Below are 144179 nucleotides of genomic sequence, written 5' to 3'. Positions count from 1 at the left end.
GTGGCCAGTTCTAACTCTAGTGCTCACTTTCTCCCAGCAAAGTCCTCACTCCTTGGGCTGTCTTTTTTTTCTTCCACGAACTGGGCTGACAACCTCCTCCCTACATCACCAGGGGCAGTGAGCAACAGCACAACTATTCTGCTCTGACCAGAGAATGACCGCTCACTTCTCAGAGGCACTGAAACACTTCCATGCCACCAGGCAGTCCCCTGAACATCCATGAACATGGACTCTGCTTTAGCTCACCATCCCTGTGGTATGAGCACCATACAACAACAGAAGATAAAATTCCCTGATGTCATATGTTTCATGAATGTAATTGGATGTGTGGCATAGTTTTCTGATACACAAAAATAAAAGACTAAATCCTATATCATGTTCAACTGAATTTTCTTGAGTACCTACTATGTGCTAGAGACTATGCTAGTCACTTCTACATAGTCTGTTTAATTCTATCTTTATAATTAGCCATGTAGACAGGTGTTCTCATCTCCATTTATGCATTTGAGGAAACAAAGACTTGTGATGATGCATGGAGAATCCTGGTCAGGTCTCTTAATCCCCAAGTTAAGTATCTTATAGAACAACGTTTCATTCAAAGAAAATCAAAAGGAATCTAAGGAATCCCTCCTTTCCTCCCTCTTCTCCTGTCTCCCTTTCTTCTCTCTTCCCTTCCTTTCATATGTTTTGAGTATCCAGCACATACCAGAATATTCTGGAAGCAGGAAATATTCTTGGTAATACAAGGAAGATGGCAAAGAAATGCTCACATACTAGTAGCATTTCAGATGCAGACAAGCATAGAGTTGGTCTTTGGGTCTTATTGGAGAAACTATGGGCTGGATTATGGTGGAAAGAACTTGAAATCTGAAGTCAGACAAACCTGAGTTCAAATTCTGACTCTGCCACTACCTGGGTTTGTGATGATGGACAAGTCAGATAACCTCCCCCTGTCCCTCAGTTCTTTCATCTATAAGGCAAATATAATAATGCATCACCTTATAGGACTGCCCTGATTATGAGCAAAATAAGATGCCCAGAGCTTGGAAAATGCTCATTAAACAAGAGATGAAGTAGTAGCCATTTAAACCATATCCACTGCAGGAAAAGGTCCTGCTCTCCTGCCCAGACCTGGGAGGTCTGTTTATCTGTCCATCCTTACATCTATCTCTTAATGACCTCTTTCAAGCATCTTGTACTGACTCTTCCAAGGAAGAAGCTGAGTGTATCTCCTCACATCCTGACACTGCAGAAACCACACTCAGGCGGCCTCCAGCTTCTCTGGCTTTGAAATCCCTGCTCTTTTGGCTGGCGGGTGCTTCACGCGGTGGATGGCCAATTCGCCATGGCGGTTTGTATCTGCAGCCAGCCTGACAGGCTGGGAGAGGAAGGCGTTAATGTTTTCTGACAGGCGACCCCTAATTGTGGGAGCTTTTCTTCTCGAGCTTTCTGTGAAATTCTGACTTAGGCGAGCAGCATAACCAAACGGCAGGGCATTGAGCTGGGCTTGCACTGCGCTGAGCTGGGTGGTTGGGCGGGGGAGGGGGCGTCCTGGGGGAAGGGTGCTGGCCCAGCATTATTCATGAAGACTTTCAGCTGTTTTTGTCTTTTAACTAACCTTTGAGTTTGATCAGAGGGCTGGCCGGCCTCCCTTTCGCCAAAGGCCCCGCTGGCACCTGGACAATGGAGGCAGACTGTTTTTCCTGGTAAAGAGAGAAGAGCTGGGGGAGGCCATGGGCTGTGTGTCCTGGAGGTGGGAAGGGAGGGTTGCGGAGGGCAGCTTTATTCTGTCTTGGTCCTGGGCAGAGGGGTGGTTATTGATAGAACTTCCAACTGCCCCAATACAGGCAGCCGCCCTCCTACTGCTGACTTTCTAGGCTCTACAACTTTATCCAGGAAAATGCACACAGCCTCTGGTTCTCCCATTTGATGTTCAAATCCCCTCCCTTCCCCTCCAAGTAGCTTTCTTCTGTTCTCCCCCCATTCCCCCCCCCCCCGCAATCCCTCTTTCCAAAGGGCTCATGGGCTGGAGTAAAACTCCAGTCTACAAATATTTGGGTAGTGCTAGCTTATTATGATTATTGCAAATAATGATGCAAAGTGGGTGAGAGCAAATAAGTCAAGAAAAGACAAGGAGAAAGTGACCCTTGAATGAAGTTAGAGACCCAAAGAATGCTTAGTGGCTCAGTCAGGCCAGACTTATTGTGACCCCATGAACTGTAGCCTGCCAGGTTCCTCTCTCCATGGGATTTCCCAGGCAAGAATACTGGAGTGGTTTGCCATGCTCTGGAGAATCTTCCCAACCCAGGGATGGAACCCAGGTCTCCAGCATTGCAGGTGGATTCTTTTCCCTCTGAGCCACCAGTGAAGCCCTACTATTGTAAATAATAATGCAAAATGGGAGAGAGCAAAAAAGTGAAGAAAGGAGTAGGAGAAAGTGACTCTTGGATGAAGTTAGAGACCCAAAGAATGGTGGGAAGAGGGTTCAGGAGCAGCCTCCCCACCTGCAGGGGAGGAGGGAGGAGGCGAGGATGATTTGCTCTTGCTTTTGGCAGGTGCCGGGCTTTTGTCCCCTGCATCCACTTCCTGCCCGGACCCAAGGCCCAGTCCTCTCCAACGCACTTTGCAGAAAGTGACTCCCTTCAAGGCGTGTGGGTTGGCGCCTTTCCCCCATCTCGTCCCCAAAATAGTCCTGGTCGCCAGCGCATCAAAGGCGGCTTTGTGAGCAGCGGCCGGCAGGCTGCCTGGAGGGGGGCGCACGTGGGGCGTTCTGGGAGCGCGTCCCACTCCCCTCTCCAACCTCTGTCTTCTTTCATTCATTCTTCTCTCTTCTCCTGCTTTGTCTCTATTTCCCTCTCGTTTTTTCTTCCTGCTCTTTCTCTCTCCCTCCCTCGCTCCCTTCTCTCCTCTCTCCCCCATCCCACCCTCTCTTTCTTCTTTTTCTCTCCATCTCTTCTCTGTCCTTCCCTTCCTCCACCTTTGGCTTCCTCTCTCTTTCTCTCACCTCCGCCCTCTCCCTTTTCCCCACCTCTCGCCTCCGAGCGAGTGACAAGCCTCCTCTCCCCGACACCCCCCATCACTGCCATCAGGTAGCCGGGCGAGGTCCCGGCGCGCGCGCAGCTGACAGCGGACGCATGCCTGCAGCCAATCACTGCCCGGATGCGCTGCAGCCTGAATAAATCATTAAGCCTGACACGCGCTCAGGGCCCTGCTCTGCGCTGCAACTTGCTTCCTGCCATTAACCTACACACCCTCTTTTGTAACAACCTAATCTTGCATACAAAGGAAGTAGGAATATAACTTCGACCTGAGCTTAGAGCCCAGCCCTCATCATTCCCAGTGGGAAAAGAACCCAGTGTCAGCGAATCCACTTCCCTCCCTCCCTCTGACTCCAGATAACCTGGAGTTTCTGGGGAAATCTGAAAACAGATCATTTCTGGGTCCAGGATTGGAGAGAAGGAGAAAAGAGTTCAGAGACTTCTCAACAACTGGAAAAGGAAAACAGCTTGCAGGGCACTAGGTACCCCAGAGGGGCATCCATTGTGTTTTGAAAACAGGTTGCCATAAAACCAGCAGAGAGAGTTCACTCTAGAAGATACAGATTAAGACAATTAAGTCCTAGAAATGTTGACTAACCTTAATCATCTGCCCTCCCGTTTTATTTATGAGTGCAGACATGGATGAGTGAGTGAATGGGTGAATGAAAGCAAGAATAGCTTCCCAACAGCTGCATGGTCTTAGTTTATCTTGGTGGCAAGTCCCCAGCACCATCCTTCTACCTGGTTTTGGAAGATCGTGAGAAGTGGGTATCCCTTCAGCTGCTATAATCATGGGCAGCTCTAAAGCCCTTTCATTTTCTATCCATCTGTCTATGCAAGGGACAAGTCATTACCCTCATTTTCTAGAAGAGAAAACTGAAATTGACTTACTTTGCGAACTTTCAAGTAAGTCATTCCCAGTGCCAAAGGATGAATTGCTCTTCCAGAGTTTGGTTTTGAATAAAGCTAGGTTCACCTCTGCCCTAGGGAGTTTCATAATGATGGCCCTATGATTCCTGAGAATCTTACTCAAAACAAGTACATCCCCGAGATTCTGCAGGAGAAGAGCCTGGGTACCAGACAGGGTCAGCAGGAGCCGGCAGCGCACTTGAAAGGGCAAATGAAAAGAGTCTAATGGAGAGACGGAGGTGGGTGGAACTAAAAGAACCAACAAGATGCAGCACCCAGAGACTAGAAACAAGGGGAGTATCGTTAGCATCTCTGGATTTCAGGGGACAGAGGAGGAAGCTGTTACTGCATCTCTGCAAGAGTTGTTGCTATGGGAGAGAAAGGTCCTGACAAGAGCCGAGGCCTGAGATGGAAGAGGAGAGTCACTGCTAAAGCAACTGAGGACCTTTTCAGTGCGGAGCAGGGATAAACATGGTCTGACCTACCTTCCCTCCTACCTCACAAACTCCTAGTGGCCAAACCCAACAGGAAGCCAGAGGGCAAGGGAGACCTAGGGAACAAAGAGGTCTTGCCACCAAGATGAACTAAGACCATGCAGCTGTTGGGAAGCTCTACTTGGTTTCATTCACCCATTCACTCACTCATCCATGTCTGCACTCATCAATAAAAAGGGAGGGCAAATGATTAAGGTTAGTCAACATCTCTAGGACGTCATTGTCTTAATTTGTATCTTCTAGAGTGAACTCTCTCAGCTCGTTTTATGGCAACCTGTTTTCAAAACACGATGGATGCTTCCCTGGGGTACCTAGTGCCCTCCAAGCTGTTTTCCTTTTCCAGTTGTTGAGAAGTCTCTGAACTCTTTTCTCCTTCTCTCCAATCCTGGATCCAGAAATGATCTGTTTTCAGATTTCCCCAGAAACTCCAGGTTATCTGGAGTCAGAGGGAGGGAGGGAAGTGGATTCGCTGACACTGGGTTCTTTTCCCACTGGGAATGATGAGGGCTGGGCTCTAAGCTCAGGTGGAAGTTACATTCCTACTTCCTTTTTATGCAAGGAAGAGGCAGAGCAGGGTAGGAGCTGGAGGGACTCCAGAGAACAAGACAAGTAAGCTCCCAGTCCTCGTGGAGTTTACCTTCCAAAAGGGGGCAATGGACAGCAACTGCATAAACAAATAGGTGGTCTTTTGTTGTTTGTCGGAGTTTGTTTTGTTTCTGGTTTTTGCGTAGTAGTAGATGGCAGGAAGGAGAAACAGAAAAATGGATAAAGAGTGACTATAGCCAGCAGAAAGCTGCTTTAGATAGGATGATCAAGGAAAGCTTCTCGGAAGAGGTGGCATTTGAAATAAGTTGGGCTGGGCTTCCCTGGAAAGACTACATCTATTCACAGATTTCTTTTTCCTGTGGGTAAACCTCAAATCTAGGTTAATTTGGGTGCATCAACTAACTGACCAGTCCCTGTGAAAGTGAGATACTAGAATAGCAACACCAGGTGCTCACATTTACATATAGGTTGTAATCTCCCCCACCAGGCCATGTGCTAAATCCTTTTACATAGCATCCTGTTGCTCTGGTGGGTACCACCAGCCGCATGTTGCAAACAAGAAGGAGATGTGGACTCTCTCATCTCACATCCCCAACTCTGCAAGAACAGTGAAGTGTTAACGCACATTGTACTCCCTCTTTCTCAGTCCTAGCCCTTTGATGCTCTAGGCAGAGAACAGACGGGTTATTTTTCCCTCTTCTTTGGTGGGCCCGTCTGATAACCGAAGATATTTCTCCACTCCACGCACATCCTCCTCCTCGCAATTTAAAATTTTGAAAGGTAGTGTCAGGGAAATGAGATGTGCGTCCCGGGAGCTCCAGTATAGCCTCTGATAATACTCGCATTCAACAGTTTTGCGTCCAGCGGCGGGTCTATTTTTTATCTTTCCTCTCCCGCCTGCTTGCTCCTCCTGGTCAATTTCAGGCTACTCCAGTCTTAACTCGGTGGTCTCCAAGCTTTTTTTTTTTTTTTTTGAATAGTTAAGATTTCTAAGTTAATAAAGTCAAAGCAGTTTTTTCTCCAGCATCTCCCTCCCGAAAAAGAAAGCAGAAGAGGGGGCTCACGCTGGGGAGAGGCCGCTACTGCTAGCCGCTGGGGTCTACATTTTGTATTTCGCTGACAGCCCAGGGCCGCTCCAAAGCCCGCCGCGCAGCCAATGGGCAGCGGTGATTTATGGAGCTGACTAATGCTGGCTGAATGCGGCCTGTCAGAGCGCCCTGAATGGCTTCCCTTCGCCGCACAAGCCCCGGCTTTGTGTTGCTAAGCGATTAGAGCAGATGTAATGAGATTTTGCCCAATCCCCGCTTTGCCTTTCCTAGCTTCGGCAAAATTGTGTGTGTTTTTGTGAATTTTTAGAGTTTGCCTCCGCATTGTGGCAAACAACGGCTAACTTTGCCCCGAGTTTAACGAGACTGGATATTTCCCATTCAGAAGTGAGTAAAAGAACACCTGTCTTCACAAGGAGAAGGGGGGAAAAATCCCCTTTGTGGGGGCTGAAACATTATCCTAATGTTATATTCATAGCCATAAATGACTTGCTACACTTTCTTTGCGTACCTTATCTGGAAACTTGCAAAGGAGCTAAATTAAAAGAAAAAAGGAAATGCATGAGGGTCGGGAAGGGGTCGGGGGCGCGGGGGGGGGGGGGGATGGGGACCGAGGTCCGGTGCTACAAATGAGAAGATAAAAATAAAGCAGGCATCTCAAAAGCATTACTTCCCTCAAGTAAGCTCTAAATTGGCCCACTGCTGGCAGAAAGTCCGATTATTTATGGCGAAGAGGAATTTACTGATTTTTTCCCCCCCTTAATTACGCTCATCTCTTTGAAAGGGACTGAAGCCTCAATGTGCATTCTATAGAGGGTCATTTAGCAAAATGACATCAGACGCTGGGGCGTGCTCTGCGCATCGCGGCTTTAAAAAATGATTATTCTGTGCCACTAAATGGTATAGATGTACCAACACAGACTAGATTTTTAACTCTGGAAGACGTGCTGGCCCCCCGCTCTTTGTTGGGTTTTGTAAGATGCATTTTGCGCTCGGCTTTCCGCTTGGCTGGAGACACGCTAACTGAATCTGCAAGTAATGCAAGCGGCGAGCGAGGAGCCCACAAGAGGCGGAGTGGGATTCTGATCACGTCCTTGCTAACTGACAAGAAGCAAGCCAGCCAAAAACCCACCAATTTCTTTTTGAATCTTGGTAATTGGGTACTTTTACACGCAACTCACACCATTCGGATAGAGTCACAAGCTTAGATAGGCCAGTGTCTCAAAGCTACCACCCATTTCTAGGGCTTTTATTTCTTTAAATCTAACTCCTGTAAGAAATTTATATCATACGTACCCTTTACTTAAAACCAACATGGACAGTGTGTGCAGTGGGAGAAAGGAGTAGAAAATGCATGGCTGGCGGTGAAGGGAGAACACGCCCACCCCTGGCAGTGTGGACAGGGCTACCTCCCCCAAGCCCAGCCTCAGGCACCCCCATCCTTTCTCCCACTCCTGATGTTCATCATCTCATCCAGACCTGCCACAGTTTCACAATGAGAAACTCAGAGTGGGACTAAGGGTTGGAAAGTGGGGTGAGGACCCTCTCCTTCCAGTTCATTTGGGGGGGGATTTTTTTCAGTGTACAGTCATTTCATCAAAAGATGATGCAGCTGTTAATCACCACCTATTTGCTAGGTGTCTGCATACATTTGCACCATAAATGTCAAGGAAAACTATCTATATATCTATATATGTAGATATACAGGTAGAGATATATTTCTTTGTACAAGTTTCATAGAGTCACCTCGGATAGGCCTGGTCACAGCACTTATCTTTGACATCTCTGCCACTTAGCATCTTTCACACCACCCTCTCCCCCTCCCTTCCCTTTGGCATTTTGATAATAACTTGGATGGGGCAGTAACATCAAAGAAGACTTGGAGGCAGCTGATTATTTTCATTTGTAAAAAAAGAAAAAAGTTTTATTACGAAACTAGTTTGTATAAAACAGGGTTATACACGGGGTATTTTCTTTTGTAAGTTTGTAATAAAACAGTAAGAAAAAAAAAGGGCAGTGGTAGAAATTTCCCAAAAGGCAACCTATCAAAACCAACTGGCTGCCACTTTGTGTTTGGACAGTAGCTGCATAAACTTTGTTCTTCTTGAACAGTATTTAATAACATCATTAATACATTAACAAAGTTTCTATAAAGTAAGACACATTGGTGCTGAAGTACATCCGATGGCCTTTAAATCTCACCTATGAGGACAGTTCTTTACAAAACCACATAGGGGAAATGGCAGTTGTAAGATGAACTACACATCTAAAATATGCAGAGGTAATAGCATTACATGTTAAAGTATCAAGATATACACATTTTAAACCATTTGTACAAAACTCTATAAATTTTTTTCTTTCTTTCTCTCTTATGTACAAAAATATCTTAATATATCCCCAAACTGGTTAGGATAGATACAAATAGATTTTTCTTATAATAAAAAAAATTCACAAAAGATTGGAAGCATTCTATGATGAAAATGATGGAAAAGATGGTGTGAGGGAGTGACGCTTGGGGAGGGGGGCCCCAAGAGGCTGGGGGTTTTGAAAACCCCCAGAGGATCGGGGTTTCAAATACCATACTTTCACTGCAGACAAACGTCCACAGCTTTATCAGGGTGGGGCATACAGAGGAAGGACACCAACCCATTTCCAGAGGGCCAAAGAACTGGCTTTCAAGAGAGGGTGGGGAGGTCAGCTCTGCCTGTTAGTGGTGGGTGGGAGTTCCTACAGGGCGTGTGCTGCTCCCTGACGCCAGGAACCCACTGCTTTTGCACACCAGCTGCAATCTGTGCATCCTAGTCATCCTAGGGTCCTAGTCACTATCTCCGGGAATGATTGGAGTGCAAAGATACTATTCTGAGCCCATCCCTGTTTTGCTAGAGCCTTGCTTCTCAGGCGGGCGGCGCTTAGTTGATGTAGGGGGTGGGGTGCCTGGATTTGTTTGTTTTCTTCTTATTCTCTTCTTCTTCTTTCTTCTCCCTTCCAACATCGCCGAGGAGAAAGAACTAAAGATGCAGCTTGTGCAGGCCCTATAACATAAGAAGAAGGGGAGAGGTTAGTGTGAACTTGGAGGCTAGTGGTGGGAGGAAGTGGAGTCCCCGGAGGAAGATCTGTCAGGTAGAGCGCCTCTTCTGACAAGTCTAGTACTCTGTACACCGCCTGGGTACCCCTACCCTGCAAGTCCTTGGAGACCTGGGCAAAGCCGCCGCTCTCTGAAGCCAAGGCTGAAACTTACACGCCAGGATTTGAAAAAGGACAAACTCACAAATCCTTTCAATCCACCCCTCCCCTCATCTCCGTGGGGGGCAGTCGCCCTCCTACAGAAGAAAAAGAATGAAGGCTAGAGAATCCCCCGGTCCAGGCCCCCGTGTCACCTACCTGCTTTCGAAGTCCATTCGCACCAGGGCCTGACCAGGCCGAGCCCCTCAGAACCAGTTGGTGAAGTCGAGCAGTTCTTGCTCCTCGGGGCTGAGAGGGTCGTAGGAGCCCTCGTCCGAAGAGTAGGATGAGACCGGTGAGCCGGCCATGGAGTTCATGTCGTTGGAGTAGCTGGGGGAGATGGTGGGCGACAGGACGCCGGCCTGGAAGGCGGCGCTCACCGCATCGTGCTCGTCCAGCAGCTGCTGGAGCGCGCGGATGTACTCGACGGCGGAGCGCAGCGTCTCCACCTTGCTCATCTTCTTGTTGGCCGCGCCGTTGGGTACGTGCTCCCGCAGGGTGGCGAAGCCCAGGTTGACCAGCTTGACGCGGTTGCGCTCGCGCTCGTTGCGACGCGCCACGGCGGCCGGCTGCTGCTGCGGCAGGCTGTAGCCAAAGCCGCTGAAGTTGAGCCGGCGTTTGCAGCGCATCAGTTCGGGCGACGAAGAGCGCTGGCGCTTGACTTGCTTGGGCGCTGACTTGTGACCGCCCCCTGAGGGCTGGCCGTCGGCCGCGGGGCTCAGCTGCGGCGGCGGCGGCGGCGGCGGCGGCGGCTGCGCGCTCTGTGCCGCCGTGGCAAAGAAGCAGGCTGCGGGCGGCAGGAAGGGCTGCGGGGGCTGCGGGCCGGCGCCGCCGCTCTCCATCTTGGCAGGGCTCTCCATGCACCGCGGCGGCCAAGGAGTCGCGCGATCGGAGCGAGCGGGGACGCGAGGTGCGGGGCGCACGCTAGGGGGGCACAGACAGGACCGGGGAGGGGCACGAACAGAGAAGGGAGAGAAGGGGAGAGAGAAAGCTGGAGTCCCGAGGTAAGTTACAGAAATACAAAATCCCCGGGAGCGACTTCTTAGGGTGGGAGCGAGGAAGGTGCAAATCCGTCCCCTCCTCCCTCCACCCCGCCTCCTCCTCCCCTCCCCTCTTCGCAGGTCGGCTTCAGGAGCCTCGCGTGGCGCTCGCGTGTGAGGCTGCCGCTAGCGCCTTCGGGTTAAAAAAAAAAAAAGCAAGCAGCAGCAGAAGCAAAAGTCGGCGGTGAGCGCGCTCTGCTGTCTTCTGTTCTTCTCCCCTGAGGGTTGCGCGCTCTTGCGCCCGGTCTCTCCAGCCGCGACTCGGGCTGTTTGTGTTATTTGGTTAACCCCCTTTCTTTGCGTATTTCCTTCTTTTCACTCGCCCTCCTTGGCCGGCTCCCTGTCGCTGCGCCTTCCACGTTCCCTGGCCAGAAGTGAGAGAGTGCTGGGCGGCCGGAGTGCGGCCGCCTTTTCAACGGGACACCCAGCCCCACGCGCAGCGCTGGCCCCGCCTCGCCCCCTACTCCCCGCTGCTGCAGCGAGCGGCTGCAGCCCGCACCCCCTCCTCTTACCGCCTCCTCCCACCCACTCCCCGAACCCCCCCTCCCTTCCCCCCCACCCCGCCCCCGCCCGTCCCCTGCGCCCGTCCCTAGCAAACTCTCCATTCAGCCGGGTTTGTTGTTGCAGTGCGTGCGCCTGGCGCGTGCCGGACTCCCGGCTGAATAAACAGGCGGCGCGCTCAGGGCGGGCTGCAGCCGGGGGGTGGTTCTGGAAAAGGGGGGGCTAGCGTCGCCGGATAGGCGAAGAGCTCTGGAAATTGGAGGTGGAGGGGTAGACAGGTGTGGGGTGACGTGTCCCGGGATTCTCCTGAAAACTTGGAAAAAAGCACAGGCTAGGGTTTGGGCGGAAAAAGTGACGCAGGGCCTTGCGGAGGTTAGGGACAGTGGGGGCTCCATTTCTCCTGTTTTCTTCTCCTACCCTACGGCCACTCTCTTGGGGGGGGGGGTCCGATGTCGTTGGGAGCAGAAGCAAATTAGCTCCTGAAGTTCAGAAAGATGGGGAGAACTCCGTGGAACTTAGTGATGGTTAAAACTTAGGTTCTGGTACCAAGACATCCTCTCACTAACTCTGTGACCCTTGTTGAGCGGCATCCGCACCGAGCCTCAGTTTCCTCATCGGGAACCACAGAAGGTTGGGTTGGGTGGTCTCTAATGTACCACCCAGTTGTGAGAACTAGAATATGCTCCCGCAAACTGAACAAGTGTGGAGGAGGTCAAGAAGGGAGGTGATCGCACTGAGGGGGGTTGTGATCAGCACTTAGACAGGTGTGTGCAGCACGGATACTCTGCCAGGGTGAGCTCCCGCCTGTAGCATCGCACCCAGCGCAAGGATTATTTCCTGACCGGCTAGGGGGATGCGTAAAGAGGCGAGCGCTTTGGCGTGTACCCACGGGCGATCTGAGAAAAGAGATGGGGGCGGTGATGGAGCTGGGGAGAGGGGTTGGGGAAGCAGCTTCGCTAGCAGTTCGGCGCCGCCGCAGGCACCTCGGCTGCCTTGGCGCGGCCTCCATCCCGCCCCAGGCGTGTGCCCGGCGGGCCGGTGGCAGGCGACTGGGAGCCGAGCCCGGCCCGGCCGCGTGCTGGCGCCGCGAGGGGGGAGGAGACGCTTGCAGCCGCCGCTCGGCCGCTTGGACAGCGCCCACCCAGGCGCCCTTTCTGGGCCCTCGGCCCTGGCCCTCTCTGGCCAGAGCCTGGTCCAGCTTCGGGGCTCCTTGGGACACGGCGCTGCAGGGAACGCGGACACAGACGGAGCCACGGGTCCCATCTCTGTGCCGCTCCCGTGAGGGAAGAAGTCAACTGGGGGCACGTCCCAGGTGGCCTTTACGTCGGCTGGAAAAAGCAGAGGGTAACCATCTGGTTGATTTGTCCACTAGAAATAGACAGTTCGGGTTATGGGTGCAGGAATGCTCGTGGTGAGGCATCCTAAGAATTGCTTCTCACTGAACTGCCCTTTGTGGAGATGGGTCTTTCTAAAAGATCGTGGGGGTGACCCTGGGAGCCGCCTTTGGTATGTGTGCGTGGCTGCGAGCGCTGGGGGTGGGGGGGCTCCGGAGATGAATCGCCTCTTTTCTCGGCCTCAGCTTCTTCTTTTGAAACAGACGGGTTTAGGAAACATAGGACTGCATGGTGCCAACAAAGCTCAGTTCTGTAAGCCTCCCAGCCACACAGCCCTCTCCCCGACGGGAACCTGTGGCCCGCTGACCCTGACAGGACCGAGCCGAACTCCGTCCTCTGGCCTTGGAGCTGAGAGGGCTCTCAGATTACGCTTGTCTCCTCTTCTGGGAAGGACAAGAGGCCATGAGGCCTAAAGCAGAGGCGCACCCCCACGCTTTCTAACAGGAGGAAGCCTCGGACCAGCCGGCAGGGTAAAGGGCCTTCGGACACATCCCGCCACCCACTTGCCCCCGCGGGGAACGTCGGGGCGGCCGCTAGGGGGCGTACCCTCCTCCATAGGAAGACACAGGCTGAGGGCGGGGTGCAGGACGGGTAGCCAACAGCAACGCACCGAAGCGCAGTTTCCTTCACCTTAGGCTGCATCTTGTGCCTTGAGCTCCGTTCCAATTCAGACCCTATCCTTCCACACTTGACAAAGGCCGATAATCCCGGCTCCACCACCGTTTCCAGTTGTGACCTTGAACAGTCTCTATGGACCAGACACGCATCCACCAGCTCATTTAGAAACACGTCTGGGAGCGGGGAAGTTTGCCGACGGCCAGCACTTGTTGTCAGTTTCTTTCCAGAGTGCGGGCTCCACGGGTCCACAGAGATCCTCATTATCAGGGATATCAAGGCCAGAACCTACTCCCAACCTCACACACACGCGCGCACACACACACACACACACATACACACACACGCCATGCAATGGGCGCTCAAATAGAAGCGCCAACTAGTGAAGACGCGCATTGTAGTGGCCCTACGCTTTGGCCTCCACCCAGGAGCAAAGACAGCGGGTGCTGCGATCCTTCCGGCCAAAGCCACAGAACATTTGTCCCTATTCTTCCCTCCCCAGTCTGGAGCCAAAATCCCTCCCTACTCCCGCATCCTCAGCCTGTTTCCTTATAGGCTTGGCAAAATCTCCAGGCTTTCTCTTTCTCCTACTCAAGTAAACACAAAGAGTGCTCCCAGCAGCCCCCCATCCCTGCACCAACACACACACACTCACACACCTAAGAGAGCTGCCACTTCCTGCCCCAGGCCCGGGGGGCTCCAGCCTTTACACAGGGGTTAAGGCAGAGGGACTCGATTTGGTATCCAGGCTGTTACTTAAGAACTGCAACTTTGAGCTAATAGCGGACACTCTGCGTCTCAGTTTCCTCATCTACATGCCCATGGTTAGAGCATCTACCTCCAAGAGGTGTGAGTTTCAGAGAGATGTCCCTGGAGTGCTCAGGAGGAGGTCAGACAGAAAGTGATGGATTTTAGTGGCCTTTTTCAAACAAGGAGGAAGGCCCTGCTCACAGAGCCCACCCAGGAAAGGGTTTGTGGGAAGAGGATGCTTGACCCCCAGCTTCCTAGAACCACACTGCCCTAATGCTCCAGCCCTTGGAGAGTCAAGGCCACCGTGTCCCACTGTCCCAGCATCTGGGAGTCATTTCTGTCCTTTTTGAGGAATGGTGGTGAAATCACTGGCAAATGCTGGTGACAGAGAAACCAATTTTTTTTTTTTTAAATACACACAAACAGTAACACGTCAGATCAAATACATACAAGTTTCATGGCCAGCCCAGGGATGGGCTTCAGCAGAGCCAGTGGCCCTGCCCTCCAGCTGTCTGTGGCTCCATTGACACCCCATGGGCCTGACAGTGCAAATCTCCAGGCTTTACTTGACAGGGATGCTCAAGGTCCCATTTATCTGGAAGTGGAAGGAGAAGAAGATAACTTCCATGTGAAGTGCTCAGATGCTCAGTCATGTCCAACTCATTGAGACCCCATGGACTGTAGCCCACCAGTGTCCTCTGTCCATGGGATTCTCCAGGCAAGAATACTGGAGTGGGTTGCCATGTCCTCCTCCAGGGGATCTTCCTGACCCAGGGGTTGAACCTGCATCTCTTATGTCTCCTGCATTGGCAGGCGGATTCTTCACCACTAGTGCCATCTGGGAACCCCCAGGGTTCCCTACTTTCATCCTTAAATGGAGTAGGGGCACTCCCTTTGCTTGCCTGTCAAGGAAATAGGATGTTGTTTGTAAATTCACTTTGCAGATCCCTCCACAGTTTACGGGGGTTGCCATTGTTTTAATAGGAAGGCAGGGCACTGACACCCTTTTTTGTGTGTGAATTCCTCAGAATACAGAGCTTCCCACATGGCTCAGTGGTAATGAATCTGCCTGCCAATGCAGGAGACATAGGTTTGATCCCTTTGTCGGGAAGATCCCCTGGAGGAGAAACTAGCAACCCACGCCACTGTTCTTGCCTAGGAAGTCCCATGGACAGAGAGCCTGGTGGGCGATGGGCTGGTCCTTAGGGGCAAAGAGTCAGATACAACTGAGTGATTGAGCATGCACACACACGCAGAGAGGTGGGGAGGTTCCTCTTTCTCCTCCCTTGCTAGAAGCTCTTAGTTTCTGGGTCTTCAGATCCCTCTTCTGTGTTAGGATATCCTGGAGGTAGATCTTCCCTTAGATGAAAACTGCATTCAACACCAGGATCAACATGGGGAATTGATGTTCCTGGTGATGCATAGGGATCAGCTACCCAGGACACGTGAGGTGCTGGGGCCCTGAATCTCCTGCCACCTTCTTCCCATCCTGCCACCTTCTTCCCATCCTTAGTTGGAAGCCAGGCCACCTGTTCTCACAGGCTGCACTCCCGCTGCCTACGTATTCAGCTTCTCTCTGTGGAAAGGAGACAGGCCTCATCGCTTTCTCACAGTGGCTTCTGTGCTTTTTCTCTGGAGGGAAAGGAGTTCATGTTAAAAGTGAAACTAGTTTTCCCATTGAAGGAATCATTTAATAGAATCCTATTTAGAGTGGACCCCGAATAAAGGGCAAAGAGAGTGCAAAGATGAACACAGGCCTTAGAGCCTTGACTTAAATAGGATATTTGGGGTGCAACCCTCAGTGTTGGGGAGTGTGAACCCCATAAACCAGGGGAACTTTGAGAAAAGTGAGTGTGCAGGAAATTCATAGCAGACATCCCATTCCCAGTAGCTATCAAATGTCTTGGGGTCTTGTCTGCCCCAAACCTGAGCTGACACTGTCCTACCCAGGGAAAAGAAGTTCATTACTGTGAAGTCTACTCTCCAAGGCACCCTACCCAAAGCTGCTTCAGAAGCTGCCCAGCCTGGGCTGAGTCTACCAGCCACGGGGATGGCCTGTGGGAGTAGGGGAGGGGATCTGGCCGAGCCTCTGGGTCTCAGCAGCCAGGCCTGCACCTGCATTAAGGAATCCAGGCTCCTAACCCATCTATTTGCTTTTTCAATACGCCTTACAAAGGGAGGGGAGGGGGCAAAGCTGGAAAAACAAAACAAAAAAAGCACAAACTATTATTTTCTCGTGGCTTTTTGGTGAGGGAGGGGAGCTGCAGCGAGGGAAGGGGGCAATTTGCAGCCACCCTCACAAATCCTTTTGAAGTTCTTCAAATAAGAAGTGATGCTGCAAAGTCTTTATTTATTTTTTTCTAAAGCCCCATTTACATTATGATTAAATACCTTCCTCGGATAAGCATAAAGAAAGTCGTTAATCTATATAGCTCTCCAAAGCACCAATACATTCTGAACTTTTGTAGGATTTGTTACACCCTATTTTGTTACAGTAGGCCAGCTCCTCTAGGTCTAGGCACATGGCCCTCCTCCCCTCCCCCTTTCCCCACCTCCTCCAAGAAAGGAAATAAAGTGAAGGTCTTTCACGGTAAACAAAACCAGCTGATTCTTCACAGAGAACCCATGAATAGCTGGAGAAGGAAAAAAAAAAAAACTTACAATAAATGGTGCATTTTTTCTCTGCTGGGTATAGTATTCAAGGATCGGGGCAGTATTCAAACAGAGGTCCATTTTTTGCTCAGCAAGAGAGTTTAGAAAGGGAGCGTGGGGTCCATTCAGCGCTTTCCCCCCTTCACAATCCCTGGGTTCTATGAAACCTATCTTCCGCGCCTTGTCCGAGTGCTTCTGGGGACCAATTAGTGCTTTGTTGCACGGCTTCTTTGCTGAATCTTTGAGCAGCAAGAAAAAGCGCTCTCGACTCTCCCCTTATTTTGACCATTTCAGTCATTACTCAGTGTAATAATTAATATGACAACTGGACGCTCCGGTTTGTATAGAAACACCTCAGCGGCAGGAGCGAGCGTGCAGTGGGTGGTAACGAGCGGCACATCAGCCCGGAGAAGCCACACACACAAAAAAAGGAATGAATGGCCAGGGAGAAAGAGAAGGAATAAAGATAAAATAGTTGGCACAACGCAGAAGAACAGAAAACAGACGCGAATGCAGAGCGGGAGGGGGAAGGGGGGACAATTAGATAGGGAGGGGGAAAAAACACCCGACGGAGGTTAACTTATTTTGAAACTGTTTTCTGAACAGGACCGTGGAAGTGAGTGGCCGGCTGTCAGCCCAGCGCGTCCTCCTCCTCCCCCTCCAACTTTCTGAACTCTCTTGGAACTCGGTGGGGAGTGGGGGCCTAGGGTGGGGAAGGAGGGGTGAAAGGAGGACTCCTGCATCTTTTAGGGTCTCTCTGAGGTCGCTTTAAAGGATGCATCCAACACACCACTGCGCCCAAATCCCCGACTCCTTGTTTGCCTTCCATTTTTGCAAAAATCTTGCTTTCGGTTAGCAATAGAAAAGATGTGGCGCGAGTACAGACGAGAGTTGAGTGCTGAATTACCTCCCTGAGGGTGAGTTTTGGGGAGAGGGCACTTCTGATACACCCCCCAACAACTCTGCGACGCCGCCTCCTGGAGCAGCGCCCCGCGGGGGCCCTAGCGAAAAGGGCCGGGTAGCGCGCAACCAGCCTGCGCGCTGAGCCTGGGTCCCCGCAAGTGCGCCCCGGGGTGGCGACCCGTTCCGTGACGGCATAATAAATAATTAGAGGGTTTAAGCGCGTTAGCCACAGCTCATGCTAATGAGCCAGATAAGGGTTCAGTCTAACCCGAAGTGACAGTTTGCATATCGCAGGAAAGAAAAAGAAAAGCCCGGTGTTCCCCCCCCCCCCAACTTGATCGCCTCTTCTCAAATTCAGGCGTCCCCAAACCCATATTCCCCTGATTCTCTCTCCTCACATCCCCCTGACCTCCTGCCACACAAGCAACACGCACACTCACCCCCCCCCCCTTTGGACCCTTCCTCGTCTTTCACCCGGCCCGGCCGCCTGGTGCCAGGGCAAAATCCCTGAGTGTCTCTATCTGACCTGCCAGGGAAGTTGACTCCCAGCGCGTTCGGGCCAGACTCAGCCCCCAAGCGGACACGGTTCGTGTGTCTGTCTTTGCCAAGTAGGGAAGGCACCGAGGCGCGCATCCTCGGGGAAGGACTTTGAGACTCGGGGTCAGAGGCCTCTGAGAGCTCCGGGGGCCCCAGCACGCCCTCGGGTGCCCTCTGCGCTCACCAGTGCGGGCGAGGGGCGCTACCTGCTGGGGAGAGGAACGCGGGCGCCCCGGGCCCTTGAGCTGGAGCTCCTGAAACGCTCCTGCCGTCTCCGGAAAGCAGGGGCAGTTTGCCGAAGCGACTGAGGTCAGTCGTGTGTCCCCATTGTGTGGCCACGTGTCCGGTGTCCATCATCACCTCCCCGAAGTCCGAGCTCAGCCCGACTCCTTGCGGCGCGGCCTGGGAATGCTCCCGCCTATAAATCAGCCGGTGGCTGCGAGCCGTCGGCACCTCGGCGCCGCCCTGGACGCCCGCCCCGCCGGCCAAGGGGAAAGTTTGCTCGCACCAGGTTAGCTAGAAAGCCGAGGCTGCCAGGGCCCAGGGTCCGCTTGAGCAACTGTAAGCCCCCGCGGTGGGGCAGTAAACTCTTTCCTCCCTCCCCACCCTCTTCCCTAGCATTTGCAGAATCTTTGGGGGGAGAAGGTGGAGGGAGGGGAAGAGCATAATTTCTGATACATGGTTATTCGTTGTCATGGAACCTTCAACACACAGCAATAAAAACAAAATTAAATGAGTTAATATTTGTAAAACGCTGAGGACAGTGGTGGGCACTGAGTGAACACTTTATACATTTGTTAAACAAATGCGGGCATCATAGGAGGTGACCTGCTCATCTCAGATGTTAGAAAATATTGCTTTGACCCCAAAATGATGAAGGTGGATATGCTCACTGATTCGTCAAATAACTATTGAACATAATCAGAGATAAATAAGACTATCTGCCTTCAGTAACCTAGGTTAGCCGACAAAAAAGGAAGAGTGAAAGACAAGACTGTCCATTAAAACACAGTTTGAAAACAGTGGAGAGCCTCTGCCCTCTGCCCTCATGGACTGTTAGTGTGGACTCCACCCCCAACCCCTGCCCCTGGTCACCCTCCTGGTTACCGTAAATAAATACACAGCCCAGGTAAAAAGTGGACTTGTTGATGCAAACAGAGCCAGGCCCTCTTCCCCAACCAGATGGTCGCTCCCAGCTTCTCCTGTGTGACAGCTCATGAGCAGACACTAATGAAGTAAACACACACCTTTAACACCTGTAGTGAATGTCAAATGAAGTGAAAAGGCAAGCCGCTTGAAGTCAGGCAGACTCCAGGTTCTGGAACTTTCCAGCTCTGTGCCCTTAGGCAAAAGGCTCACCTTCTCCGAGACTATCCTCATCTACCAAATGAGGGGACTGAGTAAACCCCCCCCCCCACACACACACACCTTCACCTCTAACTACACAACTACACAGACAACAGACGCACAGCCATCTGCCCCTCTACTGACAACAGCTTTCCTCTTTGAGCAGACAAACATCTTCTGCTGATCTTTACTGCAAGAACCTTCAGAAGGCACATGACCTCATCCAGAGTTTCAAGATAGAGACCAGCCCTTGCTAGTACCAAGATTAAGGCTCCTAGTGGCCAGACCCTGAATTATAGGGCCAGCGTAACTTTAGCCCTGGGGGTTAGATGGGCCACTGTCTCATGGGGATTCACATGCAAAAAAAAGAATACCACCACCCTGACTAAGACTTTGCTTGGGAAACAGGATTCCCCTCGACTGGACTGCCTGAGCAGATTTTGGTTTGGGATTTGGGACTCAGTAAAAGGAGATCCAACCAGTCCATCCTAAAGGAGATCAGTCCTGGGTGTTCACTGGAAGGACTGATTCTGAAGCTGAAACTCCAGTACTTTGGCCACCTCCTGCGAAGAGTTGACTCATTGGAAAAGACCCTGATGCTGGGAGGGATTGGGCGCAGGAGGAGAAGGGGGCGACAGAGGATGAGATGGCTGGATGGCATCACCGACTCGATGGGCATGAGTTTGGGTAAACTCCGGGAGTTGGTGATGGACAGGGAGGCCTGGCGTGCTGCAATTCATGGGGTCGCAAAGAGTGGGACACGACTGAGCGACTGAACCGAACTGAAAACGCGACGTCCTCCTTGCTGGGTTGTGGGAATCGCTCGCCACCTGCTGGTCATTTCTTGAACTGCAGCGACGACTGCAATTCCATACCTTGCACGTCTGTTTTCCAGTCACTAAGTCGTGTCCAACTCTGCGACCCCATGAACTGCAGCACGCCAGGCTTCCCTGTCCCTAACCATCTCCCAGAGTTTGCTCAAATTCATGTCCATTGAATCGGTGATGCCATCCAACCATCTCATCCTCTGTCGCCCCTTCTCCTGCTCTCAATTTTTCCCAGCATCAGCGTCTTTTCCGGTGAGTTGGCTCTTCTCATTAGGTGGCCAAAGTACTGGAGCTTCAGCTTCAGCATCAGCCCTTCCAATGAGTATTCAGGGTTGATTTCCTTTAAGATTGACTGGTTTGATCTCCTTGCTGTCCAAGGGACTCTCAAGAGTATTCTGCAGCACCACATTTCAAAAGCATCAATTAGGCTTCTCTTGTGGCTCAGCTGGTAAAGAATCTGCCTGCAGTGCTGGAGATCCGGGTGCAATCCCTGGGTTGGGAAGATCCCTTGAAGAAGGGGATGGCTACCCACTCTAGTATTCTGTCCTGGAGAATCCCATAGAATGTATAGTCCATAGGGTCGCAAAGAGCTGGACACGACTGAGCGACTTTCACTCATGCTCACTCATCCTTCTCTATGGTCCAGCTCTTATATCCGTACATGAATAATGGAAAGACCATAACCTTAACTATACATACCTTTGTTGGCAAAGTGATGTCTTTGCTTTTTAACACACTGTCTAGGTTTGTCATAGCTTTCTGCCAAGAAGCAATCGTCCACTAATTTCATTACAAGTAGATTCTACTAAATTTACCCCATATAGTTCAGTTCACAGAGCATTGTGCTATCTGTATCACATCCACACAATACTTACATTAGAAATATAGGAGATGCCTATTAATGTTCAGATTATAAAGCTTCATCCCAGCCCTACCAAGTCATAATCTAGCCAGCTGGCCTTTTAAACAAGCCATACAGTAGTCATTTTGCACTCTGCAGATGGAAAATTAGTACTCTAGAGGTGTTCCAGGTGATAAGACATAGTCTTCATTATTCAGAGCTATGAAGAATTAATCTTCTGATAAAGAAGTTACACTAGTTCCATAAATATACTTTCTTGGGATGAAGGAGTGTCCCAATGACTACTGAAGGAAGTGGAGATGATTGGTAAGTTATTACAGAGATGGTCTTTGATGCTGGCCCTGAAGCACTGATGGAAATTTGCAGTGGCAAGAAAAGGGCTATGGGAGCAATCTACCCAACACAGAGCATCTTGCTTTCTTGACTTTTGAGACTTCAACAAGCTTAACCTCCACTCCCCTTTGTTACACTCCTCCAAGGCTACATCCTGGGTGTGGTCTGCACTCAGAACAGCTCTACCTTGGAAATCTTAACTTCCCATCGAGTCCTTCTCATCCTTGTGTTTTATTATCAAGTATATTCCCAACAAGGAAAGAAATCCTGATTTTTTTTTTTAATTTGAGGGGAGTTGCCCAAGCGTATGATATTTCCCCCCAATTTTATAATTAATTGACAAGTTAAAATTGTGTATATTTAAGTTGTACAACTTGATGTTTTGATGTTCATATCACAACAATCAAGTAATTAACATCCTCATCACCTCACACAATTACCATTTTCTTTTTCCTCCCTCTCTCTCTCTCTCTCTCTCTCGTGTGTGTGTGTGTGTGTGTGTGTTGAGCAGACTTAAGATCCACCTGCTTTAGTAAATTTCATATATGCAATACAGTATTGTTAGCTTTGTTGTGCATTAGCTCTCCAGGAAGGAAATTGTTTTAGTTAAATTAAGGGCTGAAGAAAACTGGACACTTAGGCCACATTTTCAAGACTTCTGACTTTGAATCTAAGAGACAGTGACCTAGGACAGAAACAGTAGGAGTGTTCCTGGAAACCCCTCTTACTTCTAGACAACCAGCAATAGCTATCCATGCAAGTGACAGCAAATGACTTGAATGCATCTATTAAATACAGATTAAATGGACCTTCATCTTTACTTCTCCTTAGGTTGATCTCAAAAATGTCTGGGTCACTGCATTTAAATATTTATTCAGTACACTATCATATGTAAGATAGAGAGCCAGTGAGAATCTGCTGTCTGACTCTGGGAACTCAGGCCGGGGCTCTGTGACCACCTAGCGGGTGGAATGGGGTGGGAGGGAGGCTCAACAGGCAGGGGCCATATGTGTACCTATGGCTGATTCATGCTGATGTATGACAGAAACCAACACAATATTGTAAAGCAATTATCCTCTATTAGAAATAAATAAATTAAAAAGCAAAACAGGAGTAAAACCATCAAAGAGCATGCATGGAGACATCTCTGAGAATGGCACTATTTCCATTGACTCAGCGGCCCAGAAATCATCTCTGATCTGTTTCTCACCCTCACCCGCCATATCTAAATTGACTCTTTCAAGCTTCTAAGTCTTTCTCAAATGCATTCCCATTTTTTTATCTCTACCGTTTTAGTTTGAGATGTCCATATCTTGCCTGAACAACTGTAATTACCTCTGAACTGCTCTTGCTATGCTTCCCTGCCCTCCACCCCACCAGCCTGAGTGATTTGTTATAATGCAAATATCATAAAAAGCGTTAGTTGCTCAGTCGTGTCTGACTCTTTACAACCCCATTGTGGGTAACCCACCAGGCTCCTCTGTCCATGGGATTTCCCAGGCAGAATACTGGAGTGGGTTGCCAGGCCCTTCTCCAGATCTTCCTGACCCAGGAATTGAACCCAGGTCTCCTTGATGGCAGGCAGATTCTTTACTGGCTGAGCCACCAGGGAAGCTGGCAATCTCATAGAAGAGCACTGTTTTATTATATACTTCAATGGCCTGGAAATTCTTCCAGGAAAAATATTTTTTAAAAAAACTCTTCACTTGGTCTATGAGACTCTGCATGGTCTAGCTCTCTCTAGCTCTCTGGCTACATCTTCAACCTTATTCCCCGTTGTTTCTACCATATTTGACTTTTGCGTATGCTTCTCCTTCTGCCTGGAAGGTTCCAGACAGTTCCAGATTCTTCCCTTCCTTTTTCACCTAGGTATTCTTAAATCAAGAAAACCTCCTAGGGAAAGCTTCTTACAGCATCATGTATGTCTCTTTCATGCTCTCTGTTATGGCTGTAAATTTGAATTTATCTCAGTAATTTTACTAATCCTAAAAAGAACATAAACTCGGAAGCATTTATACTTGGAACTAGAATAGTGCCTGTTTTTCGACAAAACTCTAATACATATGTTGTATGGATGTTGTTGGTTGTATGGATGAGTCTCACTCACTTCTAGTCCCCCCAAGTATCTTCTCAATCTTAAGAGTTCACCTACCTCCCCTCCTCCCACCAGTGAGACAGATGCAAAAGAATTAGAAAAAAAATCAAGGTCTAAGATCATGCATGTGTTTTACAAGAAACTGGGCATCCCATTGGTCTAGTGGGCTGCATGCTTCCCAAATTAATTACTCTGTGAATAATGATCACAACCACCAAGACCATAGCTTTCAAATGGCCAAGCCTACCGAGACTCTATAGGGACCAGGAATCTCTGAGTGGACAGAGGTGTTTATACCACCCTTGCCTTCCACAGAAGGCTCTTCTTCTATCACTCAAGAATCAATGGGAAAGGATAATGGGTATTTTTCTCAAGATTAACATCACCACCGCCGGTCTTTTGCTTATATCTCAGATTCCTCATCCACACAGCAGGAATATCCAAAATCTATCCCCCTGGATTCTAGAATGAATTAAATAAGACAGCCTCTGCACAGTGCCTGGTACTGAATAAATATTTAAATACAGAATAAATATTTGTTCCTTTCTGTTTCCAGAGAGGAGGAGATAAAAAGAGTAAAGCTGAGGGATAGCCTTTTATGTCTAATTAGAAATCCAATATGGCTTTGGGAAAATTTTCTACACAAGCTCCTTTATTCCTTGCAAATTTCCTTCCTTATATATATTTAAATGGAAAAGATAACAACCACAGCAACAAAACCTTTTCCCCCAATCCCATAACTAGAGAAAATTCCTCTTTCTCATTCCTTTTTGTTGTTTTTGTATGCCTCCTGACATATTTACACAATGTGGAATACAAGACTTTATGTTTTACTTTTATCAGTCATGAGTTGAATTGTGTGTATTTGGAGTATGATAAATGTTTATGAAGTATGATAAATGTTTATGATTTTAAAATAATTTTATGATTGTATCTATTGTGTGAATGAAATATAATTTAATTAATTCCCCTATTGATGAAGTTTTCATTTCTCCCCAAACTTTTTTTGATCTGAACATCTTTGTACATATTTTTCTACATTCTCTATTAAACTAATATGAATGAGGACTTAGTATAATGAACCAGACACCATGCTTAGTCTTGGAATTTAGAAAGAGTAAGATTTGGTTTCTAGACTGACAGTTCTTAATCTTGAAGGAGGAGACAGAATAGGGAAAACAAGACAAGAGAATTTATAAGTTTAGTTACTGAGGGAAAGTCAAGATGTGACCTGAGTCAGGGGTGACCACTCCCACCTGGGGCCAGTGTTTTTGGAGGAGGTGGTGTTCGCCTTGACCAACTGAGCCCCACCACTGGGGTGGCGTCCCCTGGCTTTGGCTTTGGATTTTTCTTAGACCGAATCTTACTCTGACCTACTTGGATTTGATGCCATTGCTCTATTGACCAGTGGCTGAGCCCATTCTGCCCCGAAGTGTCTTCAATCTCTGGACTGACTTTGTTGTCCTGCCTCTGAGGCCGCTGACTTTGAACCAGTCCTACTTGTGGTTTTGCTACTGTAGCTATTGTTGATGGGATGGTGGTAAATGTTTAACAACCCACTGACTTCACTCCTGACGTGTGGTGTTTGCTGATTTCCATGGAGTAAATATTCCTGCTTTGGCAGATTTCAAGCTACCAATGTGAGTATGAAGTTGAGAACAGAGATGTGGTAGCATATTATTATGTAGTGTTTTTACCACACAGATAAATGGACATAAATAACCTTAGGAGCATGAATAATAAGATTTAGTAAAATAATTATGAAATAACATCTTGAGGATTTATTACCTTTGTTTTAAATATAACTTATTTAATTTTAAGTTTATATAATTTAGTTCACAGTCAGGGATGTGTTTAGCAACAATCTCACAAAACTGAAGAATGCACTCTCTCACGCCTATATAAGCAGGCTTTAGTGCACCATGGCTATAAATACAAGAGCTGGTTCTGCCCATCTCTCAAAACTCAACTCACCCCTCTCTCCCCTTCACTGTCTACTTCAGTCATGACAGGCCTCTGTTCCTCAAAAAAGTTCCACTGCTCATTGTTTTAGAGATTTTCTAAAATGTTCCCTCCAGTGGGATCCTTCTGCCCTCTCATCTTTGCATTTGGAGTTAAGCCTTCTCATAATTCAGTTCTCAGTTCAAATATTACTTGGTTGAATAGGTCATCCTTTTGCATCCAACTCGAATCAGCCTCTTCGGAACAGTTTATTTCCTTTATAATACCTCTTTTTAAAACTTTATTTCTTCTTGGCCATCATTAATACTGAGTGTATCTTGCTTTTTTCCCTTCTTGTTTACTCATATCCCCCTTAAAAGAATGTGAAATCAGTGAGCGCATGGGCTGTCCTGCTCACCAATGTCTTGAACTGTGCCTGATGCTTCAAGAGTATATTCAGTCGCCGCTGGGTCAGAAAGATTCCCTGGAAGAGGAACGGAATATACACAACAATTTGTTTAATGAATGAGTGTATGAATGACAATGTATAAATGATACTAAGTGACTTCAACCTGATGTTGCCAAAAGGGCTAACGGCTCCAGAGTCTTAAGATTTATATCTATGTCTATCTATCTATCTATCTATCTATACATATAGATAATAAAAACCTTCGATCAAGTGCACTTGGTTTACCAACTGATTTTATTATAACCCGAGGAAATGTCTGAGTTCTGCTAATAATTCCTAGAATACTTTGCCTTAACTCTTACTTTGATGGAAACCACTATGTACATTGATTATTAGTTTGTGTGGGCATTGATTGATAGTAATCTTCAGGTTTCTGGGTGGTCTGTGTGGGAAAAGTTAGACTGAAAAGAAGCAGATCACAGGAATGAGGTTCTGAAGAAGCTCACAGCCAGTTGACTTTGCAAGGTGTGAAATGTGGGGTCTCCAAATTTTTTTCCAGTGAGTTATTGCACTGTTTTTTAAATTCTGATGAGGAAAGAGTAGTTCTTGCATAGATAAATCCATCTGAAATATTATTCTCACATCTCTCATATTGCTAGAAGTAGACTTGGCCATGAGTGGCAGAAATTTCAAAATAACATGGGTTTAAACAAAATAGAAGTTAATTTTTCTCCTAGGTCAGTGTCTGAGGCAGCAGTCCAAGGCTGCTGGAGTGATGGTCCGTGGTGTCGAGAATCAGGCTCCTCCTGTCTTGTTCCTTCTCTTTTCAGCTCTGAAAAGCATGGCTCCCGTTCCTATGTTTACCTCACAATCCAATATGGCTGCTCCATCTCCAGTCAGCACTTCTGCATTCCAACCTGCAGTAAGGAGAAAATAAACGGAGGAGGACAGGCTTCCTTCAGGAACAATTCGTAGGTGTTGCACAGACCTCTTCTCTCTGTGTGTGCCCTATGTTGTTTCAGTCACGTCCGACTCTTTGGGACCCCATGGACAGTAGCGCACAAGTCTCCTCTGTCCGTGGGATTCTCCGGGCAAAAACTCTGGAGTGGGTTGCCATGCCCTCCTCCAGGGGATCTTTCTGACCCAGCGATTGAACTCGTGCCTTTTACGTCTCCTTCATTGGCAGGAGGGATTTTTTTTTACCACTAGCTCCATCTGGGAAACCCCTCTCTTTGCATTTCCTTGATCAAATATTAGACCTGTGATTACACCTAGTTGGGTGATGCTTTTGTTTTGGGAAGCCTTGGGGCTGGATAGCTAACATTCAGAGTTTCTATTTCTTGAGAGAGAGAGAGAGAAAGAAAACGGGGCAACTCGCCACAGATGCCACATCTTTGTTTCTTCTCCATCAAGTGGGTTAAGCAGTTCCCAAATATCAGTGTAGCTACTAGGCTGACGTGTCAAGTTTCCATGAAGTTGGCCAGTAAGGAAACAACAAACCCAAATGAACTTAAGCAGTAAATTTCTCAGAGCACAGCAGGCAACATGTTTTATGTTCCTGTTGGCTCCCCCGGTCCCTCAAGTCCATGGGCATCAGCGCAGAGTGGATCTGGGCAGATGCTGAGCACACGTTGGATTTGTGTCACAGCAGAGGAACAAGGAGCTCAGGAAACTCTGATCTTATTTAAGGATTGATGGCAACTTTCCCATCCTCCTCTCCAAAGTGAGGCATTATCTTTACCCTGGGACATATGAAAATCATCTCTGGGTAGAGGAGAAAGCTTTATTATCATGGGATGTCTTCTGGGATGGAGAGGTTCTCCATCTATCATGCTGATCAACTTTCTGCCCTTTGACCCACAGGGTCTTATCTCCCAGCTCCAAGGCTGTTTGCTCTGCCAATATCTTTGAAAAGGTAGTCCACGACATGCAGAAATGCTGTGGAAATTACCTCTCCACATGCTCCTTTCCTAAATTCTACACAAATGCATACCCTAATTACACACGTAAAGGAATATCTGAATTTGTTTGAGGACTGTAGTTCCTGTTACTAGTCTAATATATGTTAAATGTGATTGTTTCGTGGTTGTTCTTTTGGAGTCTGCCATTCTACGCAGGACATTCTAAGAGACGCTGAAGCCCATTTTGCAACCCTCAGCTCAACACTCACTTTAAGGATTTATAAGGGTAGTCTAGGAGACTAACACAAATGGCTGGAATAGAAAATTTATTAGAGAGAGATTTGTTAGTTTGCTGGGACATCTTTCCTTTCCACTGATTAGTATGCTGTCACGCTTCTCCTTTCTTTTTTCCCAGTCTCCCGATTTATCCCTCCCTACCCGCCCATCCTGGTACCAATAACTTTGTTTTCTGCATCTGTAACTCTATTTATGTTTTGTAGATAGGTTCATTTGTACCCACTTTTAAGATTCTACATAGAAGCAGTATCATAAGATATTTATCTTACTCTTTCTTCCCAGACTTCTTTCTCCTTCACTTTACAGCAAGTTAGGAAGGTTACAAAGAGCCTAACAGAGAACATGGCCTTTGTCCTCTGGAATTTAGGGGATGGACAGACTATGCCTAACTCTTGTATAAAGGCAAGAAACTCTCTAGCTTATCTGAATATTGAACATGAATGTGTGGTCACAGTGAGAGCAAGCTAGACTCCTCTGTTGGAAGAACAGAGGTATGTCTTTCTTGAACTAGGCTAAATGGTGAGATGACATTCATTGTGGGGTGAACCTCTTTAAGTCAGAGGCCATCACTCAGACCACAGAACCATATTTAAAATCCCCCAGTGGGAAATCTCCAAGCTAAATACAAGACTCTCTGTTAGAGAAATAATCAGAGTTGGGACATCTTTTGTGTGTCTATGCCAGAGAACAACAATACTAGATTATACCTATAGATGCTTCCATGAAGAGCAGGTATCTTCCACAGTGCAGTGTAACTGAGGTTGGGGGCAGGGTTTGGGGATAAAGCCCTAAGCCTCTGTCCTGTCCAATGATTTAAACTGTAAAGGGAAGGGGTATAACTCAAGGTATAAATAATTCACAGAAAAGTAAATAGAAACCTTGCTCAAAATAAAAGATATTCTAATTAAAACTATAATGAGATTTTTTTCCCCCTCAAGATTTTCAAGGATTTTAAAATTTGTAAGTGCAGAAGAGGTCTCATGGCCCGTCTAAAGGCCACATGTGTGGGTTCTCCTCTCACAGTGATGAATTCATAAATGTTCTTGGCTCAAGTGGTTCACATTAGTGCGAAGAGATGGTAAGTGGGAAGTTAGGTCAAGGTTTTGTGCTATAGCATCTCCATCAGCTTATGCAATGGATGGCTGAGGTCAATGACTTCTGCATGACCCAGGAAAGGCTCTGAGATCCAGGCCTGCCTTAGTCTCAAGGTCATCAGGTTAGTGTGAAGGCAAGTGCTGAGCTCCCAGAAGGTCTGATAGATCTCTCATTCCCTCAAATATTCTAGTCTGCCTGTGTGTACTCACCCAAGAAGGCTATAGCCCTGCTCATCCCCAGATAAGGTTGATGACCATTTTGCTGTGAATCCTGACTTGGCAGATTTTTAGTTTTCCTCAAGTGATGTCTGGTTTTTCTGTGTATCTGAACCTATTTGTTAAGAATTGTCAATACTGAGGTAAGCAACCTCATATTGGGCTGGAAAAATTATAGGAAATAAATGAAATAAATAGGTAATAGATAAATAAATAGATAAAATAAATAGAAAATAGATAGAAAATAAATAGATAAAATAGATCAGATGAAAATATTTATCTGATAGTGTATGACCTGTCAGAACCCATAAGGACTGGAAAACTATTCATGATGATTTGCCTTAGATAGTCCCAATTTATACCTGTCATGTCAGTGTAATTATCATTAGCACTACTTTCACTACCAAAAAATTCCAGCTTAGATGATAAATTATATGGTCATGCTCTGGAAGATAATTTGCCAGTATCTATCGAAATGATATAGGTCCATACCTTTTGACCCAGAAATTCTACCCACAGTCTTTTTTCATACAGACATAAGCTAACATACACGTAAAATGATGCACATAAAAGTCACTTATCACAGCATTATTTGTATTAGCAAAAGATTGGAAACAACAAAACTGTTAATTAACAGAATACTAGTTGAATTATGATGATTTATACGAAGAAGTACCATGGAGCTATTAAAAAGAATGACGAGGAACTCCCTGGCAGTCCAGTGGTAAGGACTTCGAGCTTCCACTGCATGCTGCACGGCTTCAATCTCTGGTGAGGGAACTAAGATCTTTCAGGTTGTGCAGCTCTGCCAAAAAAAAAAAAAGAATGAAGAAGGTATATAGTAAGCAGGATGATCCCAAGACATGTTATTAAGATAAAAGTTTAAAATGGCAAGGTACCGTGTATGTTGTGCTACTATTTGAATGGAAGAGAAAGAATACATGTACACACACAAATGCAAACATATATTTGCTTTAAAGTCTCTGGAAGAAAATAATAATGTTGATTGTCTTTGGAGGAAGAGAATCAGGCAGCTGAAGGATGTGGGAGTGGGAGAGAATTCTCATTATTTATGCTTTTACTTTTGGATTTTTGATCCACATGAGTGTGTAACTCTTCAAATGCAAATAAATGAAATTAAACATTATATCAAAATGGAAAAAATAAATAACAACTTAGAGATAACCAGTGTCTTAGTTTGGTCTGCTATAACAAATATACCATAGACTGGGTGGCTAAAATAGCAAACACTTTTTCTTTTTCTTACAGTTTTGGAGGCTGGGACAAGATCAAGGTGCTAGCAGATCTACTGTTTGGTGAGAACCCTTCCTGGTTTTCAGATGGCCATCTTCTCACTGTGTGATACACAGTGAAGAGCAGAGAGAGAAGAAACAAACTCTTTTATGTCTCCTCCCATAAGGGCACCAATCCTTCTCATGAAGGCTCCACCTTCACATCCTAATCACCTCCCAAATTCCTCAGTTCTAAACACCATCACACTGAGAATGAGGCATCGCAATATGAACTTTAGGGGGGACACAAACATTTCAGGCCATGACAACCAGCAAAGAAAAACAAAGAGAAGGGAAAACTTTTTTATCATAAGAGCAAAACTTGATCTGTTCTTCCATAGAAAGGTTAAAAAGGAGAAAATGAAATCAAGGGAAAGTGCAGGAAATGGAAAATATGAAATAAAATAAAAGAAATATGCCCTAACATAAAAGTTGTTATAATAAATTTAAATGGGTTAAGCTTACTAATAAGAAGAAATTGTCAGATTAGATTAAAACACAAGATATGTATGTATATTATAATCTCTGTATAAATGTTTGAATGTGTTGTTTGTGTTTTATATCAGTTTTTTGATCTGATCTATTAACTTCTGAAATGAGGATGTTAAGATATCTGTATCTATCTATATCTAAGAAATAAAGAATACCTATTTTTTCTATTATATCTGAAAATTTTGAATATCTGAAAACAAAAATTGGCCATATGTACTTGGTCACCAAAAAAACTTCAACAAACCCCAAAGAATCATAGTGACAAAGACTGGGCTCTTTAGCCATGAGGTAATTCAGTTATAAATTTTAAAACTGAGAGCTAAAAACATCTCCAGTATTTTGAATTTAAATAACAGACTACTAATAACTCTTGAATTATTGAGATCATTATATTCAAAGCTTAGAACCAAACAATAACAAAAACACTAACTATATCAAATTAATGAGACACAGCCAAAGCAGTACTTAGAAATACTTCATTTTAAATGCATTTATCAGGAAACAAAGAAAATTAAAAACAAATAAGCTAAGTGTTCAACTCAAGAAGTTTGGAAGAGAACAACAAGCAAGCTCAAACACAACATAGTAAAGAAAAGTGGAGAAAAACAACGAAATAGAGTACAACACAAACAACAGAGAGGAGCCGTCTTGTGAAATGCTGACTCTTATCGGGCAAACATCTGGCAGGACAAGAGAAAATTCAGATAAACAAAATACAAAGTAAAAAAGGAAAAATAAATATAGACACAATAGAACTCCAAAAAATAAGAAAAGAATGTTATAAACAGCAATATGTTAGTTTTGTTGAGACCTTGACTGAATGAATTAATTTCCGAAAAAATACAAGCTGAGAAGAAACATAAAGTATAAATATGCCAATAAAAGTGAAATAAATTGAACTATATTACTTTTCCTGCTTTCCAAAATTTCAGTCCAACATATTTACAAGAGGTCATACCACATCTTCAAGAAACAAATACTTTCTATCTTCTATAGGTTATTCCAGAAATTATAAAAACAGGGCAAGTTGTACAACTCCTTGAGCAGGATTACTATAATCTTGATTTCAAAATAAGATGATGGTACAAGTAATAAAATTTCAGTTTCATTTCACTACTAAAAAGAGATGGGAAAATCTTATATAAAACACAAGCTAACTGTATCTACTAGTGTAATAAAAATTAATATATCATAATCAAAGAAGGTTTATCCTGGCATATAAGAAGAGTTTAACATCTCAAAAAAATCTACCAATGTGATTTATTATATTAATAGATGAAAGGAAATACATCACATCATTTTCTTGGAAGATACAGAAAAAGCATTTGCTAAAATTCAATGCTTTATAATAAAAAACAAGCCTCAGCACACAAGGGCAGAGAGATTTTGTAAATCCAATGATTGTCATAACATCAAAAGCCTAGATCAAGTATAATCTTGATGGAGAAACCTTGGCTGCATTCATAAATTTGTATCTAGTGTGTGTGTCTACTCTTGACTGCTCCTGTTTAACACAAGTGTCCACAGATTATCCAACACATTCAGGGTTAAACTAATCAATGTTTCAGATGAAATATGGAAGAATAAATTTGTACTGATACCCAAATAAACTTTTCAAAACATACAAGCAAGAAAGGGGACCTGACAACCAGATATTAAGATATACTACCAGACCATATTGTAATAATAAATGTAGTATGATACTGACACAAGAATAGATATAATGCAATACATCAATGGAATAAAATTAAGTTTTAGAGGAAGACTCAGGTACAAATGGCAATTTCATCTTGACCCAGAAAACTCTGACATAAAAATTGGGGGGAATTTTTTTGCACTTGTTATAGAAAAGCTGACTTGTGATTTGGAGAGAGAAGAAAAAAACAGCTGGGTCATTACTGTATCCCATATACAAGAGATCCAGAAAGATTAAAGATCTGAATGTGAAAGAGAAAACTCAGGATGACAGAAGAAAGAAGTGAGTATCATAGCAACATAGGAATAAGGAAGGACTTCTTTAAAAATATCTCAATAGCACAAGCCACAACATTTTTAAGATCGATTTTTTATATCTGAATTATAACTTTTCTCAAGGAAAGACACCAGTTGACAGTTAACTGAGAGTGATTGGTGATGAGATGATATCCTTAGTGATCTGAGAAAGGCACAAGGCTAATATCAAGACTACACAAATTATTCCTGCGATTAAATACAAAAGCCAGGAATCCTAATACAAAAATAGGCAAAGTGATAACTATTCAGGGTGGAGCCTGGTGGGCTGCCATCAATGGGGTCGCACAGAGTCGGACATGACTGAAGCAACTTAGCAAGCATGCATCAGAGAAGGAAACGGCAACCCACTCCAGTACTCTTGCCTGGAGAATCCCAGGGATGGAGGAGCCTGTTGGGCTGCCGTCTATGGGGTCACACAGAGTCAGACACGACTGAAGCGACTTAGCAGCATTCAGAGTGTAGTTCTTAAGTACATAGATGCTCAAACTCACTCAGTAGACATGTGTGTGTGTGCATGTGCAGTTGTGTCTGACCCTTTGCTACTCCATGGACTGTAGCCTGCCAGTCTCCTCCATCCACGGAATTTTCCAGGCAAGAATACTGGTGAGGGTTGCCATTCCCTTCTCCAGGGGATCTTCCTGACCCAGGGTCCAAACCTGAGTCTCCTGCGTTGACTGGCCGTTCTTTTCCAGCTGAGCCACTGGGGGACATACCTATCCATATTGAACAGACTGGCAAGGAATCAGACATTTGGAAAAGACCAAATATTGAGGATACCTAGCAACAGGAACCCATTTGCTCTGCTCGTGGGAATGTGGACTCATACAAGCCACTCAAAGGGGCAATCTGGCATTACTTTGTGAATAAGGGTGCATGTTTGCTACAATTCAGGACCTCATTCTTCTATCCCAGAAAAAAATTCTCACACAGGATGTAAGAGGACAAGGATGAGGATTTTTATCACAGTTTTACCATTGGGCGTGGTGGAAAGTTAGAGACAGCTTGGAATCCATCACTGGGGAATGGAAAAATCAAATATGGTAGTTACACAGTGTGAAATATACTACACCAGCTAAAGGAGCAAAGAGTTACTACATTCAGTAGTATGGCCACATTCCAAGAATGTAGGAAGAAAAAAGTTAGAAACCAGAAAATCTGTAGTACATTGATAGGCTATAGTAAATGTATACTGGGGCTTCCCAGATGGTTCAGTGGTAAGAAATCTGCCTGCCAATGCAGGAGACACAGGTTCAAACCATGGGTCAGTAAGAGCCCCTGGAGTGGGAAATGGCAACCTTCTCTGGTATTCTTGCCTGGAGAATCCCATGGACAGAGGAGCCTGGCAGGCTACAGTTCATGGGGTCACAAAAGAGTTGGACACGGCTTAATGACTAAACAACAACAACAAATCTATATTATGACACCACTCATATTCATGAAAAATACGCCTATATTTCCTTATAGCTAATAAATCCATGACTAAATATTAAAACATGTTAAGGATGTTGTATCTAGGGGAAGGGAATGGGAATACGGCATGAAGATAAAAGAGAATGAATAAATAAAACAAGAGAGGGGCCTTGGAGGTTTTGATTACTTGCCATGAACTCAGAGATTATGATTAACTCAACTCTCTACCTGTGAGGTTAAATGACAAGTGTTTGATAACCTGCGGTGATTGGGAAATCTTCGACTTCCAAATCAGTGAAGGTCAGCTCTAAGTTTACCAGGTATACAACTGCACATCTTGCGACATGGTGCCTACCTCTGCCTGGTCGGTCAGTGAATCTCAGTGGTCGACAGGCTGAATGCTCTCTCTTTTAAAAAAAAAATTAATTTATTTATTTTAATTGGAGTCTAATTACTTTACAATATTGTGGTGGTTTTTGCCATTGTTAACATGAATCAGCCATGTACATGTGTACATGTGTACATGTGTCCCCATCCTGAACCCCTCCCACTCCCTCCCCATCCCTCAGGGTTGTCCCAGTGCACCGGCTTTGAGTGCTGTTTCATGCATCAAACTTGGATGGGTCATCTATTTCACATATGTAATATACATGTTTCAGTGCTTTTCTCTCAAATCATCCCACCCTCACCTTCTCTCACAGAGTCCAAAAGTCTGTTCTTTATATCTGTGTCTCTTTTGCTGTCTTGCATATAGGGTCATTGTTACCACCTTTCTAGATTCTATATATATGTGTGTTAATATACTGTATTGTTGTTTTTCTTTCTGACTTACTTCTCTGTATAATAGGCTCCAGTTTCATCCACCTCATTAGAACTGATTCAAATGTATTCTTTTTAATGGCTGAGTAATATTCCATTGTGTATATGTACCACAGCTTTCTTATCCATTCATCTGCTGATGGGCATCTAGGTTGCTTCCATGTCCTGGCTATTGTAAACAGTGCTGCGATGAACATTGGAGTACATGTGTCTCTTTCAATTCTGGTTTCCTTGGTGTGTACACCCAGCAGTGGGATTGCCGGGTCATATGGCAGTTCTATTTCCAGTTTTTTAAGGAATCTCCACCCTGTTCTCCATAGTGGCTGTACTAGTTTGCATTCCCACCAACAATGTAAGAGCGTTCCCTTTTCTTCACACCCTCTCCACACAGGCTGAATTCTTGGGTGTTCCTTTTACACCAATTTTCTTAGGGCTCAGTACCACCCTTGTTCACAACAGCAACACATTGCATTCCATCCCAATTAAAATGATAGTTTTTTTTTAATTAGTACAAAATTAATGTCAGCAGCAATCTCATGGTAAGTGAGTTTTAATCTTCTTGCATGGATAAATTTCCCCTTTAGCCAAAACAATTTTGAAAAGAAGCTACTAAATGTTTTTCCCTAAAGCAGCAGGCAACTAACTGTGCTCTCCTCCCAACACAGATCTGGGTCATTTTTATGTGAGAGGAAATTAAGAATCTTATTTTTAGTAGATGAGAAAAGAAAAAAGAAGTGCTATTATTTTGTTGTCCTAAAAATCATTACTGTCCTTATTTTTAAAAGGGAAGGAAGAGTACGTAAGAGCCAGTGCCTTGGAACTGGGTGAAATGTAGTTTGACTTTGAACTACTTACTTAAACTTTCTGTGTCTCAGTTTCTTTATTTATAAAGTGGGGATTCATCAAGATTTTGGAGGGGAAAAATGAAACCACGGATGGGGAATGCTTGGCAGTGTCCACCATACAGTATACATTTATTTAAGTAAGAAGCTGTTATTGCTTGCTTTTATTCATTGCATGCCTCTTAAATAGCAACATAACAGGGTTGTCACATTCATTGTTCTCTTTAGTACGGCAGCAACATCAAGGGATGAAGTGATGTTTGTAAGGCAATCTTGGGGTGGAGGAAAACTCTTCATCTCATGTCTGTGTGTATGTGCGAGCTTAGTCACTCAGCCATATCCAACTCTTGGCGGCCCGATGGACTGCAGCCCACCAGGCTTCTCTGTCCATAGAACTTTCCAGGCAAGTGTACTGGAGTGGGTTGCCATTTCCTCCTCCAACGGATCTTCTAGACCTAGGGGCCGAACCTCACGTCTATCACACTAGAAGAACACTGGAGTCTGATCAAGGATATGGATTCTCCCGAGGGTGGAAGTCAAGGTCTTGCTCTTCTATGTTCAACAACATTGATCCTCCATCTGACCACAGGGAATATTAATCACACACCCAAAGACTCCTTTTGAACAGAAATTATGTCTGTATTCATAGCAACCAGTAGAAAGCCAGGCACGCAATAGAGGCTCCAAGAATCCTAAACAACCCTTAAAGCCCCATTTTATTTTTTTGCCTCTTAAATTTATTATTTATTTATTCTTAATTGGAGGATAATTGCTTCACAAAGTTGTGTGAGTCTGTGCAGTACAACATCACGAGTCAGTCACAAGCGCATATATACCCCTTGTCTCTTGAGCCTCCCTCCCACCTCACCTTCATATCACCCTCTAGGTCATCACAGAGCACTGAGCCAGGCTCCATGTTAAAACCCCATTTAAAGACAAACTGAGGCAAGGACTTGACCAAAGTTAGTGGTGGAATCAGGAGTCAATCTGCTTGTTTTGAATCCCAAATCTGAGACTTTTTTATTTATTTTTTAATCTTTTGGCATGTGCCTGGTCACTCCGTCAAAGAATCGTGGGAGGAGAATGGGTGGATTTCTAGCAGCCTCTATTATTGGCTTCTTGACTTGTTTTCTCTTAGCCCATTACACTCTCCTGGCTAAATATTAGGCAGAGACTCAAGGCCTTGACGATCTTGATTTGTTTCACATCTTTTCTGAACTTCTGTCTTTGCAGTGTTCTTATAAATTAGTTTTGCCTGCTGGGAATGAGTGTCTCATCTCAGTGTCAGAGCTGAAAAAGTGGAGGTGAATGACATCTTCCTGCAGATTAGCCCGTCCCCCTATTTTATTTTCTTCAGAAGGCTTAACTCTGCTTAAACTTACTTATATGTTTGCTGTCTGTCTTCCAGAATGAAGGCAGGCCCCCCCCCTGCATCCCCGTCACCACCTGGCCCACAAGAAAAGTCCGCAGGAAGCACTTCTATGGTGCACTTTTAAGCAGTATCTCCCAGTTACTGGGTGCTGACCTATATGGCAAGAACTCTGTTACCTCGCTTCAGTCCTTTCGGATTCTGCAACCTTGTGAATCCTAGCTCGCCAGGCTCCTCTGTCCATGGGATTCTCCAGGAATTCTCCTATCCCACGGACAGAGGATACAAGAATAGTGTAGTGGGTTGCCATGCCCTCCTCCTGGGGATCTTCCTAACCCAGGGATCGAACCCATTCTCTTATGCCTCCTGCACTGGGAGGCGGGTTCTTTACCACTAGCAGCGCCACCTGGGAGGGAGGGAGGGTGGCTCAGAGGGCAAAAATTCTGCTTAATGTCAAAGGTGTCACCTCATGCTTTCTCTTACCCACAGCCTTACCACAACGTCCTGGTAAGGTGCTGCCACCATCCGCTTCTGCGTGCTCCCAGCGGCGCTGCAAACAGCTCAGTGACACGCGGGCTGCATTTCAGCCCAGGCCGTGCGCCCACCTCTGCTCCTTAGCAACAGTGCCCAGTATTCACAGCGTCACCTGTTTAGTTTTCTCAAGTCAGACCCCAAAAGGTCGTTTCTTTGGTGGTTAATAGAAAGGAAAGTGAAGTCGCTCAGTTGTGCCCAACTCTTTGCCTGCACCAAGCTCCTCCGTCCATGGGGTTTTCTAGGCAAGAGTACTGGAGTGGGTTGCTCTAAGATCTTAACTCTGCTTCTTATAATTGTTTTCATCAGGCAGCCACAGATTTACTCCAGTGGTAGAGAATCTGTGCCCAGGCTTTGGAGAGTCCTGGAAATGCCCAACCTGTCTAATCGCCAGGGCACAGGTGGTCCTGCCCTCCCTCGCTGGCCTTCCAACATGCCAGGAGGGCAGCCAAGTTCGGCCTCTGGGCAGCCGCCACACCCTCCCCGGCCGCTCCGCCTGCCCTCCGGTCTGGGTAGTCCAGGTCCCGACCCAGAGCCCTGCAGCGTCAGGACAACGCCCATCGGGGGGCGTTCCTGCGGCGGGTGCGCGGCAGGAGGCTTCTTGGAGGCGCTCCTCCCTAAAGCCAGGTTTAAAACCTCAGCTCTACGTGCTGTTTCCGCTGTTTGCGAATCTCCCTGCGGCTGACGGCCGGTAACTGTAGAGAAGGCCCGCGCTACGAGCCAGCATGTCAGCTCTGGTCCTGGAGACCGGAGCCTTGGGCAGGAAACTCAGCGACTTTGGACAGGTGAGCCTGGGGGGGCTTAGCTGCACAGGGAGGAGAGTTTGCCCCCCACCCCCCCGCCGTGGAAAGAGGTCTGAGCAGTGTTGGTGTTTCCAACTCCCATCAGCTCACCAGGACATTGAGAGTTCATTTGAAGAGGATGGAAACGTTTAGGAAGTTGACAGATAACACATGTGCTCACCACGTTTCCCAAGGAGAGGACATCTCTCTTGGGTGACTTTCAGGGAATGAGCTCCAGGAGTTGGGGGTCGGCTTTCAGAGCTGCCACGGATGGACTCGCTGTGTGTCTTTACACAAGTCTCTGTCGCCTTCTTTTTCTTCTGTACATTGGTCCTTAACAATCTGGAATGGGAGTTGGGGTCCATCTGGATTTGCCCTTCTGTGATGTTTTACAAGTGTTCTCAGCCAGGAATCAAAATGGCAAAATTGTAAGAAATTGTATCCTTTTTTTCACCTTTGGGAGAAAATGGGTCATGAAGAGGTCCCAGACTTACTCCCACCTGGGGAAGGAGAAAATTAAACACAGAGGAAAATACTCAAGAGTTAGCCTTGAACTTGGAATGTAAGAGAACCTTAAATGTGGCAGGAATAATGACCAGGGTGCATTCTTTTCTCTAGAAAGTGTTGGCTGTCCCATGAGGTGAACAACTGCAGAGTTCTTTAATTGACTGGCCACATTCCCAGAATTTAGGGTTCAGACTTAAAGCCCAGCCCTGGGAGATAAGGTGGGTCTATGGGGATTTGTCATCTGTAGGATTATTAAGAATGATTTAAAGACCAGGGGGGCTGGAGGACAGAGGATGGTTGATGTTTTAGTATAACTAGAGAGTGCAGAAAAGTGGACTTTTTTTTTTTTTTTTAATCCCAAGAGAAAGACTTCCTTTGGAAATGGTATGTAGGACTTGGGAGACAGAACTTCATGTTGAAGAGGGACGCCATGGGTTTCAGATCCCAGAACAGACCCCAGCTGTGCCATTGTTTAGCTTCTGTGCTGCTGGCCATGGGATCCCCACAAGCATGGTGGGAGGTTACAGGCAGCAATCTGGTTAGGGAGCCATGGGATCCGAAAACTTCATTTACAGAGCACTTAGAAGCCTAAGAACCACAAATGGTCACTATCGATGACCGGGGTGGGGGGGGGAGGGGCATGTAAAGAGGAGGGTTTAGAGAGTGCCCTGTAACACCTGTGTGTTGAAAGCAAGCCATTTAACTTTGCAGAGCCTCAGGTCTATTCATTTGAAAGGTTGGAATAAAAATACCTATATCCTAGAGTTAGTATGAGAATCAAGTGAAATAGTATCTTTAAAGCTCTTAGCACGCTTTCCGGAGTGTGGGAGAAGTGCCAGGGGTGTCTTGCCAGAAATGATTTGTTTGTTCAACAAAATGTGTCAGAATACTGGCAGGAGGAACATACACTGAGTCAAGCCCAGTGGCTGGTGGAGCTTCTCAGTGGAAAGGTGATGGACCCGGGATCAGATGATGTGGACTCTGTGTTTAGTTTGCTAATGCTGTGTGTCATCAAGAAGTCCCCTAACTGGGTGAAGAGGCTCAGTTTGGGATCTGTAAAATGGGGGGGGGGTGGGGGAGATGGATAAAGAATAGTCTCTAGGAGGGCTTCCCTGGTGACTCAGATGGTAAAGAATCTGCCTGCCATGTGGGAGACCCAGGTTTGATCCCAGGGTCAGGAAGATCCCCTGGAGAAGGGAATGGCTACCCATTCCAGTATTCTTGCCTGGAGAATTCTGTGGGCAGAGGAGCCTGGTGGGTTACAGTCCATCGGGTCACAGAGAGTTGAACAGGACTGAGCTACTAACACCTTTGAGTCTCTAGGACTCCAGCTCTGACAATCTACAAAAAGACACATTTATTACCTTCTTGAGCTCTAATCCAGATAAACAGAACGCCTCAGGTGTAGTCCAGATAGAAGGCTGAGCTACACATGCAAGCACAACAATCCTGCAAAGACTTATTGAGCACCTACTCTGAGCTAGGCACAGCTAGCTGGTATAAAGTCTGCCCTGGTGAAACTTAAATTCTTGTGGAGGAGACAAGTCTATAACATTTAACCAAATGAACATATAATTTCATGTGGAGGATAAGTGCTGTGAAGAAAAATAGAATGGGGCAATGGATTAAAAGATGAAGGAATCAGAAATCATAGCTGTAAATGGTACAGAGTCAGTGTTTAAACCCAGGTCTGACTCCAACACCCTGTGCACTCCTCCAACCACACTGCTTCCTCCTGTAGATAAATTCTGCAATATACAGGCTTGGTGTATCCACAGCAGGATGTCTGCTCTTGTTTCTGGGTGTCTTACATTGTAGATGTGTGTTAGTATAATCACACATGTGAAAACAGACCTCTGCCCATGACCCCCCAAAGCACTAAGGTCGGCAGTGAGTGCCCCTGGAATATCTTCACTGTAGATTAATTGCTTGTAGTTATGAAAACTGCTCTTTTTCCAAATATATTAACAATAGAATGTATTTGTTAGACTAAAGCAAAGGGAACTTATTTCTGTTGTTAAGTGTATTTCTCAGTTCAGTTCAATCACTCAGTCTTGTCTAACTCTTTGACACGTGCTACCGTGGACTGTTGCATGCCAGGCTTCCCTGTCCATCACCAACTCCTAGAGCCTACTCAAATTCATGTCCATCGAGTTGGTGATGCCATCCAACCATTTCATCCTCTGTTGTCCCCTTCTCCTCCTGCCTTCAATCTTTCCCAGCATCAGGGTCAGTTCTTCGCATCAGGTGGCCAAAAGATTGGAGTTTCAGCTTCAGCATCAGTCCTTCCAGTGAATATTCAGGACTGATTTCCTTTAGGATGGACTGGTTGGATCTCCTTGTAGTCCAATGGACTCTTAAGAGTCTTCTCCAACACCACAGTTCAAAAGCATCAGTTCTTCAGCACTCAGCTTTCTTTATAGTTCAACTCTCACATCCATACATGACTACTGGAAAAACCATAGCTTTGGCTAGATGGACCTTTGTTGACAAAGTAATGTCTCTGCTTTTTAATATGCTGTCTAGGTTGGTCATAGCTTTTCTTCCAAGGAGCAAGTGTCTTTTAATTTCAAGGCTGCAGTCACCATCTGTAGTGAATTTGGAGCCCAAAAAAATAAAGTCAGCCACTGTTCCCACTGTTTCCCGATCTATTTGCCATGAAGTGATGGGACCAGATGCCATGATCTTAGTTTTCTGAATGTTGAGCTTTAACCCAACTTTTTCACTCCCCTCTTTCACTTTCATTAAGAGGCTCTTTAGTTCTTTTTCACTTTCTGCCATAAGGGTGGTGTCATCTACATATCTGAGGTTATTGCTATTTCCCCCAGCAATCTTGATTCCAGCTTGTGCTTCATCTAGCCTAGCATTTCTCATGATGTACTCTGCATATAAGTTAAATAAGCAGGGTGACAGTATACAGCCTTGACATACTCCTTTCCCGATTTGGAACCAGTCTGTTGTTCCATGTCCAGTTCTAACTGTTGCTTCCTGACCTGCAAACAGATTTCTCAGGAGGCAGGTCAGGTGGTCTGGTATTCCCATCTCTTGAAGAATTTTCCACAGTTTGTTGTGATCCACTCAGTCAAAGGCTTTGGCATAGTCAATAAAGCAGGAGTAGATTTTTTTCTGAAATTCTCTTGCTTTTTTGATGATCCAACAGATGTTGGCAATTTGATCTCTGGTTCCTCTGCCTTTTGTAAATCCAACTTGAACATCTGGAAGTTCATGGTTCACGTACTGTTGAAGCCCTGCTTGGAGAATTTTGAGTATTACTTGTTTAGCATGTGAGATGAGGTTAGTTGTGCAATTCTCAGTGATCAAAATTCTTTTCTTCTTGGTTGCTAGTAAAGATTTTTTTCTCCCTGCTTTCTTTCCCCTTTTCTAGTTTTTAAACTAATTTTCTGTACCTTTATGCATCCTGAGTGTACATGTGTTTTTAAGTCAACTCAGATATCTATTTGAAGCAAATAATTACAGATTATGAGCCAGTTTAAACACATTCTGGATAAGGTTTGCCCAAGATCCCATGCTGGTCCGCAGAACAGTATTGGAATCAGAATCCATCCAAGAAACATCATTTCACAAAATTCCATGAGCTTCCTTTCAGTTCAGGTCCCTCAAGCTTTGAAGAGGGGAGCTATTGTTCCAGTTGGGTCACTGGGATTTAGATTAAGGATTTTGAAGTAATTGGACCTGGGTTCACTTACAGGCTCTGCCACTCATTAGCTGAATGTCCTTGGACAAGCCACTTAATCTTGCTGAGTCTGTTTCCTCATTTCAAAATAATAAGGGTGGTGTCATCTGCATATTTGGGGTTATTGATATTTCTCCCGGCAATATATATATATTGCAATATGTATATATTCTGGTATATATATGTACTACATCTTTATCCATTCATCTGTCAGATGGACCTATCGGTTGTTTCCAGGTCTTAGCTATTGTGAATAGTGCTGCGATGAATATTGGGGTGCATGTGTTTTTTTGAAATATAGTTTTGTCCAGATGTATGTCTAGGAGTGGGAGTGCTGGATCATATGGTGATTCTGTGTTTAGTTTTGTGCGGAACCTCCGTGCTGTTCCCACAGCAGGAGCCTGAGCTCTTAACTGCCATGCATTTCCTGTGTGCTCTCAGCTGAGTCACGTTCTTTGGCCCATAGTTTCCCCAAAATGAGATTTGGACAAGCCTGTCTCTGTGACTCAGTTATTCTCAAGTCCCATGAGGGCATCAGGAGACAAAAGGAATACCTAGACTGAGGAGGGGTTATTCACCTTGGATGAGGAGTATAGGAGTTTTCTGAGAGAAATACTACCCGTGGGGCTTCTGAGGAAGGGCAATGGATTTGAAAGGGGAAGAGGGTGGGATGCAGTGCGTTTCCTGTAGTGAGGTGTTGAAAGAGCAAGGAGGAAGTCAGTTTTCTGGAGAGGAGTTTCCTGAGGGTGAATCTCAGGAGATGAGGCACCAAGGAGATTTTTGAAAATTCAAAAGAGGTATTGTATACTGTTGGCTATGTTGTTGTTCAGTTGCCAAGTCATGTCTTACTCCTTGCGACCCCATGAACTATAGCCCACCTGGCTCCTCTGTTCATGGGGATTCTCCAGACAAGAATACTGGAGTGGGTTGCCATGCCTTCCTTTAGGGGATCTTCCCAACTGAGGCATCGAACCTTGGTCTCCCACATTGCAGGCAGATTCTTTACTGTCTGAGCCTTCAGGGAAGCCCTAAATTCTGCTAGGAGCATCCAATCACTGCCAGTCACTAAGGGCTGGACTGTTGTCAGTGGGAACCAAAGAAAGGCCTGACCCTGAGAGCCGTTTCTGGAGAAGGTCAGACTGGACTGGGGGGAAGTGGGAAGGTGGTGGCTGACAGAGTTTCATACATTCACATCTGAATCGCACTAGTCATAGGTGACATCTGTTGAAATGTTCTGTTTCCTGGAGGCCAACAGAAAGGAAAATGTTGCCAAGTGAACTAGAAATAGAAATTTCTTGTCCTTTCAAGGAAACTGGGAAGAACTGAGGGCTTAGTGTTCTCTCCTAGGAGGAAGACTGACATCAGAGACTGGTTTGTGTGTCTCTGGCAGGGTTGGAGGCAGAAAGTAGAGCCCATAGGAAGTTGTGATTCAGGGACAGAGTGCTGGCATACAGTGACATGGGCTCCACTGCGAACCTTGCAGCTCTGGATGAGTTATGTCACTTTTCTAAGCCTTCCTCTTGTCATCAATAAAAACGGCACTCGGAGAAAACCTACTTTCTAGACAGTTATCAAAATTAAATGAGATGATCCAAATCAAGTGCTTATTATAATGCTTAGGACAGTATACTAACCAAGTGGTACTAGTGGTAAAGAACCTCCTGCGGTGCAGGAGACATGAGACATGGGTTGAATCTCTGGGTTGGGAAGATCCCCTGGAGAAGGGCATGGCAACCCACTCCAGTATTCTTGCCTGGAGAATCCCATGGACAGAGGAGCCTGGTGTGCTACAGTCCATGGGGTCACAAAGAGTCAGACACGACTTTATAGGGGCTTTTAATATATGGTAGATCCAAAAAAAATTTTTTTAAGAAAGATAGTACTGTGGTCCATACAAAGATATATAACAGTTCAGTCTTGCTCTTCATCAAGGCTTCCTCTAATCACACTTACTGATAATTCTGGTTCTTCCCCCACACTGTTTCAGGTGAGGTTCTGGGAAAATCTGAATTCTCTGAATTAAAAGAATTTCATCCTAAGGGTCATCAGTGGCCACACAGCGCTTAAGATGCCAAGTCACCAAGAGCCTGCCCAGGACAGCCTTTTCACTGAGATAATGCAACATCCATTCCGCTAATTTCATTAAGTTGCTTACAAGAGAGTAATTGTTCTGCATGGAGTTTTTGTTCCCAGTTTTAGATACGTGATGTTTATTTGAAGGCACACATGGAACTTTGTGTATTATTGTAAAACCTAATTTAATCCTTATCTTTAAAATTTTAAGACTTTGGCCAACCCTTTGTGGAATGGCAACCCTAGTCCCACCTTAATTTGCTGTCACGTGGCTGGAGAAAGAGTCAGATCCTTGACATTCTTTGCTGTTTTAAGACATCCATCTTTCAGTAGGTTATTTGTGTGCTCTTATGTATTCTGTGACTCTTTTGCAACAATTGGTATCTCAGATCCCAGCATCTGGGAGCAAGTTAATACTCCTGCGAGATCTTTACTGTCGGCCAAGAAATCTTTTCTGGGTATTTTTAGTATTTCCATCATTTTGTATGCTTTTCTTAATATTATATTTAAAATATTTTCTCTCTGTCTTACTTTCATCATCTGAATACTGTTTTTATAGGGCTTGGTATGATTATACATTAGCCTGATTTCACAAATGAGGAAATTAAGAAGGTTAAGCTGTTGGTCCCAGAGTGCTCTGGTTGGTCAGTGGAAGAGAGAGGATTCCAACCCATGTCTTTGGAGCTAAAAGCCTGTGTGTGTTCTAATTTTAGTATTTTCTACTCTCTGTTTCTCAGTGTTTTCCTGGGACAATTACTGAACCACCTTTAAGATCTTTTTCTACTTACCTTGCTTGTTGTGTATGTGTCTGTTAAGTAAAAATGTGAGCTGCTGATGAATGGGGCATCTTCTTGTTCATTTGTTTCTCTCAGAGCCCTGATTGTACCTCGCACTTGGTAAGTGTCACTGAAAGGCATTCTTTAGAGTGACTGGTGACATCAGTGAATAATTGTATGTGTGTTAATTACTCAGTCATGTCTGACTCTGTGACCCCATGGACTGTAACTGGCCAGGCTTCTCTGTCCATGGAATTCTCCAGGCAAGAATACTGGAGTGGGTAGTCATTCCCTTCTCCAGGGGACTCTTCTCAACCTAGGGGTTGAACCTGGATCTCCTACATTGCAGGCAGATTGTTTACCATCTGAGCCACCAGGGAAGCCCCAGTGAAAAATTAGAGTTTTCTAAAACTGAAATATGATCTATGAGCATCATTTAGTGTTTTACTTTTCTTGATTTACTTATTTTCCCTTGCACATGTACTTCTATATAGAATGTATGTAGCTCATTGTATTCCAAGGCTTAACTAGAAGAGAAAGTTCATGCTGGCTTCTTCCTTGGAGGTTTCACAGGACTGAATTGCTGAGCTGTGAAAAAAACATTTTACTTAAATGCATTTACTCCTATAGGAAACGAGCTATATTGAAGGCAACTCCGATCAAAATGCTGTATCACTGATCTTCTCACTCAAAGAAGAAGTTGGTGCGCTGGCCAAAGTTTTACGTCTATTTGAGGTAAGTGCTCTGTTCATTTCAGCTTTAAGCCATGGCACAGCAGACTTCTGTGTTATCTTCTGGTTGGATGCAGTGAAAAGAACATAGGGTCTGGAACTGGAAGACTTGATTTTCAGCTTAGGCTTTTACATTACCCAACTGTGTGATCTTAGATAAGTCTTTCATTGTCTGTGAGCTAAGCTTTCTCCATTTCATAATTAGGATCATTCAGAATCATGGTTGCACACCCAGGAAGTCAACATTGGACTCCCTCTTCCTGTATCAAACTTTGCCTGAATTAATTACAGTTGGCCTTCATATTTACTCCTTCAGAGTCAACCAAAATTTCTGTCTGGGATTGACTGAATCCACAGATGTGCAGCTCACTGCTAGGGAGGCCTGACTGTATTCATTATCCTAGCACTGCCATTTTATATAAGGGTCTTGAGCACCCAGGGGTTTTGGTACCCATGGGGTCCTGGAATCAGTCCTCCATGGATACAGAAGGACGACTGTACTATTCTCTCAGTGTCCCCAAACACTGAGAGACTACAGACTTTGGACTACAGACTAACACTAACTAGTTAGTTAGTTAGACTAACACTAACTAGTTAGACTAACTACTAACTAACACTAACTTTGGACCACAGACTCACACTTTCCCAGCACTTATTTACCTTGTGAAATGCATACATTTCTGATTGACCTGGCAGGGAGCCTTGTGTGAGTCATCTTTATATCCTCTGCAGGCTCAGAGTGGGATGAATTGAGAGAGTAGTGCTCACATGGGCACACTACCGTGTGTGAAATGGACATCTCGTGGGAAGCGGCTGTGTAACGCTGACCCAGAGGGGTGGGATGCGCTGGGGGAGGTTGGTGGGAAGGAGGCTTAGGAGGAAAGGGATGTGCGTGCAGTTACAGCTGATTCACTTTGTTGAACAGGAGAAACTAATGCAACATTGCAAAATGATTATCCTCCAGCATCAAATCATAAATGAAGAATGAGATTATATTTAAATATGAGCAAAGGAAAATAGACGTTCAAAAAAGCTTTTGCCCTGGATTGTAAGAAGAAATATTTTTGAACCAAATAATTTTTTACCCCCTAGTACTTTAGTTACATTCTACCTGGTGACTGAATACATAAATAGGTGAAGAGACAGATCTCCTGGGCAGAAGAATGCCAAATAATTTAAACAGACACTCTGAAGTCAAAGAAGGAAAAGAACATAACTCTCCACTCCTTTGGTGTGGGCCATACAGAGTGACTTGATGAAATGGCCCTTCACCTCTGTGATCTTCTTTCCCTAAACCCATAACCCCAGGCTAACCATGAGGAAAACATCAGACAAATTCCAGTTAAGGAACAGTGTACAGAATACTTGACTAGTACTCTTCAAAGCTGTCAAGGTCATCAGCAACTAGAAGTGTCTGGGAAGTTGTCCCAGTCCAAAGGAGCCTCAAGGTATATGACAACTAATTATAATGTAGTGTCCTGAGTGGGATTGTAGAGCAGAAAGAGGACATGAGACTCAAACTAAAGAAATTCAAATAAAGTATGGGCTTTAGTTTGTGATAGTATATCAACATCAGTTCATTAATTATAACACATGTTCTGTACTTATACATGACACTAATATTTGGGGAAATTGGCTGCAGAATATATGGGAATTCTCCCTACTAGCTTCTTACTTTTTCTGTAAATCTAAAGTTGACCTAAAAAATAAAGTCTGTTTTAAAGAAATTAAACCTGGCTATCCAAAGTGAGGAAGAAAAATATCTATATGAGTGAGAGCAAGAAATGAGTGTAGAAAAGAGAGACAGAGAGGTTTCTGCGTGGCAAGCTGATTCTGAGAAAGAATATATCTGTAAAATACAGGAATGTCACATTTTTGCCTCTGTATTACACGGTTCATAAGCATTTTCCTCGCGAGAGTCAGACCTTAAGGTTAATAAATTAAATAATAGTAAATTAACAGGATGTTTTCAACCTAATAAGTAAGCCACAAGTAACTATTTACCAGGATGAAATGTACCCAAGAAACATGGACTGCACGTGGGATGGTTGAATGCCAAAGTTCATTGGCCATGACCCGTTGTTTAATGTGTGCCTTTGCTTACTCATCTGTAAACTGGAACTAATGATGCACACCTACCTCGGTCGGGGAGATTTTATGTGCTACATAAAATGCATGGTATGGCTCTGAGTCCACAGAAGATTCTTACATGATGTCTGTTCCTTTACTGCTTCCACCTGTTATCTATGAGCCCCATGAGAAATCTTTGAGACTGTGTGAAGAGCAAAAAAAGGTTAGACGCCTAGAGATATTCAGGAGCCTTGATTTAAGTTTTTTTCCTAAAAAAGTAAAAAAAAAAAATTTAGAATAAATGGCTTAGTATGTATTGTGAGCATTTATAGCAAATTGCAATGACCAAGAGTCAAGGCAGGACCATTTACAAAAAAGTAGAATAGCATAGGGTGGCAAAGAGCCAGACACGACTGATCGAGTAATCAATACAGTAAGCACAGCTTAGTAGAACCAGGGGTTGTGGTGGCCACAGTGTATTTGTGCACTTCACGTCTCTCATGATACCCTCAATGAGATGGAGAAGTAAGTGTTAGATACAAAACTTTAAATTGTGTGCATATATGCTTAGTCGCTAAGTCGTATCCGACTCTGTGTGACCTCATGGACTGTAGTACACCAGACTCCTCTGTCTGTGGGATTCTCCAGGCAAGAATACTGGAGTGTCGGTTGCCGTGCCCTTCTCCAGGGGATCTTCCCCACCCAGGGATCAAACCTGTGTCTCTTGCATCTCCTGAATTGCAGGCAGATTCTTTATTGCTGACCCCATGGGGAAGCCATTTATGTTGTGTAGATGATGCTAAACTTCTGGATCATATAAAATGAAATCATTTTCTGCCAGAAAAAAAAGAAAGGAAAAAGAATAAGGATGAATCTAAACTACACTTTAGGGCAGTGTTTCCTAAGCAATATTCTATCAAATGCCACATGTTATTAGGTGTTTTATTAGATGAGAGTTCCAAAGGTTAATAGGGTTGAAAAATTATGCATCTAGATTTTGGAGACCCCTCATGCTTGTGAAAATATTAAAGACTTTGGAAAGCCCTGCAGCGTGGAAGCTTATTCAGTGTTACCTTACTCAGCGTTTCCCAAATGTTTTTGACCATGGAACCTTGTTCAAGAAAGACATATTACCATTTTGCAGGCACTAGTATCCCACTGAACTTATGTTATTATAGAGTTGGGAGCTCCAGACTCTCAGTTATGAGTGAGATTTGGGACCCTGAGGAGTAGAACAGCATTAGGATTAAGACTATGCTGTCTGGAACCAAATTGTTTGGGTTGAAAATCCAGTTGTGCCACCTGTGAACTGGGTGACCTTAGGAAAGTTATTTATCCTCTTGGTGACTTAGTTTCCTCATGTTTAAACTGAAGGTAATAAGATTTTTTTGTAGGGCTGTTGTGAAAATTAAATGAATTAACACAGGCAAAGTACTTAATGATAGTATCTGTCACATAGTAAGAGCTCAATAAATGTTTGCTGTCATTATTTCTATGCAGTATCATTTTTGGAGAGTCATGGAGCATCAGAGGCTTACATTTTTAGCTCTGTGACAGATAGCTAAAGGATTAAGATTAAGGTTAATTGACTTGAAAAGGAATTATGGGGTGAGGAAACAATAGTTTCATTCAAGTATTTGAAGTGCCATCATAGAAAAAGAATGGGACTTCCCTGGTGATTCAGATGGTAAAGAATCTGCTTGTAGTGTGGGACACCTGGGTTTGATCCCTGGGTGGGGAAGATCCCCTGGAGAAGGGAATGGCTACCCACTCCAGTATTCTTGCCTGGAGAATCCCATGGACAGGGGAGTCTGGGGGGCAGGCTGCAGTGCATGAGGTCAAAAAGAGTCAGACAGAGGAACACTGCTTATTTTTTGTTACTTCACAGGCAAAAGGACAAAGCAAGAAATTACAGGGAGTATATTTCAAATCACTTAAAGGCATCATCTCTACTGTAGAAGAGAACTGGAAGGCACTGATCTCAAGCATTATTACTATCAAAACAGCTAGTAAAAAGGCAGGGCAGAATCAATGCAAAAATTATGGTATAAATAAACTTACCTTTCCTCAATAAAGACAAAGGAAAAATCCATTCTAGTTTCTCCAAAATTGGCAATGGAGGAGAAATGTTATAGCGGAATCACCTGCACCGATGAGCCCCTTGCTAAGTACTCTTGCAGACACCTCCATCCTTGGTGAGCACGACTGTCTTTTCCGCAGCTGATTACCACCAAAGTCCTCATCCCACCAAGTGGAGGTACTGTCTGCCAGTGCGCTCCTGGTCTGTTAGACCTCAGCGGTAACAACATCAGAATGCAGCGCAAACCTGGAGAGGTGGGATGGGCGGCGGTGGGAGGGAGGCTCAAGAGGGAGGGGATATATCTATATATCTATAGATCTATACTGACAGCTGATTCGTATTATATAGCAAAAGCCAACACAACATTATAAAGCAATTATCCTCCAATTAAAAATAATGCTAATAATACAAAAATAAATAAAGATTCATTAACTTAAAAAAAGGATGTAATAGGCTTGATATTTGCATTGGAGATACAGAGGTATGGTGTTTACATGCATTGACTGTGTGGTGATGGGGGTGATGAGGCAGATGGTTTCGTGAATTGGGGCCAAACAATTAGGAACATACTCAAACCTCTGTCTGCTAACCCCAAAAAATCCCGCTGTCCTCAGTACACTGACCTCTCAATTCTCTGCATTTTCCAAAGTTCTCTTTATTTTTAGCTTCTACTCACTCATGTCCTGCGCCTACTTAGAAAAATAGTCTCCTGAGAGTCTTTATTGCAAGTGGCTTAGTAATGGGCTATAAAATTAGAACCTAGCTCCTGGGGGAAGTTGCAGAGAAGAGGTCTCCCTTTCTCTGCCAGAACGCCACTAATCATTTTACCTCGAATCCCCTAAGGACGGGAATAAGCCGTCAGGCACATATGCAGAGCTCTGAAGCACATGATGAGTGTGCTCAGTTGCCATCATTTAACTGATGGAGACACACAGGTTCAGACTAAGCAAGCTGCCCAGGGCTAGACACTCAGCTAAAAACTGCTTCCAAGATCACCCTCCATTTTCACAGTAGATTTGAAAATAAATCTCTCTGTGTGTTTATAGTCTAAATGTTCACAAGTATGGTCTATGTCTGTCACGGTCACCTTCTGTGCTCCCTCTCTGCCCAGATGACCCACCTTCCACCCTCACAAGACACTGTATGAGCTCATACTGTCTCATTCATGCATTCCATTAACCTTCTGTGAGTATCAGCGGTTATCAGACCGTACATGGGTGCTGAGGAGACCGGGATGAGTGAAGCAGTCACTCTCTGCACCTACAGAATGAGGAGAAGCTCAGGCTTCCATGAGCATTCTTAACCCAGGCTGGGGGAAAAATTGGTTAAGAAGTTTCTTGCAGACATAACGTTTAAGCTGAAACCTAAAGGACTGACTAGTGAGGAAAACGGGGCAGTAAATTCCAGAATGAAGAAGCAAATGACTTGAGGGGAGAGAATAAACACTTATCCAGGTCCCGGAATCCTTGAATCCTTTACCATCCACCATCCTCAGTGTTCCTGGGAACAGAGGCGGGGTTGCAGAAGAGACGTTTGGCAGATAATAAGATGTTTACTGCTCTCAAGTTTGGGCTTCAGGTCCTGCCTGTGACTCCTGGGTCTGGTGAGCAGGACAGCATTAAGACTGAATCACGAGGGTTCCTTTTATCCTTTTGGCCTTGGTCCAGAGCTGTTGTGGCAGTAACGTGTTTACAGGGAGCATTCCATCTTTAATCAAAATAAGAAGAGCATTGCGTTTCACTGGGGGAAAGTTCTTACAACCCAGGTGACTTTTTCATCTTATTTAAACCCCAAAATATAGATAATGATATAAAGAATGCCCATGTAACTTACTTCCTGTTTAAGCAGTAAATCATTACAGAAATGATTTAAATCCCTGGGTACCCCTTCCCCATGTACTTCCCTCCTCAGAAGTGGCTATTAATCTGAATTTGATACATACTATTCCCATGCATCTTTTTAGATTTTGTTATATAAAGATATCCATTAGGATATATGGCATGGTCTTGCAAGTTTTGCTTTTTTAAACTAAAGTTGATTTACAATGCTGTATTAATTTCTGGTATACAGTAAAGTGATTCATTTGTATATGAACATATATACTTTACATATATAGACTTCATATTCTTTTCCACTATGGTATATCACAAGATATTATATATATATATAATTCCTTGTGCTGTACAGGACCTTGTTGTTTATCCTGTAAGCTTTTTTTTTTTTAATTTTTTCATTTTTAAAAAAAATTATCCTCTAAGCTTTTAATCTTCATAAGATTGGAATCATATTGTAATAGTCCGTCTGCAGTTTTCTTTTTGGGGAGAAGATGGGGGACATTGTTTTTGAGATTTGTGCATGTATTTTTGCTCATTCATTTTTTTTCCTATTTTCCATTGCGTGACTATACTTTATTTCTTATTGATGGATCTTTAGCTTGCTTCTGTTGTGTGTCCATGCAGATGGTGCTGCCTCAAACATTTTGAGTATGTTTGATGATCCAGTTATTGAATAGAGGAACCTCAAATGGAAAACTGGCACTGTTTTCAGCTGTTCACCTGTTCAAAACCAGGCATATTTGAGAAACAGTAGCACAGAGCTGACTTTCTAAACTTTCATCATAAAGTTCAGTCCCACGTTGTGAAAATGTAGATGGAGTGCCGTGGTCCATTGATGGCACGTGGGTTGTGATTGCTCATGGATAGCTTGGACTGAAACAGGCCACTGGGCCATTTAGATTTTATCTCTTCGATGCCAAAAACAAGGGGTAGAAAGGGGAACCTGGGACAGGACAGCTCTTTCCTGTAAAGCCTTGAAAAGAGCCTGGAGTAAGCTGCCAGCCCAGCTCTTCCCCAGGAAACGGGTTCCCTCTGAATTGGACACAGTTCCAACCACAGGGAGGGGAAGATGGGGAAGAAATAACCCAACAAAGAGGGACAAGACCAGGGGAAGGGAAGACAGGAGCTGACCACAGAGACACTCCCAGGGGAGGCGAGAGTGGGATCCTAAAAGATGGTTTCCAGGGGGTGAATCCTGAAAGTTAACTTGAACCTGCCCAAGAACTCGCCTCTAGCGTGGAGTTGGGGAGAATTTTGAGCTCCCTCTCGACTTTAATTGTGCTGCTCCTGCTTTCCTGAATGTTTTTGGTTTCCTGTTTAGCCCAGTGGGTTTGATTTTTAGACTTTCAGTCAACTGGGGCTGTTACTGGACCTCTCACAAGAAGAGATCAGTAAAATATACAAGAAGCCCTGCCTGTACCTCTGTGAGACTTCTCTATTTTTGTAACTGTTATTTCTCACCCCAGAAATTGTAGCCGTCCCCAGACAGTTTCTGCCTTTGTCCCATTGCAGTCTTTATTTTTTTTTTTTTGGCTGTGCCCCAAGGTTTGTGGGATCTCAGTTCTCCAACCAGGGATCGAACCTATGCCGTCTGCAGTGGAAGTACAGAGTCCTAACCACTGCATCACCAGGAAGCCCCCAGTCTATTCTTAAAATACCTGCCAGAGTGCTTCATTGAAAACATGAGTGACAAGCTCTCTCTCCCTCTGTCCTGCTACCTCTCATAGCTTATTTTATTGGGGTATAGTTGATTTACAATGTTGTGTTAGTTTCAGATGTACAGCAAAGTGTTTAAGTTACACATATACATATATTCATTCTTTTTCAGATGAAAGTGAAAGTCTCTCAGTCGTGTCCGACTCTTTGCCACCCCATAGACTATACAGTCCATGCAATTCTCCAGGCCAGAATACTGGAGCAGGTAGCCTTTCCCTTCTCCAGGGGATCTTCTCAATCCAGGGATCAAACCCAGGTCTCCCACATTGCAGGCAGATTCTTTACCAGCTGAGCCACCAGGGAAGCCCAAGAATATTGGAGTGGGTAGCCTATCCCTTCTCCAGTGGATCTTCCTGACCCAAGAATCGAACCGGGGTCTCCTGCATTGCAGGCAGATTCTTTACCAACTGAGCTATCAGGGAAGGCTTTTTCAGATACTTTACCTTTATAGGTTATTACAGAATGTTGAATAGAGTTCCCTTTGCTTACAGTAGGTCCTTGTTGTTTATCTATTTTACACATAGCTTCTTAACATCACTCCAAGTGAAAACCACGGTTAAGATAATGGCCAACAGGTTATTCTTGGTTACTTCTCTGCCTCATATCCTATTGCCCCCTGCCCATTCTGCCCCTGTAACACTTGCCTCACTGATGGTCTTCAGTAATATTGTGAGATGGCTGACCGCAGGACCCTTCCACTTTCTGTTCCCTTATGACTTGCTTCCTCATTGATTTTAGGTCTAGGCTTGCATGTCACCTGTTTGTTTTTTGAGGATTTCATGACCCCATTGTTTAAAATGGCACCTCGCTTGAACCTCTGGAATAGTCTGTCCCTCTTCCCTGCTTATTTTTGTATGTATGTACAGTATATGAAGACTGTATATTTTATTTATTTATCATAGTTATTATCTGTGTCTTCCTTCCAGAATGTAAGCTCCAGGAGGGCAGGGATTTTTCCTGCTTTGTCTGCTCTTAGAGCCCAGTGCTTAGGGCAGTGTTTGGCACCAGGAAGGTGTTGGATTGAATGAGTTTTGAAAGGCTCCTGTCTGTTTATGTGAGACCAGTGATGTGGACCATCATCTGTGACTGTCTTTGGTATTGCCTCCCACCTCAGAAAGCTCTGAAACAGACCAGGACATAACTTCATTTGAGCTTATGCCAAGGCAACAGCATGTAGGAGGTCCAAGAATTCAAGAAGCTCCCCTTTTCCAATCTAGTCTCATCTGAAAATATGCTCAGCATTTCATTCTCCTTTTGGAAACATACTTTCAGGGGAAAAGCTGAGAAGAGCTTAAAGTACAGCAAATATTAAAGGGGAAGTGACTTGTCAGCTTAATGTGTTTCAGTTTCCAGGAGAATATGTATCTGTGCCAGGTTGAGAAAGGTAGGCTATACTGACTTCTTACTGAGGAACTGTGATTGAAGCCACAGTGGTGCTAGACGCTTTCTCTCTTGTTAATACTCTTTAAGCTGCCAGATAATATTATGATTTTTATATTAAACATGGAAAATAAAAGTTCATAATGGCTAACTAATGTTTCCAAAGGTATTGAGTACAGAACAGAATTTGAACTCAGATTAGTCCCAAAGCCCACCCTTTTCATTTTACCATTCTTCTTTCCTTGAGGAATGAAATGGAAGAGGAGAGGAAGGAGCTTGAGTTCAAGAAAAGTTCCAGAAGCACGAATCCATTTTTCACATTTCATCATATCCATTCTGTGTTTCATCTACTTGTGACGAATCCCCCTTTAGGAAGATTTTCCCCATGGATGGGAGCACAAAAGGGTTTCTGGTCAATCCTTGTTAAAATAGACCATTCGTTTCACTTTGGTTTTTTCTGGTCCCCACACTCTGTTCAAGAGTCCTGAGTCACCAAGTTGTTACTCTGCCTTCTTGTACGCAGACATTAACTCCTGGGCAAGTTGTGAAATTGGCTTTGCAGTGTTGAGCTCTAACTTTTCTTGCCTCTGCCAAAATGTCTGTAAAGATGTGGTGAGTGTGCATGGGTCAATTTTTAACTTACATAGAGCCCTCGTTTGAAAATACAAATTCAGGGACTTCCCTGGCTGTCCGGTGGTTAAGACTCTGTGCTTCCACTGCAGGGAGTGTGGATTCAATCCCTGTTGGGGAACTATGATTCCACATGTGATGTGGCATGGCCAAATAAATAAAGAATAATAAAAATTCATTTCTTAACTATGATCATATTCAGATTTGGAGGTTCATTTCTAAAGCATTTCTTAGCAACCAAAATTATTGGTATCTAAGGATCCACTCTATTAAACCAGAGAAACACCACTAAGGAAACTGCATGCTAAGCTAGAAAATTAATTGATTCAAATGGGAAGGAAATCATCTGAAGAATTTAGCTGGGTGATCTTAGCCAGAAATTTCACTCACATTAAAAAGATATATTTTAATTTTTGTTGCATTGGTAATAGTATGAAACTTTTGGTAAATAAATGGAAGTTACTCATAATCTTGACATAACATCATGATGCCTTTCATTCTAGCCTTTTTTCCTTGCATTGGACAGAAGTTTTAAAACATATTTTAATTATCTATCACATACCTATATCCATTATAGGTATTTTCCCAAGGGTCTGTCATTTAAAAGAGGAAGTTAAATTTTAGTAATAAAGATTGTTTTTTGAAAAGTTGAACTGTGATCAAAAAGAAAATAGAGACAAAAAATACCCTGAGGCCCATCACTGGAGTTGTTCAGTCGCTAAGTCATGTCCGACTCTTTGCGACCTCACGGGCTGCGACACGCGAGACTTCCCTGTCCTCACTGTCTCCTGGAGTTTGCTCAGACTCATCAATGGAGGTCATCACCGTGGGAGTGCTTGCTGGCACTGTTTTACACACGTTGTTGTTAGTTTTTTTTTAATGGTTGCAGGATCTCCAGTGATGATTATACTCTATAGCCCATCTAATCATTCCACTCTTGTGTAGTCGGCTTACAAATTTTGGTAAAAAGTTCTCCCATAAGTTAGGTCTCCAGAATGACAAAAGCTGAGTCATGGGGCATACATTGTTTTTATTTTTCTAAACTGGAGCAAAATTGCTTAGCTGTGTGTTTGTTTCTGCTGTACAATGAAGTGGATCCACGGGAAGTATATGTTTATTCCCTTCCTCTTGAGGCCCCCTCCCTCCCTCCCACCCCTCTCGGTCATCAGAGCTCTGAGCTGAGCTCTGCGTTATGCAGCAGCTTCCTACCAGCTCTCTGTTTTACCCACGGTACACACGGCATACATTGTCTTCTGGCTATTTCCAAGGTGAGAGGCTTCTCCCTGGGAAGTGGTGTTGTGTTAGGAGTGGTGGGATGGAAGTGGGGAAACTCAATCAGCGTAGAGTCTGCCTTCCAAACTTTAAAAATTTTTTTCACTCTACACCCCTTCCCGCCTCCTATACCACCCGCCCTCCCTTGCTGTCCCACGAATAAACATGCCCAAGGTGCATCCACTCCTATTTCTTGGCTTTGCTGTTTTTTTTCTCTGCTCTTAACAAGGCAGGAATTGGTTAAAGTTTGAAGTTACTTTAAACTTCATTTAAAGTTTCACCTTAGGTCAATAGGTGGAGCTTAACCATTCGCTTTCATCCAGAGCCAAGAAAGATGACATTGCTCTTTGCTTCCATTAGTCACCTCTGTTTGCAAAGAAAGCTTTAGAGCAACTGCTATCTGTCTGATCTTCCTTCCTCCACATGATCTGCTCTCTCTCTCTGGTCAGGAGTCCCCACATTGTGTTACCTGGGCAGGGGTATGTTCTTCTGCAGCTGGTGCCCGTATATAACGGCTTCATCATGCACCCTTGAGAATTATGGGGAAGAAGGAGCAGGAAGCGGTGCCTGTGCAGGATTGCCTATGATTGTGTTTACTCCCATAGTGTCTTCACTTTGAGGGACTTGGCGTAATACTAATAAGAATGATGAGACCTGGTATCTGTGGGATGCTCATCATGTCCCGGGCGGGACAGGTCGTATGGTTCAAAGACCAGTGTCTGAGGTTAGAGAAAATGAGCTTCTCTCTCCAGCCACTTTTTTTTTTTTTTAATAGGTGTGTACTTGCTTTGGGCTTCCCAAGTGGTTTCCCTGGTGGCTCAGATGGTAAGAATCTGCCTACAATGCAAGAGGCCCGAGTTCCATCCCTGGGTTGGGAAGATCCTCTGGAGAAGAAAATTGCAACCCGCTCGAGTATTCTTACCTGGAGAACCCCATGGACAGAGGAGCCTGGCAGGCTATAGTTCATGGGGTTGCAAAATAGTTGGACATGACTTAGCGACTAAACAACATTAATTGCTTCACAATGTAGTACTCGTTTCTGCAGCATAACGCAGCGAATCAGCTGTATATATACATATATGCCCTCCCTTCTGGCCCTCGCTGCCACCCGGCATCCCCCATCCCTGCCATCCAGGTCATCACAGAGCCCCGAGCTGAGCCTGTGTTTCACAGCAGCTTCCTCTCTGGCCCCTTTGAACAAAGCATCTTTGTCTCTGATTTCGTTTTTCACATCTTCCTTAACCTCTACAGAGAATTCTTGAGAAGGTCACAGAAAATAAGTTGAAACTGTAAAGTGATATTATTTGAATATCATTACTGTATTTAAATATCATTACTGTAATTAGCCATGTGCTCTTCAACCAGATGCTGCTAACCATCAAGGAAAAAGATACACTTCTTGAACTCTAAGGTTGATGAATTTCATTTCTTTGCAATTATAGAATTATTCAAGTTAAGCATATTTTTCTGGCTACATTTTGTCCGTTTTAATGTTTGGAGAAACCCTCTTTTAAAGAAAAATTAATAAAGAGGATACTCCTTGATTTTCTCCACAAAGAACAGTACTGTCAATGAAATCAGAGTTTTGAATAAGTAATAATGAAAATCACACGTTGAAATTTGAGGGCCAGTTTAAGTAAGTGACTCTTTTTACTGATGAACTCCATAGGGGCTAAAGTAGCACCAGCTAGAGACATTGAAGTTGAGAAGCTGTATTAAGTGATTATTATTTTGCGGCATTTAATGCACGTGAGTCTTCCCTTCTCAATGAGACTTCACCTGTTCATTCTATTAATTACTGAAACAGCTCCGTTCCACTCCAAGATTACCTGTTCCCTTCACCCTGCTCTGCTTTGATTTTTTCCCTAGCGTTTGTCATTATAATACATAAATCAGTTATCTTTTTTGTTTGTTGTTTGTATCTTCACAACTTGAATGTAAACTCTATTAAAGGAAAATATCTTTGTTTTGTTCACTACTGTATCCCAGCCACCTAGAAAGTGATCAGTACCTGGTAGGTGCTACATATGCATTTGTGGCATAACTGGAATGAAAAGTAATTATATAAAAGTATGAGCAGTGTTTATACTGGATAATTTTAACTGAGCATGGATTATGTACCTGGCAGTCTGTATGTATCATCTCATTCAGTGTTTCCTACAAATTTATGAACCAGGTAGCATGAATACCTGGAGAAAGGCATGGCAACCCACTCCAGGATTCTTGCCTGGAGAATCCCATGGACAGAGGAGCCTGGTGGGCTGCAGTCCTTGGGGTGGCAAAGAGTCGGACACGACTGAGCGACTAAGCACCACAAATACCCACAAAATTACAGATGGAGAAACTGATGGTTAGAAATATAAAAGTACATTTTCTAAGGTCTCGTAGCTGATATAGTTAAGAACTTTGATTTAAACACAAAAAGCCTGACTCTTGTGGACTCTATCCAAGCAGCAAAGCCTTGCTCTGTGTACCAAACTGAAACCTTATGTTTACAGTTCTAGGCCTTGAGCAGATTTCCACGTGATTAAATTCTGTGACATTTGAACTATTTCCCTAACATTTGATTAGTTATTTGGTTTTGCAGAAGAAAAAGTAAACAATTTTTGCTGTGTTAAAGGCTTTCTTCTACTCTTATATTGGGGAAAAAAAGGAAGAAATGGAAAAAAAAGAACTCTTCTTTCTCACTTCACATTTCGCTGTGTTTGCTCTGGTTTTGCGTGTTCGGTCTGTGTCTATTCCAGTTACTGTCCCCTTCATACTCCCTAACTCCTCTTTTCTAGGAGAATGACATAAACCTGACCCACATTGAATCAAGACCTTCACGTTTAAAGAAAGACGAGTATGAATTTTTCACCAATCTGGATCAGCGCAGCGTGCCTGCCCTGGCAAACATCATCAAGATCTTGAGACATGATATTGGTGCCACTGTGCATGAGCTTTCCCGGGATAAGAAGAAAGACACAGGTGAGAGGCAGGATTTTCACAAGGTAAATAGCTGTACATCCTCATCGTAAAGTAACGGCAGAGAAGGACTGACCTGGGAGCCCAGTGGTTAGGACATTGCCTTCCAATGTAGGGGGTGCTGGTCCCATCCCTGGTTGGGAAGCGGGGATCTCACATGCCTTGTGGCCAAGAAACCAAAACATAAAACGGAAACAACATTGAAACAAATTCAATAAAGATTTTAAAAATCGTGCTCCTGCTAGGTTGCTTCAGTTCTGTCTGACTCTGTGCGACCACATGAAAAAAACTTAACAAAAAAATAATGTCAAAGGTCATCTCTACCATGAAAGGCCAGGATTTACTGAGAGGATGTAGTTTAGGGATGCAAAATAGTGCCTGTCATAGTTAGATATTTTCCTTTTCCCCTTCCTCAGGATAGCTGTTTCTTATATTAGCTGTCTTTAGTTGCCTTACAGTGCAATTTTTATACATTTTTTATTGGTGGATTCTTATGCTCTCAAAATTTCCCAGTCTCTAGAGGTAGGATGATTAGGGTGTCCAGGGTGCTTTCTATTTAAATATAATGTCAGGACAGATTCTTTAGTAATCTCTATTGCATCTCATGATCTCTCCCCATGTGCTTCTCATGAGCTGGAGCTTTTTGGTTCCTTTTCTTAGGACTTCCATTGTCTCTTCCACTAGATTACAAGTTCCCTGTAGGCAGGGAGAGTCTCTTACCTACATTAATATCCTTAGAGTTACATAGCTTTCAGCAAATATTTGTGCATGAATGACTAAACAGAGCAATTGTTGAGACTTGCTCTGCCCACTGGTTTACTTACTGAAATTGCTACTGAATCCAAACGGGTTCTGCTGTCACACGATGGGCCAGTAAATCAGGAGACAAGTTGTTGGGGACAAGGAATAGTGACTTTATTCAGAAAGCCAGCAGACTGAGAAGATGGCAGACTGATGTCTCAAAGAACCTTCTTACCCCAGTCAGGATTTGGGCTATTTTTACTAAAATTATATTTTTATGTTAAGAAGAGAAGTTAGTTGTCTATGGCAAACTTCTTGGTGCAGGAATCCTGTGTTCCTGCCGGTGTCCCTGTAGGTCAGGTCACGATGTTCCTGTGAATCTCCAACAAAACAAATGTCATTCTCTGTTCTGCAACTTTTTACCCATATATGTATAAAGGCCAGAGCCCTGAGAATGGGCTATCCTGTATATTTTAGGTTCTAGGCAACATCCTTTTACAAAAGGTGGACAGCCAGTGTGACTAACCACTGGCAGCAGAGCTCAAAGGTTAAAATAAAAGAAACATCTAATATGGAGTCATATTTGTTCTTCCCTATTACAAAATATTGCCCTGGAGAGGAGTTAGGGCAATAGAGTATAGGAATTTCATGGGCTTGGCCTTGGAGAGGCTTCCGTTCAAGCCCTACTTTTTCCACTTATTGGCTTTGAGACCCTTGACAAGTCTCTTTAACAGCCCTGACCTCTATTTTTCATAGGACTTCTGTGAGTATTAAATGAGACCTTGCATAGTCAGTGCTTAAAACAGTGCCCAGCTGGATAGATGGTAGTATGTGGTGGTGGTTGAACTGATGAGCCATGCTAATAGGTGACTGCTAAGTAAAGGCCAGAGTTCCCATTGGGGGTGATGCTTTGCATTGGAGAGTTCTGTTGATTTTGACGGATGCGTGATGTCATGTGTTTGCAGTTAGGAGCCCAGACTCCGGAACCATACGTGTCATGCAGAATGGTTTCAGCGTTCTCACAGTGCCCTGTGCCCCATGGGCTCATCCCCCCTACCTCCCCTTTCTCCCTGGCAACCAGTCATCTTTTTACTGTCTCCATGATTTTGACTTTTCCAGAATGTTATGCTGTATGAATATGGAACCACAGACTATACATCCTTTTTTAAAATATTTATTTACTTGGCCATGTTGGGTCTTTATTAGGTCTTAGTTATGTTATGTGGGATCTTTTGTTGCAGACTCTCTACTTGTGGCATGAGGGCTTAGTTGCTCTGAAACATGTGGGATCTTAGTTCCCCAACCAGAAATCGAACCTGTGTCCTGGGCATTGCAAGGCAGAATCTTAACCAGTGGACCACCAGGGATGTCCCTATATCCTTTTAGACTGTGGTTTTTTTTGTTTGTTGGTTGGTTTCATTTAGCAGGTTTCCTTCATGCCTTTTTGCAACTTGATAGCTCATTTTTTGGTAATCACTGAATAATGTTCCATTGTATAGATGTACCACATCTCGTTTATCCATTTTGCTCAATCTATTGAAGGACATTTTGGCTGCTTCTAAATTTTGGCAATTATGGGTGAGGCTGTTAAATATTCATGTGCAGGTTTTCCTGTTTTCAAAGTTTTCAACTCATTTGGGTCACTACTTAGAAGTGATTGCTGAGATGAACTATTTTTTCCTATATAATCAAAATTTTTTTCCTGTTGTAAAATCTAAAATCAAAAGCTTTTTTTGGCCACAACATTAAAGACTAGCTCAAGAGGATCTCAGGCTCTGTAGTTGAAGATAACATGTTAATAATTACTGCAGAGATGCTATAACATGAGACACAAGACTACACCACTCCACCCCCGCCCCCCACCATAGGCCACTGAAACATTTTCTAAAAGACTCCTCTGAAGCCATCCTAGGGGATCTCTTCCCTTGCTGCCCTTGCTCTCTTGTGGCTGTAACCGAGACCAGGAAGTCCACCCTGGGTGTCTGCCCTTGCTGGTAGTGGCAGCCATGTATGCGGGCTCTGGTCACTGGTGTCTGGGGTTGTGGGGGCACTTGGAATTCCTCCTCAAATTAACCCTGTCTGCTTCCCTTCTTCTTCTACCTTCTGAGTGAGCTGCTTCCCTGATGACCTCCTTCTCTTGCTTTTCCGGCCACCTGCTCCCAACAGGAGCCTCAGGCCCTCAGGGCAAAGGGCCTGCCGGATCCTGGGGCGAGCTCTGCCTCTGCTGGGAGCAGGTGGAGGCCGGGCCAGCTGGGGCCCTGGGGTAGAAATTCAAAGCAATTGACAGGCAGGCAGGCAGCCCCTCGGGGAGGCAGGGAAGATGTACATAGATCAGCTGAAGGGCTGGCAGCCTGAACTGGAGGCTCAGAAAGCAGATGTGGAAGAGCAGTTAGGAGCCCAGACTCCGGAACCAGAACACCCACTTGGTGTGATTTGGGGCAGATTATTGATCATCATAGTTTATCACTGTATTGAATTCAAGTAAGAAGTCTCTGTCTTACAAGATTAATGAAATAACACCAGTGGTGTATTGAGGACAGCCCAGAGCACAGTTAAGGGCTTAATAGAGGTTCTCTATTCTTAGTTATCATCATTGTTATTATAAATAATGACTTGAGCACAGGAGCCACGGAAGGCTAGCCGGTACACAACGGCATTTTCAGAGGTTCTGGGAACTGGAAGATGACCTCGGAGGTCATGCAGCCCAACAGCCTCCTTAATTTTTCATCCGTTATAATCAGAGGCCACGACTTGCCTTCAGGCACAGAGCGAATCCTCTGCAGTTGTGGGCAAGAGAGGGCCGGGCACCACTCTCTGCCGGGCACCGTGCTTGGAGCTGGAGGGAGAGAGAGAGCTGGCAGGGCCTGTCCGTAGGGAGCTCACAGGCTGACGAGGGCAACTGGGCAGCTGGGTGAATGCAGAAGAGGGGTGGGTGCTGTGATGGAGACACAGCTGGTAGAATTTGGCCTCAATTCCACCTTAACTCCGAGGACCCAGCAAGTGTGAAAGTGAGGAAGCCCACGCTCTGACCTCGAGGCACCACATCATCAGTGTTGGGCTCATCAGAGGTGGAACATGACGCAGGTCTGATTCCCTGGCGGGGCCCGAAGTGGCAGGGTATTGATGTTTAACACTGGGGCGATATTTTACCTAGTGAGGAAAACACTGCTCAGACTAACCCTCCAAAACAGTGTGTGTCTCCGGACCCTTGTTTCTTTGGCTGGTTCTTCACCCCGGCCCATATTGGTTGCCCTTCCCTGGCACAGTTTCCTGACCCTTGCACCTGCTGAAAGACATGGCCCTTTGGGTTTCTGGGTTAGTTTTTGTGAACTGGAGTCTGGGCCCAGAAACAGATTTGTTTTTTTTTCTAGGGGAAACAGCCATCCCTTTGCAGAATTGTTCTTTCCATCGAACTCCACAGGAGGATTATTAGGAGAAGAAAGCATCTTCATAGATCTGAACCTTTGATTCTTTCATTCTGCAAAGTGCCCTTTCTATTGAGGGGCTCAGATCTCAGGGGTGAGTCTGACAACAGGCTGAAGGAGGGGGAGCTCTGAACCCCTCAAATCAATTGGGCTAAATCACTTTCCATTCTAGTTGTTAAACCATTCAAAAGGCCTTATGGGTGCTAGAAAATGAAAGTTTTCAGTTTCTTAATTGCTAAAGTTCCCCACCCAAAACAGCTTAAGGGAAGGCTAATTATGGTGACAAGTTAAAGAAACCCCAACCTTCTCAAATGGCTCCTGGCTGATAGGAATTTAATAGGATTTTAATCCATAGAGTCTTTTGAATACTTGAGGTCTATTCTCCTGTTCCCCTGTCTCCTGATGACCTCAAATCCTTCTTCAACCCAACATGAAAGAGTGTTAATATCTTCCATCGATTAGTCTACTAATCCTTTTACCTTTCTCTTTAAATCTTTCGCATGACATTACATTTAGCTGGGGGGGGATGTAAAATTCCTACATGGAGCCAGATTGCAGCCAGGAGAAGCAGATGGACAAAATGTCTTGGCTAGACAGAGGTGTAGGATTGTCACCTTTCGAGAAATTTATCTGTTTGTAGTTATTTTCCAAGAGCAATTGGACTTGAGAGTTATTTTCCAAGAGCAGTTGGGTAGATTTTGCTCAAATTGGGGTGATTATAAGGGTCTTGGTGTGGAAACAAAGCATGTCCAGATTTCCAGGACAACTGTATTTTCTGTGGGGAGTAGAAAGGCTATTTATTTACTTATTCATCTATCTACTACCTGTCTAGCCTGGAGGTGCTTATGATTTTGTCTTTTTTATTTGGATTAATTCCTGAAGCCATGATTTAGGTGGAAAAATTATTGCAGAAGACAAAATAACATTATATTTATTCTCTCCTTCTTATACATTATATTTATTTCCTCCCTGTTATATGCCCCTCTCCCTTCCCAGCCCGCTTGAGTTTTTCTCTTTTCTACTTCAACATCACTGCTCTGAAAGGCAGTGTCATGATAAGGCTGAAGTTTCAGATCCGTCATGGGAGGAAGAAGGGTAGGGTTCCTTGGAGGAGTCTGAATAGCCCCTGGGATTGTGGGCAAAATTGTACACGTGCACCTGCTTGCATATATTTTAGGAGAGAGGATTTTCAATGGGGTCATAGTTCTCAAAGAGTTGAGATCCTGTAGAGAGAAGCTGCTTAGGGCAGGAGGGGAGTCCAGATGGTCAGGATATTTCCCCATTTCTACCACCTGCTCCTGCCTTTCCCCTGGCTCTTCCTCTGCTCTACGCATCCATTTCCATCATCTTCCCTTTATCCCCCTCTCACTGTTGAACCTCCTCCCTGGCATTTCACTTGGCCCCACATGTGTCTCAGGGCTGGAGATGCTCGTGGACCTGGGTCTGCAGGAGACCTGGGATCTACATGTTCATAAAGACATACAGGATTGATTGACATCCTTTTCCAGTCTACCTGGATGCTTGCTACTGTGGCAACATTGCTCTAAGTCCTCTGGCAGCTGGGGATGGGACTTTTGTTTCAGTAGCCTGCCTCATCGCGACAAAGCATGCCCACAGCTAAGAGGACAAACCTGTTTGAAGAGGTGGCAGCAACCCTGAAGCTGGAGGCTGGCCTAGGGCTTGCCCTCTTGCAAGCTGTCAGAAGCATGTCTGTTCACTGGTGAGGGAAGATCCTCAGTAAATGCGGTTTCTGAGGCCAGTCTGCTTCCCAGGTTCCAGGGCTTCAAGCTGAGGAATATCATAAGATTATAAGCAGGCTTTCATTCTAACAGGAATTCCTTATTTGCGGGCCAAATCCAAAATATTTTCCCCTTAGGTTGTCTCACTGAAGCTTTGCAACTCAACTGGCCAGAGTAAGCAGATAATGTGATTTTTATCCTCCATATTAGGAAATGAGGCAGAGGGACACTTGAATGGCAGTGTGCATTTTGGAGTCTTCATTTTTCCGGTTCAATTCCTGGGCTGTAGTTTTTTGGCCAAGTTGCTCGCCCTCTATAGGCCTAGTTTTTCTTGTCTGTAAAACAAAGATATCTGTGTGTCAATGCAGTTGTGTAAATTCTGTGATATGATTGTACAATGTGCCTGACATAAAGGATCCACGCAAAAAGGTCAGGAAACTCATGCCTAGTCTTTTTGAAGGGTACGCAATAATCTCATGGTGGAGACAGAGTCAGAATCTCCAAAGTCCTGATCTTTGATAAAGAAAGACTACCATGATGTGCTATTTGGATCAATCCAAAAGATGGTGAAGATTACAAAGAATTAGACTGAGAACACCCTTTCTCTCTGTACAGATGTGTTCCCTCAATTGAAGGAGGTGATAAGAGAATATGAAATGCTTATAACGAAATGTCAATTTGCCATTGATGCTGAGTTGAGGGGGCAGCATAGTAAGTAAAAAAGAGCAACTACTTGAAAAGAGTCAAGAGCTAGGATGTGAATTCCTATTCTGTACAATGGCAGCTAGGCTTGAATCCCATCTGACTTCCTGCCAGCTGGGAGACCTCATTACCTCTCCTTCCTCATCTGTAGAATAGAGCTGAGATCCACTCTGTCACTTTCTGGGTCTTACAGGGGCATCATGCAAGATACTCAGTATATTAGGATGTTTGATGGATTGAGTTGAACTTGCTTGAGTTGAAGAGGCCCCTTGATCTTAGATATCCTTAAGCCTCAGTGAGGGGGGAGCTTTGTGGTTTGTTGCTGTTCAGATACCAAGTCGTGTATGACCCTTTGCAACCCCATGGACTGTAGCCTGCCAGTCTCCTCTGTCCTTGGGATTCCACAGCAGTACTGGATTTCTTTCTCCAGGGGATCTTCCTGTCCCAGAGATGGAACCCATGTCTCCTGCATTGGCAGGCAGATTCTTTACCATTGGTCCACCAGGGACGCAACCACAGCTTTGTATCAGGCTATTTGCTACCACCAGCTCCTTGGGGTGGACACTCACCACCAGGCTAATAACAAATAGGGAGTTGGTGGCAGCCACTCCTTCACTGGGATAGCCCCACCCAGAAGCCAGGGAGTCAACTTGCCTCGTGGGATGATGTGAGGGCCCCTGGGAATGATCTCTTATCCACAAAGATGACTTCCTGTGGACACAGCTTGGATGTTTGATACTATCCATGTGACTCTGTGTTATAACTGGAAATAGCACTGGTCTAGGAGATGGAAGGCCAGCTTCACATTCAGACTTCCTGCTTCTTCCCGGGAATGATCTCTTATCCACAAAGATGACTTCCTGTGGACACAGCTTGGATGTTTGATACTATCCATGTGACTCTGTGTTATAACTGGAAATAGCACTGGTCTAGGAGATGGAAGGCCAGCTTCACATTCAGACTTCCTGCTTCTTCCCGGGAATGATCTCTTATCCACAAAGATGACTTCCTGTGGACACAGCTTGGATGTTTGATACTATCCATGTGACTCTGTGTTATAACTGGAAATAGCACTGGTCTAGGAGATGGAAGGCCAGCTTCACATTCAGACTTCCTGCTTCTTCCCGGGAATGATCTCTTATCCACAAAGATGACTTCCTGTGGACACAGCTTGGATGTTTGATACTATCCATGTGACTCTGTGTTATAACTGGAAATAGCACTGGTCTAGGAGATGGAAGGCCAGCTTCACATTCAGACTTCCTGCTTCTTCCTCTTTGTTCTTCCTTTCTTCCCTCCTTTCCTTTTTTTCCTCCTTCTTCCTCATCATTCTGACAACATTCATTACCAAAAGCAGTAGCCTTTTCTTTGTCATCTTCCTCTTTGAAATATTTGTAATGTTTGACAGCATTTTTCTCCCTGGAATTCTCTTTCTCCTTCGTATTTGCTAAATCACATGGCTCTTTCTTATTAAAATCCTGACAATTGGGGTTTTCTTCCTTTTCCTTTTACATCTTCTCCAAAACCAGAGTCTGCTTTACCGCCCTCTTGTCGTTCATTCACATTTATGCCCTAATTCAGTGGATCGTCCATCCATACAACTCATGTATATTGAATACCCATTCAGCGGCAGCCACATAGAGGGATGCATTAGGGAAAATCAGTCACATGGTGTCTTGACTCATGTGTCTTATGGTCTAGGAGGTTGCTGTTCGGCCATGTCTGTGTAGGGATAGGGGAGTGGGTGTGTGCTGGGCACACCAAGGATCTACACCAAGGTGTGTCTTGGGCATGGTGGGGAGAGGGGAGCAGGGGTTGGGCAGGGGCTCCTGTGGGGCTTTCAATGCATTCTGTTTGAGCCAATGTAGGTTGACCATAACTCCAGGGTCAGTTCAGTTCAGTTCAGTCACTCAGTTGTGTCCGACTCTTTGCAACTCCATGAATCACAGCACACCAGGCCTCCCTGTCCATCACCAACTCCCAGAGATTACTCAAACTCATGTCCATTGAGTCAGCGATGCCATCCAGCCATCTCATCCTCTGTCATCCCCTTCTCCTCCTGCCCCCAGTCCCTCCCAGCATCAGGGTCTTTTCTAATGAGTCAACTCTTCACATGAGGTGGCCAAAGTACTGGAGTTTCATCTTCAACATCAGTCCTTCCAGTGAACACCCAGGACTGATCTCCTTTAGGATGGACTGGTTGGATCTCCCTGCAGTCCAAGGGACTCTCAAGAGTCTTCTCCAACACCACAGTTCAAAAACATCAATTCTTCGGTGCTCAGCTTTCTTCACAGTCCAACTCTTACATCCATACATGACTACTGGAAAAACCATAGCCTTGACTAGACGGACCTTTGTTGGCAAAGTAATGTGTCTGCTTTTTAATATGCTATCTAGGTTGGTCATAACTTTCCTTCTAAGGAGTAAGCGTCTTTTAATTTCATGGCTGCAGTCACCATCCACAGTGATTCTGGAGCCCTCAAAAATAAAGTCTGACACTGTTTCCACTGTGTCCCCATCTAATTCCCATGAGGTGATGGGACCAGATGCCATGATCTTAGTTTTCTGAGTGTTGAGCTTTAAGCCAACTTTTTCACCAGGGTCAAGTGAGTGGTATCAGATCTCACTACAATGTGGAATTCAGTGTTTGGGAACATAGTGAACATCCCCATCAATAAGTAAGTTAATAAGATAAGTGACATCTTAAAATGGCTGTTGGGAGGATAGCTCCAGTTTAGCTTGGTGATTCGAATACATGCCCTTTTCTTTGTTCATCATTTCACTGGCATCTCTCACTCATTCCATCCATTTATTCATTTTGACACCTTTTCAGTCTTTACTTCCGGGTAGATGCCTTTTATTCCCCTGGTTTCATTCTCATTTTGATACGTGGATGGAGGGATTGCACGCTTTGTCCGGCCTGTCATTGATAAGTGAGCCCTGCCTCCACCATGCTTCTGTTTGGTCCAGGAGGAGGGAACTGGCTTGGCACCGTCTTCCACATTTGGCTCACCCATTCTTTCCAAGACCTTCACAGAGAGTGTTCCTTCTTCAGAAAGAAAATGGGAGCTCCTTAAAGGAGAAACCTAATGCCCTCAAAGGCATTCATCCTTCAGGAGGTGGACACACCAGCCCTGTTGGGGTCAGTTCGGCGAAGGCTTCTCTGCTGGGCTGGAGGCCATGGCCTCAGAAAAGACATCCAGGAGTCTCAGTAGTGGGGGAAGTGAACACCCTTCTATTTTGGGCCTTGGAAGCCGAGGATTTATTGCTCTCCCTGAGACAGGCTGGAGGCAGAAGTCTGGGGCAAGCCTGGGTGCCTTGCTGGCTACACCCTGGGGCTGGTGAGCATCTGGTGGAGGGAGGGGGTCAGATGGGATTCAACCTGCACCTTGAACTGCTATAAATCTTCCTGGACAGGAAGCAGGCTCCAGCCAGGCTTGTGGGGGGCAGGGTGGTGGTGTTGGTGGCGGTGATGCTTTTTGCTCAGGAGCACCCCTGAGCCAGCCACCCCTCGGCGTCCAGGCTGAGCAGTTGACCCCGACTTAATGAGACTACAACGTGGGTGTCCAGGGCCAGCTATCCCATGGGCTGCTTCCCTTGGAGCCAAATCAATATTTATTAATGATCTGCCCCCCTCACCCCACCCCCGGATGCCTCTGGCTTCACAGAGGCCCCTCTGTTGCACCAGCCTGCCGGAGCCATTCATTAACTGCTGAGCCCGCCGCCCGTGCGGCTGTGGAAGGGCTCACAGAGGCCAGCCCACCGCGGAGGTATTTGCAAAGGTCATTAATGAGCTAATCTGATTTCACTTTTCCAAACAGAAGCCTGGGTCGCTGGGGTCAGTCTCTATTCCCAGCTTTGTAAGTCTGGTTGGGAGGGGAGAGGCCTGTAGCCATCACTGAAGAAGAGAAAGGGAATAGGAAGGGATCTTGGAGGAACCTAGACCTTGCATGTTATAAAGCTACCACGTCTAAAGCCAGGGTGCCTGATGGAAGGTGGAGAGGACCTGGGGCTGTCCTAAAGATTTTCTATCAGCCCCTCTAAATTCCTGCCTTAGTTTGTCATTTCCTCCCCGTCTCTAGATGGGAGAACAGAAATCTAAAATCAAGGGTCCCCCACCCCCACTTTATTCTAAGCCAGCCCGGTGGTTCAGTTGATTCCAGCCCCGCCGGCTCTGCAATCCTGAACAAGAGTCACCTCATCTCTCTGACCTTCTGTGTGCTCCATTAATAATGCAAAAATAATCCTGTCTATCCCCCAGGGCTTCCCTGGTGGCTCAGATGGTCAAGAATCTGCCTGCAGTGCAGGAAACCTGGGTTCTATCCCTGAGTTGGGAAGATCCCCTGGAGTAGGAAATAGCAACCCAGTCCAGTATTCTTGCCTGGAGAATTTCATGGACAGAAGGGCCTGGCAGTTATAGTCCATGGGGTCGCAAAGAGCTGGACACGACTGAGTGACTAACACACACGCCTTCCAGGGTGACTCTGAGAGTTAAAACAGACAGCGGAAGTCAAATGCTTAGCACAGCATTTGGTGGCTGGGAAGCTCTCAAAAAGTGTAACTTTAAAGGAAAAAAGCAGTTACTGTAACCTTGGGACTGGGAAAATTGGAAGAACCCAGAAGTTGACAATGGGGACATGGGTAAGTGTCCTATCCTGGCCAGCAGTGACCTGCGGGACCTTACTTAACCAGATAAGTGTGTTCTGAGCCTTTTCTGAATGATGCTGGGGCTCAGAAGCTACCAGAAGCCCCTGAACTTGGGTGAGGGCCCCACAGCCTCACAGTACCGCCTGGGTCTCTCTGACAGTCTCTCCCCTGGAGCTTGTTAAGCTGCTTCAACCTTTGTCTTCTCTTTGCCAAGACTTAACACCTGGGGGATTCCTGGTGGCTCAGATGGTAAAGAGTCTGCCTGCAGTGTGGGAGACCTGGGTTTGATCCCTGAATCGGGAAGATCACCTGGAGAAGGACATGGCAACTCACTCCAGTTTTCTTGCCTGGAACATCCCATGGATGGAAGGCTATAGTCCATCAGGTCGCAGAATCGGACACAACTAAGCAACTTCACTTTGCTCAGACTTGAATCCTTTGAGTCTTTGCAGCCCTCTCAAGTTCTCTGATTTTTTTTTCCCCACCAAGAGGCCTGAACCAAGCCATGTGGCCCAAGTACAGAGGGCTTTGCTTTTGGAGGAGAGGAAAAGAGAAAAGGAGAAAAGAGAAAAGAAAGAGAGGAGAGGAAGAGAAATCAGCCAAAGTGAAAGTAAGCTGGTTCTGCTGCCCTCTGGCGTTCAGCTGGAAGCTGACCAGCACGCCCAGCCCTGAACCCGGTGGGGACAAAGAACCTTGTCTCTGGAGCAGAGCCTTGTTTCTTTGGGAAATGGTAGGGTCAGGCATTTGGGGAGCTGAAGAAACACAGTAACTGTGCTTCTGAGAACAAATGAGGCTGACACATCGATTGACTTGAAGTGTATTTTCATGTGTCCCCTAGCCAGCATTAGCCCTCCACATAGGCATATGAAGCCCCAAAAGGATCGCAGCAGCTGTGAATCCAACACCCCACGTTTTATGCAGGGGGAAGCTGAGCCCAGGGTCAGAAAACCTGTTAACATCAGGGCAGAGCCTGTCGGAGAAGGTGCTTCTGACTCCAGCCTCCCTTCTCTCCTCCTGTTCCCTCCCCTCCTCCCCGCCCTTCTCCCCTCATTCCTTTTCCTTCTTCCTCATCACTGCTGAGCTTTTCCCATCCTAGTGGTTAATGCCAATGGAACACTTACTGTGGCCAGTCGCTCTGCTAAAACGTGTCCCATTTCCTATAGCATTTAACATAAGTGTGTGCGTGCTCAGTTGTGGCCGATTCTGAGACCCCAAGGACTGTAGCCCGCCAGGCTGCTCTGTCCATGGGATTTCCCAGGCAGGAATACTGGAGAGGGTGGCCATTGCCTCCTCCAGGGCGTCTGCTGACCCAGGGATTGAATCTAAGGCTCCTGCACTGGCAGGCGGATTCTTTACCACTGAACCACCTTAACGTGTGTAATGATGCAATAATATGGAAAGACAGTTTTAATTCATTTTGTGGTTAAAGAACCTAAGGCTCTGAGAGATAAAATGCTTGCTCAGTTACACAACAGAGTAAGTGGACGGATTCCTAGCCTCGCTGGAAGACTTTATGCTCTGCTCCCTGTATTATATTAAGGGCAGAGTAAAAACAAAAGCAAAGTCCCCGGAGTTTGTAGCGGGACAGTCCTAGTACAGACGTTCCTCGTCTATCGTGCTTTGCTTTACCATGCTTCACAGGTGCTGTATTTTTCACAAATGGCAAGTTTGTGGAAGCCCTGTATGGAGCAAGTCTATAGGCTTCATTTTTCCAACAGCGTTTGCTCGCTTCCTGTCTCTGTATCCTACGCTGGTAGTTCTCACAGTATTTCAGCCTTCTCATGATTTTATTGGTCATGGTGATCTGAGATCAGCGATGTTACTACTATGACTTGCTGAAGGCTCAGATGATACTTAGCAGTTTTAGCAAATAAATATTTTTTAATTAAGATATATACATTGCTTTTTCAGAGGTAGCACTATTGCACACTTCCTAGATTACAGCATAGTATAAAAACACAACCTATAAAGGTCCTGGGAAACCTCGGAGTTCATACTCTCTTTCTCGTGGTGATCTGGAGCCAAAGCCCCAGTATTCCCAACACGCATGAGTGCTCAGTGACTGCAGTTGTGTCCAACTCTTCGCAAACCTATGGACTGTAGCCCGCCAGGCTCCTCTGCCCATGGGATTCTCCAGGCAAGAATACAGAAGTGGGTTGCCATGCCCTCCTCCAGGGGATCTTCCTGATCTAGGGATCGAACCCACATCTCCTGCATCTCCTGCATTGCAGACGGATTCTTTACTACTGAGCCATCAGGGAATCCCTATTTCCAACATGAATCTGTATTTATTATGTGCCAGACTCTGTTCTCAACAGATCACACATATTAACTCTTTTAAACTTATGTGTTCCTATAAAGTGGTACTTTATTATCCCCACTTTACCAGTAGGAAGACTAAAGCAGGGTTAATTATTTGTCCTGGGTGCCCCAGAGACCACATTCAAGCCTAGGTTGTCTGCCTGTGTAATCAGGGCCTTAACCATAGCTAGATTGTCTCCTCCTGAGAAACGGGGGCGCTGCTCTGGGCTGGGGACAAACTCTGGCTATTCCAGTCCCCTTGAGCCATGGCAAAGTCACGTCATGTCTCTTTGACCTTCGCCCTGGGGTCTGGAGCCGTGAGATATTATATAAAATAGTATCCTGTTCCTTTTCTATTCCGTGGCACTGCTTTTTTTCTTCTTCAGGGACTTCCTGGCATTGTTATATGTTTAAATTTATTTATAGCTTATTCCTTGTCTCTCTCTCAGATGTAAGCCCCACAGGAGTGAAGAATCCACTGTGTTCGCTCCTCAGCCTCCAGAGCCTGGTAGTGTAAGTGCTCAACACGTAGTCATGAAAACTCCTTTGGCAGGGCTAAGGGTCCCCCAAGTCAGAAGATGGTGCAGTGAGGAAAGGCTGGCTTGCTGTATCTCCAAGGGCAGCTCTTATTGCCAGAATTATGGATAAATTTCTGGCGAAACAGAGGCTGTGAATGAGCAGGGACAGGCAGCCTTGGGAGAGAAGTGACAGGGCAGCGACACACTCGAGAAGCAGCCAGGGTCTTAGAGGGTCTCAGAGGAGCCTCAGGGCTCCTGAGTCCTGACCGACTACAATAGGGCGTCCTTCCTCATGCCCTCCCAGACCCGTGGAGGGAACAGGCCCCATTTTCAGTGCTGACAACAGAGATCCTTCATGCAAGGCCCTGGATTCAAGGAGAAAGAAAAGCCTGGAGAGAATTCAAGTGACAAAGTGGGAAGTCAGGTCTCACCTTCAGTGAGCTGAATGCGGGGCTGAGTCACCCCAGACTCCAAAGTCTAGCATCTGGGACAGCGGGGGTCTGTGGAGGGGCTTATCCTCCCTGCCCGTTGGTTTCCTCTTCTGAAAATGGGGGTGATAATAACACCAGCCTCATGGGGCTGGTATGAGAATTGGGTGAGGAAGGGTATGTAGTGTTTAGGACAGCGCCCGGCACAGAACAAGAGCTCTGAGTCTTAGCTGGAATGACTACCGCAACGTCTGTTCCTATTATTACTGTTGAAGGGGTCCACCTTGAGAAGTTGGCTGGGCTTGGGGGCGTGTAGACCTCCAGGTGGGACCCTGTAAAGAAAACCAAGCAGTCAGGCTCCAGAGCCAGCCCCTCTCCCAACTGCTGTGCTCCCCACCCCCCTACCTGGCAGGAGGGGTTTTGTGGTCCAGACCTGAGACCACAACATCATCCAGGCCCAGGTTTGAATCTTGAATCCACTGTTTCCTAGCAGTGTGTGTATTTGGGTTTATCGCTTAACCTCTCTGTATCCTGGTTTTCTCATTTTCAATATGGGGAGACCAATAGTATCCCAGGCTTCCCTTGTGGCTCAGACAATAAAGAATCCACCTGCAATGCAAGGTTCGATCCCTGGGTCAGGAAGATCCCCTGGAGAAGGGAATGACAACCCTCTCCAGTATTCTTGCCTGGAGAATTCCATGGACAGGGGAGCCTGGCGGCCTATAGTCCATGGGGTCTCAAAGAATTGGACACAACTGAACAATTAACATACACACAATCAGTTCAGTCAGTTTAGTTGCTCAGTCATGTCTGACTCTTTGTGACCCCATGGACTGCAGCATGCCAGGCCTCCTTGTCTATCACCAACTCCCGGAGCTTACTTAAACTCATGTCCATTGAGTCAGTGATGCCTTCCAACCATCTCATCCTCTCTTGTTCCCTTCTCCTCCACCTTCAATCTTTCCCAGCATCAGGGTCTTTTCAAATGAGTCAGTTCTTTGCATCAGGTGGCCAAAGGATTGGAGTTTCAACTTAAGCATCAGTCTTTCCAATGAATATTCAGGACTGAATTCCTTTAGGATGGACTGGTTGGATCTCCTTGCAGTCCAAGGGACTCTCAGGAGGCCTCTCCAACACTACAGTTCAAAAGTATCAATTCTTCAGTGCTCAGCTTTCTTTATCATCCAACTCTCACATCCATACATGACTACTGGAAAAACCATAGCTTTGACTAGATGGTCCTTTGTGGGCAAAGTAATATCTCTGCTTTTTAATATGCTGTCTAGGTTGGTCATAACTTTTCTTCCAAGGAGTTAGCATGTTTTAATTTCATGGCTGCAGTCACCATCTGCAGTGATTTTGGAGCCCCCAAAATTAAAGTCTGTCACTGTTTCCATTATTTCCCCATCTATTTGTCATGAAGTGATGGGACCGGATGCCATGATCTTAGTTTTCTGAATGTTGAGTTTTAAGCCAACTTTTTCACTTTCCTCTTTCACTTTCATCAAGAGACTCTTTAGTTCTTTGCTTTCTGCCATAAGGGTGGTGTCATCTGCATATCTGAGGTTAGTGATATTTCTCCTGGCAATCTTGATTCCAGCTTGTGCTTCATCCAGTCCAGTATTTTTCATGATGTACTCTGCATATAAGTTAAATAAGCAGGGTGACAATATACAGCCTTGACATACTCCTTTCCCGATTTGGAACCAGTCCGTTGTCCCATGTCCAGTTCTAACTGTTGCTTCCTGACCTGCATACAGGTTTCTCAAGAGGCAGGTCAGGTAGTCTGGTATTTCCATCTCTTAAAGAGTTTTCCACAGTTTGTTGTGATCCATACAGGGCTTTGGCATAGTCAATAAAGCAGAAGGAGATGTTTTTTCTGGGACTCTCCTGCTTTTTCGATGATCCAACTCATCAAATAGTACCCACACATAAATAGTACCCACACCAATAATACACACACACAATAGTACCCACCAATAGTACAAATACTAAGTAAATTATTTGGAATGATACTCAGTGTTATTTAGCTTTTATTACTAACACAGGAGGAAGAAAGATTAGCATCTTAGATCTATGGAAAGAAGGCTGTTAAGTGGACCTTTATTACTTGCGTTCACATAATCATCTTGTAGAATCATCAGATAGAATGCAGCTGTTTCCTGTCTGATGCTCTAATGTGTATACCATGGGTGACAGTTCCCCAGTATGACCACTAGATGGCATGCATGTTCTTTCCTGCCTGACGAGCAAAGCCAGACAGAAACATGTAAGCAGTGGAAAGCTACCTTTTATCATCCTGCCGCTGGGCTGCATCCTATGCCTACGTTCTCATTTACTCCTCACAGCCTCACAGCAGTCCCCAGATTAAAGGACATATTTCACCAAAAATGCTAAGGACAATTCCTGGCATATGATAAAACCTCAAAATATGTTTACGATGCTTCCTATTGTTGCTGCTATTTTTACGGAGTTGGGACTAAGACACAGAGAAGGTGAGTAGGCAGCTGGAGCCTGGGTTCTAAAAGGCAGACCCAACTGGCTGCAAGTTTAGCATCTTTTCCCCTAAAATTTCCTCCCTCCTTTCCCTCTCTGCACATAGAACTACAGTGCAGTCTGGTTGCTAAGTTCATGGAACTTACAGTGCAAAATGTCCTCATCTCTGTTCATTCATTCCTGGGACAGTTCCACTCTCGGTGTGCCGTCTTTCTTGAAGGCCACAGAGATCTGGGTGCTCCCACCTGCTCTGCAGGACCCAGTCACGTGGGTCACGCCATTCAGACGCCACCTTCTCTCCTACTGTACTGCTACTGCTTCAGAGCAAGCCTGTGGGTTTTAGGTACTGCAGAGCATCGTCAAATCCCAAACTGCTGGGTGGTGTTTATTCCATGTCACCATGGCTGTGACATCAAAAGATTTTGCAAGGTTTCCTGGAGGCCCTTGGGAGGGAGATACATGAAAGGAAGATGGGTCGCAAGAGGAGGGTTCTTGGGCTTACTGGTGCTTACAATAGAACAGGCTTTCCAGGTGGTGCTGAAAGAAGGTGAAAGTGAGAGCTGCTCAGCGGTGTCCGACTCTTTCTGACCCCATGGACTGTACAGTCCATGGAACTCTCCAGGCCAGAATACTGGAATGGGTAGCCTTTCCCTTCTCTAGGGGATCTTCCCAACCCAGGGATCGAACCCAGTTCTCCTGCAGTGCAGGCGGATTCTTTATCAGCTGAGCCACAAGGGAAGCCCAAGAATACTGCAGTGGGTAGCCTATCCCTTCTCCAGTGGATCTTTCTGACCCAGGAATTGAACTGGGGTCTCCTGCATTGCAGGTGATTCTTTACCAGCTATCAGAGAAGCCTGGTGGTAAAGAACCCACTTGCCAATGCAGGAGACATAAGAGATGTGGTTTCAATCCCTGGGTTGGGAAGATCCCCTAGAGGAGGGCATGGCAACCCACTCCAGTATTCTTGCCTGGAGAATCCCATGGACAGAGGAGCCTGGTGGGCTAAAGTCCATAGGGTTGCAAAGAGTCAGACATGATTGAAGCAACGTGGCATGCATAGAATGCCTATTCCAAAATATATCTGGAGTATACATCACATGAAATAGTCTGCTGCTAAAGTAAACCATCAAATACCACTCCACTGTGCCGTGACAAGAGATGAATTTTGAGATCATTCAGAGAAAATATCCAGGAAAGGAAATAGTTGAGGGAACATGTTTTAAGTGAAATAAGTGAGGCAGAAAAAAAAATACATACTGAATGGTATCACTTATATGTAGAATCTTCAAAAAGAGAGGAATAAAAAGATAAACTCATAGAAGCATAAGGTAGGTAACTGGTTACCAGGGGCTTAATGGTGGGGAAATAGGGACAGGCTGGTAAAAGGGTACAAACTTTTCAGCTATAAGATGAATGAGGTTTGAGACTTCCCCCGACGGTTCAGTGGTTAAGACTCTGTGCTTCCCATGCAGGGGGCACGGGTTCAATCCCTGGTGACAGAACTAAGATCCCATGTGCCATGTGGAATGGCCCCCAAAACAGATGGATCAGGTCTGAGGATCTAATGTAAAACATGGTGACTGTAGTCAATAACTCTGTAGTGTATTGTTGAAATTTGTGAAGAGAATAGAACGCTCAGAAGATAAATATGTGTGGTGATGGATGTGTTAATTAACCAGATGGGGGGAATCCATAACAATGTGTATGTCTATCAAACCATCGTGATATATGCTTAAGCTATCGTCAGGTTTTGTTACTGGCTTATTCAACTTCAGTGTTGAATAAGCCAATCAATATATAAAATTGGTTTCCGAGGAAAATGAGATTTGACTTTTGAATAGGTTTTGGGGGTTATCTGGGGCCCTACTTGCCAGCACCATGGGCTGGCCTCATTGGAGCTGACCCTGCTCCTGATCTTGGCAAGGCCTTTGGCCACGTCTCACCATCGGCGAATCAGGCCTTTACCCTTTCTCTGTTGCAGTGCCCTGGTTTCCAAGAACCATTCAGGAACTCGACAACTTTGCCAATCAGATTCTCAGCTACGGAGCCGAGCTGGATGCAGATCACCCGGTGAGCCCGCGGCCCCGCCCACGAGGCGCCCTGAGTTCCTCTCTCCACCGGCTCCGCCCCGTTTGGAGCAGTGTGTCTTTGCCTGTAGCACAAACATGTACTGAGCGTCTACTTAGACATCATCATTATCATGGTTATCTTTGAAGCAAATACAGATCACCCTCCAGACACTATTATTTATTTATCATATATGTATGTAAGGGATGTGTATCCACACATGCACAGAAACACACATGCACATAGGTAAATCACCTTTATTTCTGATTTGGTCCTACCACAGAGGTGTACATCAAGTGCTTGGGCAACACTCAACTACTAACAACTCCACCAGGTACAGTGGGGCAGTGGGGAGTGGTGACCTGGAACTGGATTTCAAAGCCTGAGAACAAGATGCTCGTCATATAAGGAGCCAAGAGGCTCTATGAGCCAAGGGGATAGCGTATGCAAAGGCCCAGAGTCCTGAAAGTGTCTGGAATATTTGGACATGAATCTGAGTAAACTCCAGGAAATGGTAAAAGACAGGGGAGCCTGGCATGCTGACGTCCATGGGGTGCCAAGAGTCGGAAACAACTCAGTTATTGAACAACAACAGCAGGATTTGGCGAATGGCTGGGTTGAGGTGTTAGGCGTGAGAGTGTCAGGAGGTGAAGCTGGGCAGTGGGTTATGGTCAGATTTTAAAAGACCTGATGTGTCAGACAGAGCATTTGACTGTATCCTGTGTCCACTAGTATTTTTAAGTAGAGGACCAGGGTTGGAGTCTTATTCTCCTTTTTAGGGCAGAGGACTCTAGAAGGAGCAGCCTGGAGGTGAGAAATGCCATCTGCATGTTGACTGTCATTTGTTTTCCAACCAGGCAAATGGTTTCTCAATCCTTAAATGACTTGGAGGCTGTTTTCATTGGCAATGGTTACTATAACTCGCTTAGAGCCTCAGCATTTTATCAGGACTCTGTTTTCTTCTCCGTCTCAGCTATGTGGTCTTTACAGCTGAGCAGGTTGTGAACTTTCTCTTCACAAAGGCTCTTTTCAGTAAGCAAAGCTGATGTTCCCATTATACAGACAGAGTCACCGAGTCACAACAAGAGTAAATGACTTTCCTAAGTCATCCTAAACTTTGGATTCTTCCACTGTTCCATCTGTGCTCATAGTACCTGAGGACAGAAGTCTAACCAGTGTCAGAAATTCAGGCCCTTTCACAGAGACAGAGCAAGCTATGTGGGCAGGCTAGCCTTTTAAAATATGAACAGTTGTTGCTTGTTCCAGTGCAGATAGTAAACCCCTTAGAGTGGACTCAAAAGTGCCGAAAAGCATGAGGAAGAATACGAAGATCATCCCTAATCTGTTATTTCTCTTTTTTCTCTTGGTTCTATTCTGCATTTTTTTTTCAGCACAGAGAAAGTGTTTTATAAGCTGAAGCAAAAGTGAATTTCCCCCAGCTCCTATACTTCAAAACAAAAAAATCACCTATTATACTGTCCAAAATCATCAATATTTTATTAATTTATTTATTTAGACACACATGACATTTCCCAGGTGGTGCAGCGGTAAAGATTCTGCCTGCCAAATGCAGGAGATGCAGGAGACTTGGGTTCAATCCCTGGGTCCGGACAATCCCTGACAGTAGGAAATGACAACCGACTCCAGTATTCTTACCTGGGAAATCCCTTGGACAGAGGAGCCTGGTGGGCTACTGTCTGTGGGTCACAAAGAGTCAGACACGACTGAGCATGCACACACACAGCATGAATATACATATTTTAAGTCAGTGTACTAACCCTCCCCCAACAGGAAGCTTGTAGGAGGTTTCATTATTTTAGGATAATTCGGCAGTGAATCCTCCTGCCTGTGCATCTTTATGTGAACTTCCCAGAGCTTCTTTGATTCTTGTGAAATTATTTAAGAACAGAAACTGGATTTCGGGCTCCTCATATCTATGACTTAAACACTTGCTCCCTGCAAAAGCTAGAGGTAAAGTTGCAGCATTTGGAATCTCATCCCATCTTCCTGGGTAGAAAGGGCTGAGTGGAACCCGGGGAAGGGGGGGCACAGAAGGAGATGCTCTACATGCCCTGTGACAAGTCTAGGGCAGACCCACTTTGCCTCCTGCCCAGGGAGATGAGCATCTCCAAAGACTCCGTTTCTCAGAAATGCTGTCCGGCCACCCTGAGCCGGTCCCTGGGATGCTTTCCCCTCTCCCCAAGCTCCCCACCTCCCGCTGGGCTCTGTGTCCCTTCCGTCGGCCACGTGCTGGCTCCCTCGGAGCAGCGGGGAAGAGGCCAGTCCTCAGAAACGGCCCGTTCCCGCTCCTTACCCTCGTGTCTCCTCAGAGGCGGTCGGGGCGGGTCTTAACACTCCCTGGAATTCATTTTCTTTACAGACCCAGCCCGTGTCTTTGGCTCCCTGGCCTCTTCGTGTCATGCTTTTTACCATAAAAATACGATTTATCAGGTACACGGTCCCCCTGGCGAGGAGGCCAGGCTCTCTGTGTTCCGTTCTGTGACTTCTCATCAGATCCGGGGAACTCGCGGGCCAAGGACAGAGTAACCCCTCCAGGGTGCTTCCCCGCAGGGCCTGGCCTCGCCGCGGGGAGTGGCTCGGTGTTCTTCCCGAAAGGACCCTCTGTCCCTCCCGGTCCCCCTGGTGTTCAGGCTGACCCTCTGCCCTTGGCAGGGCGCCCTGACGCCTGGCCCAGCTTCTCACTTCAGGGCCTTCAAAACAGCCCCTTTGAGAAAGGAGGCCAAGGAAGACTTGTTCCCGAATGCAGGGTAGAGGGCACCTGCCTCTCGGCGTCGGCCAGGCGGGACTGGGGAAGGGGCCAGCTCACCTGCCTTCTTCTCCCGGCTCTCTCCCGCCTCCCCCACCACCCTCCTTCCCTCCACAAACATTGATTAAGCAAATAATATTCACAGCTGATGTTTCTCCAGTGAGGACTGCATGCCAGACACTGTGCTGAGTGCTTTACCCGCATGTTCAAAATTTCAGTGTTATAACCTCCCTGGGAGGATTGGATTTTCTCATTTTCAGAGGCGACAGCTCAGACCAGAGGGCTGTCTGGCCTCACATGTATGTGGACTGCGTCCCAGGCTGTGTAGAGGAAAGAGGGTGGAAATGATTAGTGAGACCTGGTTCCTCCTGCCTTCCACAGGCCTTCGGTCGTGGGTAGAGCGGGGAGGGGTGTCCAATCTTCCCAAACGGATGCCAGAGGGGGCTAGGATACAGTCTGCCAGGCGGAATTCAAATGGGTCTAGTTTTTGTTTTTTAGATCATTAATTAATTTGATCGCTTTGGGTCTTGTGAGGTCTAGTGCTCAGGGATCGAACTGAGAGGCCCCCTGCATTGGGAACATGGAGTCTTAGCCACTGGGTCACCAGGGAAGTCTCCCAGATGGGTCTGTTTGATCCCCGTTTCTAAAATGGGCTCTCCTTCCTCTGACGTCTCCCAGCCTCTGTGCTCCTGTCCATGTCATTTCATTTCCCTGGGTTATTTTTTCTTATCCTCTTACTTCTTTGCCTGCTGGCAAACCTGTCTTTTCATCTTTTAAGGCCCAGCTCACATATCTTGGCTTCCCTAAAGCCTTCCTCCTGACCTCTTTCTCCTGGTCAAGTTTTTCATACTGATGCTGCAGAATTGTGTGCACTGGGTTTTATACTTTGAACACAGTGTCAGCTTGAAATAAATTCATTGCCTAGTTCTCAAATTGTAGTCTTTGAAAAAAATTCTCATGATCAAGGGATGAAGTCTGTATTCTAGACTCTCATTTTAAGCATCTTTAAGTTCCATTATCTCACTAGAGGCTTTGGAAAATCCTATAAAAATGAAACCCATTCAACCTAATGTTCCTTAAATTTATTTACCCATGGAACCCCCTTTTCATGGAATACCTAGCAACACTATCTTGAATGGTAGTGTTCCATGAAACATAGTTTGAGTAATATTTGGTAAAATCATAACACACAAAGTACATGATTAAACATCAGGTTTAAAGAGTCAGATAGTACATACTATCAGTTCTAAGGTCCCTGTGGACTAGAATGGTTTGGGAGGACTTGTGGAAAGAGGGAGATCTGAGGTGAGCCCTCTAGTATCAAGGTCAATAGTTGTTGTTCAGTTGCTAAGTTGTGTCTGACTCTTTGCAACCCCATGGACTGCAGCGCACCAGGCTTCCCTGTCTTTCACTCTCCCCTGGAGTTTGCTCAGATTCATGTCCATTGAGTCCGTGATGCCATCCAACCATCTCATCCTCTGCTGCCCTCTTCTCCTCCTGCCTTCAATCTTTCCCAGCCTCAGGGTCTTTTCCAGTGAGTCGGCCCTTCCCATCCGGTGACCAAAGTATTGATCAATAGGGCCAAATGCTTTTCAAACAACCCCCAAATCTCTATGAATTAACCCAGTAAAAGTTCATTTCCAGTGTAGGTCAAAAGGGAAATTTCCTCCCACAGTCCTACAGAGAACAAGTCTCCTTCGATCTAGTGGTGGCACCGTCATCTGGATCCTGGGAGCCGTCTCCATCCTGCCAGGCATGGGAGAATTGCTCCTGGGAGGTTGTTATGGTCCAGGATGAAAGGTGACTCACATCTCTTCACTTCAGTTCCACTGCCTGCAGCTCAGTCATAGGGTTGCTGCTCCCTGAAAAAAAGACCAGGAACAGTGGTTTAGCAATGCTGTCTGAAAGCAAGAGGGCTCAGATCTTGGGGACCACCAGCAGCCTCTGCCACACAGATCCTAACCCCACAGATCCCTCTTCCAGTTTTCCTGGCACCTGTGCCTGCTTCTAAACTGAAGGTCTGCATGAGGGGAGGCTCTCTGGTGGGGAAAACATTAGCCGATACAACTGCTTTCCTGTGTCTCTTTCTACTTCTTGATTTAAATCTCTCAAATTGCTTTTTAATCTTTCCAGAACATAGATGCTGAGTTTCCCTGCTCTCCAAGAAGAGCCTTGCTCTTTCCTGAAAGCAGGACTATCTTTCCAATACTTCTCTTTCCCTTTTCCTTTGCCCATCCAACCTTCTCCACCCCAGGGTCCTGTCAAGATCTGTTCTAAGGATTAGTCAGAGAGTTGAGTCATCAAAGACTCCTTGTGCTTCTACTAAGCTGCTCTGTCAAAGCATAACTTTTAAAAAGTTAAAAACAACTGTCATATAGGTAGATAGTGAGCATCTCTCCAAGATCTATGGACTCTGGAGTAAGGAAAACAATAAGATGACAAGGACAGTGCAAAGGAAGATAAGAGATGAAAACATACATGGTCACTGAAAAATGGGATGCTGGAATGAGGTTACAAAGATGGGTACATGTGATTAATGTCCTATAAAACAACAGAGTCACGACCACGAGTGTTTTCTATTGGACAGAAGTCATCTGCAACTTGATCATAAAATAAATGTTTTGCTACTTACTAATCTTCTGTAAGGGCTTCCCTGGTGACTCAGCGGTAAATAGTCTGCCTGCAATTCCAGAGACAAAGGTTTGATCCCCTGGTCAGGAAGATCCCCTGGAGGAGGGCTTGGCAACCTCCTCTAACCTTCTTGACTGGAAAATCCCATGTAAGAGAGGGACCTGGCAGGCTGCATTCCACAGGGTCGCAAACAGTCAGACATGACTGAAGTGACTTAGCACTCACTCAGTCTTTCTATAAGTCAACCCTGCTGAAGCAAAATCATACTGTTCAACACCCCAAGTAAAAAAAATTGCTGAGATTAAGGTGAGAGATTCCAGGTGGACTGCGGGTGATGTTACAACTTTGCATCCTGTAGACTTCTCTCACCATCTTCCCATCCACTATGCCTCTCTTCCGCCTCCCCCCACCACTCCTTTACCAACAATATATTTTCCTGTCAAAATATACTTGGTTACATGCAGTGCAACCAAAATTGCTGCTATTAGCTTAATTGAGACAGGGTGATTTAAATTATATGCAGTCCTACCGAAATTGCTGCTATTAGTCTAAATTGAGATGGGATGATTAGTCATCACCAACTGTAGCTTAATTCAGAGTGTCTTCCGCGTGGTCACAGGGCCCTGTGGCCACCTGGCAGCCAGGGGATGCAAGGCCAAATGCCTGAGAGGTGGGCTCCAAGGCTGCAGGTCTCTTTTGCTGGTAACAGAACAGAAGGCTGTGCTGCCTAGTTGGCAGGGTTCTTTTGTACATTGATAATGAACTCCTAAGAAACTTGAAGTTGGAAAAGGCCATAGTTAGAAAACTTCCCATATAGAAAATCTTTATAAAATAATAGTATACATAATTATATAAATGACATATAATAGCATATAAAATATTATGCAATATAAAATATAATCATATTATATTTGGATGTGTTGATATAGCTCACTGTATCAATCTTCTGTCCATTCCCATAGTGATTTGAGTTGGGTTTTTAATATTATTTTCCTTTTTTTCTAATTATAAAAGGGGTAGAGATAAATTGGGCTTCCCCAGTGGCTCAGCAGTAAAGAATTCGCCTGCAGTGTAGGAGACGCTGGTTCAATCCCTGGGTCGGGAAGATCCCCTGGAGGAGGGCATGGCAACCCACTCCAGTGTCCTTGCCTGGTGAATCCTGCAGACAGAGCCTGGTGGGCTATAGCCCATACGGTTGCAAAGAGTTGGACACAACTGAAGTGACTGAGCATGCATGCCAAGAGAAATTTTCAAGCTGGGATTAACATATGTTGTAGTTTAGTCACTACATTGCGTCCAGCTCTTTTGTGATGACCTGTCTCTTTTGTGACTGTAGCCCACCAATCTCCTCTGTCCATGTGATTTCCCAGGCAACTGGAGTGGTTGCCATTTCCTTCTCCATGGGATCTTCCTGACCCAGGGATTGAACCTGTGTCTCCTGCATTGGCAGGCAGATTCTTTACCACTGAGCCACCAGAGATTGATATATACACATTGCTATATATAAAATAGATGGGCTTCCCTGGTGACTCAGAGGTTAAAGCGTCTGCCTCTAATGCAGGAGACCTGGGTTTGATCCCTGGGTCGGGAAGATCCCCTGGAGAAGGAAATGGCAACCTGCTTCAGTATTCTTGCCTGGAGAATCCCATGGATGGAGGAGCCCGGTAGGCTACAATCCACAGGTCGCAAAAAGTCGGACACGACAGAGCGACTTCACTCACTCACTCACCCACTATATAGCACAGGAAACTATACTTAATATTTTATAATAACCTATAAGGGGAAAATCTGAAAAAGATATATGTATGTATATATATTCAGTTATACATATATATAAATGTATAACTGAATCACTGTGTGCATACCTGAAATTAACATGATATTGTAAATCAATTATACTTCAAATAAATAAATAAAAATGAAACAATAAAATAAACCCAACTGCAAAAAAAAAAAAAAAAGGAGGGAAAAAGAAACCCACATTCACAGTAAAAAAAATACTGTGTATTTTTACACATTAAAAATACATTTAGAAGCCTAAATGGCACGGAAGGATAAGAGTTCCCATCTCATACCCTTGATTGGATTTGGGTGTATTCATTCTATCATTGTTTTTATTCTATTTAAATAATCCCTCTGACATAGTTCTACCTACTGGAGATACAATTTTATGTTAAGCTTTTATTTTTTTTTATTGGTGGAAAAATCTGGAAACTACCTAGACAAAATACATTGAAGGTGAAAGAAAAATGAGCCAAATGGTAAGAGAAATTGTCATGGGCATCCCATTCTGGAGACAGCATAATAAGGTGGAAATCCACCAGTTAAGCGAATTTGAATTCTTCACTCCTCTCCCTGGGTAACTATCTCAGACTTCAAACCACATCTCACCACCTGGCTAGGACCAGAAAACCCAGGTGGAAATGCTGTTTCATGCAGTTAAGGGCCCCTCGGCAAATGGCTCTATGGGCTTCACTTTCTGTATATCTATATCAAAATATAAAAATAGATATTCTCCAAGGCAACTTTACAAGTGCAAATGCTATGCTTTGTATTTAGGGACTGGGCAAAGCCATGACCATTAAATAGGACTCGTAGTGAGGATGACTGTAAGTCAAGCATTAATGACTGACAACGTTAAGGTTAAATTTTGAGTCTAAGTGTGGAGATATATTCTTCATTTAGCCCAGTAGATGGGTTCCTCAAAGTGTTTGTTAGCGCTGCTTGGAGATAAAATGATAGAGCCCAATTTTCTTTAATTTATTTTTATTTATTTACTTTTGGACACACCACAGGGCATGTGGGACCTTCCCTGACGGGGGACTGAGCCCACGGCCCCCGCACTGAGAGTGTGGAGTCTTAACCAGCGCACTGCCAGGGAAGACCAATAGTGTCCAGTTTTCTTACTGTGTTGTCCCAAAGCAACTTACTTTCATCCAGAAGAACTGGGTCCAGCAGTAGTTTTAGGTTTTCAGATTCCTAAGCTTTCCTGCCTGTAGTTAATGATTTAAAATCATTCAGTGCTTGAGGGAAAACACTATAGTTACACATTGTAATAACTATGTTATGGATAACTGAACAATTATCCAAGCTGAATAATTGCTTAATTTGGGATTTAGTTTTGGAGTAAAAAACTAAATAATATGGAAATTTTACTTTCCTTTTTTCAGTGTGAAACATTTAGATTTTTCTTTTTCTCAAAAAAATATAAATATCCAAGGAAACAAACTAGGGAACTCCTTTCTCCCCTTCCTTCCTCTCCCCCGCTATTTTATCCCTCCCTCCCCCTTATCCTTTTCTTCCTTCTCTACTTTAACAAGTGTTGGTGGTTCTTTCCATATGCCAACCAGACTCTATATGCTATGGATACTCAGGTGAAACTACATTATATACACGGACCCCTGGTTCTTTGGAATTGCTGGTGGAGTTGGGTTTTATAAAACAAATGAACACAATAACCAACCAACCAATCAAGTGAAGCAGAAAACAATATCTGAAAGTCAGGGTGTACTTATCCTTTAAAAAGAATCTTTAAATATTACTCTCCATGGCATTAACCTTTGTTGTTGATTCATTAATGCCTTGGTTTGGAGGGATGGTGGGACACAGAAATTGCAAGCTAAAGTGTTGGAGGGCATGGTCTATTGGTAGATGCTTGGAGGGAACAAAGCAAGTCCTAGAGTGATGGCACCGGTCATCTTGTTTAACTAAAATACAGATTACAATCACATTTTTTTGGAAAATGGCCTTTTTTCTAGCTTTTTTGAAATATAATTGACATATAGCATCATGTAAGTTTGGACTTACAACATGCTGATTTGATATGTGTGTATATTGTAAAAATGATTGCCATATGTGATTACTATATATGTTATAATGTTAGTTAACACCTCTATCTTCTCACATAATTACCATACTTTTCCTGTGGTGAAAACATTTAAGATCTACTCTCTTATCACCCTTCAAGTATAAAGCGTAGTATTTTAACTATAGTCATCATCCTGTATGTTAGATCCCTAGAACTTGTTCATCTTGTAACTTGAAGTTTGACCCTTTAACCAATATCTCCCTGTTTCTCCCACTCTCCACCCTCTGGCAACCACCAGTCTACTTTCTGCCTATGAATTTGGCCTTTTTAGATTCCACATATAAGTGATGTCATACAGTACTTGGTCTTTCTCTAACTTATTTCACTTAGTAAAATGCTCTCAAGTTCCACCATGTTGTCAGAAGGTTTTTCCTTCTCTTTTATGGATGAACAATATCCCATTGTATATATGTACCACATTATCCATTTATCTGTCAGCGAACACTTGGTTTATTTCTGTATCTTGACTGTTTGAATGGGGATGCAGTGGTCATAGAGGTGCAGGTACCTCTCTAAGAGTGATTTTATTTCCTTTGGATATATACGTACAAACAGGATTGCTGGATCATGTGGTAGTTCTATTTTTAACTTTTTGAGGAACCTCCGTACTGTTTTCCAAAGTAGTTATACCAATTTACATTCCCATCAATAGTACACAAAGGGTTCCTTTTCTCCACATTCTTGCCGACACTCCTCTTTTTGATAATAGCTATTCTAACAGATATGAAGTGATAGCTCATTGTGATTTTAGTTTCATCTTACTGATGATTAGTGATGTTGAGCATCTCTTCATGTACCTGTTGGCCATTTGTATGTCTTCTTTGGAAAAATGCCTATTCTGATCCTCTGCCTATTTTTAAATCAGACTATTTGATTTTTGTCTATTGAGTTGTTTGAGTTTCTTGTATATTTTGGATATTAATTTCTTAGCTGATGAAGAGTTTGCAAATATTTTCTCCTATTTTATTGATTGCCTTTTCATTTGGTTAATTGTTCCTTTTGCTGTGCAGAAGCTTTTCTGTTTGATGCAGTCCCACTTATTTACTTTTGCTTTTGTTGCTTGTGCTTTTGGTGTCATATTAAAAAAATTCATTTTCTAGGCCAAGATCAAGGAGCAATCCTGAGAAAGAACAAAGCTAGAGGAATTACATGCATGCCCTGATTTCAAGCTATATTACAAAGCTATAGCAATCAAGACATTTTAGTATGGGCATAAAAACAGACAGATGAACTAATGGAACCGATTAAGAGCCTGGAAATCGACTCATGCACATATAGTCAACTAGTATTTGATAAGGGAGTGAAGAATACTCAATGGGGAAAGGATAGTGTCTTCCATAGATGGTGCTGGGAAAACTGGATATTCATATGCAAAAGAATGAAATTAGACCCCTGTCTTACACCACTCAAAAAATAAACTTGAAATGCATTAAATTAAGACCTGAAATGATGAAACTCCAAGAAGAAAACATAAGGAAAATGTCCTTTTAACCAATTGGGATCATCTCCAACTCTAGGATGTGACCTTCCCCAACCCCCAACACTGAAAGATACTCTTGGCTTCTTTTCACTCAGAAATGTTTACAAATAGTTGGGGAAAGGCTGCCTCCAGGTCAGCCTCAGAGGAGAGACTACTATCATCCTTTTTATGCCCTGGGGCAGAATCTTAGTTAGTCAGGCCCCTGCCAAGTTGTAAAGGCTGACATTTCCTGAAGTGAAGTAAAACTAGTATGGAGCTGAGTGATTCAAATCCTAATTTATCTTTACTGGATTGCTCTTCTCTGAACCACCATTTATTCTGGAAAGAAAGGGATCATCACACTGGTTTACCTTACCTGTTTCTTGTGAGAGTTACAAGTTCCTAGCATGCACAGACTGACACATAATAGACACTGAATAAATGGTATTTTTAAAAATTGCAATACCAGTAAGCATTTACCTGTTAGTCTATCAAGAAGTTAGGAGGCAGTGCTGGACTCATACCATTGGTCAGGAGTTGAGTGGCTATTGTATATCTTCTTCATAGACATTTATCCTAAGAACTCTGCCTAATTCAGCACATTTATAGATTTGAAATGCTATAGATGAGATTTCTTTAAAACCCAGACACCATTTGCGCTTAGGAATCCCAAGGCAGAGCTCACATTGCATTGAAAGTGTGGCTAGTAATGTGTCACTCATGATATCTTGTGGGACAATTTGTGCTCAGATTAACTGAGACTTTATTTTCAGAGTATAATCAGGGGAAGGCAAAATGAACTGTCAGTGGTCAAAGGCCCCCATTCATAGCATGTGTAGATAGGCCAGGTTTCAAAGCCTAAAGAAATTAAGTGTCTCCTTTCTTCCTAGGGATTTAAAGATCCTGTATACCGAGCAAGACGGAAGCAATTCGCTGACATTGCCTACAACTATAGACAGTAAGTCTGCTCTGCGTGTTGGTGGGGGATGGGGAGAAGACCATACTCTCCTTTGCCCAAAGCTGGAAAATACCAGCTTGGAGAATTCTTTCCTCTGTGCATGTTTGTGTATGTTTAAACCCTCCCTTTAGTAACACACATTAAAAAAGTCACCAATAAAATAATATTAACCCCTGCACCAGGGCCCAGCTCTCTCTCTCAAGCTTTGTTGTGTAAAAACGCAGTGACGTTTGACATAATTATGACAGGCCTCAGTCCTGAATAAAAGAGCCTCTGGTGTTTCTGCATTAAACCCGGAAGAAGGAGAAAGAAGTATTTACATTCAAGGAGTTGGCTGCTTTACTGAATTAGTGAATCATTGGAGGTTTCAGGAGAGCCAAGCCTCAGGGTTCTACTTTTATCTCATCTGACCCAGATTGCGAAGAGCAATTTTAGAATGAGTTTATTTTTTTCTCTCTGGGATTCCGCCAGATTTTAGCCAGAGGAAAATGCAAATATCAAATGTTATTTGGGAAGAGAATTGTTTTGCTATTTTGAGTTCTTGGGAACTACAGAAATGCTCCCATGAGAAACTTAGTGTTTGGGGACCTGAGCTCCATTCCTGAGTTAAGGGTGTGAGAAAAGGCATGCTCAAGAAGAAACATACAGGCTTTAGAACACTGAGGTGATGGGACTTTAACAGCTTTTCTAGAATATGGGGGAGATAAAGGAGACACTCACACTCTGTACACAGAATAAAAACGACCTTCACAAGGGAAAGGCTTCCAGAGAAAATGAGAAAATTCCTTTATCTGAATGAGTCCTGGTAGTAGAAGGATCCAGAACAGTGCTGACCTTAGTCATGTCTAGACCCAGCTGGACTTTGGCTTGTGGCAAGCAGGAATCACAGAATGTGGTGACCTCTCTCCCCTGTCCCATCATGGTCAGGTGGGCACATCAGGTACAGACAAGAGCCCTTCTTCAGATAGTCAATAATAATAGGTCATGTTTAATCTCTTTGCTATGTCCGAGGCTTTGTTAAATGCTTAACATACATAATTCCATTTAGTCTTAATAATAACTCCCCATTTTTCAGATGGAAAAACTAAAGCTTTAGAACAGCCCACTAAATAACTTGCCAAAGTCATAGAACTGGAAGGTGGCAGAGACTGGTTTTGAACTCAGGCTTTTTTAACCACAAAGTCATTCTCAACCACTTCCTTGAGTGTCTGGGGACTCTTCAAGTCACGAGACTGTGCTTCTCCAGATGTCCCAAGAGTTGCTTATGGGGTGCATTCACTTCTTCTTGGCTGTTGGGACTTGAGGGGGAGAAACTCAAACTACCTCTTTTCCATAAAAATGTTATACCTGGTGAAGAAGTATGGAATTGGTTGAATGCCTCATGATTCTGGATGGTCATGAGTTAAATTGGCTACTGAAAACCATCCAGAGATAGCTGGTACTCAAAGGCACACCAGATATTTTCAGGCAGTTTTGCACCTCATGTTCAGTTCAGTTCAGTTCAGTCACTTAGTCGTGTCCAACTCTTTGTGACCCATGAACCGCAGCACACCAGGCCTCCCTGTCCATCACCAACTCCCATAGTCTACCCAAACCCATGTCCATTGAGTCAGTGATGTCATCCAACCATCTCATCCTCTGTCATCCCCTTCTCTTCCTGCCCTCACTCTTTCCTAGCATCAGGGTCTTTTCAAATGAGTCAGCTCTTCGCATGAGGTGGCCAAAGTATTGGAGTTTCAGCTTCAACATCAGTCCTTCCAATGAACACCCAGGACTGATCTCCTTTAGGATGGACTGGTTGGATCTCCTTGCAGTCCAAGGGACTCTCAAGAGTCTTCTCCAACACCACAGTTCAAGAGTATCAGTTCTTCAGTGCTCAGCTTTCTTTATAGTCCAACTCTCACATCCATACATGACCACTGGAAAAACCATAACCTTGACTAGATGGACCTTTGTTGGCAAAGTAATGTCTCTGCTTTTTAATATACTATCTAGGTGGTCATAACTTTCCTTCCAAGGAGTAAGCGTCTTTTAATTTCATGGCTGCCGTCATCATCTGCAGTGATTTTGGAGCCCCCCAAAAATAAAGTCAGTCACTGTTTCCACTGTTTCCCCATCCGTTTGCCATGAAGTGATGTGACCGGATGCCATGATCTTAGTTTTCTGAATGTTGAGCTTTAACCCAACTTTTTCACTCTCCTCTTTCACTTTCGTCAAGAGGCTCTTTAGTTCTTCTTCACTTTCTGCCATAAGGGTGATGTCATCTGCATATCTGAGGTTATTGCTATTTCTCCCAGCAATCTTGATTCCAGCTTGTGCTTCCTCCAGCCCAGCATTTCTCATGATGTACTCTGCATACAAGTTATATAAGCAGGGTGAAGATATACAGCCTTGATGTACTCCTTTTCCTATTTGGAACCAGTCTGTTGTTCCATGTCCAGTTCTAACTGTTGCTTCCTGACCTGCATACAGGTTTCTCAAGAGGCAGGTCAGGTGGTCTGGTATTCCCATCTCTTTCAGAAGTTTCCACAATTTATTGTGATCCACACAGTCAAAGGCTTTGGCATAGTCAATAAAGCAGAAATAGATGTTTTTCTGGAACTCTCTTGCTTTTTTGATGATCCAGCAGATGTTGGCAATTTGATCTCTGGTTCCTCTGCCTTTTCTAAAACCAGCTTGAACATCTGGAAGTTCATGGTTCACGTATTGCTGAAGCCTAGTTTGGAGAATTTTGAGCATTACTTTACTAGCGTGGGAGATGAGTGTAATTGTGCGGTAGTTTGAGCATTCTTTGGGATTAGAATGAAAACTGACCTTTTCCAGTCCTGTGGCCACTACTGAGTTTTCCAAATTTGCTGACATATTGAGTGCAGCACTTTCACAGCATCATCTTTTAGGATTTAGTGTAGTGAAATTCACTTCATGTAGTGAATTCACCTCATGTAGTGAAGTGAAATTAAAAGACACTTGCTCTTTGTAAGAAAAGATATGACAAACCTAGAAACATATTAAAAGATAGAGAGATTGCTTTACTGACAAAGGTCCATCTAGTCAAAGCTATGGTTTTTCCATTAGTCAAGTATGGATGTGAGAGTTGGACCGTAAAGAATACTGAGCACTGAAGAACTGATGCTTCTGAACTGTAGTGTTAGAGAAGACTCGTGAGAGTCTCTTGGATAACAAGGAGATACAACCAGTCCATCCTAAAGGAAATCAGTCCTGAATAGTCATTGGAAGGACTGATGCTGAAGCTGAAACTCCAGTACTTTGGAAAAGACCCTGATGCAGGGAAAGATTGAAGGCAGGAAGAGAAGGGGACAACAGAGGGTGAGATGGCTGGATGGCATCACTGACAGGATGGACAGGAGTTTGAGCAAGCTCCAGGAGTTGGTGATGGCCAGGGAAGTCTGGCATGCCCCAGTCCATGGGGTCGCAAAGAGTTGGATATGACTGAATGACTGAACTGAATAGTGAAGTGAAAGTCGCTCAGCTGTGTCCAACTCTTTGCGACCCCATGAACCTGCCAGTCTCCTCTGTTCATGGAATTCTCCAGGCAAGAATGCTGGAGTGGTTTTCCATTCCCTTCTCCAGGGGATCTTCCCAACCCAGGGATCGAACCCAAGTCTCCCACATTGCAGGCAGATTCTTTACCAGCTGAGCTACCAGGGAATCACCTCGTATAGATGAACCCCAAATGGTTAAGTGATGTACTGAAGGTCATGTGTCTCATTAGGGACTGAACTTGTCCTCCAATTTAAAGCCTGTTTCTGACCTCATCTCCGCTCATCTCTTTTGAGCTTCTGATGCTGTTTTCCATCCCTTCCTTCTTTGCTTTTGTCTTTTATCTCAGCATCTGTTACAGTTGACTCTCATTCTTTGAAAGTTACTTGCTTACACTGATTTGAGACCCCCGCAAACTCAGGGCATTCCCACTCTGATCTCCAGATATGTGCAGAGCAAGGAAAAATGCGAGTCTCCTGATGCACCGGTTTCCAACTGAGGTCAAACAAGGCAACACTGCCTTCTTGTTTCGGCTTTTCTACTGTAAACATGTGTTTCTTTTGCGGCCTCTTCAGAATCATGTTTGTTGACTTTTTGTTCTTTTGGTTGGTAATTTTGTTGTTTAAAATGGCCCTCCAGCATAGAGCTGAAAGTCTGTCTCGTGGTCTTGAGTACAGGATGGCTCTGACATGCCTAATGGGGAAAATGTGTGTTCGATATGCTTCCTTCAGTCCTGGGCTGTAGTGCTGCTGGCTGTGAGTTCAGTGTGAATGAATCAACCATATACATTAAGTAAGGTGTCTTTAAACAAAGCCACACGCGAGACAAGGTTGGGATTATGAGTTGAAAGTGTGATCTGGGTCCTGCATTTCACGTAGGAGCAGCGGTTCAGTGTTCACTCACTCAGAGTTCACGGTGTCTTGATGGAGCAGAACTGCTGTCAATAAGGAGAATAAACTGTGTTCTACTCTCTGCAGGTTTCCCTCCTTCCTCTTTCAGGCTTCATCTCAGTCTCCTCTGGCCTCCTCCTCCTACCCCAGAAATCATCATGCCTTTCAAGACCCAGTTTTGACCCTCTTCTTTGGGTTCTGCCAGCCTCCATGCCAACAGCCCCACATTCTGGCCTGTAACACCTTCCCAGTCATCCTCCCACATGGAGGTCAAAATCCTGCCCCTTGAGTCATAGACTCACGGGATCAGTTGATCCAGTGTGTTTACTCTGTTCCGGGACACATGCCAAGAGCAAGACCAACAAACTCCATGTCCTCTGGGAATGATTGAGAAAGACAGACAATGACAAAAAGAACAATAAATGCAATCAGTATGACCAAAGTCAAAACACGGTGTCACGAGGCCATATAATTGGGAACTTTAATTCTGACTGGGGGGATTGGTTAGAGGAAGTGACATTTAGACTGGGAACAGAAGATGGAGTAGGAGTTTATCAGCCCAAGAGAATGAGGAAAGTGAACAGGAGGGCAGGTGTGGTTAGAAACAGGGCTTTTGTTCTAAGATGTATATTTGGGTCCAGAACTGAGTTACTGGAGGCAGTCAGGAAGCAGCTAAACCCTGTCAGCAACCTCTTCTTGGCCCACCCACCATGTGATGCTCTAGCTCCTCCCTAAGAATATTTACCAAAAGTCTTAAAACATCAGTTTGAAGAGGTACTGTCAAATTACTCTTGTGTTTAGGGGCACCAAATTATTTGCCTTGGTAATGATTACATGTATGGGGACTTGGTGTAAAATAAGACTGAGTGAGGAAGCTGATAACTTTCCTGGACTATAGGTGCTGGACTATCTTGAATGCCATCTTTGGTTGGTGCAATAATTCAAAATCAGTATCTTCTCCTTAAAATATGTTTTTTTTTTTTTTTTTTTGAAGAGAGATCCCGATTGGCTGAAATCTTATTTCAAGCTCAATTGATAATTTTTATTTCAAGCCAAATTAATAATTTTCCTCAAATTCTTGGTTTATTTTACTTCATGAGATGATAGTTTGATAAGATAATTAATGATATATTCAAAGACTGAGGATCTTGTGGAACCTAGGTCTCTTGGTGGAAGTAGAAGATGGAAGCAAATGTGCAGAATTTAATTCCTAAGTAGACCATGGATGGACAGAGGAGCCTAGCAAGGTCACATGATTTAGTGATTAAACAGCAATAAATATTCCCAGAACATCATGGGTGCTCAATAAATATTTGTTGAATGAATGCATGAACCTAGGAGATCCTATGACAGTAAAGATTCAAAGTACCAAGTCACAGATGGAGCTAGGGGGTTGTGTCTAGACCCACTTAGAAGGCAGCTGCTGTAGTTTGATTATGTTTCCGGGGTGGGGCTTAGACTTTAGAATTTTATCAAAGAATATGCTAAAGGGACTGTAAGAATTTTTATCTTTTAGCCACAACTGAACTGAAACAAAAGGGGTGTTTCATTGGCTCCTCTAAGTGCAAAGTGTAAAGAGAATAGTTGAGGTGGATCTAGGACTCTGCATCTCGTTCTCCTTCCTTCCCCCTGACTCTGGTGTCATCTGTAGTGACCTTGCTCTGAGGCACTGGCCTCTTCTCTCTCGGAAGTGGACCCAGCCCCTCTAGGCTGACACCACAATCTGGCTAGAGGTTCTCTCTTTTCAACAGAATCAACAAAAGTTCTTTCACTGAGTCTCATTGACTCTATCAGGAAATGGGCCCGTCTCTCAGCCAATCGCTGTGGCCAGGGAAATGAGACACTCTAATTGGCCAGGCCTGGTCACATGCCCACCTCTGAAGGTAGGAGGGGTGGAGTCTCCTCTTACTTGAACCTGCAGACTGAGAGGGGAGAAGGGGGCTTTACTGCAAGAATGGGAATGGGTATGGAACCCTGGAACAGCAAATGTCAACCCAGGGGATATCTCATTGCCTAGTATGTTGCAATCTCTTGAGAATGTGTTGTTGTTATAGCAGAGACTTTGCTTTCTAAATGAGAATCTGTTATGTTGATAATTTCCAACTATCCAATGGGACTGTTAGGTACTTTATACATAGCATTTCACTTACCTCTCCACCATACCCTTCAAAGAGTTACTTGTTATTAGCCCATGTCTGGCTGTAGAGGCTCAAAGAGGTTTACTAAATTGCCTGAGGCCACTCAGCCAGTGGCAGAGCAAAGCTGTCTACTTACCTCGGTCCCTTTCCAAAGCCCATTCTTTCCCTTCATCAGCGCTTAACCCTGAAACAATGGTGCCTCTGTAGCCAGGTCTTACGTGGTGTTCTTTTCACAGTTCCTACGCCATTATAGACCCTCTGGGCTTTTCATTCTTAAGCAAAAATTGGTCTTTTCCCCCTACCCGCTGCCCATCACTCCATGAAACATAACAGTGACTTTGCTTTAATGTCTTTGGAAGAGCTACAACTCTGAAAGGGCAAGAGGGACCTAGTTTGGAGCCTGAAGATGATCCATAATTATAAGGTAAACAGTCTTGCCTTGTCCCAGACACTGTGTACCCTGTTAGGAAACAGGCCGGCAGCCCAGAGAACAGTCACGGGTCTTTGAAGTCAAGCTTTGTTTGGTTTTCGTTTTTTGCTGTTCAGAACACAGCTCACTCTTAGCTGGTTTTCAAAAGGACCTTTTGAACTAATGAAACTCAGATAATAGAGTGACACCTGGGAGTATATTGGAATCCAGAAGCCTGGGCTCTCCCCTGCCCCACGGGTTCAGGATATGAGGTCCAACATATGTACTTTAGCAAGCTCTCCATAGTTTTGTTTCATCATAGCAACAGATGCTGGGTAAGCAGATCTTATACCTAGCATGCATTTAAATATCCTTATAGCATCCTGGGGGCAGAAATACCAAATCCATCAAGTTTATGCCCACTCAACAAGGGATCTCAAACTCATGGTGCATATAGTAAATCCACTTGAGCCCACAGGTATGGTTGCTTTAGTTGACAATACAAAACATTACTGTTTTGCTTGAGCTTGGATGCGTTTGTTCAGAAGAGGGTGTATTCTTCACTTGTCTCAGCCCCCACCCTCCTGTTATCTATCCCTGCTACTTTACACATTTATGTTATAGGCTTCTGAAGGTAAGTGCATTTCCACACTGGGTAAAGAGTAGGAGATAGGAGAACAGAAAAGCCCAGTGGTTTCCCAAAATGAGAAGAAATCCTTGGTGCAGTGGGTAAGGTTGCAAGCTTCTGTCCTTGCTTAACCAAGTCACGTGAATGTTTCCTATGTCAAGAAGTGGAATTTTCCTCTTTCAAATAACTTATGAAATAGGAAATCCATTGTCATCTGGGGTGGCAGCTCACAGACTCTGGACCCGTGGACTCAGAGCTCCAGAGAAGGAGCTCTGCCCAAGCTCCTTCACCCTCTCCTCTGCACCTGCCCTGCTGCTGACAAATATTTCATGTCTGTTTCCTAGCGGGCAGCCCATTCCTCAAGTGGAATACACAGACGAAGAAAAGAAAACATGGGGGACGGTGTTCAGGACCCTGAAGTCCTTGTATAAGACCCATGCTTGCTATGAGCACAACCACATTTTCCCCCTTCTGGAAAAGTATTGCGGCTTCCGCGAAGATAATATTCCCCAGCTCGAAGAGGTTTCTCAGTTTCTGCAGAGTAAGTGCATATCTGGGTCAAAAGGTCGGGGGCTGGGGATGGAAAGGGGCAGAGAAGGAAATTTAGGCAAGTGTGAGTATGTGCATGCTGATGCAGGCAGGTTGATTCTCCCAGGAAAATGATTATTTCACTGCTGGGCTCTGCCTCTCCGCCAGGCCCCACCAGTAGAACACTGTCACCCAAGAAAAGGCATCTGGTGTGGATTTTGCCATGCCTATATCCCTGAAAGGATTTTTTAATACTCAAAGCCCAAGGTACCTAGTCAGGGTTCTCCCCGCGGCTCCTGCTATATTATGAGTTGGCTGCAGTGTGCATTTGTGTAAGACATGCACTATTTGTGCCAAGAGATCTGAGCCCTAAGTCTATGCATCTGGTCTCTGGAATCTTGTTTTGATCCTCTCTAGTTGGGAGAACCTTCCTGAGTTAGTCATTTGTCAAATGGAGACCATCCACCATTTAGTCTTTCTCATAGGAAAACTATGAGAATGAAATAAAATATTGAACGTGAACACTTAGCGCTCATGTATAGTAGGTGCTCATTGAGTTTGGGCTGCACTGGAATCTGAGTAGGTAAACAGGTGATCGAACTGACCTGCCCATCATTTCAGGGGAGAAAAGTATTTTCCTTTCTGCCAGGAGCTGTTGACTCAGCAAAACCAAGATAGACAGTCAACACGTGTTAAACACCTACCATGTGCTAGGTAAAATGTGGGAAATTAGGGAGTCAGACCACAGGGTTATAGAAGGAAGAGTTTTCTATGCCTCTGAGCTATGCAGAGACGGTGTGGCCAGCTCTGGGGAAGGAAGTCAGGGAAGCTTCCTGATAGGGAGGGAAGTGGGAGCTGGACTAGATGGGGAGTGAGTTGGATGACCTTTTGAATCCCTTCTATTTAGGGTCTTTACTATTCAGATAAAGAGAGGAGCAGGCTCAAGCAAAATGGACTTCAACCTGAGGGTCTAAGACACAGAAGCCAAGGGACAAAGGAATCTTAAAGATATTCTTTGGCTAATTACTTGTGTTGCTATGGCCAATAACAAGAAGAATACAATAGTAATACTAGTAGGTGTGTGTGTGTGTGCGCACGCGCTCAGTCGTGTCTGACTCTTTTGCAACCCCAAAGACTGTAGCCCACCAGGCTGCTCTGTCCATGGAATTTTCCAAGCAAGAATACTGGAGTGGGTTGCCATTTCCTCCTCCGGGGGATCTTCCTGACCCAGGGATTGAACCCATGTCTCCTGCATTGGCAGCTGGATTCTTTACCACTGTGCCACCAATTGGTGGGGTGGCAGGTAGGGGTGGGAGAGAAGTGTGTGCTAAGTCGTTCTAGTTGTGTCTGAGTTTTTGCAGCCCCATGGGCTATAGCCCGCCAGGCTCCTCTGTCCATGGGATTCTCCAGGCAAGAACACTGGAGTGGGTTGCCATGCCCTCCTCCAGGGGATCTTCCCGACCCGGGGATTGAACCTGGATCTTCAGCACTGCAGGTGAATTCTTTACCATCTGAGCAACCAGGGAAACCAGTGGACTATATACTGCGCCAGTGCCTAGGAGAGAATTGCAGTTCAATTCAGTCGCTCAGTCGTGTCTGACTCTTTGTGACCCCATGGACTGCAGCACGCCAGTCTTCCCTGTCCATCACCAACTCCTGGGTTTGCTGAAACTCCTGTCCATTGATTTGGTGATGCCATCCAACCATCTCATCCTCTGTTGTCCCCTTCTCCTCCCGCCTTCAATCTTTCCCAGCATCAGGGTCTTTTCTAGTGAGTCAGTTCTTCACATCAGGTGGCCAAAGTACTGGAGTTTCAGCTTCAGCATCAGTCCTTCCAATGAATATCTGGGCCTGATTTCCTTTAGGATGGACTGGTTGGATCTCCTTGCAGTCCAAGGGACTCTCAAGAGTCTTCTCCAACACCACAGTTCAAAAGCATCAATTCTTCAGCACTCAGCTTTCTTTACAGTCCAGCTCTCACATCCATACACGACTACTGGAAAAATCATAACTTTGACTAGATAGGCCTTTGTTGGCAAAGTAATGTCTCTGCTTTTTATTATGCTGTCTAGGTCGGTCATAGCTTTTATTCCAAGGAGCAAGCTTCTTTTAATTTCATGGCTGCAGTCACCATCTGCAGTGATTTTAGAGCCCAAGAAAATAGTCTCTCACTGTTTCCATTGTTGCCATCTATTTGCCATGAAGCGATGGGACCAGATGCCCATTGGAGAAGACAGTGGCAAACTACTTCAGAATTCTTGCCTTGAGAACCCCATGAGCAGTAGAAGAGAAGCATCGAGTAGCGATTATAGAAGCAAACTCTGAAGTCAGAGTGCTGGTAGCTATGCCCTTGGGCAGAGCTTTAATCACTGCGTCTTCTCAGCTCCCCCATCTGTAAAGTGCAGAGAATAAGAGCTCTACCTCCTAGAGTTACCATGAGGATTAATTCATGTATGTAAACTGCTTAAACCTGTGTCTGACACATGGTGGGTATTATACAGTGTTAACTATTACTATCATGATCATGGTTGTTACCATTCTCCTTTCAAGTCTGAAATTAGGGAGCCTGAGACACAGATACAAGAGCCAGAGGATGGGTGATCAAAATGTCAGCTTTATTACCGATAGAAGCTGCTTCAAGAACGTGGTATAGATGTGTAGGCAAAATGGACTTTCTAATGTTTCACCCCTGGATTAGGTAAGCTAACTTGCCAATTAATTCACGGGCACAGTATCTAGTCCATTGGCTGGCCAAGAGCAGACCAGAATGTGTTCCTGTGTGGACAGTCAAGAGAGAAAGGGCAGAGAGGGTTAAGTTGAGAATATTCATTTCCTCTTCTCAAATCCTCAGTCAGAGAAGTCACTGTTCCTCATGGGGTGGACCTATATGTGCTATATGGAAAGCACTGCAGAAAAGCTAGAAGTGCTCCTTTCATATTCTTCCCTCCTGGGAAGTGGAATGAAAATTCCCCGCTACTCTAGAAACCTGAGAGGTGAGGAATAAATGTTCCACCCTAACGAACAATAATGAAAGTTTCAATTGATTGGAAGTTTCCATGTGCTAGGCTCTAAGTCTGTTATACTTCTTAGCTCTTCTGATTCTCAGAATAATCCTAAGAAATATCTCCCCACATTTTGCACATGAGACAACTGAGGCTCAGAGAGGTGAAGTTACCTGACCCAGATCACCCAGCTAGAAAGTACTTAGGGCATAGATTTGAAGTCAGGTCTGCTGGGCGTCAGCGTCCGGGCTCTTGGACGGTTGAATGTACTGCTTTCCTCCCCAGCCGTCTTCAGGCCCCTCCAGGTCCCTGTGACGGGCTCTGAGTTTTCTTTCTCCTTTGCTTCCCAGGTTGCACTGGTTTCCGCCTCCGACCAGTGGCTGGCCTGCTTTCTTCTCGGGATTTCTTGGGCGGCCTGGCTTTCCGAGTCTTCCACTGCACTCAGTACATCAGACATGGGTCTAAGCCCATGTATACACCAGAACCGTGAGTACTGTCCTTTTGCTATCCGCTTCCAGCCACAATGAGTTCCATCTCACCCGGCTCCCGGAACAAGGCTGGGACCCACTGTGGGCTGGTCCACAGGACTCATTGCCTGCGTTGTTTGATGATAGTGCAACAAGGGAATATCATCTCTTCTGGGGATTTCCCTCATCCAAATAGACTGTACTGATTGGAGATTTAGGCATCTTCTGAATCAAAGGTTCAGATGAGAGAATGAGAGTTCACATTCAAATTCCAAAGAGATTGTAGAAAAGTCAGAGCTAGAAATGCCAAACTGGAATAGGAACAAGTGACACCCAGGCTGTCTCAACACTTCCTAATTCCTGTATCACATCTAGATGATTCTCATCTCTCTTTGCCTAGCTTGGGTCTCAGCTGAAGATACAGAATGTCTGGCCACTATGCTGCTTATTTTTGCATGTAGCCATCTCCTTAGTCAGCTAGAACTGAAGTAGTTTATGTGAACAGTCAGCAGGATACCCCAAATGATCTTTCCCAGCCTGCAAAATTCATTACTAGAAATCAGAAAAGACCTATTCCTAGTAAACCTGACACCTAGAGTGTTAAGCAAATGTAAGTTTTCTTCTGTAACCAATGTCAGCCCCCTCCAGGATAAGAGAGGAGCTACTATTATTGTTATTTAGTTCCCATGGAGAGTAATTGAGCATATTGTATCTGTACAGGGATGTCAGTCCCAAGGAGAAGACTCGGGGTGGGAAGTTGTTTGTGATCCGCAGGTCATTCAGGTGTATGGCTGCCCATAGGAGTCCTGGCTCTTTTGTTCTGCTTCCCACTGGGCATGCACTCAAAATCCCCTGGCCACTGTGCTCTGTCCTGTCCCTTACATTTCTTTTCCCTTCTTCTTTCTCTCTTGTATCTTGTCTCAGCTGATACCAAGCCTTACATACCCCTTATTCTTAGGAATGAGGTTATAAGACTGAATGAGTTGCTTGTTGCTTTCTGCCCATTGCTCGTGTAGAAAGACTGAGTCCTGCATGGCTTATAACCCTCCTCCCCTCCAAGCTCTGTGCTTTTTGTTTTTCAGTGACATATGCCATGAGCTCTTGGGACATGTACCTTTGTTTTCGGATCGCAGCTTTGCCCAGTTTTCCCAGGTGAGCAATTAATTTCTCTCGCCTTCTAGTTACAGGGTGAGACCTGGATTGCTCAGATAAATTGAACCCATGGAGGGGCCCTCATGTCCTCTGTGAGGATGGAATCCAGATATAGTTCTGTGACCCCATCACAGGTGGGAATGTGGTCCCATGGGGCTGGCTAATTACCAATTCCAGGGACCACAGCATGGAGCTGGTGATTTGGTCATCCTAGGAATTGTGTGTTACTGACTTAGCTAATTTCAACTGTCCTACTGGATGTAGTTTAAGAGCCTTTTCATCTGTGAAAACCTCCCAGATCCCCATGAAGAAGTAACCTTGCCTTCTTCCAAGTTCTAGTGGCATCTTTCCCCTCACATTTTGGGTCTTTGCCACTTTCTACCTTATCAGGCAATCATGTTTGTATATGCTTTAAGTACGTAAGATGGCATTTGCCAAGACTCTAGTGCCAATAGCCTGACTCACGGCAAAAAATAAAGAGCCAGTTGCCTTCTCACCATCGTCAAGGCAGCAGGCTAAGCTTTGATTCATCTATTACAGTGGTAAGCAGGCTCAAAAATGCTTTTTGGATGAATGAAAGAATCCTACAAAATCTCTTCTGGCACTGAGAGGCAGCCCAAACCAAGGTTGGGCAACTGGGATGGTGGAGAGTGGCAAGGTAGTGCTGTGTGGCCCAGGGCAAGTTGCCAGGCAACCCTGAGTCTCAGTCACCACAGATGTGGATCAATAAAGAGCCCTTCCTGATCGTCTCCTTCCTCACAAGGAAGAATAACGATCAAATGGAATGATCTATGAGCAAATGCTGGGCCAAGCATGAATTTCACAGTAATGGGATTGTATGTGAATCACTTAAGCATCTTCCTTCAGCCAGAAAGAAAGAAGTATTTCTACTCTTGAATGGAGAGGCTGCCACATGGTAGCTGAAACACACCGGAAGCAAAATTAACTGCTTACTAAACAAGGAAAAACTGTACTCGTTAGACACAGCCTCTCTAAACAAAGAAAACAACTGCTTTTATGTGTGTTAGACGCTCAGTCGTGTCTGACTCTTTGCGACCCCGTGGACTGTAGCCCACCAGGCTCCTCTGTCCATGGGATTCTCCAGGCAGGAATACTGGAGTGGGTTGCCATTTCCTCCCCCAGGGGATCTAACAAACCAGGGGATTGAACCTCTGTCTCCTGTGCCTCCTGAATTGGCAGGCAGATTCTTTACCAGTGAGCCACCTTATGTGGGCTTGGAGGAATTGTGAAGTCCAGAGATTGTTGGACTTTTAGAAGTGGGAGTGTTTAGAAATTAGGCGAACCTTTGCTGTGGAAGTCTCACCACAGGAGTAGCTGACTTTCAGAAGTGTGGTTCCTGCTGCCAAGATGTCATAGATTGCTTTCAAACCAAGATTGGAAGTTTTTAGTCTCATTACTAAAAGTTTTACTTCCCAGTCAGAGGCTAAATGGCCATCCTCCTTAAGCCATTTCCATTTTGGGGAGACCCACAGAGGGGTTGGAAGTTACCTGAGTCAGCAGTCAGGAGCCTCTGGCTCATCAGTGTTTCTGGTTCCAATTTTGACCTGGACAGTTTCAAAGCAGGGAGTTATTTTGAGTTCCCTGAGCATATTCTTTTTTGATCTAAAAGCAGGATTAGTTTCCCACTAGAGTGCAGGATGGAGTGGGGTGAAGCACTTTGGGTTCCTTGTTTTAGGCAAGATCTGGGCTCACAAAGAATAGTGGCTGTGAGAACAGGGAACCCTTTCAACCTTGCATTTATTGATGATGACTTCTGTTAGACTTGGGCTTCCCAGGTGGTGCAAGTGGTAAAGAACCCGCCTGCCAGTTTAAGAGACACAAGAGACGTGGGTTCAGCCTCTGAGTTGGGAAAATCCCCTGGAGGAGGACATTGCCTCTCCTTAAAGAGATTTTTCATGGGTTGTGCATTTGGCCTGTACAATGCTCTTTCCTCAGCTATCAGCAGAGCCAATAACAGCCTTACTTCCATCAAGTCTTTGCTCAAATATCACCTTTCCAATGATGCTTTCAAATTTGTGGTGCTGGAGAAGACTCTTGAGAGTCCCTTGGACTACAGGGAGATCAAACCAGTCAATCCTAAAAGAAATCAACCCTGAGTGTTCATTGGAAGGACTGAGGCTAAGGCTGAAGCTCCAGTACTTTGGCCACCTCATGTGATGAGCTGACTTATTAGAAGAGACCCTGATGCTGGGAAATATCAAGGGCAGGAGGAAAAGGAAGTGACAGAGACTGAGATGGTTGGATGGCATCACCGATTCAATGGACATGAGTTTGAGCAAATTGAGTGAAGCACAGGGAAGCCTGGCATGCCTCGGTCCATGGGGTTGCAAAGAGTCAGACATGACTTCGAGATTGAACAATAGCAACACAGCAATTTGTTAAAATCATTCTGGGGCCTTATTTAAAATCACAGTCTCAGGACTTCTCTTATGGTGCAGAGGTTAAGACTCTGCCTTCCAATGCAGGCATTTGAAGCTTCAATTCTATCCCTGGTTGGGGAACTAAGATGCCATATGCTACAGGGCAACTAATCCCTCATGCCTGAACTAGAGAGCCTGCATGCCGCACCTACTGAGCCTATAAGTGGACCCAATACAGCCAAAAAAAAAAAAAAAAAAAAGATGAAGGAAAGGGCAATCAAAGCCCCCGACCCCACCCCTGCTTCTCTGGCACTCTGGATCCCCCTTGTCCCTTTCTCCTTTTGTTTCTTCTTTCCGAAGAACTTATCACCTTTAACATACCTATGTATATGCTTGTTATTTACTGTCTATCCACTTAAATGTAAAGGTCAGGGATCTTTATCAATTTCATACATTGCCTGTCACATAGAAGGCATTCAGTAAATATTTTTGGAATGAATGAATGCATATTAGTAGGAAAGAAATATATATATATATATATATATATATATATATATGCACACACACCCACACCCACACACACACACACACACACATATATTTATATATGTGCTCTGTCTGCTGCAAATCAGGCTGGAGCAAATGTTGTAAAAGAGACAGAGACCACTAGAGGCTTCTGAGTTGGGAGCTGTGATGAGAGGTGGCCCGTGACATCTCAGACTCTCCAGCTGTGGCACATACCAGGACAGATGTCAGGAACTTCACAGCAAGTCTCCTATGGTGTCTTCAGGGGGCTTGGTGAAGTCTCATCTAGTGCACCAGGAATATTCCGCTTGAACTGTGGAAGGATAATCAGAACTTGAAACGTTAGACACAACCTACCATGTGACCGTGAGCAGGTCATCTCTTTCCTCTGTGCCTCGGTGTTCTCTTTTGTAAAGTGAATAGAGGACTAGGCTTCCTCCACAGGAAGGAGAGGACTAGGCTTCCTCCACAGAGGAAGTGTGACTCTGTGAAGTGTGGTCAGGGAAGCCTTGACGGAACAGTTAGAGTGTACCTGGTCCCTTCTGAAGGTATCTAGCCACTCATCCCCTTCCTGTGGTCAAATACGAGGTGGGATCTGAGGGTCAAGGCTGAAGGTCAGCAGACCCCAGCCATGTCAGTGCCTGTTTCTCTGCCATTGCAGGAAATCGGCCTCGCCTCCCTGGGTGCCCCTGACGAGTACATTGAGAAACTCGCGACAGTAAGTACCCTCTCTCCCTGCTGGCTGCTGGGAATGTCTCGGGTCTTTGAAACTGCTGTTTTCCTGAAAGCCAGATCATTTGAAAAGAAAAAATAAATCAGAATGCCTTGCTTACTTTTGCACAAGTGACATTTCACATATTGACTTCTTCTTGGTGGTTTGATTTTGAAATCAACTACACACAGATGTTTCCATGTAACTTTAAACAGTATGTCTTGAAAGCACCAACAGGCTGTAATGATAGTCGTTGGGAACCCCCTTGAGTGGGTGGGAAGTAGTCTAGATTCACATCTTTGAAGAGGAAAATATTTACTTTCTACCTGACGCTGGGGCCAGCATGAGGATCTATCCTTTCTCAGATCCCAGGTAAAAGTGGGAACTGGGCTCTGCCTTCTAACCAAACACTCTCTTCCGCAGGGGGTGACGACTCTCATCCGTAGACACCGTGGATGAGCAACTTCACGGCAGGGCCTCCTTCCTGTAGACCCCCTTCCAACTTGACCGACGCACTCCTAACCTCTAAGCCACATTTTTTATAATGTGCTCAGCTTGGAAGATAGGAAATAAAACTTTATGGTGGAATTAGGGACTTCAAATTAATGCACACATATCATTCAGTTCAGTTCAGTTCAGTTGCTCAGTCGTGTCTGACTCTTAGCGACCCCATGGACTGCAGCACTCCAGGCTTCCCTGTCATTATGATATATCAGTTTAGAAGTTTGTGAATTTATGAGAAGGTTGAAACCTCCCAGATCCTTTCTCACTGCCCAGCTGCTCTGAGACCCCGGGCAAGTGGCTTTTGCACCCTCATCTCTAAAAATGGATACAATTGTTTATACCGTTTCCATCTCAAAAGTACATCATGAGGATCTTGAGGATCAAAAGAGTTAAACTTGTGTGGATGTGAGTTTTTAAAAGCCAGATGCTGTGCTGATACAAAAAGTGACTTTCAAAGAAACTGCAGAACTTGATAGAATTTCTCAGTTGTGAGAAAAAAAATAAACTGAAATACACAGCATTAAGTTACCTGCTGTAATTGTGATAAAAATATTCATCACCAACCTAGCTTCTCAAAAACAATCTTATTATTGATATACTGATCTGGGAATAGTCTTGGGGCCCTTGCTCTGCCTTGAGACGCTGTGTCACTGTATGTTTGTAACTTCACCTCTCTGGGCTAAAGACGTCTCATCCATATGTGAGGAGCTCAGACTGACTCAGTTCTGGCAGCCTTCCCAGGTTTCACGTTCTCTAGTACAATAAATAGACTTACCTAGAAACCCTGGGCCTTGGCTTTCTCTTGGCCCTATTTAGTAGGAAAGAAAGTGAAAGTCGCTCAGTTGTGTCCAGCTGTTTGCGATCCCATAGACTATACAGTCCCTGCAATTCTCCAGGTCAGAATACTGGAGTGGGTAGCCTTTCCCTTCTCCAAGGGATCTTCCCAACAGGGATCAAACCCAGGTCTCCCACATGGCAGGTGGATTTTTTACCAGCTGAGCCACAAGGGAAGCCTGAGAATCCTGGAGTGGGTAGCCTATCCCTTCTCCAGCAGATGTTCCTGACCCAGGAATCGATTCTAGAACCTTATTTCCCAAGCCATTTATCTGGGCCATGTTGCACTGGGAGCTATTGAAAGGAAAAGACTTGGTTATTTGGGAGGCTGAGTGCGGTGACTGACAGGGATTTAACACGGATTGTTGCATGCTGGGGATATTGAATAATAATCTGAGAACCGAGAAGGAACTTTGAGGCCAAATAAGGAAGGAGATAGCTCAATAAAATGCAGTGATGAAGTTTACTGTGGGTAACTGACACACAGCAAAGGGCAGGTAGACAGCAGCCAGAGGCTTTGGCAACCACACTCTATGCCATGAAAAGGGTACAGGGGGATTAAAGGGGCCAACACTACTAAGATCCAGTGCAGCCAAATTAAAATTGATTAGTTAATTAACTAAAGGGGTCAAAGCTAAGGATAGAATCTGATTACTAAGGGAGAAGCAGGTTCACACTGTCAGGAGTTAGGGGTTTTTTCCCTCCCCCTGGAAGGCCTCATGACCATTATTTCTTGTGAGGCATTATCCGTCTGCCTCAGCAAAAGTGTTTATATGTCAGATGAAGATTTTATATTGGATAAGAAGGGTAAAAGTTGATGAGGAACTTACCTGGTGCATTCCTTGTGAATAGACTGAAGCTCAACCTTGCAGAAAAGGATGGGGTTAGGACTTCAGGCTTACATGGAGCTGACAAAATGGAGTTGGTGTGGTTCAGTCACACAGATAACAGGATACTCCCTCACTGATTCTATCATGACCCGATTCCCTACCTCCCACTGAGCCTGATGGGATTGTCTGGTAACTCCAGCCAACTTGGGGGAGCAGCTCCCTCTAGCTGATGCCACAGAGAAGAAAGAGGAGAGGGTGGAAGAGTTCCTGTCATAGAGAGTGGCTTGTTGGGGATACCCTTTGGGGGCTTCCTTAATACTCTCCCACCACTTCCCATCACTTCTTGCAGTCAGTTCAGTTCAGTTCAATCGCTTGGAGAAGGCAGTGGCACCCCACTCTGGTACTCTCGCCTGGAAAATCCCATGGACGGAGGAGCCTGGTAGGCTGCAGTCCATGAGGTCACTAAGTGTCAGACACGACTGAGCGACTTCACTTTCACTTTTCACTTTCATGCATTGGAGAAGGAAATGGTAACCCACTCCAGTGTTCTTGCCTGGAGAATCCCAGGGACGGGGGAGCCTGGTGGGCTGCCGTCTATGGGGTTGTACAGAGTCGGACACGATTGAAGTGACTTAGCAGCAGCAGCAGCAGTTCAATCTCTAAGTCATGTCCGATTCTTTGTGACCCCATGGACTGCAGCACGCTGGCTTCCCTGTCATCACCAACTCCTAGAGCCTGCTCAAACTCATGTCCATTGAGTCGGTGGTGCCATCCAGTCATCTCTGTCATCCCCTTCTCCTCCTGCCTTCAATCTTTCCCAGCCTCAAGGTCTTTTCCAAGGAGTCAGTTCTTCACATCAGGTGGCCAAAGTATTAGAGTTTCAGCTTTAGCATCTTGCATTCAGCCAACTCTTAATTCAACAGGTAACTGGATAGGCTAAGACATAGCACAGAAAACCACGACCCCAGGTCAGGCTGATTCAGAAAACAGACCTGCACAAACTCCCACCTGGGCACCTTGTCTCTGGCCCTGGGTCACCTGCTGCTTCCTTGTGTACGCTTTCAACTTGACTTTCCATTTCAGATTTACTGGTTTACTGTGGAGTTCGGGCTCTGCAAGCAAGGAGACTCCATAAAGGCATATGGTGCTGGGCTCCTGTCATCCTTTGGTGAATTACAGGTATGAACCGAACAGGAACCATGGATGGATTTGAGAGTGGTAGGTACAGCAGACCATTCATTTTCCCTTTGTACTGTCGAAACCCTCTTATATCCACTTTGAAACTAAACCTCAGGGTTTCTCCTCAAGTGATTGACCTCTTACCAGCTGTGATTTGGTTGTGACTGTGGGTTTTAGAGATTGAAATTGAACTGCAGATACACAGGTCTCCAGACCAGAGGGGCCTCCTGAATCTAGGGTTGAACTATGCATTGGGACATAGGCAAACACATACCAGAAAATGTGGCTGCTCCCACACCATCTGTTGATCACCTTACCTGAAAATGGTTGGGGTAAAATATTCCTTTTGATCCTGATTGCTCTCCAGTATGTGCAAAATAATTTAGTTCACCTGCATTGGGACTAGGGTATGGCAGGAATCAGGATAAGGTGGGAAGGGATGCACAAATAGCCTAGGGGATGCGGCAGGGACCAGCAGCGCTGACTTAACCATGACGACTTTCCATTTGGGACCCACAGTATTGCCTATCAGGCAAGCCGAAGCTCCTTCCTCTGGAACTGGAGAAGACCGCTGTCCAGGAGTATACGATCACAGAGTTCCAGCCTCTTTATTATGTGGCTGAGAGTTTTAATGATGCCAAGGAGAAAGTGAGGTGAGATGGTAACCAAGCTGGGCCAGCAGCCCTTGGGACCTCCTGACTCGACCTGGTGCTGCCGGTCTGTGGGAGGTTGGGCAGGAGAATGGATTTCAGTGCCTACAGCAGCGGCGTGCGTCAGACAGTCTTCTCTCCCCACCCTGTCTCTTTCCACTCCCTGTTGAGAGAAGTGCCTTCCTTTGCAGGACCCCGTTTCATAGCTTATTAGCCGAACATGATGACCCCTGCAGACAGGCCTACCACCTTATCCTTGCTCAGTGCTGCCATCAGGCCCACCCCTGAACTCTCCTGTGTTCAGAGCGGCCGCAGAGGTCCCCCATCAAACAGCACTAGACGTCTTCTCACCCAAGGGAGTCCTTTGCCACTTTATTCTCCTACATACTTGCAAACTCCCTCCCTCCCCTCTCTTCAGCCTTTATCCGCATTTAACCGTTTTTGTGTGTCTGTCTCTAAACAGCTTGCTTAAAATCACTACCCAGCCCTGTCGCCCCACCCCCACCCCCCAGTACTCCTTACTGGCTCTGTGATTTACTTTTCTCCTTAGCACTTATTAATGTCTAAAATCTTGTGTGATTTAAGGTCCCTGAGGATAGGGGATTTTGTCCTTTCTGCTCTTTCCCCCGACTTCAAGAACAGTGCCGGACACCTAGCAAGCACTCAGTATTGCTGTTGTTCAGTTGTTAAGTCATGTCAGGCTCTTTGCGACTCCATGGACTGCAGCACACCAGACTTGCTTGTCCTTCACTGTCTCCTGGAGTTTGCTCACACTCATGTCCATTGGGTCGTGATGCCATCCAACCATCTCATCCTCTGAATCAGTGAGTAACTGGCAAATGTGCCAATCTCAGAGGCAATTCAGCACCAGGCTGGTGGAGCGGTACCAGGACTCTGAGACTCTCAGCTCCCCTAGAAGATGGCCCTGCCATCAACCTGCCAGAGCCACACTGCTCCCAGCAGGTGGTAGGCTGGACAGAGTGTCTACTTATACAGGGCAGCCATGATACCATTTTTACTACTTCTTTTGTTGTATCTTAGCAGTGATGTGTAATAAATGTAAGTCTTACAGGCTTCTGGGATCCCTGAAGCTGGGCATGTCAGCTTTGAATGCACCGGGCTTAGGTAACCAACAGTAAAATGGTAGCCCACAAATGTACTTTCTTTGACCCCAAATGACTCCCTTCACTCTTTTCTCCAGGGCCCTTAGGTCCTTCCTGCCATTCTTTGCCATTTTTCTCCTAAATTTTCACCCTTACTGAGAACCTAGGCTTTCTGTAGCCCTAAAGGTTCCACTCTGCCATTCCTGGAACTCCTTTAGGGTTATGGATTTTCATGAGTTCATGCATTATTCCACCAAGGTAATTATAGTTACGGGTAAGGTGGCTCAGACAGTGAAGAATCCACCTGCAATGTACGAGACATGGGTTCGACCCCTGGGGTCGGGAAGATCCCCTGGAGAAGGGAATGGCTACCCACTCCAGTATTCTTGCCAGGAGAGCCCCATGGACTGAGGAGCCTGGCAGGCTACATGCCATGGTGTCACAAAGAGCTGGACACATGTGAGCAACTAACACTTTCACTTTTCAAGATGCCTAGTAGCTATTTTGTACCAAGCATTGTTCTCAGTGCTTTTCAGATACTAATTCATTTAGAACACAAATTGCAGATAGGGGTGCAGAAACATTGAAGGGTAAGTAACTCCCTCAGCGTCACACAGCTAGTAAGTGGCCGGCCCAGGGTTTGGACTCAGGCAGTGGAACTCAGAGCTGGTACTCTTAACTGCTGAGTTGCACTGAGATTCCCACATGGACAGGCCCTTCTGGAGATGACTCTCTCACTCAGGGAGTGATCAGCCCCAGGCCAACAGGGAAGACCTTGCCAGGACATGGGCCTCTCTTTGAAATCCCACCTGCTCTGCTAGTGTCTGCTTCCCCTGATGACTTGTGGTAAAGAACCTGCCTGCAATGCAGGAGACGCGGGTCCATTCCCTGGGTCAGGGAGACCCCCTGGAGGAGGAAATGGCAACCCACTCCAGTATTCTTGCCTGGAAAATCCCATGGACCAAGGAGTCTGGTGAGCTATATAGTCCATGGGGTCACAGACAGTCAGACATGGCTGAGTACGCACTCACTCACTGCTAGTGTCTAGAGCCCAGAGGAGACACAAAAGCTCTCATCTGCTGAGAGCTGGCTCACAGAACGAAAGAGAATTCAAAAAAGGAAGGGATCTGAGCACCTCTGGGATACCCTCAGTGCACCCCAACTAAAAGAAACCAATGCCAACCATTTTCAGTTTCAGTATTCAAGCTCTAGCAGAGACAGGGCTGAGTTTGTTCACACACCCGCTGCTTGACCTGAGAAGCGCTGAGTGGGCCTCAGACTGACAGCCCAACTCATATACCTCCAGTGGGGGAGGTCAAGTCCCCAAAGAAAAAACAGGCTGCACCCTGGAATGAGGGACGAGGGGAAGAGCAGGCAGAGTCACAGGTGTCTACTGCTTGGTTCACGTCACCAGCTGGACTGAAGGCTTTTTCCAAAGAACAGATGGGGCAGGATACTTAACCACTTACTCTTCATGCATCCCCAGTCACTAATAAAAGATTCCTCCCAGGCCCAGGAGTGATGCACCAGGCAGACAGGGAAGTGAGGGGCCCAGGCCAGATTCAGACTACCTGTATTCTTTCCCTTCTTTACAATGTGTTGCCAGCATGGCCTTAGTAGTTATTTAGCTTCCTCAAGCTTCAGTTTCCTCATCATAAAATGGGAATAGTAAAATGGTACCTTCCTCTTAAGGTTTTTATGAAGACTAGTTTATTAAATAGTTAATAGTTAGTTAATAGATAATAGTTGTTAAGAGGATAAAACAGTTGAAACTTGCTCTAGTTCTCAAACATAGGAGGCCCTCAATCCATGTTAAGTTTCATTCATAGTGTTGTCTTCAACTTTGAGAACCATGTTTTCCTTCTTTGCATTGATGATCAAGCATCTCAGAGGTTTTTTCCCTTCTATAACATTCTTTGGCTAGATTTTACTTACTCCTTTTATTTTATTTAATGATAAGAATTTGGCCTTATTGTATACTGTGCTTTTATTGTAAGCTACTTCTGACATTTTGGAGGCATGTGCCTAAGTGTGTTTGTATATACACAGACACACCTACCACATACAAAGGCTTCCCAAAGAGGACCTAAAACTCCATTTCACTTCTCAGCCCAGTACTAAAGCCCCTGGTGAGGTTTCAATGCTACTAATAACCAAGTGAATGCCACTGAAAAATCTTTTTAAATTACTTTTCCCCAAATGGTAGCCTTCACTCAGACCTATGATTTTGGTTTCAGGAACTTTGCTGCCACAATCCCACGACCCTTCTCAGTTCGTTACGACCCATACACTCAACGGATTGAGGTCTTGGACAACACCCAGCAACTTAAGATTTTGGCTGACTCCATCAGTAGTAAGTAACGTACACCCTCCGAGGCCATTCTCACAGAGGATTGTGTTTTCTTACCTTCATCAGAGGAACAGTAAGAGATGTGTTAAATGTTTAAGAAAAACATTTCCAGGGAAGCCACTGACTTATTGAGAGAGAAAAACTTAGCAGTAAAAAGCCAGAATTGCCTTGAGTGTCCTCTCTGCTTTGACCTTCCTGGATCCCACCCCACCTCCTATGACCACCACCTTTCCACCCTGGCTTGTTGCTGCCACGTTCCCCTTTCTCTTTGCATTTTCACCCCTTCCCCTCTAAGTGTCCACCGGACCTTACTCTGCCTGGAATACCAGCTCCCAAGGATAGATTTTATCTACTTTATCAACCACAGAGTAGTTCATCCATTGACCTTTTATTTTTTCTGGACAGCAAGAATTTTATAATAGTTGTTCTTAAAAAGTTATTGTGCTCTTATGTTCATCTCCCAATTCTTTCTAGCCTTCAAATTCCCCTCGAGCAACACTGGCCAGCTCTTAGTTCCCATGCATTCCCCTGGCCTTTGCCCATACAGTTTTTGTTTAAAATACTCTCTTTACCACTCCCATTTAGGGACCCCATCCCAGTTCATCTTTCAGTTGTTCATACATATCTCTTCTTAGGGTAAGTCTGGTTTGGGTGTCCCTCCTAGGTCTTGGCCTTCCCATAGATCCCTCTCTCAGAGCACTTATCATAGGTTTTTTATTTTATTTTTATTTTATAATTGTTTACTTGTCTGTCTCCCCAACTAGACTTGAGCAGAGGGCCATGTCAGGTTTGCTGTCAAATCCCCAGCAGTTAGCCATATTCCTAAAAATCATATTAGGTACTCAAGAGCTATTGAATGAATGGACAAAACCACCCAAGGATCAAGTTTTAAAGGGAGAAGTTCTAGTCCAAGGGGTGGGGAGTTTCTGTCTGTAAAAATGTGCTAAGAAAGGCCAGAAGGGCTGGTGGACTTGGTGTATCCCTCTCTACCCCTGTGATGTTGCCTGAGGCCACTGCTAATATGCAGAACTAGCCCACTATACTCGTTCCCATCAGGTATGGCCTCCCTCCCATAATGAGCCATTGTGATAAAGTCCAAGGCTGATTCCCTCCCATAGATGCCATCTTGAACACTCAGCTGGAATAATCTGTTCTCGGAAGAGGCCAGCCATGGGCTCTGGAGGCTGGGGTGTGAGAGAGAAGGGTTAGGCCATAGCCGTTTTCTCTCTCTCATTTCCCCTGAGAAAGTGAAAATAATTTCAAAGACTATTATTTATAAGAGGTTTCTAAAAATCACTGACTAACAGATTTAGGAACTGGAGGGTCCTTAGAGTTTTGTGACCTTATATAAGGCCCCATCATCTCTATACTGTCCTCAGGATCTAGGCAGCAATAAGGCTGGTCTGTCTCCAAGTCCCCTTCCACTTCTATGAAGAGTCTGTGTCCTTGTGGCCCTTTGGCGTGTGAGAATCTGGCATGAATGAAAGTGACTCCATCATACCTTAGTCTGGTGGTCTGGCAATCTAGGCTGAGTTCTCTGCTTAGACCATGCCTTCTCAAACCTCGTGTGCCTCAGAATCACTTGGAGAGCTAGTTAGAAATGGATAGTCCTGAGTTGTACTCCCAGACTAAATTCCCTGTATGTGTGATATGAGTCAGGGACTTGTATTTGTAATGAAGCCCCAGGGAATTCTGACATGGAGTAGGGGTGGGGGGCAATGTGAACCCTACTTTTAGGTCCTGTGGCTTAGCTCTTTGCGAACATCTGTGGATGGTCATGTGAAAAGGAAACAGAAAAGCTAGTGATTTCCCTGGGGAGAAAACTATTACCTCCTTCCCTGAGAAACAGACAATGGAAAGAGGAAGCTTAATTACATTAATAGCTCTTTAGCACTTCCTACAACTTGGAATCATCTGTAATGGCTCAGATTTTATCACCCTAACTAAGCTATCAGCTCCTTGAAGGTTGGGGTAGTACCTAGTGTATCCACACACCCCACTGATTCCCTAGCCTTTTACACACTGCAGACCCTTGAAGGGTGTTTGTTCACATATGAGTGGCTCCTTTGTTTTTCTTTGTAGGTGAAGTTGAAATCCTTTGCAGTGCCCTCCAGAAATTAAAGTGAAGTCACAGACAGAGCCTAAACTGAGAATCTCTCGATGGAAATCCAACTACTTCTTTCATTTCATCTTAAAAAGTGTAAAAAACAAGCCTTAATTCAAAATGAAGCCTTAAATCCTTTTGAGAGCAAGATGGCGGGTCAACAAATAAAATCATCTGAAATGACAGCATATTAATAATACCCCAAAGCATAATGGTGGATCTTTTGGGGTCATCTGTGATTTAGAGATGATAATCTCATACTCTGAATTGAATTAAAAAATCAGTAACCTGTCACATTTCATCAAAGTTAATGAAAATTTGGGACCTGCTTTATTCAACCTTCCTAAATACTTTCGTTATTTGCTGTAGAGAATTCCTAAAGGGATATATATCCCTCACTGTGAAACACAAGCCTATCAGAATTGAATTTCTGGATTTAATAAAAATTTTAGCCTACAAAAGGCATTTTCTGTTTCAGGGAACTATGATTCTACTTACTGCTTTATTATTTTGCCTATGTAGATTTTCTTTAATTCAGAAGCCTATTAAAATCAATACAAATATTAAAGTTCATAATGTAATATCAAAATATTTTTGTGTTTTATTATCATCATAAACACTGGTATGGAAGGTGGTAGAACTCTCCATCTGATTCAACTTGCAGTATCATTTTCCAATCAATTGTCAAGTCTGTTTTGGGAGACATTTTGAAGACATTTAAGGTGCAGTGCGTACATGCCAAGTCACTTCAGTCATGGCTGACTTTTTGCAACCACATGGACTGTAGCCCACCAGGTTCCTCTGTTCATGGGTTTCTTCAGGCAAGAATACTGGAGAGGGTTGCCACTTCTTCCTCCAGGGGATCTTCCTAATCCAGGGATAGAATCCAAGTCTCTTAAGTTTCCTCTATTGGCAGGTGGGTTCTTTACCACTAGCACCGCCTGAGAAGCCCCTTTAAGATGCAATAGATGTTAATTAAAATCCCAGATGGTAGATTTTCAGTAAATATTCATTGAATGAATAAGGGAATACATTTATTAAACAGCAAATCTTCAACAAACGTAAGAATTTTAAATACATTAAAAAAAAAAACGTTAGCAGTTTCTCAATTTTGTAGTTTCTTGGAATGAAATAATCCTTTCATTGCTTTAGAAATATATTAGCTGGATAAACTTGTAACATGAAAGAATGATCAGAGTTTCAGATTTCCCACCCATTGCAGGGGATCACTGTGATAATCTAAGTCAAGTCTGGGCAGTTGACAGATTTTGACTTTTGTTGGTTGTGCATTTTACGTGACTATACAAATATAAGAAACAGTGGGGGAAAAGCAGTGTCTTGAAAGCTTTGCTTTGAAATTCTCACACCACTTTATCATTTTATCATGGAAATAGTTAAATCGTCAATGATTTTTGTAATACTTCTGCAAGTGTGATTCTCAGACCAGTTGTATTGTTATCAACAGTAAATCCAAGGCCCAATCCCAGCCTTGTTGTTCAGTTGCACCTGACTCTTTGCAACCCCATGGACTGAAACACGCCAGGCTACCCTGTCCTTCACCATCTCCCTGAGTTTGCTCAAACTCATGTCCATTGAGAGTCAGTGAAACCATTCAACCATCTCATCCTCTGCACCCCCCTTCTCCTTCCCTCACTTTTCCCCGGCGTTAAGGTCTTTACCCAAATAGAATATCTGGGGATGGGACACAGATACCTGTGTTTTTAAGCACTCCAGTTATTCTCTTATGCCCAGCCACATCTACTGGGTACCTCAAGTTTGAGAAGCCCTGATTTCTGGTGGTCAGTTCTGCCTCTTGCTAATGATGTCACCTTGCATAAGTCACTTCTCCTCTTTGGACCTTGGGTTTACTCTGACAATGAGGAGTTAAACTGGATGAATCAAGATCCCTTCCGGCCTTGAAATATAATTCAAATGCTAACATGTGTCTTTAAACAGCTGTCGCTAATCTACTAATAGGTTGTAATAATACCCACCCAAATATGCCAGATGGGTGGAAAGAACAATTTGGTCTGAATGTGTCTGAGGTTTCATTGCTTTGAAGGGGGATTTTCTTTTCTCTGTTTCCTCATGCCTTAGCAGAACTCCTTGACAAGCTCTGATTCTAAAACTGGAAGTGGACTTTTTCTCTGGTGTTCATCTAGGGTTCGAGTACCCTGCAAAGGAACTATTTTGATAACTACTTTTTTTGCTCTGCTCGGTTGCTAAGTTGTGTCTAGCTCCTTGCAGCCCCAAGGACTACAGCCCACCAGGTTACTCTGTTCATGGGATTTTCCAGGCAAGAATACTGGAGTGGGTTGCCTTTTCCTTTTCCAAACTGTTTCTTTACTTCACATTAAATGTAAGTTAGAACGTTTCTTGATTTTGGTACTGAGATATTATAAAGTATCTTATACTGGATATTTTATTTTATAGTGATTTTTAGTCCTACTGAAGATAATTTAGTGTGTTCTAAGTGAAAGCTTAGGCAGGAAGAAATTATGTACTGGATGGAAGCTAGTCTCTGAAATTTTCATGTGTTACTTGGTACTTAGCTTTTTTCATCTAGATATAAAATGTACAGCAATTGGATTCAGTATATTTCCATGTGTTAGTATTATTATTTGTTCAACATGCAGTAAATAAGCAGTTTTTAAGGAAACAATAGTAATGTTTTACTGACAGCTAATCTTGCTATGTCCAAACAAAAGAAATATATGGAAGAATATTAAAACTGTGCAGTATTAGTGTTCAGTGTTTCTGAAAGGAGGAAACTAAATTTTAATTCTAAATTTCTAAGTTATATCATTTAGTTGTGCTTCAGAGAATCTACCACTAAAATATCATCTTCATGAAATCAAGAACCTTTATTATCTTTTTCACCACTGGAAAGCCTGGGCATGTTACGCATGGTAGGTGCTCAATACTCTTTAATCTTTAAAACTTTTTCTGAGTTTAATCACAAAAAGTATAGTGAGATTGTCTCTCACAAATAAACTATTTTGCAAGAAAAATTTGAGAACAACTAAACTTGTGATTTCCCCTTTTAAAATCTATTGAAAAATATTACTCTAAGCTATGACTTTTTAAAAGAAAAATATTATCTCCTGTTTAAGCTAGGTTATGGCTAGGTAGTTTGTATCTTACACTTCTTCAACAACTGACATTTAGAAATGCTTGTTGTTGCTTAGTTGCTAAGTCATGTCCAACTCTTTTGCAACCCCTTGGACTGCAGCCTGCTAGGCGCCTTTGTCCATCAGATTTCCCAAGCAAGAATACTGGAGTGGTTTGCCATTTCCTTCTCCAGGGGATCTTCCCCACCTAGCGACTGAACCTGCGTCTCCTGCTTGGCAGATGGATTCTTTACTGTCTGCGCCACTAAGGAAGACTTTGGGAGTGCTTAATAAATGTCAATTAATAAAGGGGACAAAAATGCACTGGTGAAACTTCAGAGTTATCTATAGTGGGGCTGAAGTGGTCAGAAAGCAATAAGTGACTTGTCTAAAGATTGCAAAAAATCACAGGAGACAAAATAAGAAAGCTTAGTAAAATATGGACTTTTCAAAATAAGAAGGAAAAAATGTGATCAAAACTTTCCCTTCTCAGTGAAGTCTGCACACACAAACACACACACATGATCACTGCCTTTTAATAGCTTTCCCATTCAGTTTCAAAAACTATTAGCTATAGTAGATTTGATACATGTTAAAAATGAAACTAGCAGTTTCTGTGCCTTGAGTTTTTACCTAATTTATGCTCTTACTTTTAACTTTGCTAGCTTCAAGGCACAATTTACCTTTTCACCTGTAGTAAGCACAATTATTTTAAAAGAATAAGTTCAGAGTGATAAGCAATTGCAGAGAAAATTGATTCTAGCTCTCCAGGGTCTATACAACTCATCTATAACATTATTTATAATTGTTCAGGGTTACTCTTTAACAATATTTGTTTTATATGTATCTTGCACACTGTTTCTTTTATGACAACAATCTCTGAATAACAGAACACCTATGAAAAATAAAGAGACAAAATGTACTTCATTGAGAGATGGACCTGAGTCTCCCAAAAGAAGGAGACGATACTGCAAGAAAAATAAAACCTGCTTGTTTTCAGGTCTGTCTAAATGGGTAAAACGTGAATGGTGATTCACGTAAACTGCAGTGTGCATTTTTTCTCAGATCATTCTTAGGAGGTAGGTGATGCCCCAAAATCAGTTTCTTTCATTGAGGTTACTAAAATTAGTACATGCTTTGGATGTCTATAGTTTATTCTTCCCAGAAGCAAATTAAAGACTATCTATTAAGGAAGAAATAAACTTGTCTTCTCTGAGGCTTCTTTATTCCTACACATTTTCAAAAAATGTCAGCTGTATCTGGTCCTTTTCTGCAATCACCTTTCAAATGGAGAGAGTGCTGGCAAAAGGGTTACTGTCATTGTTCCTTGTGAGTTGTCAGGGGAGAGTGGAGTTTAGACTTAGAAAGAAATGATAAGGAATGTACATTCCTTTGTTTTCAGTTTTTCCCTTATGGCTCTCTTTTCAAAAATGTGGCCCTTGGGTTTCTTTGAAAAGAATCTCGTACTATCACACACACACACGCACACACACACACACGCACACACACACACACATACACACCATTCCTTTGACCTCTAAGAGACTATACAAAAGATGAGTTGGGGGCTGAGTTAAGGTCTCTGCAGGTAAAGGCACATAGGACATATTTGAGGGTGGGGAGAGCATGTTTTAAAGCATTTCTTTGAGAGCCTCCAGCCATTGACACCACCCAGAAGGAGAGAATCAGCTTGGAACAACAGCAGTACTTGCAACGGGTAACTGTTGGCCTAGTAAGGCTTTCAATTGTCTCTAGCATCCAAATACTCCTCCTGCCCACCAGCACTAAAACCTTGGAGCCTGCTAAGTTCCATTTCTTTGGCCTAACAAAAAAACCAAATTTCCAAATGAGAAATGAAGAAGCTGAACCTTTCCCAAACTCCCCATCTTCAGAATGCCCTTAGGAAAGGGAGGGAGACAAGAGGCTCCCTTAAGAGTGTCATTTGGGGGAGAAAATAATTTCCCGGTGCACAGGGACATCTGAGATTACAAAACAGCAGATCACAGACCAGGGGTTTTATGAACATGAAGTGCCAGATAAGAGAGCTCAAATGTGCCTGAGGTTGGAGCGGAGGAGTGCATGCTAAGTCACTCATTTGTCTCTGACTCTGCAATCCTATGGACTGTAGCCCACCCGGCTCCTCTGTCCTTGGAATTCTCCAGGCAAGAATACTGGAGCGGGTTGCCATTTTCTCCTCCGGGGGATCTTCCTGACCCAGGGATTGAACTCGAGTCTCGTATGTCTTCTGCATTGGCAGGCAGGTTCTTTACCACTAGCGCCACCAGGAAAGAAGATCTAAGTAGAGGGAAAGGGCCCTACTTATCCGCGCCTCCAGAAGCTGAGTGTCTCAGCACCGCGGACAGCACCCACTCCCAGCACGGGGACTCACTGACCTGGAAGAGGATGGAAAACCTGGAGGCTATCATTTCACTGAGCAAAAGTAAGGATGGGGGGGGTGGGGAGGAAGCAGAGGAGTAAGTACACAGATGAAGCGGCAAACTGTCTTGCTCACACAGACTGAGTAAATTTTGACTGGGTAAAGGCAAGGCAGGATGGACCAGTGGGTCATGGTCCCCTTGGTGACAATGCTTTATACAGATGAAAGGCAGGTGTCATATTTTTGTTAGCGGTACACACCCACATTTGAGATCGGAAGACACAGCATCTTTCAGTAGCACTGCTCTGGTGACCCTGATTCAAATGCCAGTTTTTCCATCAGGCTGAACCTACTTGGACAGACTCTTAATCTCCCTGAGTTACAGTTTCCTCCTCTGTAAAATGGGGAAGAGGTATGCTTACCTTATAAGATTGCCACATAAATCAAATAACATATTATGTGTGTATAAGCACTTCTCAATCATTTTTAGTAACATTCTAACAATTTTAAATGCTTATTTATTGCTATTGTTTAGTCTCTAAGTCGACCCTTTGTGAGCCCATGGGCTGCAGCACGCCAGGCTCCCCTTCCTTCACTATCTCCTTGAGTGTGCTCAGATTCACATCCATTGAGTCAATGATGCTAGCTAATCATCTCATCCTCTACCATCCCCTTCTCCTTTTGCCCTCAATTTTCCCCAGATTTTTATGCTGACATAAAGCACAAATGAACTCCCATGAAATTTGGTTATTATTATTATGGTTGTTTTGGTCAAATAACAAGATCCCAATTGACCCATTTTTTCCAAAGAGATGGATAATTGTGGAAGTGCCCTACATAAAGACTATTTGGCTTACACTTGAGAAAGGAGTTTGACTAAATCAGAATATAAGCCTTTCAACACAGTCCAAATCTACATACACATATGCATAAAAGTTGGGAGCTATAAAATAATGAAATGTACATCAACTCGAAGCTAAAGCTCTATCTTGTAAAAGATAACTTTGGAAATTGAAATGGAAGTTTCCTGTTTGAAGTTCAAAGCAATAGACTTTCACTCTTTTAATCCCATTTCTGCAATTCCCACATCATTGCCTGTTTTCTTTTTCCTTCTGGAGCTATGGTATTACCAGCACTGTTTAAAACCATAACCTCCAAAAGCCAGCGTTCACTCTTCTGCTAATGACACTTCTTTCTGCTAGGAATATCATGTTGTACACATTCTACAAGATAGTTATCATAAACAAAATCGAATCAAAATCACCATTCTCTAGATATGTTGTTTTACTGAGGAACCAACACAAGAGAACTTAGTTTCACTCTGCTGCCCAGTTTTAAGGTCACCTTGGGCAGGCCTTTTATCTTTCCAGGGGCAGGAAGTAGAGATCATTTTTTCAAAATAAAAGTAGCTGGTACTATGATCAAGCCATTTCCCCATCTGAACATTTTGCTCCAATGTCAACCCAAGGAATAGCCAATGTAGAAGACCAGATGGAAATAACAATTCTTGCAGAACAGAATGAGTCCCTCAAAGATGTGGATGTTATAAGATGGTATCCTTATACAAGGATTATAGAATAAATGCTTCCAAAATTTGTCATCAGCTCTATACTTTGATAGATGGAAGAGAGAACCAACCAGTATACCAGTATACAAAGCTTAAAAACACAAAATTTATTGCACTTTCTGGGTCTAATTCAACAAGTATTTATTTGACTGTCTACTTCCTGCTCAGCCGCGGACCAGGCTCATTAAAATGATTACTGGGAGGGCATTTCGGCAGTGCCTACCTCCATGGGCCCTCCACTGGAGTGTTGGTTCAGCTGGTATGTTGCCACCTCTGTACCATCCCATTTCCTGATCTCCTTTTCTCTACCCTCTCAGGAGCTCACTGAACTGAAAGATACCACTTTCCATGCTTCAGTCCTAACTCAGACTCAGTTCAGAAGGAACCAAAACATAGGCTCCACTTTTACTTTTTTAATTGGAGCATAACTGCCTTACAATGTTGCATTAGCTTCCGCCGTATCACACCACGAATCAGCTGTGTGTACACATATATCCCCTCCCTCTTGACCTTCCCCTCCCACCCAACTAGGTCATCACAGAGCATCAACCTGAGCTCTCATCGCGACACAGCAGCTTCCCCTAGCTGTCTATTTTATACTTAGCAGTGTATATATATCATTTTAAGGGGTTCAAACCTCACTGACCCAAAGACCCAGTTTTTATTTGACAAAATTAAAGTTGCATCCCCTGGACTCACAGGCCAGGGCAGTGAATTTTAAGCCAATCCCAAATTCATTCCATGCTGAAACTTTCAGGACCAGTTTCAGAGGCTTGGGGATTGCGAGTCAAGCAGGAAAGGACCATGTGGCTTTTCTGCCTGAGCTGGGAATGGTGCTGGAGGAGGATTCGGAGGAGGCAGGCTAAGCGGGTAGGAGGCATCAAAATCTTTTTAATTCACAAGGGGAGATAGTACTAGCAGGAAGTTTTAAGACTTTGAGATTCACCCTGACAATTGACACATGGTTGGGAAGGTGTGGAAATGCGGCACTCAGACTTTAATTAGCCCGCCTGCAAGTGGGTTAATTAAAACCAATTCCAGTACCATAGCTCCGTTTTACTGCTTTACCCGTTTTACTGTAATATGGGCGGGCTGCTGTTGGCCTTAAACATCCACGCATTGATGTCGGCCAGGACCATGGTTAGCTGCCATCCCTAGGTCTGTCTGTCCTCCCAGCCCTGGGCAGTCTCCAGTTCCACCTGGGAGGACCAGGACTGTGGCTGTCGGAATCGACTTCCTCTTGCTCTGCTCCCTCCCCACCCATCCCGGCGACTTCTGGGAGCCTGGAGTCAGGCCTTGAGCTAAGAGACCTATGAAGTGTCTGAGCCAGAGGGCGAAGAAAGGGGCGCCCCCCTGAGAACCCAAGTCTGCAGCGCTGGAAATTCAGCTTCTGCACCCTAGAGGCAGCACCCAGGGAGATGACAGAGGAGGAGAAGGTGGCCACGGGACCCAGGAGATGGCAGGGCAGAGGTGACCTTGCTTTTCTCCCTGAAGGAGGGCGGCTGGTTTGTCAAAGACAGCCCAAGCCCTCTAGGTACCCCTTCCCTTCCAAGTGAGGGAAGGGAGAGAGATGTGTTAGAAGCCTCTCTGCACAGTGGAGCTGAGATTTCCCAGGACGGTAAGTTCCATCTCCCCATTTCCCCCTCCACTTCCAGTCTCTAGCCCCTGGAAACGCGGCTCTCTGGGGGGAGGGGTGGCTAGATGTGAAATTCTCTCCGTATTAGTCTTGCATCTCAGTGTCCCCATTTCACCAGTCCCTGGGTGGTCTCCACATTCCCTCCCTCCTCTCTTTCCAGATTTCACCATCCCCAGGTCCTGTAGGAAGAGCTGAGAGGAAGGTCGGGTTACCAGGGCCCGGCTGGGGGTTGAGGTCTGGAGGTCCTTGCCTTTTGTAGGAAGGTTTGAGATCCTTCTGCTTCAGACTGGTCTTCGCTGCTGGCTTCCATTCTAAGTGTAGAGGCAGAGCTCAAGGAGAAAAGTCTTCCTCTACATCCAAGACCAGGGAAGCTTTCCACAGATGCCGTCTTTGTTAAGAAGTTGGAGCATGCTTTGTGTGTGTGTGTGTGGTTGGTGGGTGTGTGGCAGAAAGCACGGAGGCATACTTCAATCTGACTGAGCAGCATCTTCCAGGTTTTGGTCTCTGTGAATCCCCAGAGGGCCCAGGGCTGGCCCAGGAGACAGGTCAGGGTGGAAGGCTGGACCTATGACAGGGTTGAGGGGGCGTGGAGAAATGATGGAGGAAGGGGGGAGGGAAGGTGCCCCCTGGTATCAGAACGGGAATGCAGACAGACAACATTTCTTTGGGGATTTATAATTTAGATTATTGCTACTATTAGTTGTGGGTATCTCAACTAGAATCAGAAGCAGGAAGTATTTGTGGAAGGGGGTCTGGAACTCTGAAAAGTAAATATTTAGTTATGCTTTTTCTGGGTGGTTGGGGGTTGGAGGGAATTCCAACCACCTGACACCTTCAGGCAAGTGCTAAATGCACTAAAAAGATGAATTGGGCAGCGTAAAAAAAAATACCAACATGATTTCTATAGCACTTTTTGTATTAACAAATATTTTGAAGTAACCCAAATGTCCCACAACAAGAGATTGTTTAGACAAGTTATAACCTATATACTGGAAAACCGTACTGGTGGGGGTGGGGGTTTAGTCACTCCGTCATGTCGGGCTCTTGTGACCCCATGGATTACACCCCGCCAGGTTCCTCTGTCCATGGAATTTCCCAGGCAAGAATACTGGAGTGGGTTAATAAAGTTAATCACATCCTTTTTGTTTGTTTGTTTCTTTTCTTAAAACCAGTATATAAGCTGAAGGACGAAAGCAGTCTCCGACCTCTATCCCAGCCTCAGTAGTAACCCTAACCACTGGTGACATTCTGGTGCTCACAAGTATTTTTTTTTCTTGTAATCATAAAAAGGAGAAGAATATTTTCCTTAAGAAAGATTGTTGGGGGGCCACCTCAAAAGGAAATGAGGTGAATCTGTAAAAACTATCAGGGACTCCTAGGAGGTGTGGTTAAATGAAAAAAAATAAAAGCATGATCATGTTTTAATTAAAACAAAAAGCTGTCAATGGTGTGAATGTCTATATTTAGCCTACAGGTATATTTTTTTATACTCACAGAGGGAAAAGAAAGACTTTTGAGCACCAGAATGTTGCCAGTGGTTACAGTTATTACAGAGACTGGGATAGGGGTCAGAGACTGCTCTCGTTCTTTACCTTATATAGTGGTTATATGAAAAGAAAAAAAAAAAGATGTGATTAAAGACAATTTTGACTTTGTTTTTCTGTTGTTTTTATTCTCATTATTTCAGTATTTTCTGTAATAAACAAATCCCGCTGAAATGAGAAAGAAGCACACAAAAATGTCAATTACTGATACGTCTCCCTTTCAGTCCTTGGGAAAAAATCCTCTGTCTAGAATCAAAAGTTACTCCCAAGGCTAAGGGAGCTTTGTCCCAGCTGGGAATTTACATGAATATGACATTTCTAAGTCCAGTGTCAGCCTGTCTATTGATGACTTAAAACAAGAGCTCAAAAATATGCATGTTCACCCAGAGGCTTACCATTGACTTTTTCTATTCATACTTTCTGAATCAAAACTGAGTGGAGATGCTAGTTCCCTGGATTGGCTATGCTCACTGACTTTGTCTCCTTTTAAAGGTAGTTCCTGGCATTGCCGAGGGCTACGTCCACTCAAAACTTTGTTCTTGTAAATCTTGCTGACTAAGAAGACGGCAGCACTCAATGATTAAGCAAGGGCACTGAAGTCAGACTGAACCTTGGGTTTTCCCTTTCACTGAATATATGGCCTCAAACAAATTATTACCACCTCGTGTTTCTGTTCCCTCATCAGTAAGTTGGGAATATAATAGTAAATGCCTCATAGATTTGTTAAGATAAACACTTTAAAGAGTTTAGGAGAGTGCTAAGTGTCAGCATTAATTATCAACAACCTTACCTACAAAATGCTAATCAAGGGGCAATGGAAATCAGTTAGAAGCAACTTGGATTTTTTGTTTTTCTGGATAAAAATACCCAGCATAACCATGAAGAATGGAGCTAGAGAAATGGGAATTGATTAAGGAGCCTACATAGATGGGAAAAGATAATGATTTTTAGAGTCAGACGCCCTGGATTCAATTCCTGGCATTAGCATTTATCAGCTATTTGCATGTGAGCAGTTATGTTACCTCTCAGTACTTTTGGTTAATTACAAAATGACGGCAATACTAGTGCCCACTTTATATAGTGGCTGTGATCATTAAGTGAATCTAAGCATTCAGTAAGTGGTAGCTTCTACGTGTCTCTTGTCCTTTAAGGCAAAATTGCTTAGACACTGTCAGTTACCCACCCATATTCCTCTATCCTCTCCAGTGCAGGAAAGCTTGACTCCCAGCTACCAGCTCTTGCAGTTTTCTTCCTGAAAGTTTTACCTGGATTCTAAGGCACTTTGCCTGCCCTATGGTAAAAAAGAGTGCCTGCAAATTAATAACTTCCCATCAGCTTTCTACCAATGACAAATTAGAGTTGGTAGTGAATTTTTTTTAATGTATACAGACACTGGCTCCCAGAGTTTCCTCAGTGAGGTGAAGCTCAGCTGCCCACAAGAGCTGTTGATCACACGCCCTTTAATCATTGCCTTTCCTTCCCTGTCTCTCTTTCCTAATTTTTCTATCTTCAGTTCCTAAATAAACTATTTGTACTAGAATCCTTTTGTCGGGTTCATCTTCTGGAAGAACCCAAAGTTCTCTGTGAGGAGACACATAGTGTTTCAGTAATGATTATAGTGGTGACATGCATTTCTCCTACAAGCTTCTACATTATTTTCTTCCACAATGACCATTCTTAAGCCTTATTCTATCACATAATTGCTCTCTTTTTTTTTGCTCAGATATCTTCATTTCTCTTCCTTAAATTTGCTTTGATTCCAAGGAAATATATAAGCTCTTGACAGTTGCCAATATCTGGTGCTGAAGCATGGACACAATTTGGACCATGATCACTTTGTCTGTCCGGAATTTGTTTCGTAGCTTACAGTGTCTGCTCTCCAAAGTTCTAAAATGGGACTCCAGACAGGCTTCCCATCCGCACTGAGAATACAATCACTGTCAGGCAGGAATCTGACCGGCAGACCCTGATCTTTCCTAATTATATGTCTGGAAATATGAACCTGGATTTAGACCAGTGTGTAGGTACTGCACAATCTCTGACCCCAGACATATAGACAAAGGGAAATTGGACTCTTTTGTTCGTGAGTATCTTAGAAGGAACAATTGCACTCAGTAGAGCTGGTAGCCTGAAGTCATATAGGTTAGGGTTTCATCCCAGCTCTTTCACAGCTAGCTATGTAACTTGAGAAGTTTGTCTTTCGAAACTCTGATTCTCCTCATTTGCAAATTCAGGATAATAATACATACATACATACATACATACCTCACAGGGTTTTTTAGCAATTAAACATGCTAATACATATTAAGGACTTCCTCAGTGGCTCAATGGGAAAAAAGTCCACCCACCAATGCAGGAGATGTGGGTTTGATCCCTGGGTCAGGAACATTCCCTGGAGGAGGAAATGACAATCCATTCCAGTATTCTTGCTGGGCAAATCCCGAAGACAGAGGAGCCTGGCAGGCTACAGTCCATGGGGTTGCAAAAGAGTCAGACATGACTTAGTAACTAAACAACAAGTACATATTAAGTACTTAACACAATGGCATATGTCTAAGAAATGTCCTTCCTCATTTTAACTAATAATAATGACAACAGCAACATCTTGAAGAGGAATCATAGAGTACCATATAGTATACAATGAATTGATACCATCTGGACACTGGAAGAAGATTGTTGACACCCTGCAGCAGAGCAGTCCTCTAACTGAGGTAAGGGGAGGTAACATTTTACAGTCTACACAACTGGCTTCAATGAACAAATGTAGTCAGTGTTCAGCAGATGTTAGATATGATTGTTGGTATTGCTGTTGAAACTACAGGCAAATGGTAGAGCTAGCTGTTGAAAGACATAAGGCTACAGGTCAGTACAGAGCCTATTCACTGTCACCCAGCAGGTGGTCATTTGTTGTTTAGTCGCTAAGTCATGTCTGACTCTTTTGGGACACCAGGGACTGTAGCCTTACCAGGCTCCCCTGTCCATAGGATTTCCCAGGCAGGAATACTGGAGTGGGTTGCCATTTCCTTCTCCAGGGGATCTTCCCGATCCAGGGATTGAACCCTTGTCTCCTCCATGCAGGCAGATTCTTTACTATTGAGCCGCCAGTGCAGCCCACAGGTGGCCACAGGTAACATCTAACACCAGATGAGAAAGGAGACCATCTCTCTTCTGCAGGCCAGGAGTATGCGCGGGGCCCTGACTACCGCGGAAAGGAAGGCAGGGCTTCCTGGGTGCAGTTTGCCAGAGGCAGGGGTGGTTTCATTAGTGTGGCACTGAGCTGGAAGTACAGTGAGACAGAGAAGGAGCCTGGTTTCTGCCTCCGAGGTGCACTCACAGGGCAAATACCTTGACTGGCTCGTTGATCGGTTCCCAGCATACAATGAGCATCCATATATGCGGGTCCCATTTCTGCTGGTGGAACACACAGTGACATTTACGCTAGAAATTTCTGTCCCTTATCTCCAAAGCCCCATGTTGGAGACCCTATTCAGAGTGAAGTCTTACATCCTATATTATCACACTACTGCTTTTAAAAAAATGTATTTATTTATTTAAATTTTAATTGTTCAGCTGTGCTGGGTCTTCATTGCCGCACGGGTTTTTTCTAGTTATGGCGAGTGGGGCCACTTTCTAGTTGCAGTGCGTGGCTTATTGCAGTGGATTTTTTGTTGCAGAGCATGGGCCCCAGGGCACACAGGCTGCAGGAAGTAGTTGTAGCTCCCAGGCTCTAAAGCACAGGCTCAGTGGTTGTTCAGGGGCTTAGTTGCTCCACGACACGTGCGATCTTCCTGGACCAGGGATCAAACGCATGTCTCCTGTATTGGCAGTGGCTTCTTCATCACTGAGCCACTAGGGAAGTGCCACAGTATTGCTTTCTAAGGAAACATCATTCTTGTGGCAAAGGGGCATGGCTGAACAACTTAATTCCTTACTGGAATCTTTGGAAAGTGCACCTAAAGGTAATTCTATTTCTTTTTTTTTTTTTTAGCAGAACATCCGGATACTCCACAATTTCTCTCCTTTCTTTCTCCTGTACTTAATACCTCTCAAACATACAACCTATGAAGCTTGTCTTTCCTCTGTATTTACCTTCCTATCTACTTCTGACTTTCTGGCTCTAAAGATAACACAGTGTCATGGTTCAAAGCACAGTCTCTGGAATCAGATTGGCTAGCTTTGAATCCTAGCACTGCCATTGTTTATTTGTAGCCTTGGACAAGTTGCCTAATAATATTAGTTGACATACATTGACTTTTATCTTGTACCAGGCAGGTATTAAGCCACTTGCCCAAGGTAACTTAGTTCCTCAGTGATAGAGATAAGACCTGAGCTCAGGTGGCTTGGCTCCAAAGCCCACACTCTTGGAGGCTATGCTCTTCTGCTATGATATGCCTCAGTTTTCTCATCTTTAAAATGGGGATAATAGTAATACCTGCTCATGGCAGGGAATGCTATATGCTAGTGAATGGTAAAGCTATAACTAAATTAATTTCCTCAACTGAAGTTCAGAGAAGCTAAGTTAGTTCCCTAATAGTCACATTAATAAATTGCTAAAGCAAAGTGGGTTTAAATTCAAATCTATACTACTTCTAGACTGGCCATTCAAACCCTACTCAGACATCTGTTAATGTTGTGGTATTAAACATGTTTCTCTATCTCTCTGGGCTTCAGTTTTCTCATCTTTAAATTCAGGCTGAAAAAACCTGTCCTGTCCACTTCACAAAGTTGGGATAAGAATAAAAATCAAATATGACAAAGTAACTTGTAGACCTTCAAATGGCATGGAAATGAAAGTTAAGGTACCACTAGAGCTTTCTAGGAGCTTTCTCTTAAGTGGCACACAGCTGGAAAATGAACAGTTTGGTGGACACACCAGACACCGTCGAATTACCCAGGGACAGCACAGATGACCATTTAGTCTATAGGGAAGTCTATTAAGAAAACCTGTTGAGGAGAGGACAGGGGTGACTGCCAGGGTCCCTGGAGCCAGAGGTAGAGGAGAACTGGAGCGCTGCCCCTGCTGCACACGGAGGCTGGGAGGAGAATCTCTGTTGTACTGGATCAACCGTGTACTTAGATTATGTATGGAGAAGGAAGCGTCAATAGTTGGGCTCATGGAGAGCCCGGTTACCTATACATCCACTCTTCCCTCATCTCCATCCTAACAGAATCACTAGGATTGCCTTTTCTTAGGGAACAGGCTGCCTCATTCATTTGTTCAACAAATATTTGTTAATTACCTACCATGTATCGGACACAATTCCAAAGAAGACGAGAAAGGTTCCTGCTTTTGTGGCGCCTGCATCCTGACTTATAAGGACGCAGGAGGAGAGACATGAAGTAAAGAATGTAATCATTTTGTGTGATAAGAGCCATAAAGACAATAAACATCTAATTGTTCATGAAAATAATTTCTGATGATAGATCACTATATACTTTTGGCAAATAATCTGAAAGTGTTCAAATAAATCAAGGACATTACTATAATAAACCTTATATTCTCATTTGCCTACTTACATCAATAAATATCTAAAACTTAAAAAAAAATTTTTTTAACACACAAATAGGATCAATACTGGTTCCTGACTCATTCTCGCAATAAGTAAATTAGTTCTATATGAACTAATGGAGGTTAGAAAAATCTTCATTTACCTGATTAATAAATGCATTTCCAATTAAAGTGAACTTTTGTAGTTTTTTAATAATTTATAAATTGTGTACTAATAATATTTGTACATTTTACTCAATCCAAAAGAAATATTTTAATGCTTAGGATCTTATAGTCACAGGAAATTTTTAAAAAACACACTCACCTTTAACTTATATCCATATTTTTATTGCAAATATCAGCAAAATGCCTTAAGAAATGAAGCATGTATATCATTGGGATAAAATTCTGTATGCAAAATGGAGTGGAAATATGACTTTTTTTAAAATAGGAAGATACAAATTTTCTAACTATAAGCAAAGTGTTTATTCACATATTTTGAGTTGATTATGGTGAGTATCAAATTGGAATGGAATTCAGATTTCATTGGATACCTATAGAAGTATGGTCTATGGTTTTATTTTATTGTTTGTTTTTTATTTTCTTAGTTTTATTTTAAGTGTCAATATTTTAATACACTAGGAATTATATTCTTAGCAACACATGATAAAATAATAACTTCAAAATATATAAGGGGTATGTGTGTTAGTTTCTCAGTCGTGTCTGACTCTTTGCAACCCCATGGACTGTTGCTCACCAGGCTCCTCTGTCCATGGAATTCTCCAGGCAAGAATACTGGAGTGGACTGCCATTCCCTTCTCCAGAGGATCATCCCAACTCAGGGATTGAACTTGGGTCTCCTGCATTGCAGGCAGATTCTTTACCATCTGAGGCACCAGGGAAGCCCCATATAAGGGGTATATGGTTTTATGAAATTTTTGTAGGGAGTGTGTGAGATCAAAGTTTGTTGAGCCTCTTTTTTGGGGGGTGGGGGGAGATCAAAGTTTGAATAAAGACTGTCTAATCCATAGGCTTCATTTTTTTGGGCTCTAAAATCACTGCAGATGGTGATTGCAGCCATGAAATTAAAAGACACTTACTCCTTGGAAGGAAAGTTATGACCAACCTAGATAGCATATTAAAAAGCAGACACATTACTTTGCCAACAAAGGTCCGTCTAGTCAAGGCTTTGGTTTTTCCAGTAGTCATGTATGGATGTGAGAGTTGGACTGTGAAGAAAGCTGAGCGCCGAAAAATTGACATTTTTGAACTGTGGTGTTAGAGAAGACTCTTGAGAGTCCCTTGGACTGCAAGGAGATCCAACCAGTCCATCCTAAAGGAGATCAGTCCTGGGTGTTCATTGGAAGGACTGATGTTGAAGCTGAAACTCCAATACTTTGGCCACCTCATGTGAAGAGTTGACTCATTAGAAAAGACCCTGATGCTGGGAGGGATTGGGGGCAGGAGGAGAAGGGGACGACAGAGGATGAGATGGTTGGATGGCATCACCGACTCGATGGACATGGGTTTGAGTAAACTCCGAGAGTTGGTGATGGACAGGGAGGCCTGGCATGCTGCGGTTCATGGAGTCGCAAAGAGTCAGACACGACTGAGTAACTGAACTGAACTGAACTGAACTGAATCTGTAGGCTGCATTATATTCCATGGCCCCTAGAGGGAGCCTCTTCCCAGTTCCACTCTAGGACAGTTTGGAAGGGTGGAGAACACTCATTTGCACTGATTGTTCCATAATTAGAAACGCCCTGGATGGAAAGTTCACTGGGAGGGAAATGGCGCATAGCAGAAATAGCGCTGGATCTAACATAAGTCACGTTTGCTTGTGACTAGCTCTCAGGCTCTCTGACCCATTGTTTCCCCGTTTGAAATACAGACATAAAACCTGCTCCTGCTAATCCACAGTGTGCTAGAACTTAGCGGTGAAGAACACAGACCCCCGGATCTGACTGCCTAGGTTCAAATCCCGCTTCGCCGCTTACTTGGGTGACTTGATGCATGTTTCTTATACCTCTGTGCCTTGTGTCATCTAATAAAAAATGGAATAGGATCAATAATAGTGCCTACTGAGTAGAGCTGCTGTGATAATTAACCAAATTACTAATTATGAAGTGCTTTGAATAACTCCGGCCCAAAGCTATTATTGTTACATATTATCTTAGTTATTACTATCATGATAATCATTCATGTGTTTACTGAGAAAATCAAATGGGACAACACACAGGAAGTGCTTTGAGTCCTGTGGCTGCTACAAAGATAAAAGAAATACTGCTGAAACCATATTGGCTGTGGTGCTTTCAGCAGCAATTACAAAGCAAAACCTACTGAAACTGGCTTAACTTGTGAGAGGATTTCCAGTTTCCCATAACTCTAAGTCACCTGTGAGAGGATTTCTACTTTCCCATAACTCTAAGTCACCTGTGAGAGGATTTCTACTTTCCCATAACTCTAAGTCACCTGTGAGAGGATTTCTACTTTCCCATAACTCTAAGTCACCTGTGAGAGGATTTCTACTTTCCCATAACTCTAAGTCACCTGTGAGAGGATTTCTGGTTTCCCATAACTCTAAGTCCACAGACGTGACAGTCATGACGCTGGTGCTGTTACGCCTGCTCTGTCCTTGCGTGTGCTTGGCCATTGACAGTGGCATCCCTTCTGCACACAGGATGGTCACTGACAGAAGCTGAAACCTTGTTCTTCCTGTCTGCAATGGTCTGAATGTTGATGTCCTACCCCCAGATTCATGGGGTCTTCCCTGGTAGCTCAGCTGATAAAGAATCTGCCTGCAATACAGGAGACCCCAGTTCGACTCCTGGGTCAGGGAGATCCACTGTAGAAGGGGTAGGCTACCCACTCCAGAATTCTTGGGCTTCCCTGGTGGCTCAGTTAGAAAAGAATCCACCTGCAATGTGGAAGATCTGGGTTCAACCCCTGGGTTGGGAAGATCCCCAGGAGAAGGGAACAGCTACCCACTCCAGTATTCTGCCTGGAGAATTCCATGGACTTGCGACATGGGGTTACGAAGAGTCGGACACAAGTGAGTGACTTTCACTTTTACTTTTCCTAAATTCATATGATGAAACCCTCAACCCCAAAGACAATGTATTTAGAAGGTGGGACCCTTGGGAGCTGCTTGGGTCATGAGGATGGAGCCCTCATGAATGGGATTAGCATTCCTTAAAGAGACCTCACAGAGATCTTCGGTGGCTCAGACAGTAAAGAAATTGCCTGCACGGCAGGAGACCCAGGTGAAATCCCTGGGTCGGGAAGATCCCCTGGAGGAGGGCATGGCTATCCACTTGTACTCTTGCCTGGAGAATCCCATGGACAGAGGATCCTGGTGGGCTACAGTCCATGGGGTTACAAAGAGTTAGACACGACTGAGTGACTAACACTTCCACTTTTTCAAAGAGACCCCACAGAGATCTCTGTCCCCTTCCATGATGTGGAAAGGGAGAGAGCTAGAGGAAACAGCTAGAAAATGCCGGCTATGAATCAGAAAGCGGGCCTTCACCGGAGCCCCCTCCCCAGCCTCCAGAACTGTTAGAAATATACTTCTGTTATTTATTTTACAAATTTTTTTTGATATGGACTATTTTTTAAAGTCTTTGTTGAATTTGTTATAATATTGGCTTTGTTTTGGTTTTCTCACTTTGAGGTATGTGGGATCTCAGCTCCCTGACCAGGGATCAAACCCACACCCCCTGTGTTGGAAGGTGAAATCTTAACCACCGGATCACCAGGGAATTTCCTCTGTTGTTTATAAGTTACCCAGTCTGTGGTGTTTTCTTACGGGAGCCTGGATGGAATAGGAAACACCTTCCATCTAATTAGCCTGCCTACACAAATTAGGTGCCCATCTCTGGATCAGAAACATTTGTTAGGGAAGTACCGTGCACTGAGTGCCTTCATCTGGGGTGTCTGAGCTGACTGCTGGCAAATGGGATGCTGCGACTAGATTAAACTAGTCAGGATCCAGCCCTTGAAACTGGAGATGTGAGTCATGTGATATCTTAGGGTCCCAGCAGGAAGTAGGTGGCATATTAGAACTGGTTAGATGAGGAAAATTTAATCAAGTGGTCATTTATGAGGTTGTGGGCAAAACTGAAGAAACTCAGCAATGGCTGGTGCAGTTCCCAGGGGCTGGCAGCAACAGACAGCCGCCATTGCCCCTCAGCCCGAGCAATGCGGAGCTCTTCTTAGAACACACGCACAGGGCATTGGATGGCGAGGGCGACCCAAGAGGGTCTTTGTCCATTCATAAAGGGATGCTGTTGGCCTGCAATTACTTAGCCAAGGAGGAAGCCAACAGAGTAAATACTCCAACCTTACTCTTCTTCCAGTTGCTGAAATTCACTGGGCCAGAGGGCCATTAATCCCACCAATGCACACCCATCACCAGGTCAGAATGGAGAAGGATAAAGATGGATTTGGAGGAGCAAATGGAAGAGGGAAGCACGAAGGAATAGTGAGCACACTCAGACCATGAAGGGGAGGGTAATGATAACTCAACAAAAACCATGACCTGCTAGGAAAGAGTAAGGGAAATGCTGGTTAGATAGCTAACCAGATTCACTAGAAGGATCCTTATTCAAAATAACATTGTTCTGTTTCTTTTACAAATATAGATTGTCTAAAATTGCAGACATCTCTTATTTGGAAGTAAACAGCATCTCCAAGGGAGCTGCACCAGAAGATAACAAAAGGCCGAGCTGCCACTAGTTGATGAGGAATACAGGAAAGGGGGATATGTACTGACCTTTCAGAGAAAAGTGAAGAAATCCATTCCCATAAGGGATTGCAAAGAGAAGTGGCTGTTCCCTTGATAAAGCCAAAGAGGGCAAGCCTAATGAGGCCTAAGCCAGTTACATGGTGTAATTTACTGAATGGTGTTGGCAGCCTTGCAATGTTTCAAAGCAATTTTTTTTTTTGTAATACATGATTAGTATGAAAGGATTTGGATGTTGCCATTTTCCAAAGGAAACTTGACTACACTTGGTAACAGAGAAAAATAGTCTCCTTGGAAAGTCTCATATTTCTATGCAAAGCAGTACCCTAAGTCAGAATTTACACAATGTATTATTGCCTAACGTATGAGGATCAGCTAATTAATTCAGAACTAAATGTCAAGATAAACAGGCCCAATCCCTAAGGGACTCCAAGACTTAGTGGCAACATCAAGTGTCCATTAAAAACCCTATATCAGTGGTTCTCAACACTGGCTGTGCATTAGAACAACCTGGGGAGCTTTAAAATTTTTCTACACCCAGACTCCACCCTAGAACAATTAAACAAGAATCTTTCAGTGGGCCCAGGAATTGGTATTTTTTGAAAAGTTCTCTAAGTGATTATAACACTCTCCAGGGATTGAGAAGCTCTGGTCTATAGGATACTTACATCTCTGGTGGATGTGATATGCCTAAATCAATCAGATCACTTGCTTTGCTAATTAACTCATCAGTTCAACCCAAGTAGACATCCTGGAATGTGGATCTGCCTTGCTGTGTCTCACAGCCCAATACTGAGGCCCTGCAACAAAAGGGTTAGGAGTGGGGGCTCTGAAATCAGGCTGCCCGGGTCAAATTCTGAGTCTACTCATGGGCTTATGTGACTTTGGGAAAGTCATTTAACACTTTTGAACCTTAGTTACATAATCTGTACAATATGGGAGGGTAGAAATTACAGCATAGATTGTTTTGAGGATTAATTTAGAATTCACTTCACATTTATGAAGCTCTTAGTGCAGTGCTTAGAACAGAGTGACTAGTGTATGGGGATCCATGGTGCAAACGACTATTATATGTCTAGATTTAAGCCAACTGGATGTCTCAGACATATCCCTACTTTATGCTCAACTGGCTTTCTGGGGACCTCTCTGACACAGGGTTAGGGTGGTGGGGATGTTAAAGTAGCTGGATCTTTTGGCCCTTCCAAATCAGAGTCTAAGGGTCTATGAGTTGCTTTGAGGTCACTGCTTAAAAGGCAAGGACATTAACAATCAACAAACAGAAAATGATCATTCCAATGAAAATGACTGTTGATTCCAGCCCACAGTGTCAGGTACCATGTTAGGCACTTTCCATCTTTTCTCGCTTAATCCTCACAAGAATCCTGCAAAGGCAGAAAGTATCCCCCATAGTGCTGATAAGGACCCTTTGACCCAGAGACGGTGAGTAACTTTCCCAAGATTATCCAGCTAGTAATTGACTGAAGGGCTTCCCTTGTGGCTCAGCTGGTAAAGAATCTGCCCGCAATGAGGGAGACTTGGGTTCAATCCCTGGGTTAGGAAGACCTCCTGGAGAAGGGAAAGGCTATCCAGTATTCTGTCCTGGAGAATTCCATGGACTATACAGTCCATGGGGTCGCAAAGAGTCAGACACAACTGAGCGATTTTCACTTTCACTTTAATTGACTGAATTAGGATTTGAACTCGGGTCTGTTTGGCTTTGTGGCTCATCCTTCATCAGCTGAGCCATCTTGACTCTCTGAAATGGCACTCCTCAACATTAGGACTGCTGTAACTTCTCCTAGGGGGAAAAAAAATCCTTGCTGAACGCATGGAACCATGTCCCAGGGGTGGTGCTTTGCTTTCTCAGCTCGTCTTTCCTTTCTGAGACAACCCAGATCTGGAGCACAGAAGTTAAGAGCAGACATTATGGCTTTGGGCTATGGAGAGTAAGCAAGCCACTTAAGCAGTGTTCCTGGGTCCATGGCTTTCCCTGGAAAGAGAATTGTCTTCCTTATAGGAGTATTTTTTATCTTGAAGGATGGGCCAGCAGTAGTGTTGCTCCGTGGAGAAGAAGGGGCAATGTCTGCTGGTGGTGCTCTTCAGAAGACCCACTCTCTTGGTGTTCAGCAGTGGAGGGTGATTAGTGGGTGGGGGAACTGCTCACAGTCCATTTCTGAGATCTGAGTATCAGTGCATCACCACTGAGAACCTGATACTTCCCTATGCTGGCCAGGGCTCCACAGCCATCGTGGTCCCACCCTCTCCTGCCCCAAGTGGGCACACTCATACATTTTTTTTTTTCATTTTGAAAAGTGTGTGAGAATTCTCAGAAAGAGAATATTCTTAACCAGATTTACATATATACAACTAATAAAAATAAATGGAAAAAAAATAACAGCCTAGTCTTAAGAGTCTTTGTAGCCCAAGCTTTACATGTATTATTAAACCCACTGAAGGCTCACCATAACCCTGTGAGGTACTGATCCAGTCTTTCAGCTGAGGAGACTATAGCCCAGAGAGGTTAAATAATTGCCAGGTGGATTCTGTGGTTGATTTCTGATATCTGTCAGCTCCCAGCAGGAAACAGAAGAGATACTCTGGGTAAATCAGGAAGAGTTTAATATTGGGACTAGATATGCTAGCTGGGCTTCCCAGGTGGCACTCGTGGTGAAGAACCTGCCTGCCTACGCAGAAGATATAAGAGAAGCAGGTTCAGTCCCTGGGTTGGGAAGATCCCCTGGAGGAGGGCATAGCAACCCACTCCAGTATCCTTGCCTGGAGAATCCCATGGACAGAGGAACCTGGTGGGCTGTAGTCCAAAGGGTCACAAAGAGTTGGACACGACTAAAGCAGCTTAGCACATACTCACAGTCTAGATAGAGTGCGTAGGGTATAAGGAAACTGAGAAAGCAAAGGCAATACCTTGGCCCCAGACATAGAAGGAAAGAGCTCTGCCAGGAGCTACGACTTTGAGTCGGGGGAGGTACCGAATACCCCCAGTTACTCTCCTCCCTCCTCTCTCCCTCCAGTCTCCCGCAGTGCTTTCCATTGGCCGAACCCAACTGCAAGCCAGAGGACAAGAGACCCTTGATTCAGTCCATACAGGTTGACCTCCCTGGGGCATGGGAGAGGATGGAGAAGAATAGCAAATGGATCTGGAAAAGAAAACAGAAAACATTCAGTGCACGTGTTATCTCAGTTTGGACAATTAGCTCTTCTTGCTCTAGAACTTGAGATCAAAAACAGAGAGACAGAGAAACTGTCATTAAAAATGAACACTATTAATGGTGCATGACAGAATGTCCACCAGTTTCTGCTGCCGAAGAATGTTGAACTTTTCTGCTTCCATTTCTTCTACAAATTGGTTGCTCAGCAATCCAGGATGTTTCCCATATGTCTCTTACTTCTGCTTAACACAATGGAAGTCATTTACTGTCAGTTGTAACTGAAAGGTCCCTAATGAAGCAATGCCCAAATTTTTAGTATTGGCATTTAGATCACTGCATTTATGGCTACATTCCCAACTGAACTCAAGAAAAGGACTTATGTAGAAGAAGAGGAAGAGGAGGAGAAACGGGAGGAAGGAGAGGAGATCGGGGAAAGAAGGAGAAGGGAAAGAGGAGGCAGGGTGGGAAAGGGAAGAGAATGAGAACAAGAACACAAACGATTATAAACACTTGGAAAGTAGGAACTTCTCCGATATGATCCTGCTGAGAACCACTGTCCCATCACCCACATTCTCAGATGGCTCTTTCAGAGAAAAACTTAATTATTGGGTTATAATTTTTTATAGTTAGCTATTTTGGTTCATTGAATTTGCTAGTTAACTGGCCATCACCTTTGAATTTTAATCTAAGCCATATTACCTGAAATCTTATATAGATCTGCAGCAGTTGATTGAGATCCCTAAAGGCCAAGGTATTGCCTTTGCTTTCTCAGTTTCCTTTCTTGCCTCTCATTGAGAGAAATCAACCAGGCAATCATTTAGTTTGCAAACATTTGTCGATTACCTTGTTGTATGTGCGTGGAGGGTTCCAATCAGGACATATAAAAATGAAATGACAATGTCTTTTCATGGGAGGTGACTTATAGCCTTAGCTTTTAGTACCCTCTACCTGGCGATAACTATTTTATACTTAGTGTTTTAATAAAGACCTCTTTTTCCAAATTATTTTAAGATATGTCTGAACAGAAAAACCATTTGTGTGTGTGCATGCATTTCACTTTCTCTTAATTGCACCTGTGGAGAGCTTGGCTCTTTAAACTCCAGGTTTCTGGCCAAGACCTTTCTGACCGCCTGGGGGCAGCATAACCTTACACAGAAAAGCATCTTGAAGAAAGCAACTGGCTTTCTGAGCTCCTGGCTTTCAAACACAAGCCTTTTAAGTAACCTTTCCCAAATGATTGACTCGAGAAGAATTATATTTGAAGAAATGGTTCTACAATTAAACAAGTTTAGGCAACTCTGGTTTAATCAAAGTTAACATCTGAGATTTTACCAGAAAAGCATATGAAATATTCTGAGAAGTCTTGCAGGGAAGACATCTTCTAACTTGGATGGGAAGTTAATTTGATGAGAAGGCTCTTGTCATTTAATCTGTTCTCAAAGTTAATACTATTCAACCAAGACTAAAGCGTCTATTTAAAGTATATCTCATGTTGATGTTTGACAGAAAACAACAAAATTCAGTAAAGCAATTATCCTTTAATTTAAAAATAAATAAAATTTTTTAAAAAGTATATCAAGTACCAGTCAGAACTGAGTTTTCTCCAGAAGAAAAAGAAAGGTAGAAAGGTAAAACTAGAAATTCACAGGCTTCAGCAGGGAAGCTAAATAGAAAATGGAATGTTCTGAGAAAATGAGGAAATACCTCTTCATGGGAATCCAAAAATAAGACTGAGATTCTAAATAATGTTGGAGAATTAAAGCTGGAATAAGATTGGTACCTCTGACCAGCACAAGGCCTTTTAGAATAAAGTTAAAACATCTACAAAACAAGAAGTATTGCTCACCATCCAATTATACAATGATCAAGTCATTAGCCACTGTAGTCGCTGACCAACAGTTCACCCTGAGAGGCGTGAGCCTAGGCGCTCAGCTGTGTATGACTCTATGTGACCCATGGACTTTAGCCCACCAGGCTACTCTGTCCATGGGATTTCCCAGGCAAGAATACTGGAGTGGTTGCCATTTCCTTCTCCAGAGGATATTCCCAACCCTGGGATTAAACCTGGGTCTCTTGAGTCTCTTGCATTGGCAGGCGGATTCTTCACCGCTGGGCCGCCTGAGAGGAATCAGGAATCCCTGAGAGGAACTCAGGACAAAAAGCCAGATGAAGCATTCTGTGCTTTGGGAAAACAGGCCCCCTAGATAGTTGATATATATCTCAGGAAGAAGTTTAATGAGCTGAGATTCTTGCATCTTCCCATACATAGAAATACTCTAAAATCGTTAACTAGTTTATCTGTCCTTGTGACTAACAGTTATCTTTACTGAGATGTGTGCTTGACTGAAGGTGTTCCCCAGCCAAAAATCATATATATAGTTGTTTCTCCCCCTGCCTCCTGGGGACAGTTTCCTCAGAGCTATTGAGAGGCTGTTTCCCAGGCTATAGTCTTCAGTAAAGTCCCTGAGTCCCTTGGCCTGCAAGGAGATCAAACGAGTCAATCCTAAAGGAAATCAGCCCTGAATATTCATTGGAAGGACTGTTGCTAAGCTGAAGTTCCAATACTTTGGCCACCTGATACAAAGAATTGACTCATTGGAAAAGACCCTGATGTGGGGAAAGATTGAAGGCAGGAGGAGAAGGGGACAACAGAGGATGAGAGGGTTGGATGGCATCACTGACTCAGTGGACATGAGTTTGAGCAAGCTCTGAGAGTTGATGATGGACAGTGAAGCCTGGGGTGCTGCAGTCCACGGGGTCACAAAGAGTCAGACACAATTGAGTGACTGAACTGAACCGAACTGAAAGTCTCTGAATAAAACCAAAACCCACAACACTTACATTGTGCTTTTTTTTTTTTCCAGTTACAAGTTTTTGGTGACCATAAAGGAACCCAGAGCAGACTTCTCTCCTTCTCCTGAACTCTATGAGGGTCCGGAGCCATGGTACCAGCAAGGGACCCTTATGTCCATGTGCCTCCTCGGCAAGTCCAGGTAACTCAGTAAGTCTTTCCTGTCTCAGATCTTCCATCTTGGTTGATCCTGAGTTTTCTTCTGTGATGGTCAAAGAGGTACTTGAATCTGATCCCTCTAGAATTTGAAACTCTTAGTGAGTATTCTTATTTTCATGAGCATACTGTTATTTGCATTAAGTTCAATAAGAATCTGTTCTTCCTAGGACATAATTGGAAACGTTCTATCACCAAGGTTTTGAATGCAATGATATATTTGACAATATATGCAAAACCAACTACGAATAGTTAGCTTTAAAGAACTCAGGTGAACTTTGGGAACCAAAAAGCCCCTTAGCAAAACAACCTGGTAACTTGCTCACAGGATCCTCTGCATCCTTACAAGGTGAGTAAGGAAGGCCACTTCCTGGCAAATGCAAGAACCTCAAAATAGTTGGGGGACCTCAAGAAGAGAGGAATTCACCCAAATATGTAGGCACTGTAAGCAAAATCTGATGGAAAGTATTTGGCATAGCTTTCCTTGCCTTGAGAGGCCTTTTAAAGTTTAATCTGAGATTCCTGATGAAAAGTTCCAGTGAAAACAATTTAAAATAGCTTATATGATCAATAACACTTGTGTAGTGATCAAACCAAATTTATTGAAACCAGAATTACTTTGCCAATAAATAGTCTTAATCTGGCTATATTTGATGTA

The 144179-nt window shown here is 44.5% G+C and overlaps 2 protein-coding genes and 1 long non-coding RNA gene across 3 annotated transcripts; 2 read left to right on the top strand and 1 right to left on the bottom strand.

The window, feature by feature from the left end:
• Nucleotides 1-7929: 7929 nt before the first annotated feature.
• Nucleotides 7930-10795, bottom strand: ASCL1 (achaete-scute family bHLH transcription factor 1). Its single transcript, XM_043441225.1, has 2 exons — nt 9415-10795; nt 7930-9065 (listed from the first exon to the last, which is right to left on the bottom strand). The coding sequence occupies exon 1, from the start codon at nt 10113-10115 to the stop codon at nt 9462-9464; it is 654 nt and encodes a 217-aa protein (XP_043297160.1). The 5' UTR covers nt 10116-10795; the 3' UTR covers nt 7930-9065; nt 9415-9461.
• LOC122423813 lies at nt 10031-30850 on the top strand. The gene is made up of 3 exons (XR_006264225.1): nt 10031-10165; nt 26292-26432; nt 30239-30850. It is a non-coding gene; the product is annotated as an uncharacterized LOC122423813 (long non-coding RNA).
• Nucleotides 30851-38349: 7499 nt separating this feature from the next.
• PAH (phenylalanine hydroxylase) lies at nt 38350-117472 on the top strand. Its single transcript, XM_043441224.1, has 13 exons — nt 38350-38522; nt 46200-46304; nt 60067-60250; nt 79226-79314; nt 90927-90994; nt 98905-99101; nt 102441-102576; nt 103640-103709; nt 107277-107333; nt 110579-110674; nt 111194-111327; nt 114665-114780; nt 116860-117472. The coding sequence occupies exons 1-13, from the start codon at nt 38463-38465 to the stop codon at nt 116901-116903; spliced, it is 1356 nt and encodes a 451-aa protein (XP_043297159.1). The 5' UTR covers nt 38350-38462; the 3' UTR covers nt 116904-117472.
• The last annotated feature ends 26707 nt before the right edge of the window (nt 117473-144179 follow it).

The sequence above is a fragment of the Cervus canadensis genome, chromosome 21 (assembly GCF_019320065.1).
Source record: "Cervus canadensis isolate Bull #8, Minnesota chromosome 21, ASM1932006v1, whole genome shotgun sequence".
Taxonomy (NCBI): Eukaryota; Metazoa; Chordata; class Mammalia; order Artiodactyla; family Cervidae; genus Cervus; species Cervus canadensis.
Note: the sequence above shows the minus strand (reverse complement) of the source record. Positions and strands in the feature narration are given on the sequence as shown.

What these genes read in the sequence shown, in the direction of transcription:
- ASCL1 (XM_043441225.1), bottom strand. Translation starts at nt 10,115, where the DNA reads ATGGAGAGCCCTGCCAAGATGGAGAGCGGCGGCGCCGGCCCGCAGCCC.
- PAH (XM_043441224.1), top strand. Translation starts at nt 38,463, where the DNA reads ATGTCAGCTCTGGTCCTGGAGACCGGAGCCTTGGGCAGGAAACTCAGC. An exon ending in AGCTGGATGCAGATCACCCG is followed by an intron (nt 79,315 to 90,926) that starts GTGAGCCCGCGG and finishes CTTTCTTCCTAG; the next exon opens with GGATTTAAAGATCCTGTATA. An exon ending in CCCATGTATACACCAGAACC is followed by an intron (nt 102,577 to 103,639) that starts GTGAGTACTGTC and finishes TTTGTTTTTCAG; the next exon opens with TGACATATGCCATGAGCTCT.